The 144,179-nt window shown below is 47.9% G+C and overlaps 2 protein-coding genes across 2 annotated transcripts; one reads left to right on the top strand and one right to left on the bottom strand.

Moving 5' to 3' along the window:
* Positions 1–22,420: 22,420 nt before the first annotated feature.
* On the bottom strand, positions 22,421–73,002 carry CTSA (cathepsin A). Its single transcript, XM_063960478.1, has 15 exons — positions 72,894–73,002; positions 72,554–72,717; positions 72,365–72,476; positions 72,233–72,283; positions 71,833–71,919; positions 52,520–52,675; positions 48,423–48,514; positions 48,165–48,249; positions 47,965–48,056; positions 42,101–42,173; positions 41,708–41,856; positions 34,926–35,001; positions 34,714–34,803; positions 23,200–23,301; positions 22,421–23,057 (listed from the first exon to the last, which is right to left on the bottom strand). Exons 2-15 carry the CDS (start codon positions 72,715–72,717, stop codon positions 22,974–22,976), a joined length of 1,413 nt encoding a protein of 470 aa, XP_063816548.1. The 5' UTR covers positions 72,894–73,002; the 3' UTR covers positions 22,421–22,973.
* Positions 73,003–123,052: 50,050 nt separating this feature from the next.
* NEURL2 (neuralized E3 ubiquitin protein ligase 2) lies at positions 123,053–127,977 on the top strand. Its single transcript, XM_063960480.1, has 2 exons — positions 123,053–123,782; positions 127,258–127,977. The coding sequence occupies exons 1-2, from the start codon at positions 123,098–123,100 to the stop codon at positions 127,371–127,373; spliced, it is 801 nt and encodes a 266-aa protein (XP_063816550.1). The 5' UTR covers positions 123,053–123,097; the 3' UTR covers positions 127,374–127,977.
* Positions 127,978–144,179: the final 16,202 nt, after the last annotated feature.

The raw sequence follows: 144,179 nt of genomic DNA on the forward strand, positions 1-144,179 counted from the left end.
AATGGGCTTCCTTATAGGGATCCTAAAACCCCCACAGAAAGCCCTCCAGTAGCAGCTTGGCTTATGCCCGCATTGGGTATCTGGTTAGCCACTCTCAGATTCCCCCTAGCCTCACTGGGCTAGATGCTTTTGCCAGAGACAGTCGCTCCGGTTACCTTCTCTCCTTGCTGACCTTTCTGCTTAAAGCACTCTTTTGCTGAGTGACTGCCGCTACAGAGGGTGCAAGCGTGTTTAAACCCACAGAAGGGTCTGGTACAACGCGCATCATTAAAGGTGTAGCATTTAAGCTCGTCTTGCTTGGGTGTGCCAGGCCTCCCTGCTAGCTTTTGCGTTGCGCTACCTTTCTTGGCTCCAACCCTTGCTTGCGCTTTAAACCATAGTCCGATATCCCTTGCGCCACACTTAATGGACTTCTGCCCCTGCGCTCTGAGCCTAAACGCCTTGTCATACCTGCGCCAAGCTTGTCCCCCCTGATCCTTGTACATGGAATAGTGCTCAATGGTTTTATAGGATTCCTTCTGCCAACCCCCTTTCTCGCTACATCTTTCCTTCTCGGTAAGGGAGCATATATCTATAAAGTCTCCCTTCACAATCTCCTTCCTAAGCTGCATGGGTAGGTGCGAGCGTAGCGCGCCTAGCTCATGGTCTACCGCTTCTCTGTTGCAAGAAACCTGACTTAACCGTCTCAGATGTCCCTATTCGGCTCAATACCGCGTCAGCCTCTGGGGCTGCCAATTTCTTTTTCTTAATATTCTCAAACCCCAAGCGCAGCCGCTCCCTTAGCTCTTTACACTTTTCATCATCTTTTGTCTCAGACTTGCTTTCCCCCACTTCGGCCTGCGCGCTAACACTAGCACCAACACCCCCGGGCTTTGCACAACGCTATGTACACTGCTGTTTACTCCACCCGCTATATTGGAAACGAACACCCTTTGTGTGCTATTTCCCTGCACTAACATGTCATTAATAGACTATACACTGCTCAAAAAAATAAAGGGAACACTTAAACAACACAATGTAACTCCAAGTCAATCACACTTCTGTGAAATCAAACTGTCCACTTAGGAAGCAACACTGATTGACAATCAATTTCACATGCTGTTGTGCAAATGGAATAGACAACAGGTGGAAATTATAGGCAATTAGCAAGACACCCCCAATAAAGGAGTTGTTCTGCAGGTGGTGACCACAGACCACTTCTCAGCTCCTATGCTTTCTGGCTGATGTTTTGGTCACTTTTGAAAGCTGGCGGTGCTTTCACTCTAGTGGTAACATGAGACGGAGTCTACAACCCACACAAGTGGCTCAGGTAGTGCAGCTCATCCAGGATGGCACACAGGGCCGTCTTAACAGCAGTGTGGGCCCCTGGGCACAGCAATGCATTGGGCCCCCTACCCATCCTCCAGCGGTAGGGGTGGGGTGTGCTATCAGTGGCAGCTTTGATGTCCCACGGTTGGTAGGGGGTGTTCTATCTTCCGCTCAGCATGTAGGACCTGGAGCAGTAATTTCTGCTAATTACTCCTTTACTGCACAGATGGGACTAAACTGTAGAGGGGCCATTAGGCTGAATAAAGAAGCCCTGGTACATGACTTCCGGGGTGGTAGGGGGTGTTTAATACGTAGGGGAGGGGTGGATAATGGAGTGGGCTTAATATTCATCATTTTCTGGTGGGAGGGCAGCTTGCTTGACTGCAGATATCTCAAGTTCCTGAAAATATATATCTTAGCTTTGAATGGGATAAAAAACTAGAGAGTCCCATCTTTCAGAAGGTTCTGGGAACTTGGGGATCAGAGGTCAGGAGCCATAGCACTCCTCCAATGAATATATAAAACTGTATACCAGGCGTGTGGAGCTGGAGCAGGGACCAGCTGCTGGAAGGCTGATATCTCTGGTTCTGGGCACAGTAGAGACAAGCTGACAGTGTCCAGCAAAAGGGGAGAGTCTCAGATTTTGGATTATACCCTCAGAAAAATTCTATGTCAGACAGAACCTGAGATATCTGGCTGGGAAGAGCAATTAACAGGCTCGGATGGGGACCACTGCTTTCGCGTTGAATATCTCCTGTTCCCCAAGGCCGATTTTCAAAAATCTGGTACCCCTGGAAAGAGGGGACCCTCAGCTATCAGCCTAGGGCCCTTATACTCCTGGGGCCCTTGGGCAAGAGCCCATTGAGCCCATACGTAAAGACGGCCCTGATGGCACATCAATGCGAGCTGTGGCAAGAAAGTTTGCTGTGTCTGTCCAGAGCATGGAGGCGCTACCAGGAGACAGGCCAGTACATCAGGAGACGTGGAGGAGGCCATAGGAGGGCAACAACCTAGCAGCAGGACGGCTACCTCCGCCTTTGTGCAAGGAGGAACAGGAGGAGAACTGCCAGAGCCCTGAAAAATGACCTCCAGCAGCCACAAATGTGCATGTGTCTACTCAAACGATCAGAAACAGACTCCATGAGGGTGGTATGAGGGCCCGACGTCCACAGGTGGGGGTTGTGCTTACAGCCCAACACCGTGCAGGACATTTTGCATTTGCTAGAGAACACCAAGATTGGCAAATTCGCCACTGGCACCCTGTGCTCTTCACAAATGAAAGCAGGTTCTCACTGAGCACATGTGACAGACGTGACAGAGTCTGGAGACGCCAAGGAGAACGATCTGCTGCCTACCACATCCTCCAACATGACCGGTTTGGCAGTGGGTCAGTAATGGTGTGGGGTGGCATTTCTTTGGGCGGCCGCACAGCCCTCCATGTGCTCGCCAGAGGTAGCCTGACTGCCATTAGGTACCGAGATGAGTTCCTCAGACCCCTTGTGAGACCATATGCTGGTGCGGTTAGCCCTGGGTTCCTCCTAATGCAAGACAATGGTAGACCTCATGTGGCTGGAGTGTGTCAGCAGTTCTTGCAAGACGAAGGCATTGATGCTATGGACTGGCCCGCCCATTCCCCAGACCTGAATCCAATTGAGCACATCTGGGACATCATGTCTCGCTCCATCCACCAACGCCACGTTGCACCACAGACTGTCCAGGAGTTGGCGGATGCTTTAGTCCAGGTCTGGGAGGAGATCCCTCAGGAGACCATCCGCCACCTCATCAGGAGCATGCCCAGGCGTTGTAGGGAGGTCATACAGGCACGTGGAGGCCACACACACTACTGAGCCTCATTTTGACTTGTTTTAAGGACATTACATCAAAGTTGGATCAGCCTGTAGTGTGTTTTTCCACTTTAATTTTGAGTGCGACTCCAAATCCAGACCTCCATGGGTTAATAAATTTGATTTCCATTGATAATTTTCGTGTGATTTTGTTGTCAGCACATTCAACTATGTAAAGAACAAAGTATTTAATAAGAATATTTCATTCATTCAGATCCAGGATGTGTTATTTTAGTGTTCCCTTTATTTTTTTGAGCAGTATACATTACAAGCATCAGTTATCTCACCGTTCCTGTGTGATGACAATCTGTTGCTTCCCCGTGCCGCGCTTGGCCACGGCTTGCCACGGTGCCCGACTGTGCTGCTTCCCTGCTGGACGAGGCAAGGACTGCGTTGTTCTTGGGTACGCCGTCTACCCTCCTCTGGCTTAAGTCAGAAGGGCTTGTATCGCTTCCTCGTGGCCGAACCTCTCCCGTCCAGCGGCCCTTGGTGTCCCCCGTCTGCCTTCCGCCCCTGCGAGTGCCTGTTGTCCGCTGGAGGGGGCAGCGAGGTCATTGTCCCCCTCCTGGCGGGGGAGATAAACAGAGGGGAATGTGTGAAGTACCTCTGCCTACCCTCCTGCGAATCATTGTCCTTTGATGTTGCTCCATATAACCCCGGCAACTGGGTGTGAAACCTGGGTGCCACGCGGGGCTGTTGTATTTCTGGGTTTCCGCAAGAAAGACCCACTTTCTCCGCATCGCTGTTGCCTCTGCTATCTCCTCGTGCCTGGAACCGTGCCTGCTGACTGCCCGTGATGGAGGCGAGTGTTGCTTGCGATGCGATCCTGTGAGAGGTTGCTTGTGTGCCTGCCACCCCCTGCTGTTGCCTTGCTCCTCCTCCCCTGACTCATGCCCGTCCGACTCCGTGCTCTCAGGCATCACGTCAACCAGCATACACTGGCACTCACCTTCAATCGCTGCCTCCACTGCCCTGGATGTGATTGCACTCCTGTGCGCCGCACTCTTGCTCTACCACCCCAGTCGTTCTGGCTGTGTCTGTCTTTCCGCTCTTCGACCACCAGATGACGCCCTTCTGCTCCCTTTCCTCTGGCTGTGCTGCTGGCTCACTGGACAGGAAGTTCCTTTGTGCACACTTGCCTCATGCTCGCTGTAGCGAGGGTTGTGTGTGTGTTCCCTTCGTGATCAGGACCTGGAAGTGACATAACGAAAGGGCAGGAGAGAACTTCCGCCCTTACAGCACCTAAATGTTTTCTCCATTCTCCGTTCGTTTGGGGTTATTTTTATTTTTTTATGCACCATTGGACGCTCGCCATGCCACAGGTTACCAAATAGTTTGTGACATGGATCCAGGGGCTTATGGGAAAGGTCCTCTCCACGAAGGGAAACTAGACGCTACCCTGTAGCGAGCTGGTCAATTTCTGCTCCTCTCAGGATGATCTGCTGCATTCCCAACTGCCCGATTGCTGCTGTTGCTGCACTGGATTGCTGGGGCTGTGTGATTAACCTCCATGCCCTCTCACTGTGTATGATGTGGCTGCTGCTGCTGGGGCTCCCTTTGTCTGCCTGGATGTGGCTGCAGGCAAACACCCTTGCCGAATATGCCCTGGATCTTGGACCTTCTTTGTTCTGGCTGGAGGTAAGCTGATGCTTCTGCTGCTGTGTCTTGTCCTTTCCGCAGGGGGGGTGAATGCACTCAGCCCCCCCAGGCTCCCACATCATAAGCCTGCCGCTGCCCCTCTCCCCTGCAATTAATCCTGCTGCCCCTCACTGGCCGTTCTCCCCGGCAAGGTGCCGAAAAGGGGACCGGCGTGCCTGGCTTCCGCCCCCCCCCCCCAGGGTTCCCACCATTGACCCTTGAGCTGCCAGATGCCCCTCCCCTTATCTGGCTACGGCGGCCATGTTTGGCTACCTTCGCCCCTTTACTTACAGATTACACCACAATTTCCTTACATCTGGCTATTATACACAGTGTATGCAGCTTTCCATTACTTCCTTCCTAACAAAAACAGCAAAAATGTCAGAAGACATCTAAACGCATTAAAGTGTTAGAAGAATAATGGAAACCCCTGAAGATGAAGAACCAGAAGAGAATAGTACAAGAGTGAAGAAGCGCCTGATGAAGAGATATATACAAGGAAAAGGTGTAGTTTTGGGTTACTTGGAGGACAAAGATACACCTACATATTGAAAAGATACATGTTAAGGTGATCTAGTTATGTAACTGCAGCGAGCCCACAAGGGGATTGTTGCGCTCGCTCCCCCCCCAGCCGACATTCCGCTGCCAGGGTACCGGTTGTCTCCTGACTGCCGGTCACGCATACCCTACCCCATGTTAAGGTCCCCATACATCAGCAATCACAAAAGACAATCTACAGATTCTAAGATTTTTTTTTTTCCCCCCCAGAATTAAAGATTCCCCAATCGTCTAATCTATGCTCATACAGTACAGATATTTTCCAGTGATTTGCAGGTCATTTTCAGCAAAGACCGATCTGACAATCTTGAAATGCTCATTGGTTTATTAGATACGGTTTGCAAATTTGCTACCATACACTAGCAATCTACAGCCCCAATTGATCCGTAAAATCCAACATGTTTGACAACCTAATTTTAAGCTTGATACACACAAGACGATTTGCTCCGTGAGTGATATCACCTTGTGTTTTCCCTACCCTCCCAGACGGCAGATATAGTGCTGTACGATATCATTCAGTGACGTTACACCGCCACTGACCCATACATGCAGTTTTGGACGATAAGTCGAAATTGAGCTGTATGTACAGGCAACAGAAGGATTATAACGTCCCGCAGGAGTGTGCAACGTTTGTAGCATACATACTGGGCGATATTACAAACGATATCACTCAGAAGTGTAAAAATGAGTGATACTGTTTAAAATATGGCCTAATGCAGAGGTTCCCAAACGCGGTTCTCAAGGCACCCCAACAGACCAGGTATTAAGTATATCCATGGCTCAGCACGGATGGTTAAATCAAATTGACAGAGGTGCTAATTAAGTCACCTGCGGCCAAGCATGGATATACTTAAAACCTGGACTGTTGGGGTGCCTTGAGGACCACGTTTGGGAACCTCTGGCCTAGTGTGTACCCAGTTTAACAATGCCAATCAATTTTTGGTCTGAATCTGTGAACCCCACGAATTGAAGATTTATTAGCGCAATCAGCTTTAGATTGGCCCTCATTCAGAGATGATCATAGCGGTGCTAAATTCACACTGACATGCGGGGTGACGCCTAGCACAGGGCTAGTACGCCCCACGTCAGTCCCTGCCCCCCTGCAGAAGTGCAAAGGCATTGCACAGCGGCGATGCCTTTGCACTTCAAGAATAGCTCCCGACCAGCGCAGCTTTAGCGTGCTGGCCGGGAGCTACTCGTCGCTTCCCGGCCCGCAGCGGCTGCGTATGACATCACGCAGCCGCTGCAGGCCACTCCCTGCACGGTCCAGCCCCGCCTGCGTTGGCTGGGCCGCGCCCACGAAACAGCGGCCAAACACCACCGTTCCGCCCCCTCTTGCCCAGCAACCGCCTCTGCCTGACTGACAGGCTATGGCCTTCGGCCGTCTGGCATGCACCGGCGCACTACGGCGCATGCGCAGTGGGTACCCGTTCGCTCGGCTGCAAAAAAAAAACAGCTAGCGAACGGGTCATAATGACCCCCATTGTCCCATCGATTGCGGACGCATAGCGGCCTTAAGATATAGAATATATGTACCTAATGCTTAGAAACAGGAATGGGATGTATGTACCAAATATAAAATACTACATTATAAAAAAAAGGTACAAAGAAAATGACAATTGAACATGTACATGGTACAAATGCGACATAACCTCTGTATAGCAATGTCTTATACCAGTGGTTCCCAAACGCAGGCCTCAAGGCACCGTAAGTCCCGTTTTTAAGGATATCCATGTTTGAGTACAGGTGACTATTAGTACTTCAGTTGATTTCATCTAACCATCTGTGCTCAATCATGGATAGCCTTAAAACATGGACTGTTAGGGTGCCTTGAGCAATGGTTCTAAACTCCAGTCTTCAGAAACCAACAAATCATGTTTTCTGGACTTCTGTAATATGGAACAGGTTAGTTAATCTATGTTGCTGGGTCAGTAATATCCCACCTGCTTCCATAGACAGAAATCCAGTACCAGCCAATCAGCTCCAATATGCAAATTAACAGTTATGCGCTGATTGGCTGGTGTGTTTATCACTTACCACTGGTTTATCACTCCTTATGCCTTCTCCAGGCTAAATACACCTGCCCCTAAGTCACTTGTGTGCACACACATCACAGAGGGAATGCGTTATAAATGAGCCAAAGTGAGAATTATCACAGCAAAATGATCACAAATCAGTTTTAAGCCTACATGTCTACCAGGACCGAAACTAGGATTTTTGGCGCCCGGTGCAATGTAGTAATATGGCGCTCCCCCCCCCCCCCCCCCCCCATCCATTTCAGAAATGTTATATCCACCCCCCTCCTTCACATACTTAATAAAGGGACAGAACATGCTGAAGGCCATGCAATAGTATCCCCAATTCAAATTATGCCACGCAGTAAAAACAATCTTGTGCACATTACACCAAACGTAGTGCCTCTGATTCACATTGCACCACCTAGTAGTTTCTATATATAAATACAAAGATTAAGCTCTTTGAAAAAGAATACATACATACACAATATATATATATATATATATATATATATATACATACATACACATATATACATACATACATAATAAGATTTTACTTACCGATAAATCTATTTCTCATAGTCCGTAGTGGATGCTGGGGACTCCGTCAGGACCATGGGGATAGCGGCTCCGCAGGAGACAGGGCACAAAAGCAAGCTTTTAGGATCACATGGTGTGTACTGGCTCCTCCCCCTATGACCCTCCTCCAAGCCTCAGTTAGGTACTGTGCCCGGACGAGCGTACACAATAAGGAAGGATCTTGAATCCCGGGTAAGACTCATACCAGCCACACCAATCACACCGTACAACTTGTGATCTGAACCCAGTTAACAGTATGATAACAAAGAAGTAGCCTCTAAAAAAAGATGGCTCACAACAATAATAACCCGATTTTTGTAACAATAACTATGTACAAGTAATGCAGACAATCCGCACTTGGGATGGGCGCCCAGCATCCACTACGGACTATGAGAAATAGATTTATCGGTAAGTAAAATCTTATTTTCTCTAACGTCCTAGTGGATGCTGGGGACTCCGTCAGGACCATGGGGATTATACCAAAGCTCCCAAACGGGCGGGAGAGTGCGGATGACTCTGCAGCACCGAATGAGAGAACTCCAGGTCCTCCTCAGCCAGGGTATCAAATTTGTAAAATTTTACAAACGTGTTCCCCCCTGACCACGTAGCTGCTCGGCAAAGTTGTAAAGCCGAGACCCCTCGGGCAGCCGCCCAAGATGAGCCCACCTTCCTTGTGGAATGGGCATTTACAGATTTTGGCTGTGGCAGGCCTGCCACAGAATGTGCAAGCTGAATTGTACTACAAATCCAACGAGCAATAGTCTGCTTAGAAGCAGGAGCACCCAGCTTTTTGGGTGCATACAATATAAACAGCAAGTCAGACTTTCTGACTCCAGCCGTCCTGGAATTTATATATATATATATATATATATATATATATATTTTCAGGGCCCTGACAACGTCTAGCAACTTGGAGTCCTCCAAGTCCCTAGTAGCCGCAGGCACCACAATAGGTTGTTTCAGGTGAAACGCTGACACCACCTTAGGAAGAAACTGGGGACGAGTCCGCAGTTCTGCCCTGTCCGAATGGAAAATCAAATATGGGCTTTTGTAAGACAAAGCCGCCAATTCTAACACTCGCCTGGCCGAGGCCAGGGCCAACAGCATGGTCACTTTCCATGTGAGATATTTCAAATCCACAGATTTGAGCGGTTCAAACCAATATGATTTGAGGAATCCCAACACTACGTTGAGATCCCACGGTGCCACTGGAGGCACAAAAGGGGCTGTATATGCAATACTCCCTTGACAAATGTCTGGACTTCAGGAACTGAAGCCAATTCTTTCTGGAAGAAAATCTACAGGGCCGAAACTTGAACCTTAATGGACCCCAATTTGAGGCTCATAGACACTCCTGTTTGCAGGAAGTGCAGAAATCGACCTAGTTGAAATTTCTTCGTGGGGCCTTCCTGGCCTCACCCACGCAACATATTTTCACCACATGTGGTGATAACGTTGTGCGGTCACCTCCTTCCTGGCTTTGACCAGGGTAGGTATGACCTCTTCCGGAATGCCTTTACCCTTAGGATCCGGCGTTCAACCGCCATGCCGTCAAACGCAGCCGCGGTAAGTCTTGGAACAGACATGGTACTTGCTGAAGCAAGTCCCTTCTTAGCTCCCGAGGCCATTAGTCCTCTGTGAGCATCTCTTGAAATTCCGGGTACCAAGTCCCTCTTGGCCAATCCGGAGCCACGAGTATAGTTCTTACTCCTCTACGTCTTATAATTCTCAATACCTTGGTTATGAGAAGCAGAGGAGGGAACACATACACCGACTGTTACACCCGCGGTGTTACCAGGACATCCACAGCTATCGCCTGAAGGTCTCGTGACCTGGCGCAATACCTGTCCCGTTTTTTTTGTTCGGGCGGGATGCCATCATGTCCACCTTTGGTCTTTCCCAACGGTTCACAATCATGCGGAAAACTTCCCGATGAAGTTCCCACTCTCCCGGGTGGAGGTCGTGCCTGCTGAGGAAGTCTGCTTCCCAGTCGTCCACTCCCGGAATGAACACTGCTGACAGTGCTATCACATGATTTTCCGCCTAGCGAAAAATCCTTGCAGTTTTGCCACTGCCCTCCTGCTTCTTGTGCCGCCCTTTCTGTTTACGTGGGCGACTGCCGTGATGTTATCCCACTGGATCAATACCGGCTGACCTTGAAGCAGGGGTCTTGCTAAGTTTAGAGCATTATAAATTTGCTCTTAGCTCCAGTATATTTATGTGGAGAGAATTCTCCAGACTTGATCACACTCCCTGGAAATTTTTTCCCTGTGTGACTGCTCTCCAGCCTCTCAGGCTGGCCTCCGTGGTCACCAGCACCCAATCCTGAATGCCGAATCTGCGGCCCTCTAGAAGATGAGCACTCTGTAATCACCACAGGAGAGACACCCTTGTCCTTGGATATAGGGTTATCCGCTGATGCATCTGAAGATGCGATCCGGACCATTTGTCCAGCAGATCCCACTGAAGAGTTCTTGCGTGAAATCTGCCGAATGGAATCGCTTCGTAATAAGCCACCATTTTTACCAGGACTCTTGTGCAATGATGCACTGACACTTTTCCTGGTTTTTAGGAGGATCCCGATTAGCTCGGATAACTCCCTGGCTTTCTCCTCTGGGAGAAACACCTTTTTCTGGACTGTGTCCAGAATCATCCCTAGGACCAGCAGACGTGTCGTCGGAACAACTGCGGTTTTGGAATATTTAGAATCCACCCGTGCTGTCGTAGAACTACTTGAGATAGTGCTACTCCGACCTCCAACTGTTCTCTGGACCTTGTTCTTATCAGGAAGTCGTCCATTTTCTTTGAAGACGAATCCTCATTTCGGTCATTACCTTGGTAAGGACCCGGGGTGCCTTGGACAATCCAACGGCATCGTCTGAAACTGATAGTGACAGTTCTGTACCACGAACCTGAGGTACCCTCGGTGAGAAAGGCAAATTTTTGGGACATGGAGGTAAGCATCCCTGATGTCCCGGGACACCATATAGTCCCCTTCTTCCCGGTTCGCTATCACTGCTCTGAGTGACTCCATCTGGATTTGAACTTTTGTAAGTGTTCAAATATTTCAGATTTAGAATAGGTCTCACCTAGCCTTCTGGCTTCAGTACCACCATATAGTGTGGAATAATACCCCTTTCCTTGTTGTAGGAGGGGTACTTTGATTATCACCTGCTGGGAATACAGCTTGTGAATTGTTTTCAATACTGCCTCCCTGTCGGAGGGAGACATTGGTACAGCAGACTACAGGAACCTGCGAGGGGGAAACGTCTCGACATTCCAATCTGTACCCCTTGGATACTACTTGTAGGATCCAGGGGTCCTGTACGGTCCCAGCGTCATGCTGAGAACTTGGTAGAAGCGTTTTAGGGCTTCTGTTCCTGGGAATGGGCTGCCTGCTGCAGTCTTCTTCCCTTTCCTCTATCCCTGGGCAGATATGACTCTTATAGGGACGAAAGGACTGAGGCTGAAAAGACGGTGTCTTTTTCTGCAGAGATGTGACTTAGGGTAAAAAACGGTGGATTTTCCAGCAGTTGCCGTGACCACCAGGTCCCATGGACCGACCCCAAATAACTCCTCCCCTTTATACGGCAATACATCTTTGTGCCGTTTGGAATCTGCATCACCTGACCACTGTCGTGTCCATAAACATCTTCTTGCAGATATGGACATCGCATTTACTCTTGATGCCAGAGTGCAAATATCACTCTGCGCATCTCGCATATATAGAAATGCATCCTTTAAATGCTCTATAGTCAATAAAATACTGTCCCTGTCAAGGGTATCAATATTTTTAGTCAGGGAATCCGACCAAGCCACCTCAGCTCTGCACATCCAGGCTGAGGCGATCGCTGGTCGCAGTATAACACCAGCATGTGTATGTATACTTTTTAGGATATTTTCCAGCCTCCTATCAGCTGGCTCCTTAAGTACGGCCCTATCTGTAGATGGTACCGCCACTTGTTCTGATAAGCATGTGAGCGCCTTATCCACCCTAAGGGGTGTTTCCCAACGCGCCCTAACTTCTGGCGGGAAAGGGTATACCGCCAATAATTTTCTATCGGGGGAAACCCACGCATCATCACACACTTCATTTCATTTATCTGATTCAGGAAAAACTACAGGTAGTTTTTTCACATCCCACATAATACCCTTTTTTGTGGTACTTGTAGTATCAGAAATATGTAACACCTCCTTCATTGCCCTTAACGTGTGTCCCTAAAGGAAAATACGTTTGTTTCTTTACCGTCGACACTGAAATCAGTGTCCGTGTCTGGGTCTGTGTCGACCGACTGAGGTAAATGGGCGTTTTACAGCCCCTGACAGTGTTTGAGACGCCTGGGCAGGTACTAATTTGTTCGCCGGCCGTCTCATGTCGTCAACCGGCTTGCAGCGTGTTGACATTATCACGTAATTCCATAAATAAGCCATCCATTCCGGTGTCGACTCCCTAGAGAGTGACATCACCATTTCAGGCAATTTGCTCCGCCTCCTCACCAACATTTTCCTCATACATGTCGACACACACGTACCGACATACAGCACACACATAGGGAATGCTCTGATAGAGGACAGGACCCACTAGCCCTTTGGGGAGACAGAGGGAGAGTTTGCCAGCACACACCAAAACGCTATAATTATATAGGGACAACCTTTATATAAGTGTTCCTCCCTTATAGCATTTAATATATATTCATATCGCCAAATCAGTGCCCCCCCTCTCTGTTTTAACCCTGTTTCTGTAGTGCAGTGCAGGGGAGAGCATGGGAGCCTTCCCACCAGCATTTCTGTGAGGGAAAATGGCGCTGTGTGCTGAGGAGAATAGGCCCCGCCCCCTTTTCGGCGGGCTTCTTCTCCGGAGTTTGTGATATCTGGCAGGGGTTAAATACATCCATATAGCCTCAAGGGCTATATGTGATGTATTTTTCGCTGCCCAGGGCGCCCCCCCCCGCGCCCTGCACCCTCCGTGACCGCTGTGTGAAGTGTGCTGACAACAATGGCGCACAGCTGCAGTGCTGTGCGCTACCTGATGAAGACTGAAAGTCTTCTGCCGCCTGGTTCCGGACCTCTTCAATCTTCAGCATCTGCAAGGGGGGTCGGCGGCGCGGCTCCGGGACGAACCCCAGGGCGAGACCTGTGTTCCGACTCCCTCTGGAGCTAATGGTGTCCAGTAGCCTAAGAAGCCAATCCATCTTGCACGCAGGTGAGTTCACTTCTCTCCCCTAAGTCCCTCGATGCAGTGAGCCTGTTGCCAGCAGGACTCACTGAAAATAAAGAACCTAAAAACTTTTTCTAAGCAACTCTTTAAGAGAGCCACCTAGATTGCACCCTGCTTGGACGGGCACAAAAACCTAACTGAGGCTTGGAGGAGGGTCATAGGGGGAGGAGCCAGTACACACCATGTGATCCTAAAAGCTTGCTTTTGTGCCCTGTCTCCTGCGGAGCCGCTATCCCCATGGTCCTGACGGAGTCCCCAGCATCCACTAGGACGTTAGAGAAATATATATATATATATATACATACATACATACTAGAGATGAGCGGGTTCGGTTTCTCTGAATCCGAACCCGCCAGAACTTCATGTTTTTTTTCACGGGTCCGAGCGACTCGGATCTTCCCGCCTTGCTCGGTTAACCCGAGCGCGCCCGAACGTCATCATGACGCTGTCGGATTCTCGCGAGGCTCGGATTCTATCGCGAGACTCGGATTCTATATAAGGAGCCGCGCGTCGCCGCCATTTTCACACGTGCATTGAGATTGATAGGGAGAGGACGTGGCTGGCGTCCTCTCCGTTTAGACACTTGATTTACTAATTTTGGGGAGCATTAGGAGTACTCAGTAGTGTACAGTGCAGAGTTTTGCTGATAGTGACCAGTGACCACCACTTTTATTTATAATCCGTTCTCTGCCTGAAAAAAGCGATACACAGCACACAGTGACTCAGTCACATACCATATCTGTGTGCACTGCTCAGGCTCAGGCCAGTGTGCTGCATCATCTATTATCTATATATAATATTATATATCTGTCTGACTGCTCCGCTCACACAGCTTATAATTGTGGGGGAGACTGGGGAGCACTACTGCAGTGCCAGTTATAGGTTATAGCAGGAGCCAGGAGTACATAATATATTATATAGTGAGTGACCACCAGACACACAGTGCAGTTTATTTAATATATCCGTTCTCTGCCTGAAAAAAGCGATACACACAGTGACTCAGTCAGTCACATACCATATCTGTGTGCACTGCTCAGGCTCAGGCCAGTGTGCTGCATCATCTATATATATTATATATCTGTCTGACTGCTCAGCTCACACAGCTTATAATTGTGGGGGAGACTGGGGAGCACTACTGCAGTGCCAGTTATAGGTTATAGCAGGAGCCAGGAGTACATAATATTATATTAAAATTAAACAGTGCACACTTTTGCTGCAGGAGTGCCACTGCCAGTGTGACTAGTGACCAGTGACCTGACCACCAGTATATAATATTAGTAGTATACTATCTCTTTATCAACCAGTCTATATTAGCAGCAGACACAGTACAGTGCGGTAGTTCACGGCTGTGGCTACCTCTGTGTCGGCACTCGGCAGCCCGTCCATAATTGTATATACCACCTAACCGTGGTTTTTTTTTCTTTCTTTATACATACATACTAGTTACGAGTATACTATCTCTTTATCAACCAGTCTATATATTAGCAGCAGACACAGTACAGTGCGGTAGTTCACGGCTGTGGCTACCTCTGTGTCGGCACTCGGCAGCCCGTCCATAATTGTATATACCACCTAACCGTGGTTTTTTTTTCTTTCTTTATACATACATACTAGTTACGAGTATACTATCTCTTTATCAACCAGTCTATATATTAGCAGCAGACACAGTACAGTGCGGTAGTTCACGGCTGTGGCTACCTCTGTGTCGGCACTCGGCAGCCCGTCCATAATTGTATATACCACCTAACCGTGGTTTTTTTTTCTTTCTTTATACATACATACATACTAGTTACGAGTATACTATCTCTTTATCAACCAGTCTATATATTAGCAGCAGACACAGTACAGTGCGGTAGTTCACGGCTGTGGCTACCTCTGTGTCGGCACTCGGCAGCCCGTCCATAATTGTATATACCACCTAACCGTGGTTTTTTTTTCTTTCTTTATACATACATACTAGTTACGAGTATACTATCTCTTTATCAACCAGTCTATATATTAGCAGCAGACACAGTACAGTGCGGTAGTTCACGGCTGTGGCTACCTCTGTGTCGGCACTCGGCAGCCCGTCCATAATTGTATATACCACCTAACCGTGGGTTTTTTTTCTTTCTTTATACATACATACATACTAGTTACGAGTATACTATCTCTTTATCAACCAGTCTATATATTAGCAGCAGACACAGTACAGTGCGGTAGTTCACGGCTGTGGCTACCTCTGTGTCGGCACTCGGCAGCCCGTCCATAATTGTATACTAGTATCCAATCCATCCATCTCCATTGTTTACCTGAGGTGCCTTTTAGTTGTGCCTATTAAAATATGGAGAACAAAAATGTTGAGGTTCCAAAATTAGGGAAAGATCAAGATCCACTTCCACCTCGTGCTGAAGCTGCTGCCACTAGTCATGGCCGAGACGATGAAATGCCAGCAACGTCGTCTGCCAAGGCCGATGCCCAATGGCATAGTACAGAGCATGTCAAAACCAAAACACCAAATATCAGTAAAAAAAGGACTCCAAAACCTAAAATAAAATTGTCGGAGGAGAAGCGTAAACTTGCCAATATGCCATTTACCACACGGAGTGGCAAGGAACGGCTGAGGCCCTGGCCTATGTTCATGGCTAGTGGTTCAGCTTCACATGAGGATGGAAGCACTCAGCCTCTCGCTAGAAAACTGAAAAGACTCAAGCTGGCAAAAGGCAAAGCACCGCAAAGAACTGTGCGTTCTTTGAAATCCCAAATCCACAAGGAGAGTCCAATTGTGTCGGTTGCGATGCCTGACCTTCCCAACACTGGACGTGAAGAGCATGCGCCTTCCACCATTTGCACGCCCCCTGCAAGTGCTGGAAGGAGCACCCGCAGTCCAGTTCCTGATAGTCAGATTGAAGATGTCAGTGTTGAAGTACACCAGGATGAGGAGGATATGGGTGTTGCTGGCGCTGGGGAGGAAATTGACCAGGAGGATTCTGATGGTGAGGTGGTTTGTTTAAGTCAGGCACCCGGGGAGACACCTGTTGTCCGTGGGAGGAATATGGCCGTTGACATGCCAGGTGAAAATACCAAAAAAATCAGCTCTTCGGTGTGGAGGTATTTCACCAGAAATGCGGACAACAGGTGTCAAGCCGTGTGTTCCCTTTGTCAAGCTGTAATAAGTAGGGGTAAGGACGTTAACCACCTCGGAACATCCTCCCTTATACGTCACCTGCAGCGCATTCATAATAAGTCAGTGACAAGTTCAAAAACTTTGGGTGACAGCGGAAGCAGTCCACTGACCAGTAAATCCCTTCCTCTTGTAACCAAGCTCACGCAAACCACCCCACCAACTCCCTCAGTGTCAATTTCCTCCTTCCCCAGGAATGCCAATAGTCCTGCAGGCCATGTCACTGGCAATTCTGACGAGTCCTCTCCTGCCTGGGATTCCTCCGATGCATCCTTGCGTGTAACGCCTACTGCTGCTGGCGCTGCTGTTGTTGCCGCTGGGAGTCGATGGTCATCCCAGAGGGGAAGTCGTAAGCCCACTTGTACTACTTCCAGTAAGCAATTGACTGTTCAACAGTCCTTTGCGAGGAAGATGAAATATCACAGCAGTCATCCTACTGCAAAGCGGATAACTGAGGCCTTGGCATCCTGGGTGGTGAGAAACGTGGTTCCGGTATCCATCATTACTGCAGAGCCAACTAGAGACTTGTTGGAGGTACTGTGTCCCCGGTACCAAATACCATCTAGGTTCCATTTCTCTAGGCAGGCGATACCGAAAATGTACACAGACCTCAGAAAAAGTCACCAGTGTCCTAAAAAATGCAGCTGTACCCAATGTCCACTTAACCACGGACATGTGGACAAGTGGAGCAGGGCAGGGTCAGGACTATATGACTGTGACAGCCCACTGGGTAGATGTATGGACTCCCGCCGCAAGAACAGCAGCGGCGGCACCAGTAGCAGCATCTCGCAAACGCCAACTCTTTCCTAGGCAGGCTACGCTTTGTATCACCGCTTTCCAGAATACGCACACAGCTGAAAACCTCTTACGGCAACGGAGGAAGATCATCGCGGAATGGCTTACCCCAATTGGACTCTCCTGTGGATTTGTGGCATCGGACAACGCCAGCAATATTGTGTGTGCATTAAATCTGGGCCAATTCCAGCACGTCCCATGTTTTGCACATACCTTGAATTTGGTGGTGCAGAATTTTTTAAAAAACGACAGGGGCGTGCAAGAGATGCTGTCGGTGGCCAGAAGAATTGCGGGACACTTTCGGCGTACAGGCACCACGTACAGAAAACTGGAGCACCACCAAAAACTACTGAACCTGCCCTGCCATCATCTGAAGCAAGAAGTGGTAACGAGGTGGAATTCAACCCTCTATATGCTTCAGAGGTTGGAGGAGCAGCAAAAGGCCATTCAAGCCTATACAATTGAGCACGATATAGTAGGTGGAATGCACCTGTCTCAAGTGCAGTGGAGAATGATTTCAACGTTGTGCAAGGTTCTGATGCCCTTTGAACTTGCCACACGTGAAGTCAGTTCAGACACTGCCAGCCTGAGTCAGGTCATTCCCCTCATCAGGCTTTTGCAGAAGAAGCTGGAGGCATTGAAGAAGGAGCTAAAAGGGAGCGATTCCGCTAGGCATGTGGGACTTGTGGATGCAGCCCTTAATTCGCTTAACAAGGATTCACGGGTGGTCAATCTGTTGAAATCAGAGCACTACATTTTGGCCACCGTGCTCGATCCTAGATTTAAAGCCTACCTTGGATCTCTCTTTCCGGCAGAGACAGGTCTGCTGGGGTTGAAAGACCTGCTGGTGACAAAATTGTCAAGTCAAGCGGAACGCGACCTGTCAACATCTCCTCCTTCACATTCTCCCGCAACTGGGGGTGCGAGGAAAAGGCTCAGAATTCCGAGCCCACCCGCTGGCGGTGATGCAGGGCAGTCTGGAGCGACTGCTGATGCTGACATCTGGTCCGGACTGAAGGACCTGACAACGATTACGGACATGTCGTCTACTGTCACTGCATATGATTCTCTCAACATTGATAGAATGGTGGAGGATTATATGAGTGACCGCATCCAAGTAGGCACGTCACACAGTCCGTACTTATACTGGCAGGAAAAAGAGGCAATTTGGAGGCCCTTGCACAAACTGGCTTTATTCTACCTAAGTTGCCCTCCCACAAGTGTGTACTCCGAAAGAGTGTTTAGTGCCGCCGCTCACCTTGTCAGCAATCGGCGTACGAGGTTACATCCAGAAAATGTGGAGAAGATGATGTTCATTAAAATGAATTATAATCAATTCCTCCGCGGAGACATTGACCAGCAGCAATTGCCTCCACAAAGTACACAGGGAGCTGAGATGGTGGATTCCAGTGGGGACGAATTGATAATCTGTGAGGAGGGGGATGTACACGGTGATATATCGGAGGGTGAAGATGAGGTGGACATCTTGCCTCTGTAGAGCCAGTTTGTGCAAGGAGAGATTAATTGCTTCTTTTTTGGGGGGGGTCCAAACCAACCCGTCATATCAGTCACAGTCGTGTGGCAGACCCTGTCACTGAAATGATGGGTTGGTTAAAGTGTGCATGTCCTGTTTTGTTTATACAACATAAGGGTGGGTGGGAGGGCCCAAGGACAATTCCATCTTGCACCTCTTTTTTCTTTTCTTTTTCTTTGCATCATGTGCTGATTGGGGAGGGTTTTTTTGGAAGGGACATCCTGCGTGACACTGCAGTGCCACTCCTAGATGGGCCCGGTGTTTGTGTCGGCCACTAGGGTCGCTAATCTTACTCACACAGTCAGCTACCTCATTGCGCCTCTTTTTTTCTTTGCGTCATGTGCTGTTTGGGGAGGGTTTTTTGGAAGGGCCATCCTGCGTGACACTGCAGTGCCACTCCTAGATGGGCCCGGTGTTTGTGTCGGCCACTAGGGTCGCTAATCTTACTCACACAGCTACCTCATTGCGCCTCTTTTTTTCTTTGCGTCATGTGCTGTTTGGGGAGGGTTTTTTGGAAGGGCCATCCTGCGTGACACTGCAGTGCCACTCCTAGATGGGCCCGGTGTTTGTGTCGGCCACTAGGGTCGCTAATCTTACTCACACAGCTACCTCATTGCGCCTCTTTTTTTCTTTGCGTCATGTGCTGTTTGGGGAGGGTTTTTTGGAAGGGCCATCCTGCGTGACACTGCAGTGCCACTCCTAGATGGGCCCGGTGTTTGTGTCGGCCACTAGGGTCGCTAATCTTACTCACACAGCTACCTCATTGCGCCTCTTTTTTTCTTTGCGTCATGTGCTGTTTGGGGAGGGTTTTTTGGAAGGGCCATCCTGCGTGACACTGCAGTGCCACTCCTAGATGGGCCCGGTGTTTGTGTCGGCCACTAGGGTCGCTTATCTTACTCACACAGCGACCTCGGTGCAAATTTTAGGACTAAAAATAATAGTGAGGTGTGAGGTATTCAGAATAGACTGAAAATGAGTGTAAATTATGGTTTTTGAGGTTAATAATACTTTGGGATCAAAATGACCCCCAAATTCTATGATTTAAGCTGTTTTTTAGTGTTTTTTGAAAAAAACACCCGAATCCAAAACACACCCGAATCCGACAAAAAAAATTCGGTGAGGTTTTGCCAAAACGCGTTCGAACCCAAAACACGGCCGCGGAACCGAACCCAAAACCCGAAAAATTTCAGGCGCTCATCTCTAATACATACATACATACACATATATACACACACACACACATATATACACATACACACTGCTCAAAAAAATAAAGGGAACACTTAAACACAATGTAACTCCAAGTCAATCACATTTCTGTGAAATCAAACTGTCCACTTAGGAAGCAACACTGATTGACAATCAATTTCACATGCTGTTGTGCAAATGGAATAGACAACAGGTGGGAATTATAGGCAATTCGCAAGACACCCCCAATAAAGGAGTTGTTCTGCAGGTGGTGACCACAGACCACTTCTCAGCTCCTATGCTTTCTGGCTGATGTTTTGGTCACTTTTGAAAGCTGGCGGTGCTTTCACTCTAGTGGTAACATGAGATGGAGTCTACAACCCACACAAGTGGCTCAGGTAGTGCAGCTTATCCAGGATGGCACATCAATGCGAGCTGTGCCAAGGAGGTTTGCTGTGTCTGTCAGCGTAGTGTCCAGAGCATGGAGGCGCTACCAGGAGACAGGCCAGTCCATCAGGAGACGTGGAGGAGGCCATAGGAGGGCAACAACCCAGCAGCAGGACCGCTACCTCCGCCTTTGTGCAAGGAGGAACAGGAAGAGCACTGCCAGAGCCCTGCAAAATGACCTCCAGCAAGCCACAAATGTGCATGTGTCTACTCAAACGATCAGAAACCGACTCCATGAGGGCCCGACATCCACAGGTGGGGGTTGTGCTTACAGTCCAATACCGTGCAGGACGTTTGGCATTTGCCAGAGAACACCAAGATTAGCAAATTCGCCACTGGCGCCCTGTACTCTTCACAGATGAAAGCAGGTTCTCACTGAGCAGACGTGACAGAGTCTGGAGACGCCAAGGAGAACGTTCTGCTGCCAGCAACATCCTCCAGCATGACCGGTTTGGCAGTGGGTCAGTAATGTGTGGGGTGGCATTTCTTTGGGGGGCCGCACAGCCCTCCATGTGCTCGCCAGAGGTAGCCTGACTGCCATTAGGTACCAAGATGAGATCCTCAGACCCCTTGTGAGACCATATGCTGGTGCGGTTAGCCCTGGGTACCTCCTAATGCAAGACAATGCTAGACCTCATGTGGCTGGAGTGTGTCAGCAGTTCCTGCAAGACGAAGGCATGGATGCTATGGACTGGCCCGCCCGTTCCCCAGACCTGAATCCAATTGAGCACATCATGTCTCGCTCCATCCACCAACGCCACGTTGCACCACAGACTGTCCAGGAGTTGGCGGATGCTTTAGTCCAGGTCTGGGAGGAGATCCCTCAGGAGACCATCCGCCACCTCATCAGGAGCATGCCCAGCGTTGTAGGGAGATCATACAGGCACGTGGAGGCCACACACACTACTGAGCCTCATTTTGACTTGTTTTAAGGACATTACATCAAAGTTGGATCAGCCTGTAGTGTGTTTTTCCACTTTAATTTTGAGTGGGACTCCAAATCCAGACCTCCATGGGTTAATAAATTTGATTTCCATTGATAATGTGTGTGATTTTGTTGTCAGCACATTCAACTACGTAAAGAACAAAGTATTTAATAAGAATATTTTATTCATTCAGATCTAGGATGTGTTATTTTAGTGTTCCCTTTATTTTTTTTGAGCTATAAAATCTATTTTTTATTTGTTTTTTTTTTTTTTTTTTTTTTTTTACACACAAGACCAAAACTAAGTCCGTGCATACATACTCAGGCTGAGTGTAATAAGAACAATGATAAAGCCGTTACAGCAAAAAGACCAACATGAACACATTTCAAACTTAACAGTAGTAGATTCAAACATAGTATCTAGTAACAGTCTTTGCTGTAACAGCTTTATCATTGTTCTTATTACTCTCAGCCTGAGTATGTATGCACGGACTTAAGGTGGGTACACACTAGAAAGATATATCTGCAGATCAATTGATCTGCAGATATATCTATGGACGGATCGGGCAGTGTGCTGTGCATACACACTGCCCGATCCGTCGGGGACGGACGTCATGAACTGGGCGGGTGTGTACACACGCCCGCCCAGTTCAGCCGTCAATCACCGCAGCATGTGTACGGGCAGTCGGCCGTACACACACAGCGACGTGCCAATATATCGGTAGATATATTGTCAGTCGGCTGTGCGGCTGACACAATACGTTTGTGGACGACACTGGCCGACGGTCCCGCGATATATCGGTCGTTCAAGAGAACGGCCGATATATAGACCAGTGTGTACGGGCCTTTGGTTTTGGTCTCGTTACTATAGTGATGGCACTGACGTTCCGGGGTTTCAGCGGGTGTGTGGTCCCGCTCCGGCTAGCCTGATGCACTGCGGTGGGTTCTATAAAAAGGTATGTAATGTTTTAAGTCTGGTTATTCTGATGACAGTTTAAATACTGAAACGTTTATACAACAGCGCCTTGTGTGTTTGTCAAGCCTGGAGTGTCGCACCAAAAGGGAAGGTAGGTATTGCATTTTTTGTGGGGGCACCGGCTGAGATTCTTTATTGTTGCAAGTGAGTGCCAGCCCCTGGAATCTAACACACTAACTATATCAATCTATATCTATACACACACACACACATATACACCAATAAACACTTTATAAAAAAAAAATCTTTATTGAAATTGGTAAAGCATGATTTTAAGGCTACTAATATAAATGTTAGAGAGAAAAAAATAAGTGCAAAGACACAATGTGCCATCATAAAGAACATGATAGGAATAATCTTTGTTCATCTCATGAAGTACACGCCAAGAAAAAAAAAACGACTTAAGTTACAGATGTACCCCCCCCCCCCACCAAAAAGAAACCAAAACAAATTTCACAGATAAACAACTTTTGTCATCTTGATAAATTATACCTGAAAGTTTGAATTTCAGTGCCACATCTACAAGCACCCTGAGATCACAGTATATATTAACCTTGAGGGGGAATTAAAACTATATACACCAGAGAACAGACCCATTATGAGATATTGATACTGGAACATTAATCATAGAGAGGACACACATGGGACAACAAATATATTTGCTACTGATTTGACCTTGAGATTATGTAAAACAGTCAGTCACATATAAAGCGCCATCCTAGAGCGTGAACAGTCCTTATCCTCCAATAAATATTGTGCGGAATAAGAGGCAATAAGAACACCTAGAAAGGCTCATTTTTTATGTAGCGGCTGAATACGATGAAGGCAGAGCTTGGCTTGTCAGTGGGCACCATGTGACCAGCTCCCTATAAGAAGAAAAAGCGTCAGAGTATAAAATATACATAAACCTACCACTGTTGTACAGAATGCTACATCAATAGACGTAGACTGGGCTTGTGTTATGAACAGAAACAGCATTATAAGATCAGTCTATAAAGCTTTGTATACCTTAATTGTAAGGAACGTCAAATTGGAAAATTCCTTCACAAATCCACCAATCTGCTGCTGGTCTCCATCAGTATACAGCCAAGGCCGGCGCTGTACCTGCAGCTAAACATCAGAGTGGTGTGAGAAAACTGTATGCAGGACAACACACAATGGCTAGTCTCTGCTAGCAATGTAGATCTATAGAAACCGCATGTTCTGTTCTTTCTTCTGCATAGCTTTTCATTCTGAGAACTGTACAGGCCATATGCATTCCTAAACATACTGCAGAGATTCTGGCAGGAAAACTAATCTACGTAGCACTTCATTTTCCACTCGTTACCAACTCGTGCTTCATTCTCCCTGAATATCACAACTCCAAACTGTAATACAGGCATTCCCAATCTCTGTCCCCAAGGCACAATACCAGTGCCGCTTTTAGCAATATCCAGGATACAGTATATATGGTTAGTGTGCCTTCAGGATAGAGGTTGGGAATGTCAGCTACATTGACTCAAAAAACAACAAAAAACAACCACACTATTCAAATTTCATATTTTGTGACGTAAAATCAGAAATAAAAAACAGACCTTTTTCAACAATTAATGTCATACTGGTTAGTCATGCTGGAGATGGGAGGGGTTAGTTTTCTATAGGTTCTGTGCCAAACTCCTTTACCCACACACTCTAACCCAGCAGTAAGTGTGCAGCATCCCCCAGATGGAAGATAGAAATGGAAATATCATGGTTGCTTTAACCTGCACACTTCTATACTAACACTTTGTAGATGCACCTTTTGATTATAGCAGCAAGTCTTCGAATAACTCATCAACTTTGCAAACATGGGACTTAACAGGGAGGAGCAGAATTGATTTGCAAAGTTCAGTGTGCAAATTGTGGAGGGGATCCTTCTGCGTGTAGCCCACTATGTAATTGCACAGGTTCAGTGGGATTGATGCCTGGGCCATTGCCAAACTAATCTTCATTTTCCACCCTTAGTTGACATGGATGTCTGCTTTGGATCATTATGTTGGAAGGAGGACATTGCTCTTCAGCTTTTTGTCAGGGAAAAAAGTCAATTGGCAGACATTCATTATGCCCTCTCTAGTTCATGTTCCTTCTGAATCAGTGGAGAAGCAGTCCCAAAGCATACGGCTTCTACAGCCATGCTTTATAGTAAGGTAGTGTTTTTGGTCGAGGAGCGGTGTTCTAAAAATTAAGGCTAAAAAGTTAAACTCCGTCTCAGACAGAAGACTTTTCCCCACATGGTACGAGGTGATTAAATATATTTTTGAAAAATGTATATGGGCTTGGATGTTTTGAGTGAAAAAAGCTTTTGTCTTGTTACCCTATCCCAGGGTTTTCAACTACAATTCTCTAGCACAGAGGTTCTCAAACTCGGTCCTCGGGGGCACACACAGTGCATGTTTTGCAGATAACCCAGCAGGTGCACAGGTGTATTAATTACTCACTGACACATTTTCAAAGGTCTACAGGTGGAGCTAATTAGGTCACTTGTGATTCTGTGAGAAGACCTGCAAAATATGCACTGTGTGTGGTCCTGAGGACAGAGTTTGAGAACCTGTGCTCTAGTACTCCCAGTAAGTCATGTTTTCAGATTTTTATCATGCACTAGTGTTATCCATTTTGCTTTGCCAGTAATTATCCCACCTGTTCTACAGAGAAATCATGAAAACATGACCTACTTAATGGTCTTGAGGATTGAGTTAAAACCCACTGTTGTACCCCAAAGCACAGAATAGTATAGAATAGAACCAAACAGCAATAAAGAAATCTGCTCGCCCAACACAGAGGTATTGTTTCTGCAGGCAAAGGGAATAGGAAGCATATCCACAGCAACAGAAGATAATTCAGATCAAAACCAAATAAAAATAGGCAGAGAGAAGAACATAGCTAGGAACAGAAAAAGCACAAACAAAACTCTAAAAGCTATGTCTGCAAATGCTAGGAGCTTAGGAAATAAAATCCCAGAACTGCAATAATGACAAGGGATGATCTAGACATTGTGGCAATTACAGAGTCATGGTACAATGAAAATCATGACTGGGACATAGCTATACCGGGATATACTTTATTTAGGAAGGACAGAATTGGAAAAAATCGGAGGAGGGGTAGCAATGTATGTAAAAAATGCCATAAATACTACATTAATACAAAGTATTGAAGAAAAAACTGAGGCCCTTTGGGTGACCATAGAAACAGGGGAAAAGTTGATTATTCGTATTGGCGTGATATACAGGCCACCAGGTCAGGAAGAGGAACTTGACAAGAACCTATTGCAGGACATAACTAAAATGGCATTAAAAGGAGAGGTAATAATCATGGGAGACTTTAATCTTCCTGATGTAAACTGGGAGGTGTCTGTTGCTAGTTCCACTAGAAGTAGGAACATTTTAAATTCCCTTCAGGGAGCATCCCTCCACCAATTGGTGAGGGAGCCCACTCGGAAAGACGCAATATTAGACTTAATACTTACAAATGGAGACAGATTATCGGACGTAAAAGTGGGTGAAAACCTGGGATCCAGTGATCATCAAGCAGTATGGTTCAGCATTAAGACAGAGACTGACTCGTCCCATGAAAAAACAAAGGTGTTGGACTTTAGGAAGGCGGATTTTGTAGGGATGGGAAAATGTGTAAGCGATTCTTTGGCAGAGTGGAGGAACTTGGAAACAGTGCAGGAGAGGTGGGAAAATAGGATTTTGGTACTTACCAGGTAAATCCTTTTCTTTGAATCCATAGGGGGCACTGGAGTACTCTTGGATATGGGCGGCTTAGCAGAAACAAAGGCACTGAATATTTAAATTTAGAACTCTCCACCCCTCCATATCCCAGAGTACCTCAGTGTACTACCTCAGTGTTTTTTACTGAGCGAACAGGAACTATAGAGAGGTTGACAATGGAGAATTCCTATAACATAACGGACAACAACAAAGTTGACACAACGTTACTGTCAACTAAACAGTTGACACCATAACCGATAGACCTTTATAATTTGAACCAATCGGTGAAAATGTGTTACCATAAGCTCCTCTGAGCTTAATACAACCCAGGTAAAACTGCTCTGGGTGGGCGTCCAGTGCCCCCTATGGATTCAAAGAAAAGGATTTACCTGGTAAGTACCAAAATCCTATTTTCTTTTTCATCCACTAGGGGTCACTGGAGTACTCTTGGGACTTACCAAAGCTTCCCTCGTGGGCGGGAGAGCTGTTTGACACCTGTAACAGTAAGCGGCCAAAGCTAGATGCTGATGCCGCAAACGTTTCAACACGTGTAAACGCGCACAAACGTGTGCACTGAAGACTATGTAGCCGCGTCGTAGAAGCTCCACGACCAGCTGGTCATGACATTCCCACAGAACCTGTGGGATGAGCTATTACTGACCTAGGCGACTGTAACTTAGCCTTAAGGTAAGCCTGACATGTAGTCAGTTTTATCCAACTGGATAATGTCTGCTGAGAAACTGGCTAACCCCAGTTGGCAGCATCATAGAGAACAAACAACGTATCCGTATTACAAACTGTAGACGTTCGGGACATATAAACGCGTAATGCGCGTACCACATTCAGAATTATAGAATGTGTTGTCAACACAGGAAACACTATTGTTTATTGATGTGAAAAATAAGAAAATCGGAATTCGTCCGAAGTTCCGCTCTGTCATGAGGAAACCCAAATACGGTGGCTTGGAATACAAGGCACCGAAATGTGAAAACAAAACCACTTGCCGAAGCTAAGGCTAAAAGAAAAAACGTTTTCCAAGTGAGAAACTTAATCCCCATTTGTTGTAAGGATTCAAAATATGAAAACTAAGAAATCTGAACCCAGCTTCAAGTCGCATGGCGCTGTAGGTGGGATAAATGGAGGCTGCACTCTGATGACACCTTGTAGAAAGGTGTGTACCGACGCAATAGAGTCAAACGTCTTTGAAAATAACTTGACCACACAGATACCTGCACCCTCAGTGTAGATAAACGCAGTTCTCCATCCCACCCCGTCTGTAAACGAACAGAATACGGGTAACTTGAAAGATGTCGGAAATTTCCGAGCTTCACACCCACCTATATAGGCACACCAAATTTTGCAACAATGAGCTGCCGTAAGCGGCTTTCTAGCTCGTAACATGGTTGGTATAACCAATACTGTAATGCCCTATGTTTTTTCTTAAGAGGGCGGTCTGAACCACCACCCCATCAACCGCAGCACATAGGTAAATAGGGGTAAAAGAACGGTCCCTGTTGTAACAGGTTGGACGTATTATGAGCGGGCAAAGATCGTGTGCGAGTATTCCTTGGAGATTCGAGAAGCAAGCTCTCCGAAACCCATGAGATATCACTAGTATGACTGTGACGAACTGTCTTATGATCCGTTTTAGCAACGGAGAGAGCAGCGGAAAACGGTGGAGCCAGATACACGAGGCTGTATGACCACACGAATGTGAGAGCCTCCACCGCCACTGCCCTTGTGATCTGTCGTTCTGTACACATACTGAGCGTTTGTAATTGTGGCGAGATGCCATCATGTACACCTGAGGGTAACCCCACCTGTGAATCCACAAGTGAAACACCTCTGGATTTAATGCCCAGTTTTCTGGATGAAAATCCGACGGGTGAGATCATCTGTCTAACAGATGTCCACTCCCAGAATGAACCCCGTCGACAACATCACCTAATGGTGTTCTGGGCAATTGAGGATTCGAGCTACCTCCCGCATTGCCATGCGGCTTCTCGGTCCTCCCTGGTTGTTGTGTATGCAACTCCCGTTGCGTCGTCCGACTGCACTTGGACAGACTGAAAGCGAAGCATGTAGTGCATTGTAAATTGCACGGAGTTCCAGGACATTTATAGACAGCAATCTGTCGTGATCCGTTTTAGAACCCCTGTCGCTGACCTTTTTAACTACAACTCCTCAACCTCTGAGACTCTCGTCCAGAGTATATACACCCTCGCCCCCCTGTGGGAAATGCGAGTGAAAACCCGGCGAACTAAAGCGCTTTGAAAACACATCATTGTTCCTAATAGGCGAATACACCAATATACCGCTAGTGTGCGTGGCTTTTGCACTAATTGTACTAGATGGTATATTTGTTCTTTCTGGTGTAGTAGGTAAATCTCTTTGATTTACCGTATTTATAATCATACCTAGGAATTGAAGTCGTTCAGACGGAATTATATTTTGAACTTGACCTGCCACCGTGGTGTACGTTAGTAGCGCAATTAAGAGGAACCTCTGTTGAGACAGAGTTCTTATGAGCAGATCGTCTAAGTATGGAACGATTGTCACCGCCAGGGCTCTGAGATGAGCTATCATCACCAACATCACTTTGGTGAATACCCGAGGCGTTGACAAGAGGCCAAACGGTAGAACCTGAAATGGTTAATAGTTGTGGCGTATTGCAAAACGCAAGAACCTGTGATGCGATGACCAACCCGGAATGGGTAAATACGCATTGTGAAGATCAAGCGCAATCATGCAATCTTGTGGCTCCAAATATGCAAGTACTAACCGCAGTAAATCCATTTTCAAACTGTAGTAAGTGACTTGCTGATTGAGACTGCGACGGAGCCCTCCGGCTTCGTTACCCCAAACAGAGGGGAATAAGTAACCCTGACTCTGTTGGTGTACCAGGCCTGGAAATAAAAAACAGCTGAAACCAGCAGAGACAGAATGGCAACCTGCCAAAACGCCTAATTTCGTCCGACATAGGCAGTCTTGTCTTTTAAACTGTAAATAGCGGATACATCCATGAGTGGAAGTCTGGATGTAAAGGCGCGCTTCCACAATTGGAAAATCGAAATGGCCTAAGAGGCCGTCAAGCCACTGGCTTGTTGACTTTAGCACCCTGGCGTTACAAGTCGTGACTGTTTTTGTACCACAGCCTTGAAAAGACTGAAGTCTAAAGGGATTAAACGTCGGGCCAAAGTATTTCCGTTTTGATACCGGAGGCGGCAATGGTCTGAATATCAAATTTAGGACCAAACAACTTCTGGCCTTGTTGTGCTGAAACTAGCGACGATGAAAAGCGAGAATCGAGGTAACAGGCGTCAGCAGAAGCTTTACAGAGATACTCTGCAGATTCTCATTAACGATAAGTCTAACGTGATCGTCATTGTTTCCATACATAGAGCGCCTAGTGACCCAAATGTATCTTGGGTCTTTATAATGTTTGTCACAGACGAATTCACCAATGGCGGATTGTCCCATTTAGATGTGGAAACGGGTAAATAGAGTTAAATGTTAGTCAGATATTCTAAATAATAACTCATTGAAGATTTATTAAATTCGACGGATTAGATGTTAGAGTCTACTTAGTCTCTGTAAAAATTGAGACACTGACTCACTGGTCATTAGCAATGTATGGTTGTCAAAACCCCGCACTATCTGACTGCTGGTCTAATGTTCCCTTCTCACTCGTAGTTATCGCTGTGAGGTTTGACATATAATTGTCAGACTGCATTAAGTTATAAGACCAGTTAAATTAACACCCTGGTACCCAAAGGGAAATTGGACCTTTGGAAAGACTGAGACTCCTTCGTTAGAGCTGGCGGAGTAACTTCCGAGACTCCTATCTTACCGCTCCCGTCGAGCGGATTTGAATTGCCAATGCTTAACATAGGATCTGGGACTGACCCGGCTTCCGGAGTGGAAACCTACAAACCAACTGAATCTGTGGTAGATTTATGTACAGACATTGTAGTAAACCTTATATTTAGTCTGTGTTGGAGCCTTACCCCTTATACAGACAGACACCACAATAGCCAAAGGACAGACACTTGCACGACTCAGTAAAATGTGTACTTAAGGTGTATGTATATATATATATATATATATATATATATATATATATATATATATATATATATATATATATATTTATGGCTAAATACAGTTCACATGGCTAGCCTATGTGAAACCTGACCCAAAATTCCCACTAACACCCCTGCGCCTCCGGTGGCGTAGAGATGTAGGGCAGGAATGTTCTGGAATTACCACTGGAAGAAACAGGAAACATGATTAAAATGGCCCCCATGCCATGCTTACACTGAAACTCACAGGAGAAGTCACAATACCTGCTGCCACTGATAATCACAGTCTAGTATACACTGATAATCACAGTCTAGTTTTCACTGATACTCGCATGCAGGTTACAATACAATCACAGGCAGGTCACATTTAATATAAGCTCTGCCTGCAGTTAATTATGTATTAATATCTTCTATAGATATGGCAGCCTGTTAATATTAATAACTTCTATAGATATGGCAGCCTGTTAATATATATATAGGCTCAACAGCCTATTACACCGTGATTTTCCCCTTGCAGCATCTGGCAGCTGCAGCCACGCAGTAATCAGCCAGGTCCCCCATCCCCCCCCCCTTCCCTGTACTCCCTGTAGCGCTGTGTCTCAGCGGGGAGCCGGGAAGCTCATTGCAGGGAGGCGAGGTACCATAGTCCAGAGCAGCAGAGATCGGCTGGCCGGAGCGCGGCGTCGCTAGGCAAGCTGCGCGGGTCTGTCTCTGAGAGCACCGCTGACAGAGCGAAGCTGCGGCGGGTCTCCCTCTGTGCGGCGGGTCTCCCTGTGTGAGCACCGCTGGCGGTTGTGGCGGGCGGCGCGTTGGCGGGAGGACGGATCGCCTGTTGGGGGACGGAGCGTGGGGCGTCGGAGCGGCAGACGGGGCACTGGAGCGGCTATCACGGTAGTGAGCGGTCGGCTTTACCCACGGACCCCACACAGCGGGGCGGCAGCCTGCGCTGACCGCCCCGTTTCCCCAGCATACCTTTTGTAGGAAGGTCTGCGACGTCCGGTCATGGCTGCGACGGGGCTTCTATCTGTAAGCTCCGTCCAGCTCCTCAGATCATGGCTGCGACGGGGCTTCTATGTGTAAGCTCCGTCCAGCTGTTGCAGGAGACAGTGGGCTGCCTGTGGCTGTGAGGGTGCTCTTTGTGAGGACCGACACGCCATGCGCTGCCTTGCAGCGGCACCATCCCGGACCCATGTTTTTCCAGAAACTGGGAAGGGATGTGCTAAGTGTAAAAATTAAAAAGTAAAAGTAAAAATGAAAAAATTAATAAAATCTTCCACAAAGTGTGGGAACTCCCACAAGCCGATGTTAGTGCTGTGAGCACGGAAAAAACACTGGGGTAGTACACTGAGGTACTCTGGGATATGGAGGAGTGGAGAGTTCTAAATTTAAATATTCAGTGCCTTTGTTTCTGCTAAGCCGCCCATATCCAAGAGTACTCCAGTGACCCCTAGTGGATGAAAAAGAAACATTAAAATGTGCAATATTGAAGGCAACAGACCTTTGTATCAAAACTGTTAGGAAAAACACAAGGAAAAGGAAGCCAGTGTGGTTTGCAAAAGAAGTAGCAAATATTGTGAGAGCAAAAAAGATGGCTTTTAGGAAATATAAGCAGACACAAAATAAAGAAGACAAAAAGATATATCTTGTTAGACAGAAGGAGACAAAGAAGGTAATCAGATGTGCAAAGGCACAAGCTGAGGAGAAAACGGCCCAGTCAGTGGGTAAAGGAGGCAAAACTTTTTTTTAGGTATATAAGCGAAAGGAGAAAAACAAAAGGCGGAATTATAAAACTAAAGACGGACACTGGGAGTCTTGTTAAAGGAGACAATTTAATAGCAGATCTTAATGATTATTTTTGCTCAGTATTTACTACTGAAAGAGAGGGGAAGGGGCCACAGTTAAGTTGCAGGGATATTCAGGAAAATGAAACAAGTACATTTACAGAGGAGAAGGTCCTAACAGAACTCAAAGCTGAAAGTGGACAAATCTATGGGGCCAGATGGGATACATCCAAGGATACTAAAAGAACTTAAAGAAGTGCTGGTAGCACCATTGACAGAATTATTCAACCAGTCATTAGCTACAGGAGTAATTCCAGGGGACTGGAAAAGAGCAAACGTAGTCCCACTGCACAAAAGTGGAAGCAAGGAAGAGGCAAACTACAGACCAGTGAGTCTTACATCAGTAGTAGGGAAATTGATGGAAACACTCTTAAAAGAAATAGTTGTAGATTATCTCAAATCCGGCAATTTACTGGATCCCAAACAGCATGGATTCACTGGGGGGAGATCATGTCAAACAAATCTTATTGACTTTTTTGATTGTGTGACTAAAGTGATGGATAAAGGTGGAGCCATGGATATAGCTTATCTAGACTTTAGTAAGGCTTTTGACACAGTTCCACATCGCAGACTGCTAAATAAACTTGAAAGTTTGGGATTGGATATTAGGATTATTGAATGGATAAGATCTTGGTTGAAGGATAGAAAACAGAGTTGTGGTAAATGGAGTGCATTCACAGGAGGGAAATGTTACCAGTGGAGTACCCCAGGGATCTGTACTTGGACCAGTGCTTTTTAATATCTTTATTGGCGACATTGCAAATGGCATTAAAGGGAAAGTATGCCTTTTTGCAGATGACACAAAGGTATGCAACAGGTTAGACACACCAGGTGGGGTAAAACAAAATGATTGAGGATCTAGGTAGACTAGAGGAATGGTCAAGAGTCTGGCAATTACAGTTTAATGCCAAAAAATGCAAAATCATGCACTTGGGTCTCAAAAATCCTAAAGCTAAATACAGTATTAATGGCACTATACTGGAAACTACTGAGGAGGAAAGGGATCTAGGAGTCACTATTTCAGATGACTTAAAGGCAGGTAAGCAATGTAACAAGGCAATGAGGAAGGCTAGTCAGATGCTTGGCTGCATTGGGAGAGAAATCAGCAGCAGAAAGAAAGTAGTAATAATGCCACTGTATAGGTCATTGGTACGGCCTCATCTAGAATACTGTATTCAGTTCTGGAGGCCATATCTTCAAAAGGATATTAATACATTAGAAACTGTACAAAGGAGGCCAACTAAAATGGTGCATGGCCTACATCACAAAACATACCCAGAAAGACTAAGAAATCTCAATATGTATAGTTTGGAGCAGAGAAGGGAAAGGGGGGACATGATAGAAACTTTCAAATATATCAAGGGTTTTAACAAAGTCCAGGAGGGAAACATTCTCCAAATGAAGAGAAGCAATAGGACACAAGGACATGCACTGAGACTGGAGGTTCAGGGGAAATTTGCGGAAAAATTATTTCACAGAAAGGGTAGTGGACAAGTGGAATAGCCTCCAATCAGAGGTGGTAGAGGCTAAGACAGTAGAGCAATTTAAACATGCATGGGATAGACATAAGGATATCCTTACAAAGAAATAAGGATCAAATAAGGTTAGAGATAAAAATAATATTAAAAAAAAAAAAAAAAAAAAGAGGGGGCAGACTAGATGGGCCAAGTGGTTCTTATCTGCCGACAAATTCTATGTTTCTATGTTTAATATGGGGTTGTAGCTGTCACAAGCAGGGAGTGACCAGTTCCTGACAAATGTTTTGCAGCATGCTTCTCCATAGCTTTGTGATTTTCCTCATTCTCCCATCATCAACTTGATCTTGGAAATAACTGGATTCTTTTATATCCCACTACTGTACTCTACCTTACAACAAAGAAATCCCATAGACTTTTTGAAAGCTCTATGTGGACCATGGCTATGGATGCATCCAAGAAAACTAAAAAAAAAAGGTAATACTACATAACTAGTGCCTCATTTTTTGGGGTCAATCACTTTAATTGCTGGCAGGTGCCTATTACCTTAGAATATGGTATCAAATATGATTAACTCTACACCACTATAGCCCCACTGTAAAAGAGCGTGCACATTTACGCAACCAGGGTATTGTAGATTTCATTTTTGCCTAAATAGTCTGGTTTGCACTTGCATTTTGTTGTTTGCAAGCTCACGTTAAGAGGAGAATATAGGACCTTATTCAGTAATGATAGCAAAATTTGCAAATCACAATCTGGCAGATTAGTGAACGACTGCACATGTGTGAATAATAGCGACAGAACACACATCGTGATTGCAATGCAACCGCTGTTTGACCGACAGGAAGCTAACGTTTCTGGGTGGAAAGTGAAACCTGACGTTTTCTGGGTTTGTCTGAAAAAACGCAGGGGTGCCTAGGAAGGCCTTTGATGTCAGCAACAACCACAATTGCAAGAATTGTGGGCGACCTTGCCTGGCGCGAATAGGAAATTTTTTCGATGTTCTGGGAATTGCACATGGTTTTGCGATCAGACTGCATATTGGGATGAATTCACAATTTCTGCAATTTTTTTTGCAATTTCTGGGCAGCAACTATTGGACTGCAGCAACTGCTTTTTAGCAGAAATTGCAATCCTTATTGAATAAGGGCCATTATCTTGACTTTCAGGTGCTACCTGTACACCACAAAAACATTTCAATAAAGTTGTACAAAATGTATCTACTGTATGTCAGTGATAAAGATATATAACGTATGTATTTTAAAATCATGCATCACAAGTAAAATATCGTAAATTGTTTTTTTCCCCAAAGATGTGATAAATGGGTGCAACAGAATGTATGAAAAGAGTTCAGAATGGTGGGAAGAAAGGAATATTGATGGGCTCCAATATCTACCTTCTGCTGCAGAGAATCCACAAACCACTGATCGCCCAGGAAATTGCAGGCCATGTCTACGTCACCATTGTACACCAAAATACGGTATTTCTAAAAATAAACACACACACACACTTCTGTCAGGAAGCACCATATTATAACATCATGAAAGTCTAACATACAATGTTCATGAGGAGAATGCATGCATGTCCCCTTCTCCCCACTTCCCTCACCAGAGTGCTAAGCAGCTTCAGGTAGTGGTCTTTCATGGTCTCGTAAACGCGTCCATAGTTTCTGTATACATCAAAGCTGCAGAACATACACATTTTAAAATTAGTTTTTTTTAAAGAAAAAGTAAAGCTAGAAATGTAAGAGTGTGCCGTTAGAATGTTATATGGTGAAACCATTTCCTAATAAATATCACAGAGTATGAAACGGATTTAGTAGATCAGCATATAAGAACCTGGGGAGGGGAGGCAGGAAATATGTACCTATGAAGGGTAAGTGGAGTTGGCATACTATTCTGGCTGCTGCCTATATTCAAGCAGGGACTATTTTTTCTAATTCACAATTATATCATTGCATGCAAACCCAATAGAATTCACTACGTGCCTCCCAAGACAAAAAATAATCTGTCCAGAGTGTTAAGTGTTTCTTAGCAGATATAGTATAGAAGTTGGTGCAAAGGGATATGCACTGTGAACTATAGATTTTAGCTGCACCGGTAACGTTTGCGCAGATTCTCATTATCTTTCTACTTCAAGTGTTTCTTAGCAGGAAGAGAACTGATGCCATTACAGGTATCATTAGAAAACAGCACAGCAACAGGATTCTTGTTGATATAACAGGCTTCACAGTCAGCACAATATGTGAAAGGATCAACCTAATCCTTTCCAGGAGGAGAGAACATTTCTTATTACAATCATACTATAGGTTTAAGGTTTGCAAAAAAACAACAACAAAAAAAACACAGCCTCTATACTACGTTTAGTCTTCTTGACTACATATAGAGCTACAAACCGATTCTCCAATTTTTATCTTTACAAGACATGCTAAGTACAGCTAGCACAGATGGGAGACCCATTTTCAGCATTCCCCTTTATGTTCTCACATCATATGTTAATATAAAATGACAATGAATATTAGGGGGACAAAAAATAAGAATTTACTTACCGATAATTCTATTTCTCGTAGTCCGTAGTGGATGCTGGGGACTCCGTAAGGACCATGGGGAATAGCGGCTCCGCAGGAGACTGGGCACATCTAAAGAAAGCTTTAGGACTATCTGGTGTGCACTGGCTCCTCCCCCTATGACCCTCCTCCAAGCCTCAGTTAGGATACTGTGCCCGGACGAGCGTACACAATAAGGAAGGATTTTGAATCCCGGGTAAGACTCATACCAGCCACACCAATCACACTGTACAACTTGTGATCTGAACCCAGTTAACAGCATGATAACAGAGGAGCCTCTAGAAAAGATGGCTCACTACAGCAATAACCCGATTTTTTGGTAACAATAACTATGTACCAGTATTGCAGACAATCCGCACTTGGGATGGGCGCCCAGCATCCACTACGGACTACGAGAAATAGAATTATCGGTAAGTAAATTCTTATTTTCTCTAACGTCCTAAGTGGATGCTGGGGACTCCGTAAGGACCATGGGGATTATACCAAAGCTCCCAAACGGGCGGGAGAGTGCGGATGACTCTGCAGCACCAAATGAGAGAACTCCAGGTCCTCCTCAGCCAGGGTATCAAATTTGTAGAATTTTACAAACGTATTTGCTCCTGACCAAGTAGCTGCTCGGCAAAGTTGTAAAGCCGAGACCCCTCGGGCAGCCGCCCAAGATGAGCCCACCTTCCTAGTGGAGTGGGCATTTACAGATTTTTGGCTGTGGCAGGCCTGCCACAGAATGTGCAAGCTGAATTGTACTACAAATCCAACGAGCAATAGTCTGCTTAGAAGCAGGAGCACCCAGCTTGTTGGGTGCATACAGGATAACAGCGAGTCAGATTTCCTGACTCCAGCCGTCCTGGAAACATATTTTCAGGGCCCTGACAATGTCTAGCAACTTGGAGTCCTCCAAGTCCCTAGTAGCCGCAGGCACCACAATAGGTTGGTTCAGGTGAAACGCTGAAACCACCTTAGGGAGAAACTGAGGACGAGTCCTCAATTCCGCCCTGTCAGAATGGAAAATCAGAACAGGACTTTTACAGGATAAAGCCGCCAATTCTGACACACGCCTGGCCCAGGCCAGGGCCAACAGCATGACCACTTTCCATGTGAGATATTTTAACTCCACAGATTTAAGTGGTTCAAACCAATGTGACTTTTGGAACCCAAAAACTACATTGAGATCCCAAAGTGCCACTGGAGGCACAAAAGGAGGCTGTATATGCAGTACCCCTTTTACAAACGTCTGAACTTCAGGGACTGAAGCTAGTTCTTTTTGGAAGAAAACTGACAGGGCCGAAATTTGAACCTTAATGGACCCCAATTTCAGGCCCATAGACACTCCTGTTTGCAGGAAATGTAGGAATCGACCCAGTTGAATTTCCTCAGTCGGGCCTTACTGGCCTCGCACCACGCAACATATTTTCGCCAAATGCGGTGATAATGTTTTGCGGTTACATCCTTCCTGGCTTTGATCAGGATAGGGATGACTTCATCCGGAATGCCTTTTTTCCTTCAGGATCCGGCGTTCAACCGCCCTGCTGTCAAACGCAGCCGCGGTAAGTCTTGGAACAGACAGGGTCCTTGCTGGAGCAGGTCCCTTCTTAGAGGTAGAGGCCACGGATCCTCCGTGAGCATCTCTTGAAGTTACGGTTACCAAGTCCTTCTTGGCCAATCCGGAGCCACAAATATAGTGCTTACTCCTCTCCATCTTATCAATCTCAGTACCTTGGGTATGAGAGGCAGAGGAGGGAACACATACACTGACTGGTACACCCACGGTGTTACCAGAGCGTCTACAGCTATTGCCTGTTGGTCCCTTGACCTGGCGCAATACCTGTCGAGTTTTTCCCAACGGTTTATAATTATGTGGAAGACTTCTGGGTGAAGTCCCCACTCTCCCGGGTGGAGGTCGTGCTGAGGAAGTCTGCTTCCCAGTTGTCCACTCCCGGAATGAATACTGCTGACAGTGCTATCACATGATTTTCCGCCCCGCGAAGAATCCTTGCAGCTTCTGCCATTGCCCTCCTGCTTCTTGTGCCACCCTGTCTGTTTACGTGGGTGACTGCCGTGATGTTGTCCGACTGGATCAACACCGGCTGACCTTGAAGCAGAGGTCTTGCTAAGCTTAGAGCATTGTAAATGTCCCTTAGCTTCAGGATATTTATGTGAAGTGATGTCTCCAGGCTTGACCATAAGCCCTGGATATTCCTTCCCTGTGTGACTGCTCCCCAGCCTCGCAGGCTGGCATCCGTGGTCACCAGGACCCAGTCCTGAATGCCGAATCTGAGACCCTCTAGAAGATGAGCACTCTGCAACCACCACAGGAGGGACACCCTTGTCCTTGGTGACAGGGTTATCCGCTGATGCATCTGAAGATGCGACCCGGACCATTTATCCAGCCGGTCCCACTGGAAAGTTCTTGCGTGGAATCTGCCGAATGGGATTGCTTCGTAGGAAGCCACCATTTTACCCAGAACCCTTGTGCATTGATGCACTGAGACTTGGCTCGGTTTTAGGAGGTTCCTGACTAGCTCTGATAACTCCCTGGCTTTCTCCTCCGGGAGAAACACCTTTTTCTGGACTGTGTCCAGGATCATCCCTAGGAACAGAAGACAAATCGTCGGAACCAGCTGCGATTTTGGAATATTGAGAATCCAATCGTGCTGCCGCAACACTACCTGAGATAGTGCTACACCGACCTCCAACTGTTCCCTGGATCTTACCCTTATCAGGGAATCGTCCAAGTAAGGGATAACTAAAATTCCCTTCCTTCGAAGGAATATCATCATTTCGGCCATTACCTTGGTAAAGACCCGGGGTGCCGTGGACCATCCATACGGCAGCTTCTGAACTGATAGTGACAGTTCTGTACCATAAACCTGAGGTACCCTTGGTGAGAAGGGTAAATTTTGACATGAAGGTAAGCATCCTTGATGTCCCGAGACATCATGTAGTCCCTTTCTTCCAGGTTCGCAATCACTGCTCTGAGTGACTCAATCTTGAATTTGAACCTCTGTATGTAAGTGTTCAAAGATTTTAGATTTAGAATCGGTCTCACCGAGCCGTCCGGCTTCGGTACCACAACAGTGTGGAATAATACCCCGTTCCCTGTTGCAGGAGGGGTACCTTGATAATCACCTGCTGGGAATACAGCTTGTGAATGGCTTCCAAAACTGTCTCCCTGTCAGAAGGAGACATCGGTAAAGCCGACTTTAGGAAACGGCGAGGGGGAGACGTCTCGAATTCTAATTTGTACCCCTGAGATATCACCTGAAGGATCCAGGGGTCTACTTGCGAGTGAGCCCACTGCGCGCTGAAATTCATTGAGACGGGCCCCCCACCGTGCCTGATTCTGCTTGTAAAGCCCCAGCGTCATACTGAGGGCTTGGCAGAGGCGGGAGAGGGTTTCTGTTCCTGGGAACTGGCTGATTTCTGCAGCCTTTTTCCTCTCCCTCTGTCACGGGGCAGAAATGAGGAATCTTTTGCCCGCTTGTCCACGAAAAGACTGCGCCTGATAATACGGCGTCTTCTCATGTTGAGAGGCGACCTGGGGTACAAACGTGGATTTCCCAGCTGTTGCCGTGGCCACCAGGTCTGAAAGACCGACCCCAAATAACTCCTCCCTTTAATAAGGCAATACTTCCAAATGCCGTTTGGAATACGCATCACCTGACCACTGACGTGTCCATAACCCTCTACTGGTAGAAATGGACAACGCGCTTAGACTTGATGCCAGTCGGCAAATATTCCGCTGTGCATCACGCATATATAGAAATGCATCTTTTAAATGCTCTATAGGCAAAAATATACTGTCCCTATCTAGGGTATCAATATTTTCAGTCAGGGAATCTGACCACGCCAACCCAGCACTGCACATCCAGGCTGAGGCGATTGCTGGTCGCAGTATAACACCAGTATGTGTGTAAATACATTTTAGGATACCCTCCTGCTTTCTATCAGCAGGATCCTTAAGGGCGGCCATCTCAGGAGAGGGTAGAGCCCTTACAAGCATGTGAGCGCTTTATCCCCCCTAGGGGGTGTTTCCCAACGCACCCTAACCTCTGGCGGGAAAGGATATAATGCCAATAACATTTTAGAAATTATCAGTTGTTATCGGGGGAAAACCACGCATCATCACACACCTCATTTAATTTCTCAGATTCAGGAAAACTACAGGTAGTTTTTCCTCACCGAACATAATACCCCTTTTTGGTGGTACTCGTATTATCAGAAATGTGTAATAACATTTTTCATTGCCTCAATCATGTAACGTGTGGCCTTACTGGAAGTCACATTTGTCTCTTCACCGTCGACACTGGAGTCAGTATCCATGTCGGCGTCTATATCTGCCATCTGAGGTAACGGGCGCTTTAGAGCCCCTGACGGCCTATGAGACGTCTGGACAGGCACAAGCTGAGTAGCCGGCTGTCTCATGTCAACCACTGTCTTTTATACAGAGCTGACACTGTCACGTATTCCTTCCAACAGTTCATCCACTCAGGTGTCGACCCCCTAGGGGGTGACATCACTATTACAGGCAATCTGCTCCGTCTCCACATCATTTTTCTCCTCATACATGTCGACACAAACGTACCGACATACAGCACACACACAGGGAATGCTCTGATAGAGGACAGGACCCCACTAGCCCTTTGGGGAGACAGAGGGAGAGTTTGCCAGCACACACCAGAGCGATAGATTTTATATATATATATATATATATATATATATAATCTATATATATTCTATATATATATATAATCTATATATATTCTATATATATATATATATATATATATATATATATATATATATATATATATATATATATATATATATATATATATACACATATATACATACATACACACATATATACATACATACACACACACAGGGATAACCTTATATAAGTGTTTTTCCCCTTATAGCTGCTGTATCTTTAATACTGCGCCTAATTTGTGCCCCCCTCTCTTTTTTAACCCTTTCTGTAGTGTAGTGACTGCAGGGGAGAGACAGGGAGCTTCCCCTCCAACGGAGCTGTGAGGGAAAATGGCGCCAGTGTGCTGAGGAGATAGGCTCCGCCCCCTTATCGGCGGCCTTATCTCCCGTTTTTTTATGTATTCTGGCAGGGGTTAAATGCATCCATATAGCCCAGGAGCTATATGTGATGCATTCTTTTGCCATCCAAGGTGTCTATTATTGCGTCTCAGGGCGCTCCCCCCCAGCGCCCTGCACCCTCAGTGACCGGAGTGTGAAGTGTGCTGAGAGCAATGGCGCACAGCTGCAGTGCTGTGCGCTACCTTGTTGAAGACAGGACGTCTTCTGCCGCCGATTTTCCGGACCTCTTCTGCCTTCTGGCTCTGTAAGGGGGCCGGCGGCGCGGCTCTGGGACCCATCCAGGCTGGGCCTGTGATCGTCCCTCTGGAGCTAATGTCCAGTAGCCTAAGAAGCCCAATCCACTCTGCACGCAGGTGAGTTCGCTTCTTCTCCCCTTAGTCCCTCGATGCAGTGAGCCTGTTGCCAGCAGGTCTCACTGAAAATAAAAAACCTAAACTAAAACTTTCACTAAGAAGCTCAGGAGAGCCCCTAGTGTGCACCCTTCTCGTTCGGGCACAGAGATCTAACGGAGGCTTGGAGGAGGGTCATAGGGGGAGGAGCCAGTGCACACCAGATAGTCCTAAAGCTTTCTTTAGATGTGCCCAGTCTCCTGCGGAGCCGCTATTCCCCATGGTCCTTACGGAGTCCCCAGCATCCACTTAGGACGTTAGAGAAACTACTAACATTTAGAGATAATTACTTAATCCATGCAAAACATTTCCATTCTAAGACTCACCTGCAAACCTCCCATTTGTTAACCTCAGGTGAAATATGCAGGGCCTTCCTCACAAACAGGTCATTCAGGTAGGTGCTGGAAGCTGTACTGTTAACACATGGAGGGTCCATTTTAATGGGCTTCTGAAGATCTGCCAGTAAAACCAGCTTCTGCATCAGACAGAATGCACATCAGCATTACGCGACAGCATAGCACACTGAAGTTACTCACTTTCAAGTATTACAAGGCAGAAATGTGAATATAAACCAAGTAACTGAAATAGAAGTACAATAAAACACGGACAAGCCAAGACGGACTGGAAAGAATTTAAATGAAGGAGCAAGACATGCACTGGACCAGGAAGGCGTATGAGGATGCAGGAGGGAATAGGAGTTCTACTCAGCAATTACTCACCTTGTAGAAGGGCATGTGCATTTTAGGTGAAATTAATCCAGGGTAATATAGAACAATGTGGTCTCCTTTATCCCTGTGAAAATCAAAACAAATTTAAAACTTTTATTTCAGAAAATTGGAAACTATCTGGCAATAGCCCCAAGCTCCTCTTAAGGAACAAACAGCTGTATTAGGGATTGGCTATGAATAGATAGGATAGTTTTAGGGGCTTAACCAATATAGGGGGACTTATTGTTGCAGAAATCCAAGCAGGTGGAGTAAAAGTCTTCCTGCGCTTTTCAATATAAGTATGCTTGTACAAGTGACTAACTTTAGGATTTCTTCCATTACATACCAATTTGATAGCATTGCTGCCAACAGTTACAGATAGAGGGGTCTATTCATGAAGCAGTGAGAAGTGAGCTAGTGGAGACGTTGCCCATGGCAGCCAATCAGCATTGAAGTAACATTTATAATTTGCATACTATACAAAGTATGGAGCAGCTGATTGGTTGCCATGGGCAACTTCACCACAGGCTCACTTCTCCACTCTTTTCACTGCTTTATGAATAGACCCCTGAGTGAGAATTGACCAGCAATAAGCAAATATTAAAACATGGGCTCATGAATGGAGACGAGCAGAAGAGTCACCCCACTCCAGTGCTGTATTTTCTGTATGGTCTTAGCTATTTTAAGAACAGCTGGGGGAAAAAGGGGGTCTTTAAGGCATCAACCCCTCCCTCCTACTTTGGTCGTCATCACCACATAAAAAAAACCCTGCAGTTTTGTCAAGATAAATGTGGAGATATGTTGCCTTGTTCAATGACCCTTCAGTTTGTGTTGGGTGGATAAGATACTGCCAGCCCACAAGGAGGACTAATTCCCACTTAAGCATAGATGTTTTATAACGGATGTTGAATAATTACAATTGTTCCAAAAAAAAAAAAAAAAATTTGATATAGCTATACATACCAAAAAATAGGATTTTAATACCTACCGGTAAATCCTTTTTAGTCCGTAGAGGATGCTGTGGTCATCATAGAACCATGGGGTATAGACGAGATCTGCAGGAGACATGGGCACTTTTAAGACTTTGAAAGGGTGTGAACTGGCTCCTCCCTCTATGCCCCTCCTCCAATTACAGGAACTGTGCCCAGGGAGACGGACATTGTTACTAAGGTGAGATACATACCAGCTCACACCTCAAGCATGCTGCACAACGTGGCATTCAACAGAACACAAGCCAACGGCATGAACAATTTCAGCAACAGGCCGACTATAAACGTAACACAACATGTGTGTAACCACAACTACTAACTGCAGATACAGTACGCACTGGGACGGGCGCCCAGCATCCTCTACGGACTAAGAGAAAAGGATTTACCTGTAGGTATTAAAATCCTATTTTCTCATACGTCCTAGAACATGCTGTGGTCCATCATAGAACCATGGGGTTATACCAAAGCTCTAGAATGGGCGGGAGAGTGCGGATGACTGCAGCACCGACTGACCAAACTTAAGGTCTTCATCGGCCAAGGTGTCAAACTTGTAGAACTTTGCAAAAGTGTTTGACCCCGACCAAGTAGCTGCTCGGCAAAGTTGCAATGCCGAGACCCCCCGGGCAGCCGGCCCAGGATGAACCCACCTTTCTAGTAGAATGGGCTTTTACAGATTCCGGTAACTGCAATCCAGCCGTGGAATGAGCCTGCTGAATCGTGTTACAGATCCAGTGTGCAATGGTCTGCTTGGAAGCAGGACACCCAACCTTGTTGGGAGCATACAGGACAAACAGAGCTTCTGTTTTCCTAATCTGAGCCGTTCTGGCGACATACATCTTCAAAGCTCTGACCACATCCAGAAATTTTGACTCAGCGAAAGCATCAGTAGCCACAGGCACCACAATAGTTGGTTCATGTGGAAAGAGGAAACCACCTTCGGCAGAAATTGTTGACGTGTCCTCAATTCAGCTCTATCTTCATGGAAGATCAAATAAGGGCTCTTGTGAGACAAGGCTGCTAATCCAGCCACCTGCCTTGCAGAAGCCAAGGCCAACAGGATGACCACTTTCCAAGTGAGGAATTTCAACTCCACCTTCCGTAAAGGCTCAAACCAATGTGATTGAAGGAACTGCAACACCACATTAAGATCCCATGGCGCAACTGGAGGCACAAATGGAGGTTGGATGGCCTTTCACGAAAGTCTGAACTTCTGGAAGGGAGGCCAATTGTTTCTGAAAGAAAACCGATAAGGCTGAAATCTGTACCTTAATTGAGCCCAATTTTAGGCCCACATCCACACCTGCTTGTAGAAAATGGAGAAAACTTCCTAGCCGAAACTCCTCCGTAGGAGCCCCCTTGGATTCACACCAGGAAACATTTTCTCCAAATACGGTGGCAATGTTTAGACGTTACCCTTTTTCTGGCCTGAATAAGTGTGGGAATTACTTCACTGGGAATACCCTTACGGGCTAGGATTTTGCGCTCAACTGCCATGCCGTCAAACATAGCCACGGTAAGTCCTGATACACGCACGGCCCCTGTTGTAACAGGTCCTCGCGCAGAGGAAGAGGCCAGGGATCTCCTATGAGTAATTCCTGAAGATCTGGATACCAAGCCCTCCTTGGCCAGTCTGTGACAATGAGGATCGTCCGGATCTTTGTTCTTCGGATCTTTACAACTTTTGGAACGAGAGGAAGTGGAGGGAATACATACACAGACTGGAACACCCATGGTGTCACCAGTGCATCCACTGCAATTGCTTGAGGGTCCCTTGACCTGGAATAATATCTCTGAAGTTTCTTGTTGAGCAGAGATGCCATCATGTCTACTTGGGAACTCCCCAACGACTTGTCACCTCTGCGAAGACTTCTTAGCGGAGGCCCCACTCTCCTGGATGGAGATCGTGTCTGCTGAGGAAGTCTACTTCCCAGTTGTCCACTCCTGGAAGGAAGATCGCTGACAGAGCGCTTGTATGCTTTTCCGCCCAGCGGAAAAAAGCCTTGTGGCTTCTGCCATTGCCGCTCTACTTTTCTTTCCGCCCTGACTGTTTATGTACGCTACTGCTGTTACATTGTCCGACTGGATCAGTACAGGCAGATCTCGAAGAAGATGTTCCGCTTGCAGAAGACAGTTGTAAATGGCCCCTAGCTCCAGAACATTTATGTGGAGACAAGTTTCCCGACTTGACCATCTTCCTTGGAAGTTTTCTCCCATTGTGCCTGCCCCCCAGCCTCGGAGACTTGCATCTGAGGTCACTAGGATCCAGTCCTGAAGCCCGAACCTGCGCCCCTCTAGGAGGTGAGCTGTGCAGCCACCACAGGATTATTCTCCGGTGCATGTGTAGGTGGGACCCGGACCACTTGTCCAACAGGTCCCACTGGAACACTCTGGCATGGAACCTGCCAAACTGAATGGCCTCGTAGGCCGCAACCATCTTCCCCAGCAACCGAATGCATTGATGGATTGACACTCTTGCTGGTTTCAGAATTTGTTTTACTAGACTGAAGTTCCAGAGACTTTTCCCCTGGAAGAAAGACTTTGTAGTTCTGTGTCCAATATCATTCCCAAAAACGACAACCGCATAGTCGGAATCAACTGTGATTTTGGCAAGTTTAGGAGCCAACCATGTTGCTGAAGGACTGTCAGGGAGAGTGCAACTTTTTCCACCAACTGGTCCCTGGATCTCGCCTTTATCAGGAGATCGTCCAAGTATGGGATAATCATGACTCCTTGCTTGCGAAGGAGAACCATCATCTCCGCCATCACCATGGTGAAAATCCTCGGAGCAGTGGACAGACCAAACGGCAACGTTTGAAATTGGTAATGACAATCCTGAATTGCAAATCTCAGGTAAGCCTGATGCAGAGGATAAATAGGAACATGTAAGTAGGCATCCTTTATTTCCACCGACACCATAAAATCCCCTTCCTCCAGACTGGAGACCACTGCGTGGAGAGACTCCATCTTGAATTTATTTAGGTAGAAATTTAGGGATTTCAGGTTTAGGATTGGTCTGACCGAGGAGTCCGGCTTTGGGACCACAAACAGGCTTGAATAAAAGCCTTCTCCCTGTTGAGACTGGGGAACCCTGATAACTTGATTTTGACACAACTTTTGTATTGCGTCGCAAGCTACCTCCCTGTCCGGAAGAGAAGCTGGTAAGGCCGATTTGGGGGGGGGGGGGGGGGGGAACGGCAAGGGGGAACGTCTTGAAACTCCAGCTTGTACCCTTGGGATACTATTTGTAAAACCCATGTGTCTAGGTCCAAACGAAACCAAAACTGACGCGTTTGAGACGTGACCCCACCGGTGAGGACTCCCGCATAGGAGCCCCAGCGTCATGCGGTGGAAGTGGCAGAAGCCTGGGAGGACTTCTGCTCCTGGGAGCCTGACAAGGCTGGTGATCGTTTACCTCTTCCCCTTTCTCTAGTAGCAAGGAAGGAAGAACCTCTGCCCTTTCTGTAATTATTGGGCCGAAAGGACTGCATCTGATAGTGATGCGTTTTCTTTTGTTGTGGGGGAACATAAGGCAAAAAAAGAAGAAGACTTACCAGCGGTAGCTGTAGATACCAAGTCATCAAGGCCATCACCAAATAAACCCTTACCTTTATATGGTAGAGATTCCATACTTTTCTTGGAATCAGCATTCCATTGGTGAATCCAAAACGCTCGTCTAGCTGAGACTGCCATGGCATTGGCCTTTGAGCCCAAGAGACCAATATCTCTTGCAGCTTGCTTAAGGTATGCTGCAGCGTCCTTGATATAACCCAGCGTCAAGAGGACGCTATCCCTATCTAGGGTATCTATTTCAGAAGACAAGTTGTCTGCCCACTTTTCGTTCGCACTACTTACCCACACAGACGCAATGACAGGTCTGAGTAGTGTACCTGTGGCCGCCTAAATGGACTCTAACATAGTTTCTTGTTTACGATCCGCAGGATCCTTAAGGGCCGCCGTGTGAGGTGACAGGAGAGCCACCTTTTTAGACAAACGTGACAGGGGGGGGGGGGGTGACTGGAGGGAAATGGATAAGCTACCTTAATTCTTTTGGGAACCTGAAACTTTTTGTCAGGAGCTCCCCCCCCTCCCCCCGTTTGGCACCCTGATACTCGTCAGTGTGAAGGAAGGACCAGCGTCTCTGCAGCCTGATGGAGAGAAAATGGTGCCGAGTGAGCTGTGAGGACAAAGCTCCGCCCCCTTAATGGCGCGCTTCAGTCCCGCTTCTTCTATGATTATACTGGCGGGGGTTTTGGACAGTGCCTCGGCACTAATGTCCCTTTTGCCAGTGTCCACTGAAGATATATTAGCTGCCCAGCCCCCCCCCCCCATGCCCTGCAGTGCTGTGTATATGTGGGAGCTTGGCACGCAGCGTCCGCGCGCTGTGTGGTACCTCAGAGAATGCAGTCACTGAAGTCTTTTCTTCAGCTACTCACCTGTCTTCTGGCTCTGTAAGGTGGTGACGGCAGGCTGCGGGAGCATCTAGGCGTACCCAGCGATCAGCACCCTCAGGAGCGAATTGTGTCCTGTAGCCAGAAGCAGAGCCCTTGAACTCACTGGAAGTTGGTCATAATCCTCTCCCCTAAGTCCCACGAAGCAGGGAGACTGTTGCCAGCAGCCTCCCTGAACATAAAAACCTAACAAAAAGTATTTTTCAGAGAAACTCAGTAGAGCTCCCTGTAGTGCGTCCAGTCTCACTGGGCACAATTCTAAAACTGGAGTCTGGAGGAGGGACATAGAGGAAGGAGAGTGTTCACACCCTTTCAAAGTCTTAAAGTGCCCATGTCTACTGCAGATCCTGTCTATACCCCATGGTCCTATGATGACCCCAGCATCCTCTAGGACGTATGAGAAAAAAAAAAAAAAAAAAAACCACCCCAACATACATACCTGACCTCGCCTGGCGCTCCACCAGAACACTTCTCATACAGATTGTAGATGTTTAATCCTGTACTGTATATATCATGCATGGCTTCTTGTACCTGTACACAAAGATGAGCAAGCACAAAAGTACACCATTATCCAACTAACACCAGCTCTGTTTCCCAAACCCATCACTGGGATTTCTTCCCCCGGGAGCTGAACCTTACCAATAGGGAGCAGTTTGTGTCCTGATTATTGTGGAACTGACAGTTTCCTGCTTGGCAGCAAAACTTCTGTAGCTTTGTCCAAAGGCTGCACATGGATGAAACAGGTAAGGCCATCAAAGGGTCAATTTTATTTGTGTCCTAATACTCACACTGATCTGAACAAGTCAGATACAGCAAATTAAGTGACAGGACAGAGAGTGCACAGTCAGCAGCCAAAGCATAACGGGACATGACAGACAATGGGAGAACTTTACTTACTCACTGCCCAGAATTCCATGGTAATAAGCAAAGAAAATCAGCGAATTGTCGTTAGCCTCATAACTGCTCAGCCCATTACCAACAGCAATTCCCTACAAATGAAATAAGCAATTGTGGAATATAAATATCCATGGCTCATTACAGGTATTTATACACTACTTGAGTATCATTGTACAGTACACAACAAAAAAATGTTAATGAGCCCTTAAGTTAAATAACTCCCAATTGCATTGCCTCATCTAAGGTGACTCACCAAAAAGTCCAGTGTACTAAATTACTGGCTTGATCACCACTCCTGCTGCATTGCTTATCTGTTCACAGCTGCCAGGGGATTTCAGGTTTTTATTCTTCCATTTCGGTCATTTGGTGCAATCAGCATGAACCCAAAACCCCCAAAAGATCACCTCCTAATACATGTTCTGATATCATGACAGCTCCTGGAGAGGTATTACCTAACTGCAGCTTCTTAAAACAGATTAAGAACTTTTTTTTGCCCGCAGAATTCAGTACAGCAATACAATTAAGAGCAAACCAGGTGTACTGTGCACTTAGTAATTGCAGTTTCAAGTTCAGAGGTAACCGCTAGAGAATCAGCAGCTTTGAAAACCTACTTAGTAAATCAAAATACTAATTTGTATAGATCAAGTCTATACATGTGCCAGTGTATTAAATATCTAAATAGTTACTATTAAAGCAAAGCATCAAATATTAAAGTATTTTGCTTAATTGTGGTGCTTATGATCATATTGGATGAATCTGTAAATGGCTCATCTGATCATTAGGGAGGTGTCGCATAGAATAAGTTGCTTTCCCAGCTAGAGAGGAGTAGAAGCATTCATAGGGGTCTATTTATGTAGCAGTGGAAAGCCCTTTATCAGTGATAACAGGGCTTTTCACTACTACCTCCTATTCACAGAAAAGGAGTGGAGAAATCAGATGATTTTTCCAGTAGAGCCCCAGCTCTGCATCAAGACCATTTCTCCATGGGGAGAGAGTCATAGAAGCAAAGAAAGCTTCACTTCTCGCATAACATTTGCCATCTGAGGATGGTGGAGAGAGCCTGCTGAAGGGCGAACACCGATGACTGCCGTCTCCCCTGCCTCCCTTCTGACAAACCCGAGGAGCCCAGGGTATACACATTATGCTGGGTCTTCTCCCCCTGACTTCATGCTGCCCAAGTGCCCTCTCGCTGCGCACTTACCCCCACCGCTATAAGGTGACCAGACATATGCATAGTCATCTCCTCTTTACTGCCCCATTACCCGCTTGATCTGTCCGTACACCCGCTGCTACTATAGCAAGGTGCCCAGACATATGCCAGGTCACCTCCATACTACCCCCACCCCGCTCTTTCCCCACTATGCTGCCGCTCCAAACTGTACCCCACCACCGCTGCTGCTGGCACGGCTCTTACCCCAGAGCATGTGCAGTTAGAAAAAGCAGATGTAGGACAGAAGCACGGGGATCACCAAAGAGCTGGACATTGTGTCAGGTTAAAAAAGGTAAGTGTTCATGAATTGCAAAAAACTTTAACAACAACGTTTAGTGATAATCGTATTCTTAAATAGAGGCAATAGACCTTAATCTTTTCGTGAAAAGGTGATCACACGGGAGTCCTTAGGCTCAGAAGTAATATGCAGCATATTCAGACCTTGGTGACACCAGTGTGGTGGTAGAGAATAATTTCTCACACTTTTAGCTGAGCAGCAAAGGCATTCAGGGTAGTGACGGAGTGGTGGGCCAGGTGCAAAGAATAATTTGGGCCCTCCTCCTCCACCCCAAACCAAGTCCACTATATGCCACATGGCAGTGGGCAACAGTGTAAGGCAGGAAGTTTACGATTAAAGGCAAAGGAGGCAGGGGGGTGACAGGGATACAAGCACCTTGTTTGGCACTGTGCGGAGAACAGGGGCATGTACCTTGGTGGGGACAGGAACACAAAGGCCTCTGCTTTGTCCGACATGGGCCCCTGCCCCCTGTGGTTTCGTCAGTTTGGCACATGGGTCAAGATAGGCTCCGACAGCGCCAGTTACACCGGTTGTGAGCTGCCTTTAATTTACAGACAGCCGTGAATTTAAAAAAAAAAAAAAAAAAACAACACACACACACACACACACACACACACACACACACCTGTTAATTAGGGGGCAGTATGTGGCTGATCATAAGCACCGATAGGTGGCAGGATTCCTCCATCAGTCCAGCCCTGCCTACCTAAGGTAAGGGGCAGGTACTTCAGGCAGTGGGGCTCACCCCACTCTCTGCACTGGGCCATTCATCTGACATTGCCGAAAATGGTCTGTGGGGTGGCCAGAGGGAAACTCATGTCTGGTCTGGACAGCAGTGGGCCCCTTAGTACTCTGGGACCCCGGTGCAATCCACCTTCTGCACCAATGGTAGTTCCACCTCTGATTCAGGATACCCATGACAAAGTCATTATCACTACTTCGTTAAAAAAAATAAATGTATTATCCATTTTATTTTTTACACTGTGGTGCATTATTAAATCTTTTACAGAAGGGGAATGAGCCACTAAATATTCTTTGTGATCTGGGTGGTGTTCTGTACAGACTAGCCCTGGGAACTACAAAGAGGAGAATCATCATTTGAAAGGTTACTCTGGTAGCAACAATTATCTTGTGGTGACGAGTGTCGATTGATGCTACAGATACATACAAACTACAATATTGATGTTATAATGCATCAACAAGACTTGCCAGGGTAAACCCAAAGGGGCCAAATAAGTCACAGCAGAGCTGGGGGGGGGGGGGGGAGGAGGAGCATCTATTGTGGTGTAGTGTCTTGTGGAGTAGTACTTCCCAGGTGTACATTTGCCTGAATGAGCAAGGATTGAGATGCAGACTATAATATGGCATTGAGAGTCTTTAGATGCCACTATTGAAGCTTGCACTCTATATACCGGCAGTCGGGATCCCGACAACTATTCTCCCTCCTGGGGTGTTCACAACACCCCTGGAGGGAGAACCGTGCCCGCAGCGAGCCAGCAAGGGGCTCCTCTGCGCTCGCCCCGCTTCTGGCAGTCGTATCTCGGCGCCGGTATGCTGGGATCCTGGCACCCAACAGCCATATGTTAGGTGCAGATTCTCCATCAGAGAATGCGAACAATTGATTGAGTTCACAACCACAAAATGTTACATCCGTACATCTGAACAGCCCCAGTCACTCCCAATGCATTTGAGATGGAATCACATATGCCAACAACCGTGGGATGCATGCGCTGTACGACCCTTTAGCTATTTAAAATGCATACGCAAATGAAAACCACCACTAGTTTACAGCCATAAATAAAAGGTCTAAAATTGGTATTCAGCATGTGGCCCTCCACCTGCTGTCAGGGTCATCTTAACATACAGGCACGCTGGGCAGCTGCCCAGGGCCCCACAATAATAGGGGCCTTCAAGCAAGAGTGGGAGGTGGTCACACAATTAAAGTGGCCAGACAGCATTCTCTACCTGCCTCCCAGCCAGACAGTGAATGGCTCTAAGTATGTCAATTGGTGGATGGCTGGAGCCAACCAGAGTGCAGACCTCCATTCACTGTATGGAAGAATGCGGAGAGCGCAGGACCACAGCAGGGATACCTTATGATTTTTAGTTAGTTTCTGAATGGGTGGTTGGGGGCTGTAGTGCATTTGCTTTGCCTAGGGTAGGCCTGGCCAACCTGTTGCGAAACTGCACATCCCAGCATGCCCTGCCACAATTTTAGTATTCCCTTATAGCTAAAGCATAGCAGGGCATGCTGGGACTTGGTTTCACAACAGCTGGGGAGCCACAGGTTGGCCAGGCTTGGCCTAGGGACTAAAATGCTTAAAATGGCCCTGGCTGATGTTGAACTTCACATGTCAGTATGTCCTAACAAAACAGTGGCAAAGCATTCTGGGATGTGTAGTCTCACAACAGCTGGAGGGCTGCATGTTGACTACCCCTGGCCTAAGGTTTCTATACACAACTGCACCATACCCTCTACATGGGAAACATGACAACTTCTGTTCATGTGTCCAATATGTGCTGAATAAAAACTATGGAATATTGCAGCAGAATATATATTATATTCATACACACATTTTATCCTTGTACCTTCAGGTTCATGCTGGCGTCTTTGGAAACCTCCACAGCAAGTGATGGAACATAAACCCCACCATAACTTTCTCCTGTGATGTAAAGCTCATTTGCAGTGTATTCTGGGAAGAGCTGATAAAACTTCTTCAAAGCCAGATAGTTATTATATGCAACCTGTAGAAACAATATTGAACAGGGTAGAGGAGTATTCAACAAGACAGGGATAAAATATTCGAAAGAGAAAAAAAAATAAGAATTTACTTACCGATAATTCTATTTCTCGTAGTCCGTAGTGGATGCTGGGAACTCCGTAAGGACCATGGGGAATAGCGGCTCCGCAGGAGACTGGGCACATCTAAAGAAAGCTTTAGGATCACCTGGTGTGCACTGGCTCCTCCCCCTATGACCCTCCTCCAAGCCTCAGTTAGGATACTGTGCCCGGACGAGCGTACACAATAAGGAAGGATTTTGAATCCCGGGTAAGACTCATACCAGCCACACCAATCACACTGTACAACTTGTGATCTGAACCCAGTTAACAGCATGATAATAGAGGAGCCTCTAGAAAAGATGGCTCACTACAACAATAACCCGAATTTTTTGGTAACAATAATTATGTACCAGTATTGCAGACAATCCGCACTTGGGATGGGCGCCCAGCATCCACTACGGACTACGAGAAATAGAATTATCGGTAAGTAAATTCTTATTTTCTCTGACGTCCTAGTGGATGCTGGGAACTCCGTAAGGACCATGGGGATTATACCAAAGCTCACAAACGGGCGGGAGAGTGCGGATCACTCTGCAGCACCGAATGAGAGAACTCCAGGTCCTCCTCAGCCAAGATATCAAATTTGTAGAATTTTACAAACTTATTTGCTCCTGACCAAGTAACTGCTCGGCAAAGTTGTAAAGCCGAGACCCCTCGGGCAGCTGCCCAAGATGAGCCCACCTTCCTTGTGGAGTGGGCATTTTAAGATTTTTGGCTGTGGCAGGCCTGCCACAGAATGTGCAAGCTGAATTGTACTACAAATCCAACGAGCAATCGTCTGCTTAGAAGCAGAAGCACCCAGTTTGTTGGGTGCATACAGGATAAACAGCGAGTCAGAATTTCTGACTCCAGCCGTCCTGGAAACATGTATTTTCAGGGTCCTGACCACGTCAAGCAACTTGGAATCCTCCAAGTCCTTAGTAGCCGCAGGTACCACAATAGGTTGGTTCATGTGAAATGCAGAAACCACCTTAGGTAGAAAATTTGAGGACGAGTCCTCAATTCTGCCCTTTCAGAATGAAATATTAAGTAAGGGCTTTTATATGATAAAACCGCCAATTCTGACACCCGCCTGGCTGAAACCAGGGCTAACTCGTCACTTCCATGTGAGATATTTTAAGTCCACAGTGGTGAGTGGTTCAAACCAATGTGACTTTAGGAAACTCAACACAACATTGAGATCCCCAAGGTGCCACTGGAGGCACAAAAGGAGACTGTATATGCAGTACCCCTTTTACAAATGTCTGAACTTCAGGCACTGAAGCCAGTTCTTTTTGGAAGAAAATCGACAGGGCCGAAATTTGAACCTTAATGGACCCTAATTTTAGGCCCATAGACAGTCCTGTTTGTAGGAAATGGAGGAAACGACCCAGTTGAAATTCCTCTGTAGGGGCCTTCTTGGCCTCACCCCACGCAACATATTTTCGCCAAATGCGGTGATAATGTTTTGCGGTTACGTCTTTCCTGGCCTTGACCAGGGTAGGGATCTTCAGGATCCGGCGTTCAACCGCCATGCCGTCAAACGCAGCCGCGGTAAGTCTTGGAACAGACAAGGCCCTTGCTGGAGCAGGTCCTTTCTTAGAGGTAGAGGCCACGGTTCGTCCGTGAGCATCTCTTGAAGTTCCGGATACCAAGTCCTTCTTGGCCAATCCGGAACCACGAGTATAGTTCTTACTCCTCTCCTTCTTATGATTCTCAGTACTTTTGGTATGAGGGGCAGAGGAGGGAACACATACACTGACTGGTACACCCACGGTGTTACCAGAGCGTCCACCGCTATTGCCTGAGGGTCCCTTGACCTGGCGCAATATCTGTCTAGTTTTTTGTTTAGACGGGACGCCATTATGTCCACCTTTTGTTTTTCCCAACGGTTTACAATCAGGTGGAAGACTTCTGGGTGAAGGTCGTGTCTGCTGAGGAAGTCTGCTTCCCAGTTGTCCACTCCCGGAATGAACACTGCTGACAGTGCTATCACATGATTTTCCGCCCAGCGAAAATCCTTGCAGCTTCTGCCATTGCCCTCCTGCTTCTCGTGCCGCCCGGTCTGTTTACGTGGGCGACTGACGTGATGTTGTCCGATTGGATCAATACCGCCTGACCCTGAAGCAGGGGTTTCGCTTGACTTAGGGCATTGTAAATGGCCCTTAGTTCCAGAATGTTTATATGAAGAGATGTCTCCAGGCTTGACCATAAGCCCTGGAAATTCCTTCCCTGTGTGACTGCTCCCCAGCCTCGCAGGCTGGCATCCGTGGCCACCAGGACCCAGTCCCGAATGCCGAATCTGCGGCCCTCTAGAAGATGAGCACTCTGCAACCACCACAGGAGGGATACCCTTGTCCCTGGTGACAGGGTTATCCGCTGAAGCATCTGAAGATGCGACCCGGACCATTTGTCCAGAAGGTTCCACTGTGCGTGGAATCTGCCGAATGGGATTGCTTCGTAGGAAGCCACCATTTTTACCCAGAACCCTTGTGCATTGATGCACTGAGACTTGGTTCGGTTTTAGGAGGTTCCTGACTAGCTCGGATAACTCCCTGGCTTTCTCCTCCGGGAGAAGCACCTTCTTTCTGGACTATGTCCAGAATCATCCCTAGGAACAGAAGACAAGTCGTCGGAACCAGCTGCGATTTTGGAATATTGAAAATCCAATCGTGCTGCCGCAACACTACCTGATATAGTGCTACACCGATCTCCAACTGTTCCCTGGATCTTACCCTTATCAGGGAATCGTCCAAGTAAAGGATAACTAAAATTCCCTTCCTTCGAAGGAATATCATCATTTCGGTCATTACTTCAGTAAAGACCCGGGGTGCCGTGGACCATCCCTACGGCAGCGTCCGAACTGATACAGTTCTGTACCATAACCTGAAATACCCTTGGTGCGAAGGGTAAATTTTGACATGAAGGTAAGCCTCCTTGATGTCCCGAGACATCATGTAGTCCCCTTCTTCCAGGTTTGCAATCACTGCTCTGAGTGACTCAATTTTGAATTTGAACCTCTGTATGCAAGTGTTCAAAGATTTTAGATTTTAAAATCGGTCTCACCGAGCCGTCTAGCTTCGGTACCACAATAGTGTGGAATAATACCCCGTTCCCTGTTGCAGGAGGGGTACCTTGATTATCACCTGCTGGGAATACAGCTTGTGAATGGCTTCCAAAACTGCCTCCCTGTCAGCGGGAGACGTCGGTAAAACAGACTTTTGGAAACGGCGAGGGGAATACGTCTCGAATTCCAATTTGTACCCCTGAAATATTATCTGAAGGATCCAGGGGTCTACTTGCGAGTGAGCCCACTGCGCACTGAAATTCATTGAGAACGGGACCCCACCGTGCCTGAATTTGTAAAGCCCTAGCGTCATACTGAGGGCTTGGCAGCGGCGGAAAAGGGTTTCTGTTCCTTGGAACTGGCTGATCTCTGCAGCCATTTTCCTCTCCCTCTGTCACGAGCAGAAAAGAGGAACCCTTTTGTCCGCTTGCCAACCAGAACTGCGCCTGATAATACGGCGTCTTATTTTGAGAGGCGACCTGGGGTACATCCCCTCTTTTAAGACAATACTTCCAAATGCCGTTTGGAATCCGCATCACCTGACCACTTTACTGGAATAATTGGACAACGCACTTATACTTGATGCCAGTCGGCAAATATTCCGCTGTGCATCCTGCATATATAGAAATGCATCTTTTAATTGCTCTATAGGCAATAATATACTGTCCTTATCTAGGATATCATATTTCCAGTCAGGGAATCCGACCACGCCAACCCAGCACTGCACATCCAGGCTGAGGCGATTGCTGGTCGCAGTATAACACCAGTATGTGTGTAAATACATTTTAGGATACGCTCCTGCTTTCTATCAGCAGGATCCTTAAGGGCGGCCATCTCAGGAGAGGGTAGAGCCCTTGTTTTTACAAGCGTGTGAGCGCTTTATCCACCCTAGGGGGTGTTTCCCAACGCACCCTAACCTCTGGCGGGAAAAGGTATACTGCCAATAACTTTTTAGAAAATATCAATTGTTATCGGGGGGAAACCCACGCATCATCACACACCTCATTTTATTTCTCAGATTCAGGAAAACTACAGGAAGTTTTTCCTCACCAAACATAATACCCCTTTTTTTTGGTGGTATTCATATTATCAGAAAAGTGTAAACTTTTTCCATTGCCTCAATCATGCAATGTGTGGCCCTATTGGAAATCACGGTTGTCTCTTCACCGTCGACACAGGAGTCAGTACCCCTGTCGGCGTCTGTATCTGAGGTAACGGGTGCTTTAGGGCCCCTGTATGAGACGTCTGGACATGCACAAGCTGAGTAGCCGGCTGTCTCATGTCAACCACTGTCTTTTATACAAAGCTGACACTGTCACGCAATTTCAACAGTACATCCACTCAGGTGTCGACCCCCTAGGGGGTGACAACACAATTTCAGACACTCTACTCCGTCTCCTCATCATTTTTCTCCTCCTACATGTCGACACCAACGTACCGACACACAGCACACACACAGGGAATGCTCTGATAGAGGACAGGACCCCACTAGCCCTTTGGGGAGACAGAGGGAGAGTTTGCCAGCACACACCAGAGCGCTATATATATATATATATATATATATATATATATATATATATATATATATATATACACACATACAGGGATAACCTTATATAAGTGTTTTTCCCTTTATAGCTGCTGTATTGTTATATACTGCGCCTAATTTGTGCCCCCCTCTCTTTTTTAACCCCTTTCTGTAGTGTAGTGACTGCAGGGGAGAGCCAGGGAGCTTCCCTCCAACTGAGCTGTGAGGGAAAATGGCGCCAGTGTGCTGAGGAGATAAGGACGCCGAGAAAGGGGCGGAGCCTATCATCCTTTTTCTGTATGTTTTGGCAGGGGTTAAATGCATCCATATAGCCCAGGAGTTATATGTGATGCATTTATTTTAGCCATATAAAGGTTTTTTTATCGATTTATTGCGTCTCAGGGCGCTGCCCCCCCCAGCGCCCTGCACCCTCAGTGACCGGAGTGTGAAGTGTGCTGAGAGCAATGGCGCACAGCTGCGGTGCTGTGCGCTACCTTATCTGAAGACAGGATCGTCTTCTGCCGCCGATTTTTCCGGACCTCTTCGCTCTTCTGGCTCTGTAAGGGGGACGGCGGCGCGGCTCCGGTGACCCATCCAGGCTGAACCTGTGATCGTCCCTCTGGAGCTAATGTCCAGTAGCCTAAGAAGCCCAATCCACTCTGCACGCAGGTGAGTTCGCTTCTTCTCCCCTTAGTCCCTCGATGCAGTGAGCCTGTTGCCAGCAGGTCTCACTGAAAATAATAAACCTAAACTAAAACTTTCATAAAGAGCTCAGGAGAGCCCCTAGTGTGCACCCTTCTCGTCGGGCACAGAAATCTAACTGAGGCTTGGAGGAGGGTCATAGGGGGAGGAGCCAGTGCACACCAGGTGATCCTAAAGCTTTCTTTAGATGTGCCCAGTCTCCTGCGGAGCCGCTATTCCCCGTGGTCCTTACGGAGTTCCCAGCATCCACTAGAACGTCAGAGAAAGTTTAATGCCATGGTCATCCAGCATCAGTTTACCGGAATTTTTAAATCACCATTTGGTGTTGGTAACTATACAATAGGCAGGGTTATTTTTAGGAGACTGCTGTAGATCCCAGGACATGCCTTGCTAAATATTTAAGCAACACATGTACTTTCTATCTAGAGCGTATTGTCTATAATCGCCTCACTGCCTTTCTTTCCTCTCACTCACTGCTTGACCCATTCCAGTCTGGTTTCCGTTCTCTCCACTCCACTGAAACTGCCCTCACAAAAGTCTGCAATGACCTCCATGCAGCCAAATCTAAGGGCCACTACTCTCTGCTTATTCTTCTTGACCTCTCTGCTGCTTTTGACACTGTGGGCCATCCTCTCCTTCTGCAAATCCTTCACTCTCTTGGTCTGCGTGATACTGCCCTCTCCTGGCTGTCCTCCTACCTCTCTGATCGTTCCTTCTCTGTCTCCTCTCATGATGCTACCTCCCCCCCACTTCCACTAACTGTTGGTGTCCCCCAAGGCTCTGTTCTTGGTCCTCTCCTTTTCTCTCTCTATACGTCCTCTTTAGGTGAACTCATTAGTTCTTTTAACTTCCAATATCACCTCTATGCTGATGACACTCAAATCTACCTCTCCTCCCCTGATCTCTCCACGGCTCTCCTCACTCGTACCTCAAACTGTCTTTCTGCTATCTCTTCCTGGATGTCTCAGCGCTTTCTTAAACTCAACATGTCTAAGACTGAGCTGATCATCTTCCCACCCTCCCGCACAGCCTCACCTCCCACAATCTCATTATCCATTGATGGCACAACTATCTCCCCTAGCCCCCAAGTACGCTGTCTTGGCGTAATCCTTGACTCCTCCCTCTCCTTCAAACCACACATTCAGCACCTCTCACAAACCTGTCATTTTCATCTCAAAAACATTTCTAGAATCAGACCTTTTCTCACACAGGATGCCACTAAGATCATTATTCACTCACTGATTATTTCCAGACTGGACTACTGTAATCTCCTCTTAACTGGCCTCCCTGACAATCACCTCTCTCCACTCCAATCTATCCTCAATGCTGCTGCCCAGCTCATCTTCCTCACCAAACGCACTACGTCTACCTCCCCCCTCCTACAGGCCCTCCACTGGCTTCCCTTCCCTTTCAGAATCCAATTCAAACTTCTCACACTCACTTACAAAGCACTCACCCACTCCTCTCCCATCTACATCTCTGACCTTATCTCCCTTTACTCTCCCACCCGTCCTCTTCGCTCTGCTAATGCACGCCGTCTCTCCTGTCTTCTGATTACTTCCTCCCACTCCTATCTCCAAGATTTTTCACGTGCTGCTCCATTTCTCTGGAATTCTTTACCTCTCCCCCTCAGACTCTCCACAAAACTTCAAACGGGCTCTTAAGACCCATTTCTTTACCAAACGTAGCCAAATCTCAACATAACCCTCTGTTCCACGCTCTCTATGTACCCCATCTGTGTCATCCCTGTCTGTCTACCCCTCCCCTTAGAATGTAAGCTCTCACGAGTAGGGCCCTCTTCCCTCATGTGCTTATACTTTTCTTACTTTAATAATCCTCAACCGCCCAGATCCCACAGTTTTTTGACCACCTGGAACTTATCTCTAGGTTTACTGGTGTAGTTATGCTTAGCTGCCCTGTACTTGTCCTATATTGTATTCAACTGTAAGTCACTGTTTTCCTATTTTTTATGTGCATTTGTACTCTGTAATCGGGCGCTGCGGAACCCTTGTGGCGCCATATAAATAAAGGATAATAATAATAATAATAATACTTCAAATGCATGTGAAATATCTTCAGTTCAGTAGATAGCTAAGCTCTGGAAGGTACAACAGTGATTGACAACTGGACAAACGTCAAGGGGTACATGCTTGGCACTCATACACTCAAGAGCCACATACTACCCTAGATATCAGAAACAGGTAGACCCAAGATGCTCTCTGCCCCTAAAATGCAACATGCTCCTCAGTCCCCACTTGACATGAATTGCATCTTACAGCCTCTGATCTCACATGTATGCGAAACAAAATGCCCTTCAGACTACCCCCACATCACTCAAGAACCCCCCCCCCCCACACTATTACCCGTCTTCCGGAAGCAGATGCCACCCACACTACTGAACTAGTAATCAAACTAGTCACCCATTTAAAATACATTTATTTAATGTTAGGCTAAGCCAAACCCTCATTAAACATTCCCTTTATTTAGCTAAATCACTGACTACAGGGTGTTCTAAATACCACCCACATCTACTCCTACCAGACAGTGCCCAGAGTCATGCGGGCCCAAACGCATCTAGAAACAAAATTACTTCACACATGGAATAGAGTAAAGGCCTGAATGAGACTGAAAAATAAACTGTAGTTAGGAATTACAAGATTCAAGCCCATAATGAGGTTTATGCACAGCCAGCCCGGCCCCTAGCTATAGGCAAATTCTTAGGGGCATTCAATCCTACCTAGTCATGGCAGACAGTAACAGAGCCCACAGCCGGGAATATTAGCTATTGTACTAATGAGTACAGTGACCTAGTACACTGCCCAGACTCTGCAGGGTTGTAACCAGGGAGACCACAACCACCCCCTTCTTTCTCTGCCATGCTCCCTCTCATCCACAGGCCAGCACACTTAAGCCCTTCTATACCCACTCTCCCGTCCATATCATGACCTAGCTAGCTCCCTTTAGTCCTGGGCGGCGTCTGCTCTCTTCCGGCCAGAGGACCAAGCCCTGCACACTTTTCTCTTGGCCTACCCATGCTTCCCCTCTAACCTGCTCTGTCCTGGCAGAGGACCAAACCCCACCCCCTTCTTCCCTTCACTCAGCCAGCACCAGCTTCTCTGCTCCCTAATCTGTACTGGCCGGAGGATCAGTACCAATCAACTTCTTCCTCAGCCAGCAGTCCCTGCTTCCCCTCTACCCTGCTCTGTCCTGGCGGAGGACCAAGGCCTGCCTCCTTCCCCTCAGCCAGCTCAGTCTCCACTTTCCTTCTACCCCACTCTGTCTCAGCTGGAGGACCAAGACCTGTCCCTTCTTCCACTCAGCCAGCCCAGCCCCCAGTTCCCTGATCTGTCCAGGCCAGAGGATCAGGCCCCGCCACCTTCTTCCCCCTCAGCCAGCCAGTCTCCACTTTCCTCTACCATCGCTGACACGGCTGGGGACCAAGCCCTGCCCCCTTATTCCATTCAACCCACCATCACCTCTTCTGCTCTACCCAGCTTGCTCTCAGGACCCTGCCAGGTGTGCCTTATCCTCACACTCTACCATGTCGCAGTGTCACCTACTCTGAAGCTGCAGTGAACAGAGTACTTAGTCATGGTAAACCAGGGGGTATTTAGGGGTCTATTCATGAAGCAGCCAAAAGAGTGGAGAAGTGAGCCTGTGGAAAAGTTGTCCATGGCAACCAATCAGCTGCTCCGTACAATTGTGTGGTATACAAATTATAAATGTTACTTCAATGCCGATTGGTTGCCATGGGCAACTTCTCCACTGCTTCATGAATAGACACCTTAGTGTGGCATATAAAGGGGATGTAGTGCAGTGTATAGGGGGTATTTAGTATATGTTCTGTGGTGTATAGGAGGATGTAGTGTAGCATATAAGTGGGATGTCGTGTAGTGATATGTAAAAGGGGGCTGTAGTTTAGTGATGTACTGCAGCATATAAATACAAATGTAGTGTGGCTTATAGGGGGGCTGTACTGTAGTGATTAACTGCGGAATATATGGGGGGGGGGGGGGGGGGGGGAGAGAGACTGTAGTGTAGCGATGTACTGTGGCATATAAAATGGAATGTAGTTAGTGATGTAATGCTGCAGATGGGAATCGATCGTGTGACCGGCTGTCAGGATCCCAGCAGTCAGCATACCAACACTGGGATCCCGGCCGCCAGGGGGGCGAGCACAATGAAACCCCTTGCGGGCTCACTGAGCTCACCACACTGCAGGCCCAGAGGCTTGCTGAGCTGGCCAAAGGTTCTATTCCCATTCTATGGGTGTTGTGGACACCCAAGAGTGGGAAGAGTTCTGGGCCCCCTGCCAGCCAGTATCCCAGCGTCAGGATCACAACTACATCCCCTGCATATATGGGCAGGGAGGATGTGTAGCATATAGGGGAGCTGTAGTGCAGTGATGTGTAGTGGGGACACGCTGCTGTTGAGAGGGGATAAAGGGAAAAATTATATATGCCATACATCTTTGTGATTTTTCACTAAAAGTTACTTTTTTTGCACAAGTCCTCAGAGTGCCGCCTGGTTCTTTTTGCTATTGGGAGAGTGCCATTTCCTCCCTAGGAACCATAAGTGCTTGTAATTAATTTCTTGGATGGCACCGGGGCAGCTGTTTCTTATTTAAAAGGAGTGCCAGCCATTTGTGTCTTTGAGATATATATATATATTTTTTTTTATGTATATATATTGCTGGGTTGGAGACACGTGCAGAGGCAGCGTCTGGTGATCAGATCATCTCCATGTGCCGCATCGAGCCGGCAACTCGTTCACACTGCACTTCAACCGGGGAATAACCCTGTTTTATTCCAGAATTAAAATACCGGGTCAGTCGACATAGGAAATAGTAACAACTCTTTCACAATGCACCTCAACCCAGGTCAACCGGGCAATATACCAGGTTATTTTGGCAATGTGAAAGGAGTGTGTGTCAGCTCCTCATTAAATAATCACATGGTTTGCCTATACATTTTTTTTATATACCTACTCAAATGATAAATATACATACCATATCAAAAATATGAACGTTATTGTAAGAACTTACCGTTGATAACGTGATTTCTCTTATGTCCACAGGATAACATTGGGATATTGTCGATCGACAGCGAAAATGGCACCAACACGGTCACGAGCTTTCTGGCCTCCCAGGATGCATTGGGGCCTCCACTATATAGTCCCGCCCACTGACTCAGTCAGATCAGTTCTTTCCACAGCGATTATAGGCAGGAACATTAGGTAGAGACCTGTACAGGCGATAAGAACACACATGCACACCCTTCCATACAAGGAAGAGGTTTTTAGTGTTTGTCTAGATCCTCAAATCAGATGCGTCCGGTGGGATCCCTGTGGATACCTGTGGACATGAGAAATCACGTTATCAACGGTAAGTTCTTACCATTACGTTCATTTCTCTGGCTGGGTCCACAGGATTATCCACAGGATAACATTGGGATTCCCAAAGCCATTTTAGTGGTGGGGACGCTCCTGATTGCACAGGAGGACCTTTCGCCCGAAGTCTGCGTCATGAGAGGCAAAAGTATCCAAGGCATAATGTCTGATGAATGTGTTTATGGAAGACTATGTGGCTGCCTTACATATCTGTTCTGCTGATGCACCCTGTTGTGCTGGCCAAGAAGGACCTACCTTACGTGTAGAGTGTGCAGAGACATTAGCCGGAATAGGGAGATCTGCATGAGAATAAGCTTCAGATATTACCATTCGGAGCCATCTCGCCAGCGTCCGTTTACTAGCAGGCCAACCTCTCCTATGGAATCCGTAGAGGATGAAGAGGGAATCTGTTTTCCTGATGGCACTAGTACGATCTATGTAGATTTTTAAAGACCGGACCACGTCCAGTGACGCTTCTCCCGCAGATAGTCCCGATACCTGAAAAGCTGGGACTACAATCTCTTCATTCAGGTGAAACTTTGACACCACCTTTGGAAGATAACTTGATCTCGTTCTGAGAACTGCTCTGTCTGGAAAAAAAACTTAGGAAAGGAGACTTACATGATAATGCTCCTAAATCTGACACTCTTCTGGCTGATGCCATTGCCAGTAAAAAAAAAAAAAGAACTTTAAACTGTTAACCACTTAAGATCTGCTCTCTCAAGTGGTTCAAACAAAGGACCCTGGAGAAATTTAAGAACTAAATTCAAATCCCAGGGAGCTGCAGGAGGAACAAATGGAGGTTGAATATGTACTACTCCTCGGAAAAAAGTACGTACATCCTGTAGGTCAGCAATCTTCTGCTGAAACCATACAGTCAACGCTGAGACTTGCACCCTCAAGGAAGCAACCTTCAACCCTTTATCCAATCCTGCAGGAAATCCAAAATTCTAGCTACTTTAAAAGATCTCGGATTATAATTTTTTCCAGAACACCAATGAATATAGGCTTGCCATATTCTATGATATACACGGGCCGAAGAAGGCTTTCTTGCTCTAAGCATGGTTTGGATTACCTGCTTTGAAAATCCTTTAGCCTCTAAGATAGAGGTTTCAACAGCCACGCCGTCAAAGACAGGCGATCCAGATGACTGACAACACGGACCCTGCATTAACAGATCTGGACGTTGAGGGAGCAGTATCGGTGCTTCCACGAACATTCTCAACAGATCTGTGTACTAATGCCTTCTTGGCCAAGCTGGAGCTATTAGAATGATTGCTCCTTTTGCCTGTTTTATCTTTCTCACTACTCTGGGTAACAGAGATATTGGAGGGAACAGATATGCCAGCTGAAACCTCCATTCTACTGACAGTGCGTCTACCAGGACCGCTCCTGGGTCCCTTGTTCTTGATCCGTACCTCGGAACTTTGTTGTTTAGACAAGACGCCATAAGGTCTATCTCCGGTAGACCCCATCTGTTCACCAGTGTCTGAAACACTTCTGGGTGAGGTGCCCATTCGGTTTCCTGAATGGTGTGCCGACTGAGAAAATCCGCTTCCCAGTTTAGTACACCCGGGACAAATACTGCTGACAATGCTGGGAGATGGAGTTCCGCCCATTTTAGAATGGGAGTTACTTCTTCCATCAGACTCTTGCTGCGAGTTCCTCCTTGATGATTGAGATATGCTACTGCCGTCGCATTGTCTGAGCGGATCTGGACTGGTCTTCCTTGTAGATTGTCCTTTGCCTGAACTAGGGCCAAGTAAATGGCTCTCATTGCTAACAGATTTATCGGCAGGCGACTTTCCCTTGCGGTCCATTTTCCCTGGAACCATAGGCTTCCGAGTACCGCCCCCCAGCCATGCAGGCTGGCATCTGTCGTCAGGACTTGCCACTCTTTTATCCAAAAGGGTCTCCCCTTGTTTAAATGGTCTGTCTGTAGCCACCATGCTAGAGACCTTTTTACATTTACTGGAATCTTTATCATCTGCTTCTTTATGGTTTGATGATTTCCGTTCCATTTGGTCAAAATGAGATGCTGCAACGGTCTGGAGTGGAATTGCGCATATTCCACCATGTCGAACGTTGATACCATCAGACCCAACAGTCGCATTGCTGCATGGACTGACATTGTCTGGGCTTGCAACGCTTCCTGAGCCATGACCTGCACCTTGACTATTTTCTTCTCTGGTAAGAGAACTCTCTGTAGGTCTGAATCCAATATGGCTCCCAAATGAACCATCCGCTGTGACGGATTCAGGGACGACTTCTCCCAATTTATGAGCCACCCGTGTCTCTAAACAAACTATCGTCTGTTGGAAATGGCTCAACAGTAAATCTTGCGACTGTGCTAAGATTAATAGGTTGTCTAGGTATGGGAATATCCTTATACCTTGTTTGCGCAGACAAGCTGCCATAACCACCATGATCTTGGTAAACACCCTGGGTGCTGTAGCTAGCCCGAAGGGCAGAGCTTGGAACTCCAACATCTTCAGATTTAGAATTGGTCGGTATGACCCATTTGGTTTCTGGATTAGAAACAGATTGGAGTAATACCCCTGTCCCTTTTGTGATGGAGGTACTGGGACAATCACACCTGACTGCAGTAATCTTTGGACTGCTTCTTGCAGGGCATTGGCCTTCGACTCTATACGAGACGGGCTGGTGCAAAAAAAATCTTTGAGGAGGCTGCCTCCTGAATGGGAACCCATACCCCTGAAATACTACCTTCTGCACCCAGGCATCTGTTGTTGACTGTTGCCATGTGTGTGCAAATTGCAGGAGTCGGCCCCCAACCCTGGAATGCTCCAGGCGGAGGCCCGTCTCTTCAGGCTGAGGGTTTCTGTTCAGGTTTGGAAGCTGGCTTCTTGCTAGCCCACTGCTTCCTACCCCTGGATTTAAACTGGGGTTGTTTAGGCTCCTCTTTACCTTTCGCTTTGCTAGCGAAATGAGCGAAATTTTAAACCCTTGGACTTAGGGTTGTAGGTAGCCGGAAATCTGACCTTCGATTCAGCCTCTGACTCTAGGATATCCGATAAGGTTTTCCAAATAATATATTACCCACGAAAGGCAATGCTTCCAATTCCTTCTTGAACTCCGCATCTGCCTTCCAGGTCCGTAGCCAGACTGCTCTGCGAGCGACTACAGCCAGGGCTGAAGCTTTAGAAGCAACAGTGCCTACATCAATGGCTGCTTCTTCTAAATACTGGGCAGATTGTCTTAAACGGCAAAGACGATCCTCTTGCTCCCTAGTAGGAGAGGGGATGTCATTCTCTAGTTCCTCTATCCATTCGCCCATTGCCTTTGCTACCCAGGCCGAAGCCATAGCAGGTCTTACCACTGCACCCACAAGAGAAAAAATATTTTTCAACAGGCTCTCTACCCTCCTGTCTGTGACATCATTCAAAGAGGTAGATGACAGTGGCAAAGCAGATTTGTGCACGAGTCGCAGAACATGTGCATCTACTTTTGGAGGAACTTCTCTCTTCGAACAATCTCCAGCAGGAAATGGATAATAAGAATCCCATCTCCTAGGAATCTTACACTTTTTACCGGGCGCTGCCCAAGACTCATCCATCATTTCCGTCAACTCCTCTGACGCTGGAAATTCAGCTTTCACTGACTTTGTTCGTTTGAATACAGGTGCCTTTGCTTTTAACACTGTCTTGGCTGGTTCTTCCAAAGAAAGCACAGCCTTTACTGCATTAATGAGTTCAGCTACATCATCTGAACTAAAGCTCTGCGACTGATCATCATACGGAGTTGAATCTATTGTTTCCGCATCATCCGATGTATCCTCTTGTGTAGTCTGCCATACAGACGTATCTGTCTTAGTCTTACCTACCCCTTGGTTGCTTGTAGAGGCTACTGGAACCAAACCATAGGAAGGGAGCTGCATGTATGGGTTCATAGTGTAACCCAACCCTTGAGGGGGTGCTACTGGAGCTAACCTGTCCGCTATTGAAGACAGAGTCTTTACGAACATATTCCATGGTGGCTCTACTGGAGGTTGAACTAACTCCTGTTTTTTACTTCGCTGAAAAGCGAAACAGTTTGCACACAAACCCTCATAAGTGACCAATTGAATCATATCAATTACCCCTGACTTACAAGATAAGCATGTTAGGGCTGTAGGAGTGCTTGACAAATTCTCCTAAATCACTTTTGCCGCTCAGACATTTTTTCTGATATTGACTACACAATTTTGTGACTGAACTACACCCTATAAATCAGTATATAGAGGTGAAATCAATCTGACCACAGTGCACCTGATTGGAGGGTCAGAATAGGACTGACATTACACAGAAAAGTCAGCACACATACTAGCAGTCAGTCACATGTTAAAGCATTAGACATTGTCATATGAGAATACAACCTCCATAATAACTTATACATAAGTAGGAAAATTTTACTTCTGTTTAACTGGTTCTTTTCCAACATAACATGCAGAAAACACAGTAATATACAGGTCTCATATGCAATAGGTACTAAAAATTAACAGTGCACACTAAGTAGAAGGAATTTTTAGTACTGTATACCCTGCCTCCAGGGAGCGGGATACAGGGAGACTCACCACACTTCCATATCCAAGCAAAGACGCTCGTAAGACGCTGAGTGGATTCAGACGCTACTGGTGTACACTGCCGCTCTTGGTAACTGATAACGGACACGGACGCTCACCAACGGACACGGACGCCGAGCGATTCCACGTGCACGCAGACACTAAAGGCCTGCAACTCGGTCTGGGCGGGTTTATAGCCAGTGTACACAACCGCAGCGTCTAAGCTGCGACCGAGTACCCTCGTGGTAGCGTCTGAGCCGGAAGTGAGGTCATTCAGTTCATGAAACGAGAGACACGCGGGAACTGGCCATGAACTCGGAGGAGGGACGGCCAGGAGAGCGTCTGAAACCCCCTGTTGACTTAAACAACCAGGATCGCGGCCTCACCTAGTCCTGGCGCCTATGATCCCGAGAGCTTAGCGCTGTCACACTCGAGATGTTCGGCGCATCAACACACTGTTTGCAGTCTCCACCAAATCAGTGTAGCTGTGTCCTGACCCCTCTAGTAAGAGGAAGCCCATAGACTCACCGTCTCCCCATGCTCCGGCCACAGCCTGGTAACGTCTGCTGGACCTGCTAGAACATCCGACACAGACGCCCGTCGAGACAGCACTGTACCGCTGTGACAGGACGGTACCGTACGGAAGCACTCGCCGCGTCCCGTTGACTGCGCACAGAATGGAAGGTCAAGCCGCATGAGGCCTGACCACATAGGGGATTCCTGCTTACCGTCAGTAACCGCCTGTTACTGACTCCACCCACTGCGCTGTGGGCGGGTTCTTGCTGCCACCACCAAACTCCTAACCTGCCGTGGCGTTTGGAACCACGGTTCTGCTCTGTATGTGCCGACGCACTGCCTTACCACAGCTGTGTGGTGTTGACGAATCCCCTCTAGCCACTTGCTAGGCCTCTACCGGTAGCTGGCGGAAGGCGGAGCTTGGAGACGTCAGGTGCTTCCCTGGACAGCCGGAGAACGGGGCTAGGTTTGGCCTAACCCTGTTGGTCACAAGATGAAGCAGTCTTCTTGAGGCAAAGGTGTTTATTGCTCAAATAACCTTTAAAGGGGCTCCTCCCTATTGCTAGGGGCAACAGCATACAATCAAGATCTTTTCAGCAGAAGATGTTACAATACACTCCTATGGGCCAACTGCCCTTCTTTTATCCCTCTCCAAGACCCCTTACCACAGGGGGTAAGCCCGCCCTGTGGTGTACAACCAATCAATGTTTACCCATGAGCTGTGCATGCTCTGGTCTCATGCACACCTTTACATTGTTCCCTATGGACAGTGGGGAGTGGTCGGTCTCCTTTGACCCTCCTATCTGGGAGAGTCAGGGCACTCCCCGGTGCCGTTCAGTCTGGCTGGGGGGAAGTTTTTCCCTCCTAAACTGACTTCCAGAAACCTGCCCGGGACCCCTCTCACTGCCTGCAGCCTGGATTTGGGCTCCAGAGCTGGGCAGCCTGGCTCCCCGGTCCAGGTTTCTTGGCACTACGGCTGATCTCCATGGAGCTCCAAGAAACCACTCAGCTTGTTTTATAGCTAAGCTGCTTCTCTTTCTCCCTGTACCCTTTGGAACTGTGAGGCTGGATGGGAAAACATTCCGTTTTTGGGGAAAGGGTCTGGGAGAATCCATCAGCCTGCACAGCTATGGATTCCCCCCTCCTGGGACACACAATCAAGTAAGTGCACTTTCTCTTTAAATATATTACATTTAAAATCACACTGTACATTGCTGAGCCTGTGCCTTGCACAGACTCTACATACTCAGGCACTGCAGTGCCTTCCCTAGCCCTGCAGCCTGGCTGCTAGGGCTCTCCCTCTCAGTGCTGGAGGTATGGGGCTGGCTTCCCCCATCCTCCAGCCTGCCTTCCTGCCTCTGGGGTTCCAGGGAGCTGGCTCTCCCTGTCCCCCCAGGGTGGCACTAACCAGTGGCCTCGCCGCACGCAGCGGCGCACCCCCCTGTACCTAAGCCCGGCGGCCCGGGACACTTGTCCCGGCCGCCGTGACTCTGGCTTTGTTGTAGCGCTGGGGCGCCGGGAGCATAGCTCCCGGACCCCAGCGCTCACCATCCTGCTGGGCAGCCTACTTTCACCCACGCCGCTAGGGAGCCGGCTAGCCCGGTCCCCCATGCGCGGCGCTGACTGGTAGCCTCGCCGCACAGGAAGCCGGCTAACTCGGTCCTCGTGTGCGGCGCACCCCCCTTGCTGCCCGGCAGCCCGGGACGTCCGTCGCGGCTGGCCACCTCCGACGGGCTGAGGCGCTGGGAGCAGAGCTCCCGGCCCCCAGCGGCGGCTCTCACATAGAGCACTACAGCGGGAGCCGAGCTCCCAGCCGCAGCGCTCACCCTTCTCCCCGGCGCGCACACTCCAGTGCGCCCGGGGCTACACTGACCGCTGCCGGGAGCGGAGCTCCCGGACTCCGGCGGTCAGCGGCTGCCTCCTCTCCCCCGGCGCGCACACTCTGCTGAGCGCGCCGGGGAGCTGTCCTCCCTGCCGTGGTCTCCGGAGGGGTCCGGGACCATGGCACAGTTTACAAATACATTTGTATACATTAATAAAACACGGCGCCTAGCGCCCACAATACATGTTTCAAATCTGGCGCCAAGCGCCCTTTGTCCTTAACAAATGGCGCCGGGCACTAGGGATTAACCCCTTCAGTGCTGCGGCGGCCATTTGCCTCGTGGCTGGGGCTCTCCGGCCACAACCGCGAAGGTAAGCGTTGTTGCGACCCGGTGGGGAGTTGCTGGAGCGACTCTAATATGCGTTTAAGACGCTGTTAAGAGAAAATCGCTCAAAAACCAAAACAGTAAGTCTATAAAAATTTAAAGTAATGAAAACTTGAGGCTGCTTTCACAGCAGCCCTGTGACCATGCGGCTCCTGCCGTACCAAGCAAAAAACTGATCTGACTGAGTCAGTGGGCGGGACTATATAGTGGAGGCCCCAATGCATCCTGGGAGGCCAGAAAGCTCGTGACCGTGTTGGTGCCATTTTCGCTGTCGCTCGACAATATCCCAATGTTATCCTGTGGACCCAGCCAGAGAAATAATAAATTCAACAATTTAATTATTCAAAAAGCCTGTATCAGACTCCAGCTGACCATTCGATAAACTAAAACATATATCCACTTCTTAGCAGATAGTAACTGATATTACCAGTAAAGTATCTCTTTAGGCAATAAACAGTGCTTAGCAGATAATTGTAGCATACAAGAGAAACATTTTTATACACTTGCTGGAATGTGAAAACAATCTTGCTAGTTAGATGCTGTTTGTTATTCACAATAAGCAGTATACCTGTTAATTAGCAGCTGTAGAAGCTTATATGTTTAGTAGAAAGCTTTTAACTAGGTAACAGCAAGCCGTGCAGCACCTGCAACTGGCATCCCAGTGCAGGTATAACTCCAAATATCTCGTCTCCAATAGATGTGGTAAATAACCTGTGCATTAATATTTACCCCTTGTAATGCAACTCTGATAAGATTCATCAGCATGGCCACAATAAACCTTTGATACAATCAGGCAGTCCTGCCTCACCAGAGGGTAATAGTCGCCATACGATAGGGGGTTTATCCTCTGGGTTTGCTTGCAGCAAAATAAGAGACACAGCAGTTCAAAGCACTGACTGCCAGCCAGGGAAGGGAGGCACCAGGCAAAATCTTGCCTAGGGCATCAAATTGGTTAGGGACAGCGCTGGGTTTATGCAATAGGATCCAAGATATAAGAACCAGCATGAATTTAGGGAGTTCATACCTATGTTTAAAGCAATCAAAATGATCTCAGAACCTATAAACATAGCTCCCAACAAGAACAAATAGGGAAAACAGGGGAGAGAACTCACCTCTGTATCATTAGTTTGATAGTTTTTGTCATCCGAATAGGAAAAGCCAACACCAGCCGGAGCTTCAAGGTAAAGAACATTAGCAATCTGTGGGAGAGGAGATGGGGAGAGAAAAGGAAAAACTATAGCAAACAAAAACTAATAAGGTAGATCACAGGTTCTCAAACTCGGTCCTCAGGACCCCACACGGTGCATGTTTTGCAGGTCTCCTCACAGAATCACAAGTGAAATAATTAGCTCCACCTGTGGACCTTTTAAAATGTGTCAGTGAGTAATTAATACACCTGTGCACCTGCTGGGTTACCTGCAAAACATGCACCGTGTGGGGTCCCGAGGACCGAGTTTGAGAACCACTGAGGTAGATGAATAGTACTGTAACCACAGGTTTTAGGGCAATTACCATATTCCAAGAGTATGCGTTGTATTCCAATGATACACCATCTGGTTGGATCTGCAAAAAAAGGTGAGGGCATTAAAGCACTAACACTACATCCCACAAACAATATTCACCAACATCCAACCCATTACATACCAGAAAGGGGCCATGTTCCGTCAATAGCCCATCTAGCGAGCTACAGCCAGGGCCGCCGTTCAGCCACACAACCAGAGGACTTGAACTAGGATTCTTCTGAGACTCTACAAACCTATAGTAACAAGAGAGTTACACTTAATATAAAATTGTCAGATTCATTGATGTAAAAGGCCCCTTACTGGTACCCACCAGTAGTGGAGATGTTTCCCTCCAGGAACATCCAAGTAACCAGAGAACTGTCGGAAAGAAGGCTGCTTTCTTAGCCCTGGCAAATATGTGACCTCATCCGCAGCAGGTGCAGCTTCTGCCAGCAGGGCCCCCAGGAGCACAGAGAAGAGTGGGAGAAGGTGCATCTAGGAGGAAACACAAGAGATCTGGATAAAGACAATGTGGGCACCAGTATAACACCCGGCAGCAGATAACACCTACTGTCTATATAACATCCCATTGCATTTAGTCTGTCGCCCCTTAAATCTCCTGTGATGTTCCCAGCCCTGACACACACTGCATCTTTCTGTGTGCCCCTAACCTCTGTATTTGCAAATATACTTTTCTCCTCCTCGCTGTGTATTATGCACCGCGGCGGCCACTTCACTTCCTTATTCTCCCCTGCCTTTCAGGCTCTCATATGACTTATATCATGTGATCGGATCACGTGCGCTTAACGATACACTGGGAGGGGCGAGCCACGTCAGCAGCACGGCACGGAGCCCATTAAGAACTACATCTCCCAGGAAGCTTTGCGCGAAGCTGGTAGTTTTATAAACATTCGCTTGATCATGGATGAAAAGAATCATGGGATTTGTGTGGTCTTGTATAGGTGTGTGCCGATCACGGGGTAGTGCTGTATCCGTGGCACGGATAATTCCTGGTAATGTATGATTGCTATCACCTGTGGTGAGCTAGTTAATTGATAAGAAAGGTGTTTCACCACAGGTGATGGCAATCATACATTACCAGGAAAGTCCAGGAACAGAGCATTTTCTCCCTCATGGAGAGGGTCAGGTAGGCGAGTATGGTCCGTGCTCATTAGAAAAAGTGCTTGAAACCCAATGCGTAAGAAAACTATAGCTGTGACTGTGTAAAATTAGCAGACTTATTGTGTAGTTAAAAAGTTTTTATCTGTTGACCATAACTTGCTCTAGAATGAATGTACATGAAGCACTCTGCAGCAGCCAGTTGTGCTGAGAGGGGCCTGGAGCAGTTGCTAAGGGGGTTCAAAACAATCTACAGCAGGTATTCCCAACCACGGTCCTCAAGGCACACCAACAGTGCAGGTTTTAGTGATATCCAGGCTGCAGCACTGATGGTTAAATCAAAATAACTGAGCTACTAATTAAGTCAGCTGTGCTGAAGCCTGGATATCACTAAAACATGCACTGTTGGTGTGCCTTGAGGACCGTGGTTGGGAATGCCTGATCTACAGTATAGGGACCTACACACGGTGCACTTCTGCCTAAAGGCCGACTTTGACTTTGCGATTTCCCTTGAACTCTCCGGATCCCAGAACCACCGATATTGACTATACACAAGACGCAATTTTGGCTGTCTACAATTTTGACTATGCTAGAAACTAGATTGTACACTTTCTAGTCAAAATTTACCTGCCTGCACAGTCTGTTTTTTCTTGTGATACAAACCCCGCGGGATACCTCCCAACTTGTGTCCATTGTTGGTCGGGATATACCGCACCGGAGGTGCGTCAGCATCCAAAAAGGGGGCATGGACTCGGGAGGAGTGGGAGGGACCTCTGGAGGCAGGGTGTGGCCTAGCGTCGCAACCCCCATGCTTGAATAATGATGGAAAGATACCTAGAGAGAAATAGGTTACATATCTTAGTTAAGGTTAGGATGAGAACTAAAGACAGAGGTGGTCATTCCGAGTTGTTCGCTCTGTAAATTTTTTCGCATCGCAGCGATTTTCCGCTTAGTGCGCATGCGCAATGTCCGCACTGCGACTGCGCCAAGTAAATTTGCTACGCAGTTAGGAATTTTACTCACGGTTTTTTCTTCGTTCTGGTGATCGTAATGTGATTGACAGGAAGTGGGTGTTTCTGGGCGGAAACAGGCCGTTTTATGGGTGTGTGGGAAAAAACGCTACCGTTTCTGGGAAAAACGCGGGAGTGGCTGGAGAAACGGAGGAGTGTCTGGGCGAACGCTGGGTGTGTTTGTGACGTCAAACCAGGAACGACAAGCACTGAACTGATCGCAGATGCCGAGTAAGTCTCGAGCTACTCAAAAACTGCACAGAGATGTATTTTCGCAGTAATGCGAATCTTTTGTTCGCAATTTTAAGAAGCTAAGATTCACTCCCAGTAGGCGGCGGCTTAGCGTGTGCAATGCTGCTAAAAGCAGCTTGCGAGCGAACAACTCGGAATGACCCCCAGAGCTCTACTGATTTGTTAAGCTATTGGATCAAGAGGAAAGGTAGTTGAGTAATAATAATAATTTTATTTCTCTGACGTCCTAGTGGATGCTTGGTACTCCGTAAGGACCATGGGGAATAGACGGGCTCTGCAGGAGACTGGGCACTCTAAAAGAAAGATTAGGTACTATCTGGTGTGCACTGGCTCCTCCCTCTATGCCCCTCCTCCAGAACTCAGGTAGAATCTGTGCCCGGCTCGAGCTGGTTGCACACTAGGGGCTCTCCTGAGCTTCTAGTAAAGAAAGTATTTGTTAGGTTTTTTATTTTCAGTGAGATCTGCTGGCAACAGACTCACTGCTACGAGGGACTTAGGGGAGAGAAGCGAACCTACCTGCTTGCAGCTAGCTTGGGCTTCTAGGCTACTGGACACCATTAGCTCCAGAGGGATCGAACACAGGCCCAGCCTCGGTCGTCCGGTCCCGGAGCCGCGCCGCCGTCCCCCTTGCAGAGCCAGAAGCAAGAAGAACATCCTGGAAATCGGCGGCTGAAGACTCCGGTCTTCATTAAGGTAGCGCACAGCACTGCAGCTGTGCGCCATTGCTCCCTATGCACACCACATTCTCCGGTCACTGATGGGTGCAGGGCGCTGGGGGGGGGGGCGCCCTGGGCTGCAATTAGAGTACCTTACATTGGGAAACAGCACATAATATAGTCTAAAAAACTATATATGTGCAAAAATCCCCCACCATAATATAAATATAAGAGCGGGAGAAGTCCGCCGAGAAGGGGGCGGGGCTATCTCCCTCAGCACACTGGCGCCATTTCCTCTTCACAGCTCCGCTGGAAGACAGCTCCCCAGGCTCTCCCCTGCAGTTTCCAGGCTCAAAGGGTAAAAAAGAGAGGGGGGGCACTAAATTTAGGCGCAAACTGTATATGTAAAGCAGCTATAGGGAAAAATCACTTTGTGTTAGTGTAAATCCCTGATTATATAGCGCTGTGGTGTGTGCTGGCATACTCTCTCTCTGTCTCCCCAAAGGACTTTGTGGGGTCCTGTCCTCAGTCAGAGCATTCCCTGTGTGTGTGCGGTGTGTCGGTACGGCTGTGTCGGCATGTTTGATGAGGAGGCTTATGTGGAGGCGGAGCAGGTGCCGATATGTGTGATGTCGCCCCCTGCGGGGTCGACACCTGAGTGGATGGATATGTGGAAGGTATTAACCGACAGTGTCAACTCCTTACATAAAAGGTTCGATGACGCAGCTTTGGGACAGCCGGCATCTCAGCCCGCACCTGCCCAGGCATCTCAGAGGCCGTCAGGGGCTCAAAAACTCCCGCTACCTCAGATGGCTGACACAGATGTTGACACGGAGTCTGACTCCAGTGTCGACGAGGATGAGACAAATATACAATCCACTAGGGCCATCCGATGTATGATTACGGCAATGAAAAATGTGTTGCACATTTCTGACATTAACCCGGTTACCACAAAAAAGGGTATTATGTTTGGGGAGAAAAAGCAGCCAGTGACTTTTCCCCCATCTGATGAGTTAAACGAATTGTGTGAAGAAGCGTGGGGTTCCCCAGATAAGAAACTAGTAATTTCTAAGCAGTTACTAATGGCGTACCCTTTCCCGCCAACGGATAGGTTACGCTGGGAGACATCCCCTAAGGTGGACAAAGCGCTCACACGCTTATCAAAAAAGGTGGCACTGCCGTCTCAGGATACGGCCGCCTTAAAGGAGCCTGCAGATAGAAAGCAGGAGGCTATCCTGAAGTCTGTGTATACACACTCGGGTACTATACTGAGACCTGCTATTGCTTCAGCATGGATGTGTAGTGCTGCAGCAGCATGGTCTGATTCCCTGTCAGATAACATTGATTCCCTTGACAGGGACACTATTTTGCTAACTATAGAGCATATTAAAGACGTAGTCTTATATATGAGAGATGCACAGAGGGACATTTGCCGGCTGGCATCTAGAATTAATGCAATGTCCATTTCTGCCAGGAGAGTATTATGGACTCGGCAGTGGACAGGTGATGCTGATTCTAAAAGGCACATGGAAGTTTTGCCTTATAAGGGTGAGGAATTGTTTGGGGACGGTCTCTCGGACCTCGTGTCCACAGCAACAGCTGGGAAGTCGACCTTTTTACCTCAGGTCCCCTCACAGCCTAAGAAAGCACCGTATTATCAAGTACAGTCCTTTTGGCCTCAGAAAGGCAAGCGGGTCAGAGGCGCGTCCTTTCTGCCCAGAGGCAGAGGTAGAGGGAAAAAGCTGCACCAGACAGCCAGTTCCCAGGAACAAATATTCTCCCCTGCTTCCACTAAGTCCACCGCATGACGCTGGGGCTCCACAGGTGGAGCCAGGTGCGGTGGGGGCCCGTCTCCGGAACTTCAGCGGCCAGTGGGTTCGCTCACAGGTGGATCTCTGGGTTCTACAGGTATCTCAGGGATACAAGCTGGAGTTTGAGACGTCTCCCCCTCGCCGTTACCTCAAATCAGCCTTGCCTGCTACTCCCAAGGAAAGGGAGGTAGTACTGGCGGCAATTCACAAGCTGTACCTCCAGCAGGTGATAATCAAAGTTCCTCTCCTTCAACAGGGACGAGGTTACTATTCCACAATGTTTGTGATACCGAAACCAGACGGTTCGGTGAGACCCATTCTAAATTTGAAATCCTTGAACACTTATATAAGGAAGTTCAAGTTCAAAATAGAATCGCTCAGGGCGGTTATTGCAAGCCTGGAAGAGGGGGATATTATGGTGTCACTGGACATCATGGATGCTTACCTACATGTCCCCATTTACCCACCTCACCAGGAGTACCTCAAGGTTGTGGTACAGAACTGCCATTACCAATTCCAGACGTTGCCGTTTGGTCTGTCCACGGCACCGAGGGTGTGTTCCAAGGTAATGGCCAAAATGATGATACTCCTTCGAAAGAAGGGAGTTATAATTATCCCGTACTTGGACGATCTCCTTTATAAAGGCGAGGTCCAAGGAGCAGTCATTGATCGGAGTAGCACTATCTCAGGAAGTGCTACAACAGCACGGCTGGATTCTGAATATCCCAAAGTCGCAGCTGGTTCCTACGACGCGTCTGCTGATATTGGGCATGTTTCTGGACACAGAACAGTAGAAGGTGTTTCTCCCGGAGGAGAAGGCCAAGGAGTTGTCATCTCTGGTCAGAGACCTCCTGCAACCAAAACAGGTGTCGGTGCATCATTGCACGCGAATCCTGGAAAAGATGGTAGCTTCTTTCGAAGCAATTCCCTTCTGCAGGTTCCTTGCAAGGAACTTTCAGTGGGACCTGTTAGACAAGTGAGGATCGCATCTTCAGATGCATCGGCTGATCACCCTGTCCCCGAGGGCCAGGGTGTCTCTGCTGTGGTGGCTGCAGAGTGCTCATCTTCTCGAGGGCCGCAGATTCGGCATTCAGGACTGGGTCCTGGTGACCACGGATGCAAGCCTCCGAGATTGGGGAGCAGTCACTCAGGGAAGAAACTTCCAAGGACAATGGTCGAGTCAGGAGACTTCCCTACACATAAATATTCTGGACCTAAGGGCCATTTACAATGCCCTAAGGCAAGCAGAACCCCTGCTTCAAAACCAGCCGGTGCTGATTCAGTCAGACAACATCACGGCTGTCGCCCATGTAAACCGACAAGACGGCACAAGAAGCAGGATGGCGTTGGCAGAAGCCACAAGGATTCTCCGATGGGCGGAGTATCACGTGCTAACACTGTCAGCAGTGTTCATTCCGGGTGTGGAAAACTAGGAAGCAGACTTCTTCAGCAGGCACGACCTCCACCCGGGAGAGTGGGGACTTCATCCAGAAGTCTTCACGCAGATTGTGAACCGTTGGGAACATCCACAGGTGGACATGATGGCGTCCCGCCTCAACAAAAGCTAAAAAAGTATTGCGCCAGGTCAAGAGACCCTCAGGCGATAGCTGTGGACGCACTAGTGACACCGTGGGTGTACCAGTCGGTTTATGTGTTCCCTCCTCTTCCTTTCATACCCAAGGTACTGAGGATAGTAAGTAAGAGAGGAGTAAGAACTATACTCGTAGTTCCGGATTGGCCAAGAAGAACTTGGTGCCCGGAACTACAAGAAATGATCTCGGAGGACCCTTGGCCTCTGTCTCTCAGACAGGACCTGTTACTGCAGGGGCCCTGTCTGTTCCAAGACTTACCGCGGCTGCGTTTGAAGGCTTGGCGGTTGAACGCCGGATTCTAACGGAAAAGGGCGTTCCAGATGAAGTGATTCCTACGCTGTTAAAGGCTAGGAAAGACGCTGCCTGAAGTTCAGACGTTGTTAAGGGAGTGTTGCATATTCAGCCCCCTTTTTGTGCCTCCAGTGGCACCTTGGGATCTCAACGTAGTGTTGGATTTCCTAAAATCACATTGTTTTGAGCCACTTCAGAACGTGGAGTTGAAGTATCTCACGTGGAAAGTGGTCATATATATTTTGGCCTTGGCTTCGGCTAGGCGTGTGTCAGAATTGGCGGCTTTGTCGTGTGAAAGCCCTTATCTGATCTTCCATAGGGACAGAGCAGAATTGAGGACTCGTCCCCAATTTCTCCCTAAGGTGGTATCAGCGTTTCATTTGAACCAACCTATGGTGGTGCCTGCGGCTACTCGGGACTTGGAGGCTTCCAAGTTGCTGGATGTAGTCCGGGCCCTGAAAATCTATGTTTCCAGGACGGCTAGAGTCAGAAAATACTGACTCGCTGTTTCTCCTGCATGCACCCAACAAGCTGGGTGCTCCTGCTTCTAAGCAGACTATTGCTCGCTGGATCTGTAGCACGTTTCACCTTGCACATTCTGCGGCTGGACTGCCGCATCCTAGATCAGTAAAAGCCCATTCCACGAGGAAGGGGGCTCTTCTTGGGCGGCTGCCCAAGGGGTCTCGGCATTACAACTTTGCCGAGCTGCTACCTGGTCGGGGTCAAACACGTTTGCAAAATTCTACAAGTTTGATACCCTGGCTGAGGAGGACCTTGAGTTTGCTCATTCTGTGCTGCAGAGTCATCCGCACTCTCCCGCCCGTTTGGGAGCTTTGGTATAATCCCCATGGTCCTTTACGGAGTACCCAGCATCCACTAGGACGTCAGAGAAAATAAGAATTTACTCACCGGTAATTCTATTTCTCGTAGTCCGTAGTGGATGCTGGGAGCCCGTCCCAAGTGCGGATTGTCTGCAATACTTGTATATAGTTATTGCTTAACTAAAGGGTTATTGTTATGAGCCATCTGTGAGGCTCAGTTGTTATTCATACTGTTAACTGGGTATAGTTATCACGAGTTGTACGGTGTGATTGATGTGGCTGGTATGAGTCTTACCCTGGATTCCAAATCCTTTCCTTGTAGTGTCAGCTCTTCCGGGCACAGTTTCCCTAACTGAGGTCTGGAGGAGGGGCATAGAGGGAGGAGCCAGTGCACACCAGATAGTACGTAATCTTTCTTTTAGAGTGCCCAGTCTCCTGCGGAGCTCATCTATTCCCCATGGTCCTTACGGAGTACCCAGCATCCACTACGGACTACGAGAAATAGAATTACCGGTGAGTAAATTCTTATTTTATATAGCGCTCTTTCTCCAATAGGACTCAAGGCGCTTAGGAAAATGGGAAGATTGTTCTCTTCATCTTCATTTGTGGAACACATGAAGAGAAGGTGCCAGAGGGTTCAGGGAAGGAATTAAGCAGGTCATTGTCTGAGGAAGGGCATATCATTTCATTTGGATCTTATTTTGTCCTTGAAATAGAAAGCAAGATCTTATGCACTGATAGTATCTGGTGGGTTGGATATGGGAGGGGTAAGAAGTGATTTAAATGTATTTTCTCTGACGTCCTAGTGGATGCTGGGAAGTCCGTAAGGACCATGGGGAATAGACGGGCTCCGCAGGAGACTGGGCACTCTAAAGAAAAGATTAGGTACTGTCTGGTGTGCACTGGCTCCTCCCTCTATGCCCCTCCTCCAGACCTCAGTTAGAATCTGTGCCCGGCCAGAGCTGGGTGCTCCTAGTGGGCTCTCCTGAGCTTACTAGTAAAGAAAGTATTTATTAGGTTTTTTATTTTCAGTGAGCTTCTGCTGGCAACAGACTCAATGCTACGTGGGACTAAGGGGAGAGAAGCAAACCTACCTGCTTGCAGCTAGCTTGTGCTTCTTAGGCTACTGGACACCATTAGCTCCAGAGGGTTCGAACACAGGCACCTGTCCTCGATCGTCCGTTCCCGGAGCGGAGCCGCCGTCCCCCTCGCAGAGCCAGAAGAACAGAAGCGGTGTGTGTGCGGTGTGTCGGTACGGCTGTGTCGACATGTTTGATGAGAAGGGTTACGTGGAGGCGGAGCAAGGGCAGATAAGTGTGGTGTCGCCCCCGTCGGGGCCGACACCTGATTGGATGGATATGTGGAAGGTCTTAAACGACAATGTAAGCTCCTTACATAAAAGGTTTGATGACGCTGCAGCCTTGGGACAGCCGGGGTCTCAGCCCGCGCCTGCCCAGGCGACTCAGAAACCGTCAGGGGCTCATAAACGCCCTCTATCTCAGATGGTTGACACAGATGTCGACACGGAGTCCGACTCAAGTGTAGACGATGATGAGGCACATTTACAGTCTAAAATGACCAAGGCCATCCGATACATGATTATTGCAATGAAGGATGTATTACACATTTCTGAGATTAACCCTGTTAATACCAAGAGGGTTTATATGTTTGGGGAGAAAAAGCAGCCAGTGACTTTTCCCCCATCTGATGAATTAAATGAATTATGTGAAGAAGTGTGGAGTTCCCCTGATAAGAAACTTGTGATTTCTAAGAGGTTACTGATGGCGTACCCTTTCCCGCCAACGGACAGGTTACGTTGGGAAACATCCCCTAGGGTGGACAAGGTGCTGACACGCTTATCTAAAAAGGTGGCCCTGCCGTCTCAGGATACGGCCGCCCTAAAGGAGCCTGCGCATAGAAAGCAGGAAGCTATCCTGAAGTCAGTGTATACACACTCTGGTACTCTACTGAGACCTGCTATTGCTTCAGCCTGGATGTGTAGTGCTGTAGCAGCATGGACAGATACTCTGTCAGACGACATAGATTCCCTCGACAGGGATACTGTTTTGCTAACCCTGGGCCATATAAAAGACGTCGTCTTATATATGCGGGATGCTCAGAGGGACATTTGCCTGCTGGGCTCTAGAATTAATGCTATGTCCATTTCTGCCAGGAGGGTCTTATGGACTCGGCAATGGACAGGAGATGCTGATTCTAAAAAACACATGGAGGTTTTGCCTTATAAGGGTGAGGAATTGTTTGGGGACGGTCTATCGGACCTCGTGTCCACAGCGACAGCTGGAAAGTCGACTTTCTTGCCTCAGGTTTCCTCACAGCCTAAGAAAGCACCGTATTATCAAATGCAGTCCTTTCGTTCTCAGAAAGGCAAGAGGGTCAGGGGCGCATCCTTTCTTGCCAGAGGCAGGGGTAGAGGTAAGAAGCTGCACCATGCAGCCAGTTCCCAGGAACAAAAGTCCTCCCCTGCTTCCACTAAGTCCACCGCATGACGTTGGGGCTCCACAGGCGAAGCCAGGTGCGGTGGGGGCGCGTCTCCGAAACTTCAGCAACCAGTGGGTTCGCTCACAGGTGGATCTCTGGGCTGTACAAATTGTATCTCAGGGATACAAGCTGGAATTCGAAGCGACTCCCCCCCGCCGTTACCTCAAATCAGCCTTGCCAGCTTCCCCCATGGAAAGGGAGGTAGTACTGGCGGCAATTCACAAGCTGTACCTCCAGCAAGTGATTATCAAGGTCCCCCTCCTTCAACAGGGAAGGGGTTACTATTCCACAATGTTTGTGGTACCGAAACCGGACGGTTCGGTGAGACCCATTCTGAATTTAAAATCCTTGAACACTTATATAAAGAAATTCAAGTTCAAAATGGAATCGCTCAGAGCGGTTATTGCAAGCCTGGAAGAGGGGGATTTTATGGTGTCGCTGGACATCAAGGATGCTTACTTGCATGTCCCCATTTACCCACTTCACCAGGAGTACCTCAGGTTTGTGGTACAGGACTGTCATTACCAGTTCCAGACGTTGCCGTTTGGCCTGTCCACGGCACCGAGGATATTTACCAAGGTAATGGCCGAAATGATGATACTCCTTCGGAAGAAGGGAGTTATAGTTATCCCGTACTTGGATGATCTCCTCATAAAGGCGAGGTCCAGAGAGCAGTTGTTGATCAGCGTAGCACTCTCTCAGGAAGTGTTGCAACAGCACGGCTGGATTCTGAATGTTCCAAAGTCGCAGCTGATTCCTACGACGCGTCTGCTTTTCCTGGGCATGATTCTGGACACAGAACAGAAGAAGGTGTTTCTCACGGTGGAGAATGCCCAGGAATTAGCATCTCTGGTCAGGGACCTCCTGAAACCAAAACAGGTATCGGTGCATCGCTGCACGCGAGTCCTGGGAAAGATGGTGGCTTCATACGAAGCTATTCCCTTCTGCAGATTCCATGCAAGGATCTTTCAGTGGGATCTGTTGGACAAGTGGTCCGGATCGCATCTTCAGATGCATCGGCTGATCACCCTGTCCCCAAGGGCCAGGGTGTCTCTTCTGTGGTGGCTGCAGAGTGCTCACCTTCTCGAGGGCCGCAGGTTCGGCATACAGGACTGGGTCCTGGTGACCACGGATGCAAGCCTCCGAGGATGGGGGGCAGTCACTCAGGGAAGAAACTTCCAAGGGCTGTGGTCAAGTCTGGAGACTTCTCTACACATAAATATACTGGAACTAAGGGCCATTTACAACGCCCTGAGTCAAGCGGAGCCCCTGCTTCGAAACCGGCCAGTGCTGATTCAGTCAGACAACATCACGGCGGTCGCCCATGTAAACCGCCAGGGCGGCACAAGAAGCAGGATGGCAATGGCGGAAGCCACAAAGATTCTTCTGTGGGTTGAGAATCACGTGCAAGCACTGTCAGCAGTGTTCAAACCGGGAGTGGACAACTGGGAAGCAGACTTCCTCAGCAGACACGACCTCCACCCGGGAGAGTGGGGACTTCATCAAGAAGTCTTCACACAGATTGCAAAGCGATGGGAACTGCCACAGGTGGACATGATGGCGTCCCGCCTCAACAAAAAGCTAAAAAGATATTGCGCCAGGTCAAGGGACCCTCAGGCGATAGCAGTGGACACCCTAGTGACACCGTGGGTGTACCAGTCGGTATATGTGTTTCCTCCTCTTCCTCTCATACCCAAGGTACTGAGAATAGTAAGAAAGAGAGGAATAAGAGCAATACTCATTGTTCCGGATTGGCCAAGAAGGACTTGGTACCCGGAACTGCAAGAAATGCGCACAGAGGACCCATGGCCTCTGCCTCTCAGACAGGACCTGCTGCAACAAGGGCCCTATCTGTTCCAAGACTTACCGCGGCTGCGTTTGACGGCATGGCGGTTGAACGCCGGATCCTAGCGGAAAAAGGCATTCCGGATGAAGTTATTCCTACGCTGATAAAGGCTAGGAAGGACGTGACAGCAAAGCATTATCACCGTATATGGCGAAAATATGTTGCTTGGTGTGAGGCCAGGACGGCCCCTACAGAGGAATTCCAGCTGGGTCGATTCCTGCACTTCCTACAGTCAGGGGTGACTATGGGCCTAAAATTGGGGTCCATAAAGGTCCAGATTTCGGCCCTATCCATTTTCTTTCAAAAAGAACTGGCTTCACTGCCTGAGGTTCAGACGTTTGTTAAGGGAGTGCTGCATATTCAGCCCCCTTTTGTGCCACCAGTGGCACCCTGGGATCTTAACGTTGTGTTGGATTTCCTGAAATCCCACTGGTTCGAGCCACTTAAGACCGTGGAACTAAAGTATCTCACGTGGAAAGTGGTCATGCTGTTGGCCTTAGCATCGGCTAGGCGTGTGTTGGAATTGGCGGCTTTGTCATGTAAAAGCCCATATCTGATCTTCCATATGGACAGGGCAGAATTGAGGACTCGTCCCTAATTTCTCCCAAAGGTGGTATCATCGTTTCATTTGAACCAACCTATTGTGGTGCCTGCGGCTACTCGGGACTTGGAGGACTCCAAGTTGCTGGACGTAGTCAGGGCTTTGAAAATATATGTTTCCAGAACGGCTGGAGTCAGGAAGACTGACTCGCTGTTTATCCTGCATGCACCCAACAAGCTGGGTGCTCCTGCTTCAAAGCAAACTATTGCTCGCTGGATCTGTAGCACGATTCAGCTGGCTCATTCTGCAACTGGATTGCCGCATCCAAAATCAGTAAAAGCCCATTCCATAAGGAAGGTGGGCTCTTCTTGGGCGGCTGCCCGAGGGGTCTCGGCTTTACAGCTTTGCCGAGCGGCTACTTGGTCGGGTTCAAACACCTTTGCAAAGTTCTACAAGTTATATACCCTGGCTGAGGAGGACCTTGTGTTTGCTCATTCGGTGTTGCAGAGTCATCCGCACTCTCCCGCCCGTTTGGGAGCTTTGGTATAATCCCCATGGTCCTTACGGAGTTCCCAGCATCCACTAGGACGTCAGAGAAAATAAGAATTTACTCACCGGTAATTCTATTTCTCGTAGTCCGTAGTGGATGCTGGGCGCCCGTCCCAAGTGCGGACTTTCTGCAATACGTGTATATAGTTATTGCTTAAATAAGGGTTATTGTTATGAGCCATCCGTTGAGTGAGGCTCAGTTGTTGTTCATACTGTTAACTGGGTAAGGTTATCACAAGTTGTACGGTGTGATTGGTGTGGCTGGTATGAGTCTTACCCTGGATTCCAAAAATCCTTTCCTTGTAATGTCAGCTCTTCCGGGCACAGTTTCCCTAACTGAGGTCTGGAGGAGGGGCATAGACGGAGGAGCCAGTGCACACCAGATAGTACCTAATCTTTTCTTTAGAGTGCCCAGTCTCCTGCGGAGCCCGTCTATTCCCCAAGGTCCTTACGGAGTTCCCAGCATCCACTACGGACTACGAGAAATAGAATTACCGGTGAGTAAATTCTTATTTTCTCTAACGTCCTAGTGGATGCTGGGGACTCCGTAAGGACCATGGGGAATAGACGGGCTCCGCAGGAGACTGGGCACTCTAAAGAAAGATTCAGTACTATCTGGTGTGCACTGGCTCCTCCCTCTATGCCCCTCCTCCAGACCTCAGTTAGAATCTGTGCCCGGCCAGAGCTGGGTGCTCCTAGTGGGCTCTCCTGAGCTTGCTAGAAAAGAAAGTATTTTGTCACGTTTTTTATTTTCAGAGAGCTTCTGCTGGCAACAGACTCTCTGCTACGTGGGACTGAGGGGAGAGAAGCAAACCTACTCACTGCAGCTAAGTTGCGCTTCTTAGGCTACTGGACACCATTAGCTCCAGAGGGATCGAACACAGGTACCTAACCTTGATCGTCCGTTCCCGGAGCCGCGCCGCCATCCCCCTCGCAGAGCCAGAAGTACAGAAGCAGCAGAAGCAAGAAGACATCGAAATCGGCGGCAGAAGACTCCTGTCTTCACTTAAGGTAGCGCACAGCACTGCAGCTGTGTGCCATTGCTCCCGCAGCACACCCACACACTCCGGTCACTGTAGGGTGCAGGGCGCAGGGGGGGGCGCCCTGGGCAGCAATTATGATACCTGATGGCAAAAGTATACATATATACAGTCAGGCACTGTATATATGTGCGAGCCCCCGACATTTTTACACATGAGAAGCGGGACAGAAGCCCGCTGCTGAGGGGGTGGGGCCTTCTTCCTCAGCACACCAGCGCCATTTTCTCTTCACAGCTCCGCTGGAAGGACGCTCCCCAAGCTCTCCCCTGCAGTATACAGGTGCAATAGAGGGTAAAAAAGAGAGGGGGGGTACATAAATTTAGGCGCAGATATATATATATATATATATATATATATATATTTCTCTGACGTCCTAAGTGGATGCTGGGGACTCCGTAAGGACCATGGGGAATAGCGGCTCCGCAGGAGACAGGGCACAAAAGTAAAAGCTTTAGGATCAGGTGGTGTGCACTGGCTCCTCCCCCTATGACCCTCCTCCAAGCCTCAGTTAGGTTTTTGTGCCCGGCCGAGAAGGGTGCAATCTAGGTGGCTCTCCTAAAGAGCTGCTTAGAGTAAAAGTTTTGTTAGGTTTTTTATTTTCAGTGAGTCCTGCTGGCAACAGGCTCACTGCAACGAGGGACTTAGGGGAGAAGAAGTGAACTCACCTGCGTGCAGGATGGATTGGCTTCTTAGGCTACTGGACACTAGCTCCAGAGGGACGATCACAGGTACAGCCTGGATGGGTCACCGGAGCCGCGCCGCCGACCCCCTTGCAGATGCCGAAGAGAGAAGAGGTCCAGAAACCGGCGGCTGAAGACTTCTCAGTCTTCATGAGGTAGCGCACAGCACTGCAGCTGTGCGCCATTGCTCTCAGCACACTTCACACCAACGGTCACTGAGGGTGCAGGGCGCTGGGGGGGGCGCCCTGGGCAGCAATGAAAGTACCTATTCTGGCTAAAAATACATCACATATAGCCTCTGGGGCTATATGGATGTATTTAACCCCTGCCAGGTTGTCAGAAAAACGGGAGAAGAAGCCCGCCGAAAAGGGGGCGGGGCCTATTCTCCTCAGCACACAGCGCCATTTTCCTACACAGCTCCGCTGCTAGGAAGGCTCCCAGGCTCTCCCCTGCACTGCACTACAGAAACAGGGTTAAAACAGAGAGGGGGGGGGGCATTTTATGTGGCGATATTATTATATATTAAGATGCTATAAGGGAAAACACTTATACAGGTTGAGTATCCCTTATTCAAAATGCTTGGGACCAGAGATATTTTGGATATCGGATTTTTCCGTATTTTGGAATAATTGCATACCATAATGAGATATCATGGTGATGGGACCTAAATCTAAGCACAGAATGCATTTATGGTTCATATACACCTTATACACACAGCCTGAAGGTAATTTTAGCTAATATTTTTAATAACTTTGTGCATTAAACAAAGTGTGTCTACATTCACACAATTCATTTATGTTTCATATACACCTCATACACACAGCCTGAACGTCATTTAATACAATATTTGTAACAACTTTGTGTATTAAACAAAGTTTGTGTACATTGAGCCATCAAAAAACAAAGGTTTCACTATCTCACTCTCACTCAAAAAAGTCCGTATTTCGGAATATTCCGTATTTCGGAATATTTGGATATGGGATACTCAACCTGTATAAGGTTGTCCCTGTATAATTATAGCGTTTTGGTGTGTGCTGGCAAACTCTCCCTCTGTCTCCCCAAAGGGCTAGTGGGGTTCTGTCCTCTATCAGAGCATTCCCTGTGTGTGTGCTGTGTGTCGGTACGTGTGTGTCGACATGTATGAGGACGATGTTGGTGAGGAGGCGGAGCAATTGCCTGTAATGGTGATGTCACTCTCTAGGGAGTCGACACCGGAATGGATGGCTTATTTAGGGAATTACGTGATAATGTCAACACGCTGCAAGGTCGGTTGACGACATGAGACGGCCGGCAAACCAATTAGTACCTGTCCAGGCGTCTCAAACACCGTCAGGGGCTTTAAAACGCTCATTACCTCAGTCGGTCGACACAGACACAGACACGGACACTGACTCCAGTGTCGACGGTGAAGAAACAAACGTATTTTCCATTAGGGCCACACGTTACATGTTAAGGGCAATGAAGGAGGTGTTACATATTTCTGATACTACAAGTACCACAAAAAAGGGTATTATGTGGGGTGTGAAAAAACTACCTGTAGTTTTTCCTGAATCAGATAAATTAAATGAAGTGTGTGATGATGCGTGGGTTTCCCCCGATAGAAAATTATTGGCGTTATACCCTTTCCCGCCAGAAGTTAGGGCGCGTTGGGAAACACCCCCTAGGGTGGATAAGGCGCTCACACGCTTATCAAAACAAGGGGCGTTACCGTCTCCAGATACGGCCGCCCTCAAGGAGCCAGCTGATAGGAGGCTGGAAAATATCCAAAAAAGTATATACACACATACTGGTGTTATACTGCGACCAGCGATCGCCTCAGCCTGGATGTGCAGCGCTGGGGTGGCTTGGTCGGATTCCCTGACTGAAAATATTGATACCCTTGATAGGGACAGTATTTTATTGACTATAGAGCATTTAAAGGATGCATTTCTATATATGCGAGATGCACAGAGGGATATTTGCACTCTGGCATCAAGAGTAAGTGCGATGTCCATGTCTGCCAGAAGATGTTTATGGACACGACAGTGGTCAGGTGATGCAGATTCCAAACGGCACATGGAAGTATTGCCGTATAAAGGGGAGGAGTTATTTGGGGTCGGTCCATCGGACCTGGTGGCCACGGCAACAGCTGGAAAATCCACCTTTTTTACCCCAAGTCACATCTCAGCAGAAAAAGACACCGTCTTTTCAGCCTCAGTCCTTTCGTCCCCATAAGGGCAAGCGGGCAAAAGGCCAGTCATATCTGCCCAGGGGTAGAGGAAAGGGAAGAAGACTGCAGCAGGCAGCCCCTTCCCAGGAACAGAAGCCCTCCACCGCTTCTGCCAAGTCCTCAGCATGACGCTGGGGCCGTACAAGCGGACTCAGGTGCGTGGGGGGTCGTCTCAAGAGTTTCAGCACGCAGTGGGCTCACTCGCAAGTGGACCCCTGGATCCTACAAGTAGTATCCCAGGGGTACAGATTGGAAATTCGAGACGTCTCCCCCTCGCAGGTTCCTGAAGTCTGCTTTACCAACGTCTCCCTCCGACAGGGAGGCAGTATTGGAAACAATTCACAAGCTGTATTTCCAGCAGGTGATAATCAAAGTACCCCTCCTACAACAAGGAAAGGGGTATTATTCCACACTATTTGTGGTACTGAAGCCAGATGGCTCGGTGAGACCTATTCTAAATCTGAAATCTTTGAACACTTACATACAAAGGTTCAAATCAAGATGGAGTCACTCAGAGCAGTGATAGCGAACCAGGAAGAAGGGGACTATATGGTGTCCCTGGACATCAAGGATGCTTACCTCCATGTCCCAATTTGCCCTTCTCACCAAGGGTACCTCAGGTTCGTGGTACAGAACTGTCACTATCAGTTTCAGACGCTGCCGTTTGGATTGTCCACGGCACCCCGGGTCTTTACCAAGGTAATGGCCGAAATGATGATTCTTCTTCAAAGAAAAGGCGTCTTAATTATCCCTTACTTGGACGATCTCCTGATAAGGGCAAGGTCCAGAGAACAGTTGGAGGTCGGAGTAGCACTATCTCAAGTAGTTCTACGACAGCACGGGTGGATTCTAAATATTCCAAAATCGCAGCTGATTCCGACGACACGTCTGCTGTTCCTAGGGATGATTCTGGACACAGTCCAGAAAAAGGTGTTTCTCCCGGAGGAGAAAGCCAGGGAGTTATCCGAGCTAGTCAGAAACCTCCTAAAACCAGGCCAAGTGTCAGTGCATCAATGCACAAGAGTCCTGGGAAAAATGGTGGCTTCTTACGAAGCGATTCCATTCGGCAGATTTCACGCAAGAATTTTTCAGTGGGATCTGCTGGACGAATGGTCCGGATCGCATCTTCAGATGCATCAGCGGATAATCCTGTCTCCAAGGACAAGGGTGTCTCTTCTGTGGTGGCTGCAGAGTGCTCATCTACTAGAGGGCAGCAGATTCGGCATTCAGGACTGGGTCCTGGTGACCACGGATGCCAGCCTGAGAGGCTGGGGAGCAGTCACACAGGGAAGAAATTTCCAAGGAGTGTGGTCAAGTCTGGAGACTTCTCTCCACATAAATATACTGGAGCTAAGGGCAATTTACAATGCTCTGAGCCTAGGAAGACCTCTGCTTCAAAGTCAACCGGTGCTGATCCAGTCGGACAACATCACGGCAGTCGCCCACGTAAACAGACAGGGCGGCACAAGAAGCAGGAGGGAAATGGCAGCAAGGATTCTTCGCGGGGCGAAAAATCATGTGATAACACTGTCAGCGGTGTTCATTCCGGGAGTGGACAACTGGGAAGCAGACTTCCTCAGCAGGCACGACCTCCACCCGGGAGAGTGGGGACTTCATCTGGAAGTCTTCCACATGATTGTGAACCGTTGGGAAAGACCAAAGGTGGACATGATGGCGTCCCGTCTGAACAAAAAACTGGACAGGTATTGCGCCAGGTCAAGAGACCCTCAGGCAATAGCTGGGACGCTCTGATAACACCGTGGGTGTACCAGTCGGTGTATGTGTTCCCTCCTCTGCCTCTCATACCCAAGGTACTGAGAATTATAAGACAGAGAGGAGTAAGAACTATACTCGTGGCTCCGGATTGGCCAAGAAGGACTTGGTACCCGGAACTTCAAGAGATACTAAGAAGGAACTTGCTTCAGCAAGGATCATGTCTGTTCCAAGACTTACCGCGGCTGCGTTTGACGGCATGGCGGTTGAACGCCGGATCCTAAGGGAAAAAGGCATTCCGGAAGAGGTCATCCCTACCCTGGTCAGAGCCAGGAAGGAGGTGACCGCACAACATTATCACCGCATTTGGCGAAAATATGTTGCATGGTGTGAGGCCAAGAAGGCCCCCACGGAGGAATTTCAACTCGGTCGATTCCTGCATTTCCTACAAACAGGAGTGTCTATGGGCCTCAAATTGTGGTCCATTAAGGTTCAAATTTCGGCCCTGTCGATTTTCTTCCAGAAAGAATTGGCTTCAGTTCCTGAAGTCCAGAAGTTTGTCAAGGGAGTACTGCATATACAACCCCCTTTTGTGCCTCCAGTGGCACTGTGGGATCTCAACGTAGTTCTGGGACTCCTCAAATCACATTGGTTTAAACCGCTCAAATCTGTGGATTTGAAATATCTCACATGGAAAGTGACCATGCTGTTGGCCCTGGCCTCGGCCAGGCGAGTGTCAGAATTGGCGGCTTTGTCTCACAAAAGCCCATATCTGATTGTCCATTCGGACAGGGCAGAGCTGCGGACTCGTCCCCAGTTTCTCCCTAAGGTGGTGTCAGCGTTTCAACTGAACCAGCTTATTGTGGTACCTGCGGCTACTAGGGACTTGGAGGACTCCAAGTTGCTAGATGTTGTCAGGGCCCTGAAAATATAGGTTTCCAGGACGGCTGGAGTCAGGAAAACTGACTTGCTGTTATCCTGTATGCACCCAACAAACTGGGTGCTCTTGCTTCTAAGCAGACGATTGCTAGTTGGATGTGTAGTACAATTCAGCTTGCACATTCTGTGGCAGGCCTGCCACAGCCAAAATATGTAAATGCCCATTCCACAAGAAAGGTGGGCTCATCTTGGGCGGCTGCCCGAGGGGTCTCGGCTTTACAACTTTGCCGAGCTGCTACTTGGTCAGGGGCAAACACGTTTGCAAAATTCTACAAATTTGATACCCTGGCTGAGGAGGACCTGGAGTTCTCTCATTCGGTGCTGCAGAGTCATCCGCACTCTCCCGCCCGTTTGGGAGCTTTGGTATAATCCCCATGGTCCTTACGGAGTCCCCCGCATCCACTTAGGACGTCAGAGAAAATAAGAATTTACTTACCGATAATTCTATTTCTCGTAGTCCGTAGTGGATGCTGGGCGCCCATCCCAAGTGCGGATTGTCTGCAATACTTGTACATAGTTATTGTTACAAAAATCGGGTTATTATTGTTGTGAGCCATCTTTTCAGAGGCTTCGCTGTTATCATGCTGTTAACTGGGTTCAGATCGCAGGTTGTACAGTGTGATTGGTGTGGCTGGTATGAGTCTTACCCGGGATTCAAAATCCTTCCTTATTGTGTACGCTCGTCCGGGCACAGTATCCTAACTGAGGCTTGGAGGAGGGTCATAGGGGGAGGAGCCAGTGCACACCACCTGATCCTAAAGCTTTTACTTTTGTGCCCTGTCTCCTGCGGAGCCGCTATTCCCCATGGTCCTTACGGAGTCCCCAGCATCCACTACGGACTACGAGAAATAGAATTATCGGTAAGTAAATTCTTATTATATATATATAAAAACAGCAGCTACTGGGTACACACTAAGGTACAGTGTAATCCCTGGGTTATATAGCACTGGGGTGTGTGCTGGCATACTCTCTCTCTGTCTCCCCAAAAGCCTTTGTGGGGTCCTGTCCTCAGTCAGAGCGTTCCCTGTATGTGTGCAGTGTGTCGGTACGCCTGTGTCAACATGTTTGATGAGGAAGGATACGTGGAGGCAGAACAAGTGCAAATAGATGTGGTGTCGCCCCCGACGGGGCCGACACCTGATTGGATGGATATGTGGAAGGTGTTAAATGATAATGTAAGCTCCTTACATAACAGATTGGATAAAGCTGTAGCCTTGGGACAGTCGGGGTCTCAACCCATGCCTGCTCCCACAGCGCAGAGGCCGTCAGGGTCTCAAAAGCGCCCAATATCCCAGTTAGTTGACACAGACGTCGACACGGAATCTGATTCCAGTGTCGATGACGATGATGCAAAGTTGCAGCCTAAAATGACTAAAGCCATCCGCTACATGATTGTGGCAATGAAGGATGTGTTACACATTTCTGAGGAAAATCCTGTCCCTGACAAGAGGATTTATATGTATGGGGAGAAAAAGCAAGAAGTGGCTTTTCCCCCGTCACATGAATTGAATGAATTATGTGAAAAAGCGTGGGATTCCCCTGATAGGAAGGTAGTAATTTCCAAAAGATTGCTGATGGCGTATCCTTTCCTGCCAATGGACAGGTTACGCTGGCAATCCTCCCCCAGGGTAGACAAGGCGTTGACACGCTTATCTAAGAAGGTGGCCCTGCGGTCTCAGGATACGGCCGCCCTAAAGGATCCTGCGGATAGAAAGCAGGAAGCTATCCTGAAGTCTGTTTACACACATTCTGGTACGCTGCTGAGGCCAGCTATTGCTTCGGCCTGGATGTGTAGTGCGGTAGCAGCATGGACGGATACTCTGTCTGAGGAGTTAGATACCCTGGACAGGGACTCTGTTCTAATGACCCTGGCACATATCAAGGACGCGGTCCTATATATGCGGGATGCCCAGAGGGACATTTGCCTGCTGGGCTCTAGAGTAAACGCAATGTCCATTTCTGCCAGAAGGGTCTTATGGACTCAGCAATGGACAGGGACAGGGGATACGACTCTAAAAAACACATGGAGGTTTTACCTTATAAGGGTGAGGAATTGTTTGGGGACGGTCTCTCAGACCTAGTTTCCACAGCTACGGCTGGGAAGTCAAATTTCTTGCCTTATGTCCCGCCACAGCCTAAGAAAGCACCGTATTACCAAATGCAGTCCTTTCGTTCGCAAAAGAGCAAGAAAGTCAGAGGTGCATCCTTTCTTGCCAGAGGCAGGGGTAGAGGAAAGAGGCTGCACCACGCAGCTAGTTCCCAGGAACAAAAGTCCTCCCCGGCTTCCACTAAATCCACCGCATGACGCTGGGGCTCCACAGGCGGAGCCGTGGGGGCGCGTCTCCGACATTTCAGCCACCAGTGGGTTCGCTCACGGGTGGATCCTTGGGCTATACAAGTTGTGTCTCAGGGATACAAACTGGAATTCGAGGTGACGCCCCCTCACCGTTACCTAAAATTGGCCTTGCCAGCTTCCCCCATGGAAAGGGAGGTAGTCAGAGGCGGAACTACCGGCAGTGCAAGCAGTGCGTTGCACTGGGGCCCGCCTCTGTTCAGGGGCCCAAGCATGTAATGAGTCAAACTGACTCATTACATGCCGCTGTGCGCTGCGGGCAACCGCTGCCCGCAGCGCACAGCCGCCCGGAGAGAGAGGAGAGGAGCGGCGCGCACTGCAGCGGTACGGGGTAAGGTGGAGGACGGAGGTGAAGGAGGGAGCCGCAGCAGCGCTTTGTTACTGGTGGAGGCGCTGCTGCTCCTCTGCTTCACTATAGGCTGTCTCTGAGAACAGCCTATAGTGAAGCAGAGGGGCAGCAGCAGCAGCGCCTCCACCAATAACACAGCGCTGCTGCGACTCCCTCCTCCACCTCCCTCCTCCTTCTTCTCTACTGCCCGGGAAACTGCACAAGGAGCCTGAGCCAACAGAGAGGGTAAGTATAATTTTTCTTTCTTTCTTTCTTTCTTTCTTTCTTTCTTTTTTTCTTTCTGTCTGTCTGTCTGTCTGTCTGTCTCTTTCTTTTTTTATTTGTTGGGACTGCCTGCCGCAATGTGTAAAAAGGGGGAATCAGCCTGCCGCAATGTGTAAAAAGGGGGGACTGCCTGCCGCTATGTATAAAAATGGGGAATCTGCCTGCCGCTATGTATAAAAATGGGGAATCTGCCTGCCGCAATGTGTAAAAAGGGGGAATCTGCCTGCCGCAATGTAAAAATGGGGAATCTGCCTGCCACAATGTGTAAAAAGGGGGAATCTGCCTGCCGCAATGTAAAAATGGGGAATCTGCCTGCCGCAATGTGTAAAAAGGGGGAATCAGCCTGCCGCAATGTGTAAAAATGGGGAATCTGCCTGCCGCTATGTATAAAAATGGGGAATCTGCCTGCCGTTATGTGTAAAAAGGTAGAATCTGCCTGCCGTAATGGGTAAAAAGGGCACGCTGTCTGCCGTTATGTGTAAAAAGTGTATGCTGTCTGCCGTTATGTGTAAACAGTGTATGCTGTCTGCCGTAATGTGTAAAATGGCGATGCTGTCTGCCGTTATGTGTAAAAAGTGTATGCTGTCTGCCGTAATGTGTAAAATGGGGAAGCTGTCTGCCGTAATGTGTAAAAAGTGCACGCTGTCTACCGCTATGTGTAACGAGGGCACGCTGTCTGCCGCTATGTGTAACGAGGGCACGCTGTCTGCCATTATGTGTAAAAAGTGTATGCTGTCTGCCGTAATGTGTAAAATGGGGACGCTGTCTGCCGTAATGTGTAAAAAGTGCACGCTGTCTGCCGCTATGTGTAACGAGGGCACGCTGTCTGCCGTTATGTGTAAAAAGTGCACGCTGTCTGCCGTTATGTGTAAAAAGGGGAATCTGTTGGCTGTAAGGTGTAAAAGGGTCTCTACCTGGTGTAGTGGTGCTACTGTGTGGCGTAATTTGAAGAATGGAGACTACTGTGCACCGTTTTATGAATTGGTATTATTTTGTGGACACACCCCTTCCCCACGAAGCCACGCCACTATGTATTTTTGCGCGCGCCTATGGCGCGCACTGCCCATGGGGTGGTCTTGGATGGGATGGGGGGGGGGGCCAAAGCATTTTGTCGCACCTGGGCCCACCGCTTGCTTGTTCCGCCACTGGAGGTAGTGCTGGCAGCAATTCACAAGTTATTCCTCCAGCAGGTGGTTGTAAAGGTTCCTCTCCTTCAACAGGGAAGGGGTTACTATTCCACTATGTTTGTAGTACCGAAACCGGACGGTTCGGTCAGACCCATCTTGAATTTAAAATCCCTGAACATTTATCTGAAGAAATTCAAGTTCAAAATGGAATCGCTCAGAGCGGTCATTGCAAGCCTGGAAGAGGGGGATTTTATGGTGTCTCTGGACATCAAGGATGCTTACTTGCATGTCCCCATTTATCCACCTCATCAGGAGTACCTCAGATTTGTGGTACAGGACTGTCATTACCAATTCCAGACGTTGCCGTTTGGGCTCTCCACGGCACCGAGAATATTTACCAAGGTAATGGCGGAAATGATGGTGCTCCTGAGAAAGCAAGGAGTCACAATTATCCCATACTTGGACGATCTCCTCATAAAGGCGAGGTCCAGAGAGCAGTTGCTGATCAGCGTAGCACACTCTCAGGAAGTGTTGCAACAGCACGGCTGGATTCTGAATATCCCAAAATCGCAGCTGATTCCTACGACGCGTCTGCCCTTTCTGGGCATGATTCTGGACACAGAACAGAAGAAGGTGTTTCTCCCGGCGGAGAAGGCTCAGGAGCTCGTGACTCTAGTCAGAGACCTCTTAAAACTGAAACAGGGGTCGGTGCATCACTGCACGCGAGTCCTGGGAAAGATGGTGGCATCATACCAAGCCATTCCCTTCGGCAGGTTCCATGCGAGGATCTTTCAGTGGGATCTGTTGGACAAGTGGTCCGGATCGCATCTTCAGATGCATCGGCTGATCACCCTGTCCCCCAGGGCCAGGGTGTCTCTTCTGTGGTGGCTGCAGAGTGCTCACCTTCTCGAGGGCCGCAGGTTCGGCATACAGGACTGGGTCCTGGTGACCACGGATGCGAGCCTCCGAGGATGGGGGGCAGTCACTCAGGGAAGAAACTTCCAAGGGTTGTGGTCAAGTCAGGAGGCTTGTCTGCACATAAATATCCTGGAACTAAAGGCCATATACAACGCCCTGAGTCAGGCGGAGCCTCTGCTTCGCAACCAACCGGTGCTGATTCAGTCAGACAACATCACCGCAGTGGCTCATGTAAACCGCCAGGGCGGCACAAGAAGCAGAGTGGCGATGGCGGAAGCCACCAGGATTCTTCGTTGGGCGGAGAATCACGTGCAAGCACTGTCAGCAGTGTTCATTCCGGGAGTGGACAACTGGGAAGCAGACTTCCTCAGCATGCACGACCTCCACCCGGGAGAGTGGGGACTTCATCAAGAAGTCTTCACGCAGATTGCAAGTCAGTGGGAACTGCCACAGGTGGACATGATGGCGTCCCGCCTCAACAAAAAGCTAAAAAGGTATTGCGCCAGGTCAAGGGACCACCAGGCGAGAGCTGTGGACGCACTGGTAACACCGGGTGTTCCAGTCGGTCTATGTGTTTCCTCCTCTTCCTCTCATACCCAAGGTACTGAGAATCGTAAGGAAAAGAAGAGTGAAAACAATACTCATTGTTCCAGACTGGCCAAGAAGGACTTGGTACCCGGAACTGCAAGAAATGCTAACAGAGGAACCATGGCCTCTGCCTCTCAGACAGGACCTGTTGCAACAGAGGCCCTGTCTGTTCCAAGACTTACCGCGGCTGCGTTTGACGGCATGGCGGTTGAACGCCGAATCCTAGCAGAAAAGGGCCTTCCGGATGAAGTTATTCCTACGCTGATAAAGGCTAGGAAGGACATGACGGCAAAGCATTATCACCGTATATGGCGAAAATATGTTGCTTGGTGTGAGGCCAGGAAGGCCCCTACAGAGGAATTCCAGCTGGGTCGATTCCTGCACTTCCTACAGTCAGGTGTGACTATGGGCCTAAAATTAGGGTCCATAAAGGTCCAGATTTCGGCCCTATCCATCTTCTTTCAAAAAGAACTGGCTTCACTGCCTGAGGTTCAGACGTTTGTTAAGGAAGTGCTGCATATTCAGCCCCCTTTTGTGCCACCAGTGGCACCTTGGGATCTTAACGTGGTGTTGGATTTCCTGAAATCCCACTGGTTTGAGCCACTTAAGACCGTGGAACTAAAGTATCTCACGTGGAAAGTGGTCATGCTGTTGGCTTTAGCTTCAGCTAGGCGTGTGTCAGAATTGGTGGCTTTGTCATGTAAAAGCCCCTATCTGGTTTTCCATATGGACAGAGCAGAATTGCGGACTCGTCCGCAGTTTCTGCCAAAGGTGGTGTCATCTTTTCATTTGAACCAACCTATTGTGGTGCCTGCGGCTACTCGTGACTTGGAGGACTCCAAGTTGCTGGACGTAGTCCGGGCTTTGAAGATTTATGTAACCAGAACGGCTGGAGTCAGGAAGACTGACTCGCTGTTTATCCTGCATGCATCCAACAAGCTGGGTGCTCCTGCTTCAAAGCAAACTATTGCTCGCTGGATCTGTAACACGATTCAGCAGGCTCATTCTGCGGCGGGATTGCCGCAGCCGAAAACAGTGAAAGACCATTCCACAAGGAAAGTGGGCTCTTCTTGGGCGGCTGCCCGAGGGGTCTCGGCATTACAGCTTTGCCGAGCTGCTACTTGGTCGGGTTCAAACACTTTTGCAAAATTCTACAGGTTTGATACCCTGGCTGAGGAGGACCTTGTGTTTGCCCATTCGGTGCTGCATCCACACTCTCCCGCCCGTTTGGGAGCTTTGGTATAATCCCCATGGTCCTTACGGAGTCCCCAGCATCCACTAGGACGTTAGAGAAAATAAGAATTTACTCACCGGTAATTCTATTTCTCGTAGTCCGTAGTGGATGCTGGGCGCCCGTCCCAAGTGCGGACTTTCTGCAATACGTGTATATAGTTATTGCTTAACAAAGGGTTATGGTTATGTAGCATCGGTTGAGTGATGCTCAGTTGTTGTTCATACTGTTAACTGGGTAAGTTTATCACAAGTTGTACAGTGTGATTGGTGTGGCTGGTATGAGTCTTACCCTGGATTCCAAAATCCTTTCCTTGTAATGTCAGCTCTTCCGGGCACAGTTTCCTTAATTGAGGTCTGGAAGAGGGGCATAGAGGGAGGAGCCAGTGCACACCAGATAGTACTGAATCTTTCTTTAGAGTGCCCAGTCTCCTGCAGAGCCCGTCTATTCCCCATGGTCCTTCCGGAGTCCCCAGCATCCACTACGGACTACGAGAAATAGAATTACCAGTGAGTAAATTCTTATTATAAAGTAGTTTGGGATTAGAAGCTTGAGCATGTCAATGTTATAAAGATTTGGTAACCCTTGGGCCTGATTGCAGCATAGGTGAATCGGGGAGTCTTTATGAGATTCTTGTTCATAGGGGGTAATTCAGACCTGATCGCTGCTGTGCGTTTTCGCACAGCAGGAGATCAGGTCCAAACTGTGCATTTATATGCACCGCAATGTGCAGGCGCATCCACGGGTTCAACGCGGATTGCCGCTCAGCGAAGGGTTTGTGCAACGGATCCGTTCGCACGGGCGATCGCAAGGAGATTGACAGGAAGAAGGTGTTTGTGGGTGTCAACTGACCATTTTCAGGGAGTGTCTGGAAAAATGCAGGGGTGTCCATGCGTTTGCAGGGAGGGTTCCTGACGTCAATTCCGGTCCCGGAGAGGCTGATGTGATCGCAGCGGCTGAGTAAGTCCTGGGCTGTACAGAGACTGCACAAGATCTGTTCGTACAGCTCTGCTACACATGCGTCCGCCCTGTAGACGGCGACTATCTGATCGCAGCAGTGCAAAAATCACCTGCTAGCGATCAGGTCTGAATTAGGCCCACGGAGCGAATACAGATATCCGGGAACTGGAACCATAGCTCCTTCCAGACACCTGGACTCCTCACAACTCCCCAGAGCTTTCGGTCTACCGCTGCACAGCCACAAGGAGAATCTAGAATGCTCACAACACCTTCTCTCCCCTACACACGACCAGCTGCCCATAAGTTCAATAAGGGCTTTATTGATAAAGTCACCCTCTCATGAATGTTAAAACAGTACTGAAGCAAGATTATGCAACTACAACGTGTATATATATATATATATATATATACACACATTTACATCTCCCTCACACACACATATCCATAATTTGAACTCAGTAACAGCGAGCTTGACGTAATGGAAGAGAACCTGCAGGTGATAAGGGGCCTAATTCAGACCTGATCAGAGCAAGCGATTTTTGCGCTGCTGCGATCAGATAGTCACCACCTATTTTCGCTGTGCAAGTGTGCGATCGCATGTGTAGCAGAGCTATACAAACAGATTTTGTACAGTCTCTGCGCAGCCCAGGACTTACTCAGCCTGTCCGGAACCCTCCCTGCAAACGCATGGACACGCCTGTGTTTTCCAGACACTCCCTGAAAACAGTCAGTTGACACCCAGAAACGCCTTCTTCCTGTCAATCTCCTTGCGATCGCCCATGCAAACGGATCCTTTGCACAAACCCATAGCTGAGCGGCGATGCGCTTTGTACCCATGCGACGCGCCTGCGCATTGCGGTACATACGCAAGCACAGTTTGGATCTGATCGCCCGCTGTCTGAAAACGCACAGCAGCTATCAGGTCTGAATTACCCCCAAGGTTGTGATCTGAAGAGGCAAAGGAGTGTTAATAAACTGAGCATAGGCCGTCATTCAGTATGGATCGCATTTGCAAAGCCTTTGCGATCCTTAGCAATGCAAATGCTGTTTGAGGTGTTACACACCTCCTTGCTGCATTTGCAATTCGCAGTCTGGGATCAGTCATGATGGTCACCTGAGATGGCAAGCTGAGTAAGCCTCAGTTTACTCAGGCTGGCTGTCGCAGGGCTGCAGTTCTTGGCATTGCCACTACCGGAAAACAGGGGTGGCGCCCCATTTCTGGCAATGCTGGCTGCCCCTGCTCCCATCCCTCCCCCTGAGCAGTTTCGCTCCTGTGATCCATACTGAATGAGGGCCATAGTCTAGTGAATACATGATCAAGACAGTGGCCATCCTGATGAGTAGCGAAGCTTCCTGAAAACATCCCAAATCGCAACCGATGGTCGCGGTGGGCATCCCTGGCTTTGTCATCAGATACAGCACTTTGTAAATCTCCCACAGACGCATACCTCCTAACATAGATGAAGTGGGAGTTGGGACTTCTGCAAGGCAGAGCGTGAAAAGTGGGTGTGGCCTCAGGGAAAAGGGCATGGCTTTGCAAGAGTAACTCCCGGCCAGCGCAGCTCCTGCAGCTGGCCGGGAGTTACTCATCGCTGCCCCGGGTCGCAGCGGCTGCGTGTGACGTCACACAGCCGCTGCGGCCCGCCCCCCCCGCACGGTCTGGTCACGCATGCCGTGCCGCCCCCTCTCGCCCAGCGACCGCTTCAACCTGTCAGTCAGGCAGAGGCGATCGCTAGGTAACGACGGCCTTCAGCCGTCTGGCATGCGCCAGCGCACTGGTTGCTTGAGATAAAGAGGTCATGGATGCAGGGCCGCCATCAGGTGGGGTCTGCTGGGTCTGGAGTCCCGGGCCTGGACGGAGATGGAGGCCCGCCCATGGCTCCTACCACCGTTACCTAGAGAGCTGCACCAGGCTGTGCAACAACAGCAGGATTACTTTTTAAAAACAAGCCTTCCCTTTGCCTCTGCCCTCTGTGAATTGTTTCTGCAGGTTTGCGGTTATATACGACATCACAACTTGTCGTGTCACATAGGTGTGGAGTGCCGCAGCAGACTGCCATGCCCCATGGTGGAACGGTCCTGCCTATTTTGATAGTCCGTTGGTCCCACAATTTTTGATGCCAGCCCTGCATGGATGGATGTCAAATTGTTACAGATAGAGGGAGCATTCCATAAGGCATATTTAGTTTCTCTGACGTCCTAGTGGATGCTGGGAACTCCGTAAGGACCATGGGGAATAGACGGCTCCGCAGGAGACTGGGCACATCTAAAGAAAGATTTAGGACTATCTGGTGTGCACTGGCTCCTCCCCCTATGACCCTCCTCCAAGCCTCAGTTAGATTTCTGTGCCCGGCTGAGCTGGATGCACACTAGGGGCTCTCCTGAGCTCCTAGAAAGAAAGTATAATTTCTCTGACGTCCTAGTGGATGCTGGGAACTCCGTAAGGACCATGGGGAATAGCGGCTCCGCAGGAGACTGGGCACAAAAGTAAAAGCTTTAGGACTACCTGGTGTGCACTGGCTCCTCCCCCTAAGACCCTCCTCCAAGCCTCAGTTAGATTTTTGTGCCCGGCCGAGAAGGGTGCACACTAGGGGCTCTCCTGAGCTTCTTAGTGAAAGTTTAGTTTTAGGTTTTTTATTTTCAGTGAGACCTGCTGGCAACAGGCTCACTGCATCGAGGGACTAAGGGGAGAAGAAGCGAACTCACCTGCGTGCAGAGTGGATTGGGCTTCTTAGGCTACTGGACACCATTAGCTCCAGAGGGACCGAACACAGGCCCAGCCTCGGAGCTCGGTCCCGGAGCCGCGCCGCCGGCCCCCTTACAGAGCCAGAAGCAAGAAAAGGTCCGGAAAAATCGGCGGCAGAAGACATCAGTCTTCAACAAGGTAGCGCACAGCACTGCAGCTGTGCGCCATTGTTACTCAGGCACACTTCACACTCCGGTCACTGAGGGTGCAGGGCGCTAGTGGGGGGCGCCCTGAGCAGCAATGTAAAACACCTTGGCTGGCATAAATATACACCACATATAACCCCCAGGGCTATATGGGTGTATTTTAACCCCTGCCAGAACTCACCAAAAAAGCGGGAGAAAAGGCCGCCGAGAAGGGGGGCGGAGCCTATCTCCTCAGCACACGGGCGCCATTTTCCATCACAGCTCCGCTGGAAGGACGTCTCCCTGACTCTCCCCTGCAGTCCTGCACTACAGAAAAGGGTAAAAAAGAGAGGGGGGCACTAATTTGGCGCAGTTTTATACTAACAGCAGCTATAAAGGGAAAAGCACATTTTATAGTGGTATTCCTGTATATATATAGCGCTCTGGTGTGTGCTGGCATACTCTCCCTCTGTCTCCCCAAAGGGCTAGTGGGGTCCTGTCCTCTATCAGAGCATTCCCTGTGTGTGTACGGTGTGTCGGTACGATTGTGTCGACATGTTTGAGGAGGAAAATGAGATGGAGGCGGAGCAATTGCCTATTATACAGTTGTCACCCCCTAGGGAGTCGACACCTGAGTGGATGAGCTTGTGGAAGGAACTGCGTGACAGTGTCAGCTCCTTACGACAGACAGTTGACGACATGAGACAGCCGGTTACTCAGCTTGTGCCTGTCCAGGGGTCTCAAACGCCATCTGGGGCTTTAAAACGCCCGTTACCTCAAATGGCAGACACAGACACGGATACTGACTCCAGTGTCGATGATGAGGAGACAAACGTGACTTCCACTAGGGCCACACGTTACATGATTGAAGCAATGAAAAATGTATTGCATATATCTGATAATACAAGTACCACTAAAAAGGGTATTATGTTTGGTGAGAAAAAACTGCCTGTAGTTTTTCCTGTATCCGAGGAATTAAATGAAGTGTGTGATGAGGCGTGGGTTTCCCCCGATAAAAAACTGATAATTCCTAAAAGGTTATTGGCATCGTACCCTTTCCCGCCAGAGGATAGGGCACGTTGGGAAACAGCCCCTAGGGTGGATAAAGCGCTCACACGCTTGTCTAAACAGGTAGCACTACCCTCTCCTGATACGGCCGCCCTAAAGGAACCTGCCGATAGAAAGCTGGAGAATATCCTAAAATGTATATACTCTCACACGGGTGTTATACTGCGACCAGCAATCGCCTCAGCCTGGATGTGCAGTGCGGGCCTGGCGTGGTCGGATTCCCTGACTGAAAATATTGATACCCTAGATAGGGACAGTATATTATTGACTATAGAGCATTTGAAGGATGCATTTCTATATATGCGTGATGCACAGAGGGATATTTGCCGACTGGCATCAAGAGTTAGCGCGCTGTCCATTTCTGCAAGAAGAGGTTTATGGATGCGGCAGTGGTCAGGTGATGCGGATTCTAAAAGGCACATGGAAGTATTGCCTTATAAGGGGGAGGAGTTATTTGGGGTAGGTCTATCAGACCTGGTAGCCACGGCAACAGCTGGAAAATCCACATTTTTACCCCAGGTAGCTTCTCAACCTAAGAAGACGCCATATTATCAGGCGCAGTCCTTTCGGCCCCATAAGGGCAAGCGGGCAAAAGGCGCCTCATTTCTGCCCCGTGGCAGAGGGAGAGGAAAAAGGCTGCAACAAACAGCCAGTTCCCAGGAACAAAAGCCCTCTCCCGCCTCCGCAAAGTCCTCAGCATGACGCTGGGGCTTTACAAGCGGACTCAGGCACGGTGGGGGCCCGTCTCAAGAAGTTCAGTGCGCAGTGGGCCCACTCGCAAGTGGACCCCTGGATCCTTCAGGTGGTATCTCAGGGGTACAAATTGGAATTCGAGACGTCTCCCCCTCGCCGTTTTCTAAAGTCTGCTTTACCGACGTCTCCCTCAGACAGGGAGGCAGTATTGGAAGCCATTCACAAGCTGTATTCCCAGCAGGTGATAATCAAGGTACCCCTCCTACAACAGGGAAAGGGGTACTATTCCACACTATTTGTGGTACCGAAGCCGGACGGCTCGGTGAAACCAATTTTAAACCTAAAATCCTTGAACACTTACATACAAAGGTTCAAATTCAAGATGGAGTCACTCAGAGCAGTGATTGCAAACCTGGAAGAAGGGGACTATATGGTGTCTCTGGACATCAAAGATGCTTACCTACATGTCCCAATTTACCCTTCTCACCAAGGATACCTCAGGTTTGTGGTACAGAACTGTCACTATCAGTTTCAGACGCTGCCGTTTGGATTGTCCACGGCACCCCGGGTCTTTACCAAGGTAATGGCCGAAATGATGATACTCCTTCGAAGGAAGGGAGTTTTAGTTATCCCTTACTTGGACGATCTCCTGATAAGGGCAAGATCCAGGGAACAGTTGGAAGTCGGAGTAGCACTATCTCAGATAGTGCTGCGCCAGCACGGTTGGATTCTCAATATTCCAAAATCGCAGCTGATCCCGACGACACGACTTCTATTCCTAGGGATGATCCTGGACACAGTCCAGAAAAAGGTGTTTCTCCCGGAGGAGAAAGCCAGGGAGTTATCCGAACTAGTCAGAAATCTCCTAAAACCAGGCCAAGTCTCAGTGCATCAATGCACAAGGGTCCTGGGAAAGATGGTGGCTTCTTACGAAGCAATCCCATTCGGCAGATTCCACGCAAGAACCTTCCAGTGGGATCTGCTAGACAAATGGTCCGGGTCGCATCTTCAGATGCATCAGCGGATAATCTTGTCACCAAGGACAAGGGTGTCTCTCCTGTGGTGGTTGCAGAGTGCTCATCTTCTAGAGGGCCGCAGATTCGGCATTCAGGACTGGGTCCTGGTGACCACGGATGCCAGCCTGAGAGGCTGGGGAGCAGTCACACAGGGAAGAAATTTCCAGGGCTTGTGGTCAAGCCTGGAGACATCACTTCACATAAATATCCTGGAGCTAAGGGCCATCTACAATGCTCTAAGCCTAGCAAGACCTCTGCTTCAAGGTCAGCCGGTGCTGATCCAGTCGGACAACATCACGGCAGTCGCCCACGTAAACAGACAGGGCGGCACAAGAAGCAGGAGGGCAATGACAGAAGTTGCAAGGATTCTTCGCTGGGCGGAAAATCATGTGATAGCACTGTCAGCAGTGTTCATTCCGGGAGTGGACAACTGAGAAGCAGACTTCCTCAGCAGACACGACCTCCACCCGGGGGAGTGGGGACTTCACCCAGAAGTCTTCCACATGATTGTGAACCGTTGGGAAAAACCAAAGGTGGACATGATGGCGTCCCGCCTCAACAAAAAACTAGACAGGTATTGCGCCAGGTCAAGGGACCCTCAGGCAATAGCTGTGGACGCTCTGGTAACACCGTGGGTGTACCAGTCAGTGTATGTGTTCCCTCCTCTGCCTCTCATACCCAAGGTACTGAGAATCATAAGAAGGAGAGGAGTAAGGACTATACTCGTGGCTCCGGATTGGCCAAGAAGGACTTGGTACCCGGAACTTCAAGAGATGCTCACAGAGGACCCGTGGCCTCTACCTCTAAGAAAGGACCTGCTCCAGCAGGGACCCTGTCTGTTCCAAGACTTACCGCGGCTGCGTTTGACGGCATGGCGGTTGAACGCCGGATCCTGGAGGAAAAAGGCATTCCCGGCTGAAGTCATCCCTACCCTGATCAAAGCCAGGAAGGATGTAACCGTACAACATTATCACCGTATTTGGCGTAAATATGTTGCGTGGTGCGAGGCCAGGAAGGCCCCTACAGAGGAATTTCAACTGGGTCGTTTCCTGCATTTCCTGCAAACAGGACTGTCTATGGGCCTAAAATTAGGGTCCATTAAGGTTCAAATTTCGGCCCTGTCGATTTTCTTCCAAAAAGAACTGGCTTCAGTTCCTGAAGTTCAGACGTTTGTCAAGGGGGGTACTGCATATACAGCCTCCTTTTGTGCCTCCAGTGGCACCTTGGGATCTCAATGTAGTTTTGGGGTTCCTAAAATCACATTGGTTTGAACCACTCTCCACTGTGGACTTAAAATATCTCACATGGAAAGTGGTAATGCTGTTAGCCCTGGCTTCAGCCAGGCGTGTCTCAGAATTGGCGGCTTTATCCTATAAAAGCCCTTACCTAATTTTTCATACGGACAGGGCAGAATTGAGGACTCGTCCTCAATTTCTCCCTAAGGTGGTTTCAGCGTTTCACTTGAACCAGCCTATTGTGGTACCTGCGGCTACTAGGGACTTGGAGGATTCCAAGTTGCTGGACGTAGTCAGGGCCCTGAAAATATATGTTTCCAGGCCGGCTGGAGTCAGAAAATCTGACTCGCTGTTTATCCTGTATGCACCCAACAAGCTGGGTGCTCCTGCTTCTAAGCAGACTATTGCTCGTTGGATTTGTAGTACAATTCAGCTTGCACATTCTGTGGCAGGCCTGCCACAGCCAAAATCTGTAAATGCCCATTCCACAAGGAAGGTGGGCTCATCTTGGGCGGCTGCCCGAGGGGTCTCGGCTTTACAACTTTGCCGAGCAGCTACTTGGTCAGGGGCAAACACGTTTGCTAAATTCTACAAATTTGATACCCTGGCTGAGGAGGACCTGGAGTTCTCTCATTCGGTGCTGCAGAGTCATCCGCACTCTCCCGCCCGTTTGGGAGCTTTGGTATAATCCCCATGGTCCTTACGGAGTTCCCAGCATCCACTAGGACGTCAGAGAAAATAAGAATTTACTTACCGATAATTCTATTTCTCGTAGTCCGTAGTGGATGCTGGGCGCCCATCCCAAGTGCGGATTGTCTGCAATACTTGTACATAGTTATTGTTACAAAAATCGGGTTATTATTGTTGTGAGCCATCTTTTCAGAGGCTCCTCTGTTATCATGCTGTTAACTGGGTTCAGATCACAGGTTGTACGGTGTGATTGGTGTGACTGGTGTGAGTCTTACCCGGGATTCAAAATCCTTCCTTATTGTGTATGCTCGTCCGGGCACAGTATCCTAACTGAGGCTTGGAGGAGGGTCATAGGGGGAGGAGCCAGTGCACACCAGGTAGTCCTAAAGCTTTTACTTTTGTGCCCAGTCTCCTGCGGAGCCGCTATTCCCCATGGTCCTTACGGAGTTCCCAGCATCCACTACGGACTACGAGAAATAGAATTATCGGTAAGTAAATTCTTATTTTAGGTTTTTTATTTTACAGTGAGACCTGCTGGCAACAGGCTCACTGCACCGAGGGACTAAGGGGAGAAGAAGCGAACCTACCTAAGTGGTGGTAGCTTGGGCTTCTTAGGCTACTGGACACCATTAGCTCCAGAGGGATCGCACACAGGACCCGACCTCGTCGTCCGTTCCCGGAGCCGCGCCGCCGTCCCCCTTACAGAGCCAGAAGCAAGAAGGTCCGGAAAATCGGCGGCTGAAGACTTCTGTCTTCTCCAAGGTAGCGCACAGCACTGCAGCTGTGCGCCATTGCTCCTCATGCACACCACACACTTCGGTCACTGATGGGTGCAGGGCGCTGGGGGGGGGCGCCCTGAGCAGCAATAAATAACACCTTGGCTGGCAAACTGACACCATATATAGCCCCAGAGGCTATATAGGTGTATATTAACCCCTGCCAGAAATATTAAAATAGCGGGAGAAAGCCCGCCGAAAAAGCACTGGCGCCATTTTCCCTCACAGCTTCGCTGGAAGGATCGCTCCCTGGCTCTCCCCTGCAGTCCTGCACTACAGAAAGGGTAAAAAAGAGAGGGGGGGCACAAATTTAGGCGCAGTATAATATATATATGCAGCTATATGGGGAAAACACTCTTTATAGGTGATATCCCTGTGGTATATAGCGCTCTGGTGTGTGCTGGCATACTCTCCGTCTGTCTCCCCAAAGGGCTTTGTGGGGTCCTGTCCTCTGTCAGAGCATTCCCTGTGTGTGTGCTGTGTGTCGGTACCGCTGTGTCGACATGTATGATGAGGAAAATTATGTGGAGGCAGAGCAAATGCCTGTAAATGTGTTGTCCCCCCTGAGGGGTCGACACCTGTGTGGATGGACTTATGGAAGGAATTACGTGACAGTGTCAGCTCCTTACATAAAAGGTTTGACGACATAGGACAGCCGGCTACTCAGCTTGTGACTGTTCCAGCGTCTCAAATGTCATCAGGGGCTTTAAAACGCCCGCTACCTCAGATGACAGACACAGATGTCGACACTGATACCGACTCCAGTGTCGACGACGATGAGACTAGTGTACCCTCCAATAGGTCCACCCGTTACATGATTGAGGCAATTAAAAATGTATTACACATTTCTGATAATACCCGAGGTACCACAAAAAAGGGTATTATGTTCGGTGAGAAAAAACTACCAGTAGTTTTTCCTGCATCTGAGGAATTAAATGAGGTGTGTGAGGAAGCCTGGACTTCCCCCGATAAGAAATTGATAATTTCTAAACGGTTATTGGCAGCGTACCCTTTCCCGCCAGAGGATAGGTCACGTTGGGAAACATCCCCTAGGGTAGATAAAGCGCTTACACGTTTATCAAAACAGGTGGCACTACCGTCTCCGGATACGGCCGCCCTAAAGGATCCTGCTGATAGAAGGCAGGAAGCTACCCTAAAAGCTATATATACACACACGGGCATTATATTGCGACCAGCGATTGCATCAGCATGGATGTGCAGTGCTGCTGCTGCGTGGTCAGATTCCCTGTCGGATAATATTGATACCCTGGATAGGGACAATATTTTGCTGAGGGGTGGAACTGTTGGGGATGGTCTTTCAGACCTCGTTTCCACAGCTACGGCTGGGAAATCGACATTTTGCCACAGGCTACCCCACAGCAAAAGAAAGCACCGTATTATCAAGTACAGTCCTTTCGGGCCCATAAACACAAGAGGGCTTGAGGCGCATCCTTTCTGCTGAGAGGCGAAGGTAGAGGGAAAAAGCTGCAGCATACAGCCAGTTCCCAAGAGCAAAAGTCCTCCCCCGCGTCCGGTAAGTCCACAGCATGACGCTGGGGCTTCACAGGCGGACCCGGGTACGGTGGGGGCTTGTCTCAGAAATGTCAGCACACAGTGGGCTCTCTCACAGGTGGATCCCTGGATCCTTCAAGTAGTATCTCAGGGGTACAGGCTGGAATTCGAGACGTCCTCCCCCCCGCCGTTTTCTAAAATCTGCCTTACCAGCAACTCCCTCTGTCAGGGAGGCAGTGTTGGTGGCTATCCAGAAACTGTATTCACAGCAAGTGATTGTCAAGGTACCCCTCCTTCAGCAAGGAAAGGGTTACTATTCCACAATGGTTGTGGTACCGAAACCGGACGGTTCGGTGAGGCCCATCTTAAATTTAAAATCCTTGAACACTTATATCAAAAGGTTCAAGTTCAAGATGGAATCTCTCAGGGCGGTTATTGCGAGCCTGGACGAGGGGGATTACATGGTCTCCCTGGACATCAAGGATGCGAACCTACATGTCCCCATTTACCCCCCTCACCAGGAGTACCTCAGATTTGTGGTACAGGACTGTCACTATCAGTTCCAGACGCTGCCGTTTGGGTTATCCACGGCACCGAGGGTCTTTACCAAGGTAATGGCCGAAATGATGATACTCCTTCGCAAGAAGGGAGTTTTAATTATCCCGTACTTGGACGATCTCCTGATAAAGGCGAGGTCCAAGGAACAGTTGGTAGTGGGGGTAGCACTTTCTCGGGAAGTGCTACAACAGCACGGCTGGATTCTCAATATTCCAAAGTCACAGCTGGTCCCGACGACACGTCTTCTGTTCCTGGGAATGATTCTGGACACAGACCAGAAAAAAGTGTTTCTTCCAGTGGAAAAAGCCAAGGAGTTGTCATCTCTAGTCAGAGACCTCCTAAAACCGGGACAGGTGTCGGTACATCAATGCACACGAGTCCTGGGAAAAATGGTAGCTTCGTACGAAGCAATTCCATTCGGAAGGTTCCCGCAAGGACTTTCCAGTGGGACCTGTTGGACAAATGGTCCGGGTCCCATCTCCAGATGCAACAGCGGATAACCCTGTCGGCAAGGACCAGGGTGTCGCTGCTGTGGTGGCTGCAGAGGGCTCATCTACTAGAGGGCCGCAGATTCCAAATACAGGACTGGGTCCTGGTGACCACGGATGCCAGCCTTCGGGGCTGGGGGGCAGTCACACAGGGAAGAAATTTCCAAGGACTGTGGTCAAATCAGGAGATTTCGCTTAACATAAATATTCTGGAGCTAAGGGCCATTTACAATGCCCTAAGCCACGCAAGGCCCCTGCTTCAGAACCAGCCGGTACTGATCCAATCAGACAACATCACAGCGGTCGCCCATGTAAACAGACAGGGCGGCACAAGAAGCAGGAGGGCAATGGCAGAAGCCACAAGGATTCTCCGATGGGCGGAAAATCATGTGTTGGCACTGACAGCAGTGTTCATTCCGGGAGTGGACAACTGGGAAGCAGACTTCCTCAGCAGGCACGACCTCCACCCGGGAGAATGGGGACTTCATCCAGAAGTCTTCCAAATACTGGTAAACCGGTGGGAAAGACCACAGGTGGAATTGCGCCAGGTCAAGGGACCCTCAGGCGATCGCTGTGGACGCTCTAGTAACACCGTGGGTGTACCAGTCGGTTTATGTGTTTCCTCCTCTGCCTCTCATTCCCAAGGTAATACGAAGGCGAGGAGTGAAAACTATACTCGTGGTTCCGGATTGGCCAAGAAGAGCTTGGTACCCGGAACTTCAAGAGATGCTTTCAGAGGACCCTTGGCCTCTGCCGCTCAGACAGGACCTGCTGCAGCAGGGGCCCTGTCTGTTCCAAGACTTACCGCGGCTGCGTTTGACGGCATGGCGGTTGAACACCGGATCCTGAAGGAAAAGGGCAGTCCGGAGGAAGTCATCCCTACCCTGATCAAAGCAAGGAAGGATGTCACCGCAAAACATTATCACCGCATTGGCGAAAATATGTTGCTTGGTGTGAGGCCAGGAAGGCCCCAACGGAGGAATTTCAACTGGGGCGATTCCTGCATTTCCTACAAGCAGGGGTGACATTGGGCCTCAAATTGGGGTCCATTAAGGTCCAGATTTCGGCCCTGTCGATTTTCTTCCAGAAAGAACTGGCTTCCCTGCCTGAAGTTCAGACTTTTGTCAAGGGAGTTCTGCATATTCAGCCTCCTTTTGTGCCCCCAGTGGCACCTTGGGATCTCAATGTGGTTTTGGAGTTCCTGAAATCACATTGGTTTGAACCACTTAAGACTGTGGATGTGAAATATCTCACGTGGAAAGTGGTCATGCTGTTGGCCCTGGCTTCGGCCAGGCGTGTGTCAGAATTGGCGGCTTTGTCCTATAAAAGCCCTTATCTGATTTTCCATATGGATAGGGCAGAATTGAGGACTCGTCCTCAGTTTCTCCCGAAGGTGGTATCAGCGTTTCACTTGAACCAGCCTATTGTGGTGCCTGCGGCTGCTGGGAACTTGGAGGATTCCAAGTTACTGGACGTAGTCAGGGCCCTGAAAATTTATGTTTCCAGGACGGCTGGAGTCAGGAAAACTGACTCGCTGTTTATCCTGTATGCACCCAACAAACTGGGTGCTCCTGCTTCTAAGTAGACTATCGCGCGCTGGATTTGTAGCACTATTCAGCTGGCGCATTCTGCGGTGGGACTACCGCAGCCTAAATCTGTAAAAGCCCATTCCACAAGGAAGGTGGGCTCATCTTGGGCGGCTGCCCGAGGGGTCTCGGCTTTACAACTTTGCCGAGCTGCTACTTGGTCAGGGGCAAACACATTTGCAAAATTCTACAAATTTGATACCCTGGCTGAGGAGGACCTGGAGTTCTCTCATTCGGTGTTGCAGAGTCGTCCGCACTCTCCCGCCCGTTTGGGAGCTTTGGTATAATCCCCATGGTCCTTACAGAGTTCCCAGCATCCACTAGGACGTCAGAGAAAATAAGAATTTACTCACCGGTAATTCTATTTCTCGTAGTCCGTAGTGGATGCTGGGCGCCCATCCCAAGTGCGGATTGTCTGCAATACTTGTAAATAGTTATTGTTACACAAATCGGGTTATTATTGCGAGCCATCTGTTCAGAGCAGTGGCGTAACTACTGCCCCCGCAGTCCTCGCGGTGGCTTGGGGGCGAGGGGCTGCGGGGGCGCCACTGATTTAGAACAGATTGACATGCGGACGAGCGTCCGCATGTCAATCTGCGGTCTCCTCTCCCTCCTTGCTGCGGTGCCTGCTCCCCCGGCCCCCCCCTATGTGTTGGAGGGACACGAGCGCATCGCGCGTCTCTCCTGTGTCCCTCCTGGCTCTCCCCCGGCTGGTCTAAGGAAGCATGTGCCGTTCGTGAGCTCTGATTGGCTCACGAACGGCACTTCCTTTATTAGACAGCTGGGGGAGAGCCAGGAGGGACACAGGAGAGACGCGCGATGCGCTCGTGTCCCTCCAACACATAGGGGGGGGGGGCCGGGGGAGCAGGCACTGGGGCATATACCCGGCACTGGGGACATATACCTGGCACTGGGGGGGCAGATCTGGCACTGGGGACATATACCTGGCACTGGGGGGGCATATACCTGGCACTGGGGGCATGTACCTGGCACTGGGGGCATATACCCGGCACTGGGGGGGCTTATACCTGGCACTGGGGGGCATATACCCGACACTGGAGGCATATACCTGGCACTGGGGGGAAGCAGGCACTGGGGGGAAATATCTTGCACTGGGGGCTTGTACCTGGCACTGGGGGGACATATACCCGGCACTGGGGGGACATATACCCGGCACTGGGGACATATACCTGGCACTGGGGGGGCAGATCTGGCACTGGGGGGGCATATACCCGGCACTGGGGGCATGTACCTGGCACTGGGGGCATATACCCGGCACTGGGGGGGCTTATACCTGGCACTGGGGGGGCATATACCCGACACTGGAGGCATATACCTGGCACTAGGGGGAAGCAGGCACTGGGGGAAAATATCTGGCACTGGGGGCATGTACCTGGCACTGGGGGCATATACCTGGCACTGGGGGGACATATACCCGGCACTGGGGGCATATACCTGGCACTGGGGGGGCAGATACCCGGCACTGGGGGCATATACCTGGCACTGGGGGGGAATATCTGGCACTGGGGGCATATACCTGGCACTGGGGGCATATAACTGGCACTGGGGGGGCATGTACCTGGCTCTGGGGGCATATACCTGGCACTGGGGGCATATACCTGGCACTGGGGGCATATACCTGGCACTGGGGGGGAATATCTGGCACTGGGGGGGAATATCTGGCACTGGGGGGGCATATACCTGGCACTGGGGGCATATAGCTGGCACTGGGGGGGCATATACCTGGCACTGGGGGAATATACCTGGCACTGGGGGGGCATATACCCGGCAATTTATGAAACTAATAAGTCTTAGGTCCAGACCTACATGTAATACAATGTGATTGGCTGAATATTCCCTGTAAAGCACTGTGGAATATGTGTGTTCATTATAAATAACTATATAAATAATCAAAATAAATATCTATGGTGTGGAGTATGGATGACCGTTGTAAACTGATAGCTGGCTACCATCAATATCTCTGATTCAATGGAAATGCTCTTTCCAGTAAACGGCGGTATTGTGATGGTTGCAACCATCACATGCTCCTTTCCGATGGTTGCAGTTCACAGCTGAGCTCTTTTGTGACCGGGGCATTGTAAATGTGCGCTGTCCATCGATGGTTAAACCATCAAATGGCTACCTTGCAATGGCTACATGACAGTTGCAATTATTATCGGCTGATCGTCCCAATAATAGGATAGCGTTTACTCAGCTTAACAACGGAGTACATTTAAGTGTGAACTAAAATAGTTTCTAAACACATACCAGTAGAGGGTAAAATAATATTAAAGGCAGCTCAAAAAGAAAATATAATAATAGCAATTACAATAGATTCTTACAAGATATTTAATAATACTTCTCTACTGATCTAAGAGCCACGTGTTTCCTGTACCACAGTCTACTTACTCAGCTTGTTCCATATCTGACGGGTGCATTTAGTTTCACCATGACTAAATTTGATTGCGAACGCTGTCTGCGCAGCGTGGATGTGTAGGCAGGGGAACTGTCGCCATGTTTCCATATGCAGGAAACGCAGGCGACGTCATAGGCCAGCCCCGAAAACGGCCATGACACACCTGCATTTCCCGATCTCCCCCCAACGCCGCATTGCCGCCTCTGGACACCCGTTACCTGTCAATCATGTGATTGCATCCTTCCGGGATGCTGCAACCAACTCTGAATAAGGCCCTATATTCCCTATCAAAGGGACACACATACACACTGAGGTTAATTTGTTTGCCAGAAGCCGTATGTTTTTGGAGTGTGGGAATTGCTGGAGCACCCAGAGGAAACCCATGCAAGCACATTGAGAACATACAAACTATACGCAGATTGTCCATGACCAGGAATTTCACTCATGTCCTTATGCTGTGAAGCAGTAATGCTAGCCACTACATCATTCCCGCTCAAGGCCATGGAGAGCGCCCACAGGCCAGAGTACTCTCCAACAATTCTAGGCCAGGATAAAGTACCCACCACCGTTCTTGGTGCCTATGTCCCAAAGCGCATACTTACCACCAACTTTATTAATCTCCCCTCCAAGAAATGCAGGTGGGTGGGGTCGGGCTAATTGTGTCATTAGTCACGCCTCCTCACAGGGAACATGATGAAATTGGTCCATATTTGCCTAGGGGCGGTGCTAAAAACAATGCAATTAGCATATAATTGCATCATTAGGCCCCACCCCCTCCACCGGGGATGTGGTTTCTTGGTATTTATCTCCCTGTTCTGCCCACTTCACTAGGAAGTGGGCAGAATGTGTGAGGGGTGCCTAATCTTCCGGGCTGCGGGGGACTACCCGAGAAATCGGGTGTCTCCCGCAGAATCCGGGAGAGTAGGCAAGTATGCCCTATATGCAACATTTCCACTGAAACAAACCAGCGATTCATCAAATACATTGGGCCTTATCAGTGGCGTAAGTTCATCACAGTCGCCCGGAGGCAAGATAAATATTGGTGCCCCTCTATTTCCTATATTAAGATAAATATATGTGTGTGTGTGTGTGTGTGTGTGTGTGTGTGTGTGTGTGTGTGTATGGAGTGTTCTGAAAACAATTTATATACTGTATTTATACATTTAATTGTATTTTATTTTAAATCACACATTTCTTAGCAGTCATACCCAGGATTAGAACCCATGACCTGTTACACTGGCAGCAGACACTTTACTGATGGAGCTATTTGCTCCTGTACGGGAAGCCTGAGAAATCTAACTATATGAAGTTACGTGTAATTGTCAGAGAAGTATCTTCATATAGTTAAAATTCTCATATTTCCTATACAGGAACAAATAGCTTCATCAGTAAGGTGTCTGCTTCCAGTGTAATAGGTTGTGGTTTCTAATCCTGGGTGTGATACTTGTAAAATGAGTATATTCAGTATAATAACGAGGGTGTGATTTGTAAAGTGCAGGGACCAGTGAGGAAGTCGCCCACTGAAAAAACAGCGACAGCCATCAATTAACTTAATTCAATGGTGTCATAGAATGGGAGGAGAGGTGCCCCCCTTCAGAGCAGGAGCCCGGCGGCAGATGACTCCGTTGCCTCCCAGAGTTCTGCCTCTGGGCCTTATTCAGAGTTGGATGTAAAAGGAGTCACAAAATGCAATTTCAAACATTTTTATGAGCTATGTAGAGTCGTCACATTCGCTAGTCTGTAACTGTGGCTCCCTCCCCTACACATATGCGGGACTAATGCTGCTGAATTACGAATGGAGGTGTGCATTCACTGTGAGAATGGAAAATGCTAAAAATCATGGTATACAATGGAAACACGCCACAGTTAATGATATTATAGCACAGGTAGGAAGTAACCAGTGGGTTGGAGCACCTAAAATGTGACTCTAAGCAGATAAAAATAGGGAAGTTTTTCATTTTAGAAAAACACTTAAGAATAAATGTGCAGGCTTCCCTTCCCCATCTAAGTATAAAGCATTATTTATTTGTGCAAAATGAGTGTGCACTGTAGCGGAAAGTGAGTTTAAAAACACTGCAGCAGTTATGGTGAACTTCAGTATATGGGTGTGTTTTCAATGTGTGCAACCAATTGGACACAGTCATCATCATCATCAGTGTGCAACTTACACCAGGGTTATGTCACCCGTAAATCAGCCCCCACCAGACAGCTATGTTTGCAACATTCCACTATTTTAGCTGCAATTTGTGACTACGTGCCCTTACTTGCTGAGTCTGCATGCCCATTGCCTGTGCCAGCCTCAGTTACAGCTCCCATAGAAGTACGCGGTTGCATGTATGTTGTACAATTGAGAAAACACTAGTTTGCAGGAATCTATGACCTGCAAACTGGATTTGTTCTAGGGAACAGGATTGCCACCTAGCAACAGCAGGTGGGCTAGGCAGCAGGCCTCCCGAAAACGCTGATGGAGAGGAGAGTGAAAGAATTTTCACTCCCTCCCACATCTCCAGAGCTGGACGGGGCGCGCGCGCACGTTACGTCACGTGCGCGCGCGCGGTCACGTGGGCGCGCCTCCCAGCCTCTGATCAGATTTTTTCGGAAGCTCGCTGGTGACAAACCTGTCTCTAAAACGTGGGTTATATTGCGTAACTCCAGTGCTTTACCAGCTATGTCTGGATTACTGTGTGAAAAAGCCAAGCAAGACATGTTGAAAACCAAAGTTAGTTTATTTAACATTCAAGTCATAACGTTCCCCTAAACAAAGTGGGGAAAGGTAACGGTCTAAACTGTCCGCTAGCTTTAGTAGCGGAAAAGCGATATTCAAACTTGAAGAAATGTCGTAACTTTCAGGTGAACATGTCCAAGGCGGAAAGGAGTCTACTTTTGTTCCTTATTGGCAGCTGCTTGCGGCTTCTTCTGGTCTCTGGGTGCGCCTAAGGAAATAGGAGAGAGCCGGAAATTATCATCTGGAGAGTTCTCTAGAGTAAGCAACAGCACTAGCAACGCTGAGGGTGGGTTGGGTGGGAGCTGTTGCTAGGTGGCAATCCTGTTCCCTAGAACAAATCCAGTTTGCAGGTCATAGATTCCTGCAAACTAGTGTTTTGTTCTTCGGGAGGCTTGCCACCTAGCAACAGCAGGTGGGCAGACTACCACATACCTGGTGGTTGCTCTGAGGAACTCGACTTTTTGCGAGTCTGTTGGTCTCCAATAGTGCTTTGCAAAGGTTCGAGCGGAGGACCATCTTGCAGCTAGCATAATGGACTGTAAAGGAATGCCTTTGGCAGCCGCTCTAGTTGCGGCGGCTCCCCGTAGGGAGTGGCTTTTGAAATGATTTGTATCAATGCCTGCCTCTTTCATAGAGGCCACTATCCACCCCCTAATTGTTGAGGGTTTAGCTGGTCGATATGGTTTTCTGCAAGTGATAAAGAGTTGTGTTATGTCGCCTCTGAATTGTTCCGTCAGTGAAAGATAGGATGATAGGCAGGAGGCTACGCACAGAGATGAGTCTTGAGGATCTCTGATAATGTCAAATTCTACGATTGGACTTTTAAAGGAAGAGGTTTTAGTGTGGCCTTTGAGTATGATATGGTATCCTGTGGGTGTGAGTGAAAGCCAAGGATCTGAGGTGTGTATGAGGGTGAGTTCTGCCCCTCTAGCGGCTATAGCCAAAGCTAGTAAAGATGCTAATTTGCGAGTTAGTAGACTGATATCAGTGTCTGTGTTCCAGGAGGACAGAAAGGAGAGGAAAGGCTCTATGTCCCAAGTATTTGAGTACTTTGGTAGCATGGGTCTAGAGAGGTGAATCCCTCTAAGGAGGCGTAGGTATAATTTGTTGCTTGTTAAGTCTGGGATTATTATGGCTAAAGCCGAGCCATATGACCTTATAGTGGCCGAAGCTAGACCCATTTGGAATTTAGAAGCTAGAAAGTCCAGAGCTAATTGGATTAGGGAGCTCTGAACGGGAATAATCTGTTGTGATTGCCATGTTTCAAATTCTTTAATTATTGTGCAATATCTGGCCCTTGTACGAGGTCTTAAGGATGCATTAATTAGGGCCCTTGTTGGAGAGGCTAAAGAGAGGTCAGTTAACAGCCTAGTAATATTGCCATCCACATGCACTGGGGTAGAGTCTCCAGTGTGTCCTGAGTTCCCTGGAAACACTCCCTGGATAATCCCAGGGGAATTTTGGGGCCTTTGCGTAGTTGGCTGATCAAAGGGAACCATACTTTGGATGGCCAGACTGGGTATACTAAAACTATGTGGGGTACCCGGTCTTCCCTGATTTTCCGGAGCACTTTCAGAAGGAGTGCCGGGGGAGGAAAGGCGTATGGGTGAGGTATGTCTGTCCATGGGAAGGACATTGCGTCCATCCTCCATACTCCTGCTGTCCATATTCTGGACACAAATTGGGGAATTTGAGCATTTGTGGGACTGGCAAATAGGTCTATCTCTAGTTTCCCAAATGTTTGTGTTATTGTTTTGAAGACTTTGTTCTTCAGGGTTACGGAATCTAAAGAAAGTTTGTCTCTGGACAAGGAGTCTGCTAGCTCGTTTAACTGCCCTGGGACGTATGACGCAAGGAGGAGTATCTCCCTTTGAGTAGCCCAATTCCAAATATCCAGGGCTTCTCTGCATAACGATATTGACTTGGTACCCCCCATTCTGTTTATGTATGACACTGCGGTCGTGTTGTCTAGGCATAAGTGAATAGAGGAGTCCTTCATTTGGGTGGGAACTAACTCTTTCAGGGCTAGTTTCGCTGCCCGTAGCTCTAATATGTTTATGTGTAGCTGGGATTCTTCTATTGACCAAGTTCCCCTGACTGCTTTTTCCCGGGAGAATCCCCCCCAACCTGTCAAAGACGCGTCTGTGGTTATCGTCATTGAAGGCGGAGGGTCTAAGAGTGGGCGAGGCGGAGGAAGCGGGAGACTGATCCAATAAGATATCTCTGTCTTTGCCCTTCTGGACAGAAAAATTGTGTCTTTCCAGGTGTAGTGGGCGTGAATGAGTGTTCTCAAAAGGCCCTGCATTTCCCTGCATAGTAGGGGTACGTGTCGAAAGCCTGGGGACATTGCGATTATTTTCCCTATGATGGTTGCTAAGTCGCGTAGGGATAATCTGTGTTTTTTGGACGTTTTTTGTATATACATCTTTGTATCTACCCACTTCTCTGACGGCACTGCTAAGGAGAAAGAATGGGTATCTAGGTTGAAACCTAGAAACGTAAGTGTTTTGGTTGGGGTAAGTACCGATTTTTGTATGTTTATAGTGAAGCCCAAGTTTCCTAATAAGGAAAGAGTTATTTCTCTGTGTTTGGCAATTGTATCTAGATCTGGGTGTACTAATAGTATGTCGTCCAGATACACGATGCACAGTATGCTTTGTTGGCGTAATTGGGCAATGACTGCTTTCATAGCCCTTGTGAATGTGTAGGGTGCACATGATAGGCCAAATACCATGACAGTCCACTGGTATAGTTTTTGTTTCCAGGAGAATCTGAGGAAACGTCTGTGGCTGGGGTGGACCGATATAGAATGGAAAGCTTCCTTTAGATCTATTTTTATGCAGAAGCAGTCCTTTGTGAGTATGTATGGAATGTCTGAAATTCCCTCCATGCGAAACTTTTTCGGTTTCAAGAATTTGTTCAGGCCCTTGACGTTCAACACTGGTCTTATTGAGCCGTCTTGTTTCAATATTGGGAATAGATGACTTACCCAGCCCTTTACTGCTGGGTCTGCCGGTTCTATTTTTCCCTGTAATAGTGCTAACGATAGTACTTCGTCTAGCTGGGGACTGCAGTTCCTTGAACAAGGAATGTAATTTATTTGTCGCGGGTAGCGAATCAGGGGCAGGTTTAGTCCTACTCGAATTATTTTTAATAGCCAATTGTCTGTGGTAATCTTTTGCCATTCTGTAAAAGATTCCTTGAGTGTTTTGTGTGTTATTGGTATGCTTACCGTAATTGCGGCCTCTTTTTGAGTTGTTCCAGGCATTGGAGGTAGACGGTCTGGCTGTGTCGTTGGATCGGTTACCGAAGCCTCCTGTCTGGGCTCTTCTGGTGCCTCGAAATTCTCGGGTCGGACCTGCGGCTCTTGAAGTCCGGCCCCCCTGCGGAAAGGGCCTCTTGAACTGTTCGTTCCCTTTCTTGATGTCAGAAAAGGATTTTCGGGCCTTATGTCTGATTTTAACTTCCTCAATAAACTGGGGCCCAAATAGGTCTGCATTGTCTAAATTGGGAAATTCTAGTGATTTCGGAGCTAGGTCCGCTAGTCCTGCACTAGATAACCATCTGGACCTGCGGGTATTAGTGATGTGATTAAAAGTCTGGCCTATGATAAGCGTTGCTCTGCTGATAGCCTTAAGGAGAGCAAGCTTGGAAGCCACTAGCGAATCTAGGGAGACGCTGGATTCGCCTTCTCTTTCCGCTTTATCCAGTACGTATAAGAGTGGACCAGCTGCGTCTGCTATCTTATACTGTATTTTCTTAAGAGTACGATCAGTGGTATCGTTATATCTCTTCTCGCCCACTATAGAAGTGAGGGCGGGATCTATGCTAGGTGCGAATAGTGCTGGCACATCTGGCAACCCTGTGTAAGAGCGTAACACTAATTCATCCTCTTTAATAAGTGCTGCTCTACATGCCAACTGGGCAAATTTCTGCACTTCTGAATCTTGTTTTAGTGCCCAGTGTGAGGTGTAAAGTTTAGGCGGAGGTGTTTTGCCCGCTAAAGCTACTCTAGCCATTTGTATGTCGCTAAATTCCCCGCGCTGGGAAGATGCAGAGGATCTTGTCACTTCCTCGGATTCCCAATCCACTGCAGGAGGGTGACTTTTATCCTCATGGACAGAGTGTGGCTTTTTTGTTGGTGACCCTTTATGCTGAGTACGGGTCCCTTCATGCTGCCTGCTCCGGGCAGATGTATGATGCCAGCTACGGGCAGGGGATGTGTGCTTGCTTCGAGCACTATCAGGGTGTCTGCTACGGACGATACCTGGGAATAAGGGATTATCACCTGAACAGGCCCCTTTTTTAGAAGACTTGTTTTTATCTGTCTTTTTAAGATGTTTCTTGTGTGCAGGGCTCCCTATGTTAGGGGATAACCCTGTGTTATTCTGAGGTGACTTGCTTACCTCCATGTCAGAAGAGTCAGAGGACAAGAAATTTCTGACTGAAAAAGTCCTCTTTTTCTTTACATTAATTTCCTCTGAGGATTCAGAGGATGAATCTGAAGAGTTATTTGCCCTTTTGTGGGCTCTCTTCCCTGAGAAACTGCCAGCCATGGAGTGCAAGGAGAATGTGTCTGTTGCTGAAACAGAAACACAGTCCTCCATGTCCGCTGACAAAAAAAATCTGATCAGAGGCTGGGAGGCGCGCCCACGTGACCGCGCGCGCGCACGTGACGTAACGTGCGTGCGCACGCGCGCGCGCCCCGTCCAGCTCTGGAGATGTGGGAGGGAGTGAAAATTCTTTCACTCTCCTCTCCATCAGCGTTTTCGGGAGGCCTGCTGCCTAGCCCACCTGCTGTTGCTAGGTGGCAAGCCTCCCGAAGAACAAATATGTCCATTGCGCAAAGAAGCACATATGCATAACAGAAAAAGCAACATGTGGCAAAAAGCTGCAAATCGTGTGTATATCTTAAGTGCCCTACACACTGGCCGATGTGTGCGGCCGATATGAACAATCTTGTTCAGTAATGAACGAGAAATTGTTCATATCTTTCAGTGTGTAGGCACCAACGATGCATGGCCCCATGGTCGTTCATCGTTGGTGCCGGCTTGTTTATACCTGCAAGCCAATATGGACAATATCGTCCATATTAGCATGCATGGTTATGGGGCCGGGTGATGTCACAGCCCCCGTCGGGCACCTTGGCAAATGTGTAGGAGGCATTACACTGCATAAGGCCCATTGTGTCTAGTACAAGTAAAGCCTGGTACGCACTGTGCAGATCTCTCTGCAGATCAGATAAGCAGTCCGATCCTCTGAGTGATTATCTGATCAGTGTGCTACAGTCTGAGCTACTTTTTTTAAATTATTTTATTAGTTCAGTGTGTACTTTCTTGAATGGGATCGGAAGGTCGAGCTTCTCAATTTTTAAGCAGCTCATAAGATGCGGCCTCCAGCGTTTGGAGGCTTAAGCTCCTGCATACACACCTATGAAATTGGGCCAATCATGCAGTATCCTGTGATCGGCCTGATAATTGCATAGGTGTACACCCAGCTTTACAGTGAAATCATCTCTGATTGCTTGCTGTGATTTTTTTTGCAAATGTTACTGCAATATTCAGTGTTTATTAATAAACCATAAAGTACCTTTATTGCAGTGCAGAACCCCTATCTTGCATGGAAGGAATAGTTATTGGACATTGCAGTACTATTTACTGCGTCAGATAAGAGTTTTCAGCTGCTCGCCTGATTCAGGTCCAGCTCTCTGTTACTTGTCTGTAATTTGAGACTTGAAAGGTGTTAGTTAGGCTGAAGTACTTTCCCTATATGGAACTCCAGTATACCTCCTGCAGCTGTTCCCTGGGACGGATGACACAGATACGCTGGTCATTTTTAAAAATAGCCCAAGGGTGCATGTCATCTGAGCTCTGAGCTGGAGCAATGGCCGTGCAGTGCCAGCCATTTACATGTTTCCACACAATCCATGGTACCAACGTTCGCATCGACCCTTCAGGTACACAAGCTACCCGAGTAGAAAGCTTTGCTAATGGCATCTGCTTCAGTCGAGAGCCACTGGAACCTGGACAGCTGTTTTTGGTGGAAATTGAGGAGAAAGAATTTGGCTGGTGTGGTCACCTAAGAATTGGCCTTATAGCCCGAGATCCTCGCAGCTTGGACATAGTACCAGAATATTCACTACCAGACCTGGTAAATCAGGGGGAAAGCTGGATATTTGCTATAACGCGGAACCATAACAGAGTATTGCCAGATGATGAAGAGAACCGCTCTAGATCAGGAAAGGGGTTTCTGTCAGACCCATACCTAAAAGTGGGCAAGTTTCAAATTCCCCGTGATAAACTATTTGCACGAAGTAGGCCGGGACGTTTCAGTCACATTCTGGATGATTTATATAAAACCAATGTGTTGCCACCTACAGCCCGCAGAAGCAGGATTGGGGTGTTGTATGAACCCCAGGCAGATGGCACCTGCAATATGCACATCATTATTAATGGAGAAGACATGGGTGCCAGCGCCCGTGGGATACCAGGCACGCAACCATTATATGCTGTTATTGATGTCTTTGCCTCCACCAAAAGTGTTCGAGTGATCCAGTTACAATATGGATGTACGTATCATATTCAGCAGTCTGCTGGAGGCACATTAATGGTTAAACTTGGGGGTTGAGTGAGACAACGGTCCTGCAGAGATTCCTAACATTTGCCACATAGTACTTACACAGGCGGATAACAACAGCCCATCTACAGATTCCACTTCTCTCTTTCATGATCAGGTTAAAAGGAGAACAGAGAAAATTCTGCATTTCATTTAATAATTGTAGATATGACCTAGTTTTCTTAATGCACAGCTGACCTATAGTTACTACTAATGATGGACTATTATTTCGTGAAATCTATTTAGGTCACATTCAGGGTCACTGATTTCTGTAGATAAGTACAGTGTATAAGGCATTACCAAGAGTACCTATTACTGTATGTATCCTTTAACTATTTCATTTGGTAACCTGTTCTGTTATCACTTGCAGTACAGAGAACTGTACTATAGTTCTGGGGTTTAAGGAAAATGTACACTATTAAACCTGGGCATACACTATACAATTATCTGGCAGATGATCTGCCATATCTGACTGGTTGGAATGAAAATGGCCGATTGTCATTTGCTCCCAAATAGACAAAACCTGTTGTTCAGACAAATTGGCTAAATCCGTGATTTAATCAATTTGTCTGACTTCAGTTTTTATCCATCTTCCAGTGGTTGGGAGCAAATGTTCGATTGTCATTTGCTCCCATACATTACCAGATTTTCATTCCAACCAGCCAGATTGGACGGATGGTCTGCCAGATTAGTGTATAATGTATGTCCATTTTAAGTAAGATTAGATGACATTTTCACATTTCCTTCTACTAATACAATTAATGTCTGTCAGGCTCCTCTGAAACTAGCTCTGTCACAGTAGCTGCACAATGTATTTTGCATGCTTCATGTTCAAATGGGTAATAAAACTAGTTCTAACTAAACCACTTTGCAGTAAACACATTTTAAAATAATGCAAACCTTATGCCACTGAATGTGTGTTTTGCTGCCCACAATTTGCCATACTGGAAACAGTAATTCAGTAATGTTCATTTTTGCTCGTTATTTTATCTTAAATGTATCCGTTTCTGGGCTCGTAAAGTCTGAGTAATCTATAGGCTGCACAGGCAGTTCTGAACAGCAATCCCTTCTAAGCAAATGTAGAGGAATAATGTGTGACGATGAGCTGGAAGAAAACTAGTGGCAGTTATCTTTTTTGAGATTTCCTACTTGTACTGCTGTTTTCTGGGCTGCAGTTACTTTCAACAGTCAATGGAAACTTATGTCTCCTTAAGAAACCTGTTATAGCACTACTCGAAACAGATTTTTATGCTAATCTGACCCACTCTTGTATGCGAAGAAAGACACCACAATGCACTGCTTGGCTAAATTATTGTTTCTTCACGCTCACTGTAATTACTTCTACTCTATTTATTAATCCAAAAAGTGCGGTTGTCTCCAGAAGTGGAAGCAGCCATTTTATGGGTCAAAGCCTACCAATTTTCTATGAACCATTGATGCCTTTAGTTCAGTGTTTCCCAACCTCGGTCCTCAAGGCACACTAACAGTCCTGGTTTTAGTGATATCCAGGCTTGAACACAGGTGACTTAATTAGTACCTCAGTTATTTTGATTTAACCATCTGTGCTGAAGCCTGGATATCACTAAAACCTGCACTGTTGGTGTGCCTTGAGGACCGCGGTTGGGAATACCTGCTTTAGTTCATAGTGAATAATAACCTACATTCTCATTAACCTTGACACAGCCCTGGCTGCCCCTGCTGGGTGTAGGAGAATGGTGCATGATAATCAATTCAGTTTTAGAAGGGGATAAGACACAATTGGGCATATTCAATTACCTGCGATGTGTACCTCACGGCAAAACTTTGTGTTAAACACTCAGAACTATTCAATTAATTGTCAGTTTCCCTGTGCAGTAAACCCGTAGGTAGCATTTGCTAACCCATAGACTCCACGTTAAGCGCTGAAATCCTTGGAGAATGCATTTTAACACAGATGTTTTTTCTTGCAGTTCCTAAGGCTTTGAGAAAACCCTGCATTAAGTGCACCCTCTAGTGTGCAAGGATGCGGGGCTGATTGAATAGGTCCAGGCAGACTAATTGAATCTGTCCCATTGGAAGAGAGTGGATTGAAATATGAGAGGAGGTGGATTGGTATGCGGTTTAAATACCGCCTGTCTGGATCCCGGCAGTCACAATACCGACGCCATAATCCCGACAGGGGTACTATCCCCCAACCAGAGTACCGCCGAGGTAGGTGATTTTCACTCTGTGGGTGTCCACGACACCCATAGAGGGAGAATAGAACCTGTAGCTAGCAAAGCGAGCCACCTTGCCTGCGCCGTGGCGAACGCAGCAAGCCTGCAAGGGGCCTAGACGCGTTCTCCCCGCTGCCAGCATTCTGGCGCATGGGATGCCGATGCTGGTATAGTGTCATTCGGCATGCAGTATGCCGGGATCACATACCGATCACGGTGGATTTTAAGACTGGTATGTCTGAATCACGATCCTCTAAGCGTACATTTCTACCTAATTATGTTGGGGCTTTATAATTACAAGATCATATTTATGCGAGAGTCACATAGGCCTTTCCTGAAGGAAGAAGGTAATTGGCTGTGTTGTGTGTGACAGCTACAATTAAATATTTGACTTATTTACATAAATGTCCCTTAAGCCTCATTATGGACACCTAAGTATATATAAGCAGATATGGCTTATTTAAATGGTATGTACAGCTGGTTAGAGCCACATGTACTGTACATGCACTGCTTTCTCAGCTACTGTATGCCCCTTTCCTAAAACAAAATATAAAAAACCCACAGAACACGTGCTCACTCTAACGGTATTGCCAATTTGTTTTAGAAAATAATGCTGTTCTTAAAGAACTGTAACTTTTTTCATAGGGCTAAAACCATTTAGGTGGACAGTTTTCCTGTGCTGCTGTGTTATTAGAGGTCAACATGGTCATTAGGTCAAATTCTAAAAAGTCGACATTGGAAAAGGTTGACCGGTACAAAAAGTAGACACATGAAAAGTTTGAAATGGAAAAAGGTTGACGCATAAACAGGGCGACACATTTTTTTTGTGTGTGTCGTTTTCACTGCCACAGCACAGGGAACCCCGATTAATGTATGGTGATCAGTCGTCATGCTGCGGACAAGGTGCCGCTGCACTCGGCACAGGTTGCTATTCACAATTGTAGTCCAAGTGGATAGTAAAGTATGAAAAAGGAAAAAAAAAGTATGTCGACCATGTATGTGTCCACCATTTGAACATGTTGACCTCTTGTACCAGTCGAATATAAGCACTGTCGACCATTTACATGTTGACCTAATGACCATGTCAACCTTTGGACAATGTCGACCATTTGGTGTCTACCTACTGACTGACGTACCTAGACACTGTAGATTTACAGACTGCATACCATTATTAGTGATGTGGGATAATGTTATTTATCATGATTCTAAACATTGGTGTTTTTTTCTCTCCAGTTCCATCCCTACAGACATTGTGTCGCCTAGTTATACAGAAACATATGATTCACAGACTGGCCATTGATTGGCTAGACCTGCCACAGTTATTAAAGAATTTCTGTAAATATGAGTGATAGAACCAAGAGCTTGGGCATTGGACAGAGCAGCAGACACAACTAGAAATACAGGTGATGCAAACAGGAAAGCTGGGGTGCAAGCAACTGTAATGGTACTGCAGTACATGTGCAGGAGGACTGTCCTATTACAACTAGACGTGTGTGGTGGACTTCACTTTTAGAAGAGCTACCTACTGCAGCCAGAACCATGCATTCTGCAATTCACCTACTTGACGACTACCTACTGCAACCAGAACTATGCAAATGGAAATCCAGCTGCCCAGGGTCTCCTTACTACCACCAGAACCATGCATACTACAATCCACTTGCCCGAGGGTTCCTACAACAATGCATACTACAATCAACTCACCTGATGACCACCTACTGCAGCCACAATAATACATAATACAAACAATACACTGACTTGAGGAACACCTACTACAACTAGATCAATACATACTGCAGTCAAGTCATCTGAGGACTCCTTAATGCAACAAGAAACATGCATATTGCAATTAAGTAAGTTGAGGGTTCCTTACTATAACCATAACAAGGCATAAGCCAGTCCACTCATATGAAGACAACTTACTGCAATAATGATATAAATGCTGCAAACCACTCACGTGACGACTCCTTACTGCAACCAGAACAATGTGATGTGTAAGGCAATACACTCATATGAAGATGATCTACTGAGAAACACTGTAATAGGCCCTACACACTGGCCGATCCGCCGCCGAGCCACCCGACGGCGGATACGGCCATCGGGCGACCCGGCGGTGGAGGGGCAGTGACGGGGGAGTGAAGTTTTTTCACTTCCCCCGTCACCCGGCTGCATTGAAGTGCAGGCAAATATGGATGAGATCGTCCATATTGGCCTGCATGTACAGCCGACGGGGGACCAGCGATGAACGAGTGCGGGGCCGCGCATCGTACATCGGTGGAGCCTCCACACTGCACGATATGAACGTTATCTCGTTCATTAATGAACGAGATCGTTCATATCGTGCAGTCATGTCGGCCAGTGTGTAGGGCCCATTAGAATCCATTCACCTGAGGACTAACTACTGTCATCAGAGTCATGCATACTACGGGTTGGGCATGAAATGTCAACTGTCGGGATTCCAGCGGTCAGGAGACCGACAGTTGTAATCCCGACAAGCGCTGGTAGTCTAACCCTACCCTAACCTTCCATTATAGGTGCCTAACCCTCCACCCCCCCTGCAGCCTAACCCTAACCATCCTAAGTGGTGTCTAAACCTAACCCCCCCCCCCCTCCCCCCCGGCAGCCTAACCCTAAACCCCCCCTCCCCCCGGCAGCCTAACCCTAGCCCCCCCCCCCTCCCCTAACTCTAAGTCCCCCAGGGGATACACTATTGTGAATGGCGCATCACATGTGGCACATGTATGTGACACAGCAGCGAGAGAATGTAGGGTGACCATAATATTCTTTTAATCTGGGACACCTATGATTTACACAGGTTCTGTGGCTGGCTAAACTCTAGCCTGAATTTCACCTGGTTTTAGCCAGCCACAGAACCTGTGTAAATCATGTGTCCCAGATTAAAGGGATATTATGGTCACCCTAGAGAATACCCAGTAGTGCCAGCTAGAGAGACAAGCATGCATATATGTGAAGGGGACTAAGTATTTGCAGTACTTAGTACAAGGAGTAAAACCTGCTCTTAGAGGGTATGTGAGAATGTCATATGGTTCTGAAAGTTGGTGTTGTGCCTCTAGAGCAGGCATTCCCAACCATGGTCCTCAAGGCACACTAACAGTGCAGGTTTTAGTGATATCCAGCCTTCAACACAGGTGACTTAATTAGTTGCTCAGTTATTTTGATTTAACCATCTGTGCTGCAGCCTGGATATCACTAAAACCTGCACTGTTGGTGTGCCTTGAGGACCGTGATTGGGAATGCCTGCTCTAGAGCATAGGTCTGCAAACTCGGTCCTCATTACCCCACACAGTACATGTTTTGCAGGTATCTTCACAGAATCACAAGTGAAATAATTACCTTCACCTGCGGACCTTTTAAAATGTGTCTGTGAGTAATTAATACACCTGTGCACCTGCTGGGTTACCTGCAAAACATGCACTGTGTGGGGTAATGAGGACCGAGTTTGCAGACCTATGCTCTAGAGCAGTGGTAGCCAACCCTGGTCCTCGAGAGCTACCAACAGTTCACGTTTTCCAGCTCACCTAGCAGGTGCACAGGTGTAGTCCTTACTAACCATTTTAAAAGATCCACAGTTGGAGCTAATTATTTCACTTGTGATTCTGTGAAAAGACCTGGAAAACGTGAACTGTTTTGAGGACCAGGGTTGGCTACCCATGCTCTAGAGCAATAAACATAACTTTCATAAACCTTCCTATCAAATTGCATCCACTCTGCACAATCCACACATATCCTCACATGTCTTCTCATTCTTCACTTTCCCTTCCTCTCGACCCCGGTTCATCATTGCTGTATGACCATATCATACAGCCCACCAAGAACCTTTGCAATCTGGTGGACAACTATGCAATAGATAGCACCTTTCCTTGTGTATCCATGCCTATTTCCCTATAGATTGTAGGCTTGCGAGCAGGGCCTTCCTACCTCTATGACTGTTTGTTATTACCCAGTTTTGTTATATCATTGTTATTTCCAATTGTAAAGCGCAACAGAATTTGCTGCGCTATATAAGAAACTGTTAATAAATAAATAACTGTAGTATATAGGCGAGAGCATGGGCTGAGCCCACAGGATGCAGGGAATTTATCCAGTAGTGTGCCAGCTACAGAAGAAAAGAGGAACATAGCGTAGATGGGGACAAATGTCCCCCTTTAAAGTGTGGGTACACCGCTTTGTTTAAAAAAAAAATCTTTTCAGAGGGGGGTGTGACTCTTGAGGACCCTACATAAACTAGGCAATCAGAAGATGCCTGGCACAAACCAGGAGCATAATCAACTGGTGCTGCCCTGCATGAACCTTGTAGTACTTGCAGCTTTGCATGTGACTGCAATTGTGTGTTTTTTATTGTACACATTTTACACCTGCGATTTGGGGTGCAGGCAACTCAATATTACTAGGCCAATGGTGCTTACAGAATCCCAGGAACGTCTAGGGTGTGGTATAGAAGATCTACATTCAGTACATCATTAGGTTCGACCCCATATGGCAGGCCTAGCCAACCTGTGGCTCTCCAGATGTTGTGAAACTACACATCTCAGCATGCCCTGCCACGGTTTTAGCATTCCTTAATCGCAAAACTGTGGCAAAGCATGATGGGACTTGTAGTTTTAAAACAGCTGGAGAGCCACAGGTTAGCCAGGCCTGCCATATGGTATACATGGACAATAGGTCGACATATGAAGGTCGACAGGTACAAAAGGTAATCAGGGTCACAATGCCGACATGAAAATGGTCAACACAAAAATGGTCGACAATTTTTTTATTTTCATTTTTGGGTTAGTGTGAATAGTTTTTGAATCTGCAATGACCATTTGTAGAAACGCGTTGTCCGCCACGCTTGGGGCACGGTGTCTTGCTCACCACAAGGTTACTACAGGTTATGATTTGTGACATGGATAGTCAAGGAAGGATAAAGTCCGAAAACATGAAAAAAATCTCGGTTGACCATATGTGTGTCGACCATATGAACCTTTCATGTCGACTTTTTGTCTGTTGACCATATAGGGTAGACTTAATGAATGTCGACCTAGAGTCCGGATCCAGAACATCTGATTTTTGTAGAAATCAGAAAATTATATGAGGTTTAGTTTATCTTAGAATCCAATTCTTAAAACTAGACGCACACCACAGGCGAGATGTAATAGCGTCCGAGATTGCCGGAAGTGCAAGATGCCGGATCATCTTGGATGTTTTTTTAACGCAGCAGTCATGTCTTGTAAATGACTGCCACTTCAAAAAAACGTCAGAGATCAGCCAGCATCCTGCACCTTCGGCAATCTCGGACGCTATTACATCTCGTCTCATGTGACAAACATGCTTACCACGGTGAATCAGCCACTTAGCCTAAATATGCAGCTGCTGCATAAAAAAATAACACTCACTGTACAAAAGCAGATATTTTACATGAAACATTCATTAAGGGGAACCTTTGAAGTTCCCTAAATCTTATATTCTTGGAAGACCTATTTTTAGGCTGGAAAAGGCCTCACATCTCACATAGTTTTGTAAACAGCATTATTAATGCTGTATGTGACAAATGACACAGAAGCCACAGTGGTCCTAAATCGCAGTTGCAAGCAAGTCACATTGTGTGCATGGAAATAATGTAGATCTCTGCATATATACAGAGATGGCCCCAAGTATGCAGCTGTACAGCCCCTATCTAACCACTTACGAAAGTAGCTTTCATTACTATCAGTGTACAGTTGCACCAGCTCTATACTACTGTAGGTGCAAGAGATCCAAAAGCAGATGAATCTTTGCGTATGCTGCATAGAACTGTGATTCTGCCTACATGCCCAAAACTTGCCCTCGGAACACTTAGCCTATGTACAAACACCAAGTTACATGCCAAATCTAGTGAGATCGCTCATTTCACCACTGGGTGAAATGAGCGTCCGTCCCCCCCTCCCCCGCTCAGTACACATCGTGCTTAGCGGTCTGTACTAGCAGAAAAAGAAAAGAGATCTTTCTTGCGCTTTTAACAAGTGTCAGCCTCTCGTCCCACACAAAGAAACCTTCACCGTGGTTTCACCTCAAGAATATACACCAAAAGAAAAACGTGAGGAAGAGATGGCGCAACTTGTCACTTCTATAGACACACAAAGATGCTTACACAATATATTCTCACACACGGAGAAAATAGGTGAATTGGAGTTCACCTTCCACAAATATGAATTCTAAGGATATAATAAAAGAACACAAAAACATAGTGTATTCCAAATTAATTGATTGATGGATCTTTATTACTTCTTGGTCTCACTCACATGATAGAATTGTTTAATTCGCATGTAGAAATCCATAAGCGTGATGAATCAACTTCATAAATATGCACAAAGCATAAATCCAATTGGCACGCTAGAGGATGGTCTGCTCCAAAGTAATTGATGGTGAGCTCCTCATGCAATACGGTAGGTAAAGTTCATCGGTCCAGCTTGCTATTAGAAATCCTCCAAGTGCAAAATGGATGATCTGGATTAGGTAGGGGGTGGTCCGGTCCTCCAACAATAGACTCCTGGCGGGGGTCCCTGTGCAACTGACGCGTTTCGCTGCAATCAACTAGCAGCTTTTTCAAAGGTATCTACCTTTGAAAAAGCTGCTAGTTGATTGCAGCGAAACGCGTCAGTTGCACAGGGACCCCCGCCAGGAGTCTATTGTTGGAGGACCGGACCACCCCCTACCTAATCCAGATCATCCATTTTGCACTTGGAGGATTTCTAATAGCAAGCTAGACCGATGAACTTTACCTACCGTATTGCATGAGGAGCTCACCATCAATTACTTCGGAGCAGACCATCCTCTAGCGTGCCAATTGGATTTATGCTTTGTGCATATTTATGAAGTTGATTCATCACGCTTATGGATTTCTACATGCGAATTAAACAATTCTATCATGTGAGTGAGACCAAGAAGTAATAAAGATCCATCAATCAATTAATTTGGAATACACTATGTTTTTGTGTTCTTTAATTATATCCTTAGAATTCATATTTGTGGAAGGTGAACTCCAATTCACCTATTTTCTCCGTGTGTGAGAATATATTGTGTAAGCATCTTTGTGTGTCTATAGAAGTGACAAGTTGCGCCATCTCTTCCTCACGTTTTTCTTTTGGTCTGTACTAGATCGCTCAGCACACATTTCCCCCGTGTGTATGGGGCTTTACGATCTGTTAAGATAAGTCCCAAGATATGTGGTGGAAGACACAGTGCATAATTCGGTTACTGCTGTCAATATCATCGGACTTTGCAGTCAGCACGGCCGGATTGCAGCGGTAACCACACCGAGACCCACATACATCATTGCCTATATTGTCTTTCCAAGAAATACAGATTAAAGCTCTGAGAACAGTCACTGTTACAGACAGACTCTCACTGAGAAGTTCAAGGCTACTGCAGGTCCTATATCTTCTATCCACAAAATGTATTTATACACGGGTGAGACAGATTATTATGACCACCTCCTAAATTTAACATTGGCAGCGCGTAGACCATGAAGTACGTCACGTGTTGTGCGCGGGCTTGGTGGGTATATAAGGTGTGCGATAGTCCACCTGCACACATATCACTCATAGCTGTCATGGGTAAAAGGGGCAATCCGAGTTGCAAAAACACATTTTATAAGGTTTTCAGTGTATCTGCCATTAAAAAACTCAATGTATTGTTCAAATGAATAAATATATTAGAATAAAATGGATATTTTCCTTGATGTGTATCCAATAATGTATAACATCTCTGTACAACGCTGCGGAATATATGTGCGCTATATAAATAACTGGTAATAAACTGGTAATAATTATACAATAGTTTAGTTAATATGTTTAACTCCTTAAGTGCAAAGGAGAGAAGTAGCATACACGGCCGAGTCACATGATTATGACCACCAGCTAAAGCCAGAGTGACCGCCGTGTGCAGCACAGACAGCAGCTAGACGGGCTTAACTGTCCTTTTAGACACACGTCTGGTAGCCCCCAGGTTCATTTTGATGGTGAGCTGCTCCACTGTAGTGTGTTGGTCGACCCTCACGCACCTTCATAGCAGATGTACACCTCTCACATCAATGGTATGTTGCGCTCTGAAGTTTCCATCTCAGTTATTTGCAATGGTGCCATTTGTCCAGTCACGTTACACCTTCACCGCAGCAACACGCGAACAGTTCACAAACTGCACTGTTTCAGAAATACTGTCATACTTGGCTTGGAAGCCGATATTCATCCCTATTCTGCTTATTTCACCAATAAATCTGATATTATTTTTATTTGAGACTTTGTGTGATGATGATCACGCAGACAATTTTTTATTAGTTTTTTTTTTAATTTGCACTTTCTTATTTCATAGGCAGCAATGTTTTATCACATAGGGGGTAATTCCAAGTTGATCGCAGCAGGAAATTTTTTACCAATTGGGCAAAACCATGTGCACTGCAGGGGAGGCAGATATAACATTTGCAGAGAGAGTTAGATTTGGGTGTGGTGAGTTCAATCTGCAATCTAAATTGCAGTGTAAAAATAAAGCAGCCAGTATTTACCCTGCACAGAAATAAAATAACCCACCCAAATCTAACTCTCTCTGCAAATGTTATATCTGCCACACCTGCAGTGCACATAGGGGGTAATTCCAAGTTGATCGCAGCAGGATTTTTGTTAGCAAGTAGCAAAACCATGTGCACTGCAGGGGGGGGGGGGGGGGCAGATATAACATGTGCAGAGAGAGTTAGATTTGGGTGGGGTGTGTTCAGTCTGCAATCTAATTTGCAGTGTAAAAATAAAGCAGCCAGTATTTACCCTGCACAGAAATAAAATAACCCACCCAAATCTAACTCTCTCTGCACATGTTATATCTGCCACACCTGCAGTGCACATGGTTTTGCCCAATTGCTAAAAAATTTCCTGCTGCGATCAACTTGGAATTACCCCCATGGTTTTGCCCAATTGCTAACTTTCTTGCTGCTGCGATCAACTCAGAATTACCCCCATAGACTGTACTGTGAGCGCTATCGTCAACAGCTGTCCATACGCATTCGCGGTAATATTAGACAGTGGGGGTAATTCCAAGTTGATCGCAGCAGGAATTTTGTTAGCAGTTGGGCAAAACCATGTGCACTGCAGGGGAGGCAGATATAACATGTGCAGAGAGAGTTAGATTTGGGTGTGGTGTGTTCAATCTGCAATCTAATTTGCAGTGTAAAAATAAAGTAGCCAGTATTTACCCTGCACAGAAATAAAATAACCCACCCAAATCTAACTCTTTCTGCGCATGTTATATCTGCCTCCCCTGCAGTGCACATGGTTTTGCCCAACTGCTAACAAAATTCCTGCTGCGATCAACTTGGAATTACCCCCAGTGTACCAAGAGTAACTGATTATGCGCTTATCTGTGAGCTTTGTTGACTAGGTGCTCCTCAGGTTAGATTGTGCAGTGTCAGAATGGCTGTCTTTGATGCTTACCAGTTTAGCTCCTCCTCTAATCCCCCCCCCCCCAAAAAAAAAATAATCCTTAACACGTCTCCTTGAAAACCCATCTCTTGTATCACCTCTCTCCTAAGATTTCTATAAAAGAAAATGAGTTATGAAATGCCACCATCCCACATTTTGAGAGCGATAATCAAATCTGATGGGAAAAAGGCATGTTCACATTCAATTTGGTGCTGAAAACTGAGGCTTTGCGGTATACCACTGGTGGATTAGGACTTTGAAAACTGCCACACATCAGACACAGTTTAAAATGTTCAATCTCCAAACTGCTTGACAGTAAATCCTGCAGTTTGGAGCAGACAACCACATCTGGTATGTGGCATTATGAAAACTGACCCACAAACTGTATGCAGGGAGACTTTATGCAATTATTAACCCATTTCACCAATTATAGGCATGTCAGGCAGATAAACATATAGAGCAGTGGTTCCTAAACAGGGTACCGTGGCACTCTGGGCTGTATGGGGCACTTGCAGGTATGCCTCAGGTTGGTGGTCTAGGACCAACTCAAATTATTTATTATAATAATAATTATTATTATCATTTATTTATATGGCACTACAAGGGATTCACAACGACCAATTACACAGTACATGAACAAAATAATCAAAACAGAAAAATAGTGACTTACAGTTGAAGACAATATAGGACAAGTACAGGGTAACAAAAAATAACAACAGCAGCAAACAATACTGACATAAGTAATCAGGGTGGCAGAAAACCGTGGCGTTAGGTGACGTCGAAGATGGTTTAAGTAAGAGAAGGATAAGCACATGAGGGGTTGAGGGTCATGCCCGTGAGAGCTTACATTCTAAAGCACGTATTGTCAATGTAATAGGATAATATTTAGGATAATAGGAAAAACCAGTGCTTGTGGCTTCCATTCACAAAATATGTGGATAAACGGAAGGGAGTCCTGTTCCTCACCACATAACTGCACATATGAACACAATTTACTTCAATTTTTTCTGAATTTCTCAATAAGAAATTTGTGGCCTAGGGGTCTCGGGAAAAACATTGATACTCTACAGCGCTGCAAGTTTGGAAAACACTGCATAGAGTATGGCCGTGACCGATCAGCAATGAATACAGTTGGGCATGAGAAGTCTTCCAACAAGCCTGATCATTGTTTGGCTGCATCTGACAGTGTATACACTGTCGTGGCCGAAATTTCCCTATACCTTCACTGGAGAGGAGCTGGGAAATGTTTCCTCCCCAGGCGAGCAACCCAGATATTGTGTGGCTATACACTGTGAACTATCTCACAGTGTATGGCCATGATATCTGATGGGTTCAATTTGTCAGATAAAATGTCTGTCAGTCTGACATTTTATATGACAATGGGGGTGATTCAGAGATGGACGCAGTGTAATAGCAACTACATCTGTTGTTATAGCTGCTACTGCTAAATTATACCCCTTTCACATCGCACAAATAACCCGGTATCGACACGGCAAATTGCCGTGTCGACACGGGTCAGTGTGCGATGTGAAAGCACTTTCTGTGAATTAGCGGGTCGCCTGACCCGGTAATTCAACCCGGTATAAAAGAAGGATTATACCCGGGTTGATTACCGGGTCAGGTGCGGTGTGAATGGGAGCCGTGTCGATGCGACACGGTTCCCATTCACAGCATAGGGAGAGGCGGCGCAGGAGATGAGCTCATCTCCCAGCGCCGCCTCCACCCCCGCCCCTGCTGCTGCTGCGCCCTCCCGCTGCTATGGCAACCGACCCGGTATATTGCTGGGTCGGAAAGCCTGCAGACGGGAGCAAATGCCGGATCCCACCCGGTAAGGACACGTTTCTTTTACCGGGTGGGATCCGGCATTAGCGATGTGAAAGCGGTATTATGCTAATGCCACAGGAATCATCTATAGGAAAAAGACACAGATCCGAGTGCTGCATTCGAAGATGCAGCATCTGATCACCAATGGTCACAGCCATCGGCCACCTGAGTAAGCCTAAGCTCACTTAGGATAACTTCCAGCACTCCTCTGCTGGGGCCAGGAAGTCTGCGTCAGAAGACGCAGACCCAGGCCTCGGCACGCCTACAAAACAGGGGTGACACATCCCAGTTTTTTAATGCGACACCGTTCCACCCCCAAACTGCCCCTGTATTTCAATCATGCTGCAGCTTGGGAAACTGCGTGCAATCATGCACATAGATCTACACATGCGCAGATCTCTCAACATCAGAGTTGTACGCAAACCCGATGGTTCAGGCCCAGTGTATGCCCAGCATTAGTCATTTGTCAGGCTTAAAAATGATCCTCTCTGGGAAGTTCCCAGAGGAGAGATGCAGCTGCTCACAGCGGGGGACGGGGGTCAGGTGCTCTTCATCATTAGAGCTCTGAGAATTGCGTAATCACGCCCCATTGTCATGCTGACTTCACTAGGAAGTGGAGTGCGGGAGTGTAACCTTGTCCCCTGAGAGACCGTGGGAATTAGAAGTAGACTTCCATTTCTTTTCATATACTGTAAGCTGGTTATTTGTATTTAAGTATTCTTTTTGTCCTAAATGTTGCTTCTGCTTTTTCCCTAATACAGTAAGATACAATGCATTACGTCTTTCTGAACATCTAATTTTCTGTCTGGGACTAAAGGGGGTACACACGGGGAGATGTGTGCTGAGCGATCTATCACAGAAAGCTCAGCAAACATCTCACCCCCCGCTCAGCACACAGCGCGATGTGTGCTGAGCGGAGATTGGATGGGGGGGGGGGGGGGGGGAGGGGGTTGGTGCACACTTCACACAGCGGTGAAGTGAGCGATTCAACTAGATTTGACATGCATGCATGCCAAATCTAGAGCCGGCGATAGCGACGCGCGGGACTGCGTATCACTATCACCTGCACTCTACACATAGAGCGATGTGTGCTTAATTTCTAAGCAATCTAGTCAGATTGCTTAGAAATTAAGTAAAATCGCTACGTGTGTACCTCCCTTTAGGCTTTCTGGAAAGAATGCACATAAAATGAAAGGTTAGCCTATCTACATATACATATGGGGACAGTAACTGGATTCATTTATTTGACCAATGGCACCTCACCTACATTTACCAGAAGGGTTTATGTTATGCCGCTAATTACCAGCAATGTAAATGTAGTTTCTCTGACGTCCTAGTGGATGCTGGCAACTCCGTAAGGACCATGGGGAATAGCGGGCTCCGAAGGAGGCTGGGCACTCTAGAAAGATTTATGACTACCTGGTGTGCACTGGCTCCTCCCACTATGACCCTCCTCCAAGCCTCAGTTAGATCTTGTGCCCGGCCGAGGTTGGATGCACACTAGGGGCTCTCCTGAGCCCTTAGAAAGAAAGTATAGATTTAGGTTTTTTATTTTCAGTGAGACCTGCTGGCAACAGGCTCACTGCAGCGAGGGACTAAGGGGAGAAGAAGCGAACTCGCCTGCTTGCAGCCGGATTGGGCTTCTTAGGCTACTGGACACCATTAGCTCCAGAGGGATCGACCGCAGGCCCAGTCCTTGGTGTTCGGTCCCGGAGCCGCGCCGCCGTCCCCCTTACAGAGCCAGAAGCAAGAAGAGGTCCGGAAAAACGGCGGCAGAAGACATCAGTCTTCACCAAGGTAGCGCACAGCACTGCAGCTGTGCGCCATTGCTCCTCATACACACTTCACACTCCGGTCACTGAGGGTGCAGGGCGCTTGGGGGGGGGGCGCCCTGAGCAGCAATAAAAACACCTTGGCTGGCAAAAATACCACAATATATAGCCCCAGAGGCTATATATGTGGTAAATACCCCTGCCAGAATCCAGAAAAAAAAACGTGAGAATAGGCCGCGGAAAAGGGGCGGAGCTATCTCCCTCAGACACACGGGCGCCATTTTCTCTTCACAGTGCAACTGGAAGAAAGCTCCCCAGGCTCTCCCCTGTAGTTTTCAGGCTCAAAGGGTAAAAAAGAGAGGGGGGGCACTAAATTTAGGCGCAATATTGTATATACAAGCAGCTATGGGGGAAAATTAACTCAGTTATAGTGTTAATCCCCTCATTATATAGCGCTCTGGTGTGTGCTGGCATACTCTCTCTCTGTCTCCCCAAAGGGCTTTGTGGGTCCTGTCCTCAGTCAGAGCATTCCCTGTGTGTGTGCGGTGTGTCGGTACAGCTGTGTCGACATGTTTGAGGAGGAGGCTTACATAGTGACGGAGTAGATGCCGATAAATGTGATGTCGCCCCCTGTGGGGCCGACACCAGAGTGGATGGTTAGGTAACAGGTATTAACCGACAGTGTCAACTCCTTACATAAAAGGGTGGATGACGTAACAGCTGTGGGACAGCCGGCTTCTCAGCCCGTGCCTGCCCAGGCGTCTCAAAGGCCATCAGGGGCTCAAAAACGCCCGCTCATTCAGATGGCAGACACAGATGTCGACACGGAGTCTGACTCCAGTGTCGACAAGGTTGAGACATATACACAATCCACTAGGAACATCCGTGACTTGATCCCGGCAATAAAAATAATGTGTTACACATTTCTGACATTAACCTCTAAAGAGGGGGTTTTTATGTTTGGGGAGAAAAAGCAGGCAGTGTTTTGTTCCCCCATCAGATGAATGAATGAAGTGTGTGAAAAGCGTGGGTTCCCCCTGTTAAGAAACTGGTAATTTTTAAAAAGTTACTGATGGCGTACCTTTTCCCGCCAGAGGATAAGTTACGCTGGGAGATATCCCCTAGGGTGGATAAGGCGCTCACACGGTTGTCAAAATAGGTGGCACTGCCGTTTTAGGAACGGCCACTTTGAAGGTACCTGTTGATAAAAAGCAGGAGGCTATCCTGAAGTCTGTATTTACACACTCAGGTACTAGACTGAAACCTGCAGAGCGTGCTGCTGCAGCGTGGTCGGTGACCCTGTCAAACATACTAGTTTGCTAACATGAGAACATATTAAAGACGTCGTCTTATATATGAGGGATGCACAGAGGGATATTTTGCCGGCTGGCATCCAAAATGAATGTAATGTCCATTCTGTCAGGAGGGTATTAGAGACCTGTCCCTGGACAGGTGATGCTGACCTTAAAAGGCGCATAGAGATTCTGCCTTATAAGGGTGAGGAATTATTTGGGGATGGTCTCTGGGACCTCGTATCCGCAGCAACAGCTGGGAAGAAATATTTTTACCTCAGTTTTCCTCACAGACTAAGAAAGCACTGTATTATCAGCTACAGTCCTTTCGGCTTCAGAAAAGCAAGCGGGTCAAAGGCGCTTCCTTTCTGTACAAAGACAAGGGAAGAGGGAAAAAGCTGCACCAGTCAGCCTGTTCCCAGAATCATAATTCTTCTCTCGCTTCCTCTGAGTCCACAGCATGACGCGGGGGCTCCACAGGTGTAGCCAGGTACGGTGGGGGGCCGTCTCAAAAGTTTCAGCGATCAGTGGGCTCGCTCACAGGTAGATCCCTGTTTCATTCAAGTAGTATTTCAGGGGTACAAGCTGGAATTCGAGATGTCTTCCCACCGCCGTTTCCTCAAATATGCCTTGCCGACAACTCCCTCAGGCAGGGAGGCTGTGCTAGAGGCAATTAATAAGCTGTATTCCCAGCAGGTAATACTTAAGGTGCCCCTACTTCAACAAGGACGGGGTTACTATTCCACACGGTTGGGGTACCGAAACCGCATGGTTCGGTGTGACCCTTCTTTATATTTAAAATCCTTGAACACATGCATAAAAAAATTCAAGTTCAAGATGGAATCGCTCAGAGCGGTTATTGCAAGCCTGGACGAGGGGGATTACATGGTATCCCGGGACATCAAGGATGCTTACCTGCATGTCCCTATTTACTATCCTCGTCAGGAGTACCTCAGATTTGTGGTACAGGATTACCATTACCAAGTCCAGACTCTGCCGTTTGGACTGTACATGGCACCGAGGGTGTTACCAAGGTAATGGCCGGAATGATGATACTCCTTCGAAAAAGGGGAGTTTTAATTATCCCGTACTTGGACAATCTCCTTATAAGGGCGAGGTCCAAGGAGCAGTTGCTAGTCGGGGTAGCACTATTTTGGAAAGTGCTACAACAGCACGGTTGGATTCTAAACAGTCCAGAGTCACAGCTGGTTCCTACGACACGTCTACTGTTCCTGGGGATGGTTCTGGACACAGACCAGAAATAAGTGTTTCTCCCGGTGGAGAAAGCCAAGGAGCTGTCATCTCTAGTCAGAGACCTCCTGAAGCCAAAACAGTTATCGGTGCATCATTGCACGCGAGTCCTGGGAAAAATGTTAGCTTCCTACGAAGCAATCCCATTCGGCAGGTTCCATGCAAGAACTTTTCAGGGGGACCTGTTAGACAAGTGGTCCGGGTTGCATCTTCAGATGCATTAGGCTGATAACCCTGTCTCCAAGGACCAGGGTATCTCTACTGTAGTGGCTGCAGAGTGCCCATCTTCAAGAGGGCCGCAGGTTCGACATACAGGACTAGGTCCTAGTGACCATGGATGCCAGCCTTTGAGGCTGGGGGGCAGTCACACAGGGAAGAAACTTCCAGGGACTTTGGTCAAGTCAGGTGACTTCCCTACATAAATATTCTGGAACAGAGGGCCATTTACAATGCCCTGAGTCAGGCAAGGCCTCTGCTTCAAAACCAGCCGGTCCTGATCCAATCAGACAACATCACGGCAGTCGCCCATGTAAACCAACAGGGCGGCACAAGAAGCAGGATGGCGATGGCAGAAGCCACAAGGATTCTCCGATGGGCGGAAAATCATGTGTTAGCACTGTCAGCAGTGTTCATTCCCGGAGTGGACAACTGGGAAGCAGATCTTCTCAGCAGACACGACTTCCACCCGAGAGTGTGGGGACTTCATCCAGAAGTCTTCCAAAGAATTGTACACCATTGGGAAAGGCCACAGGTGGACATGATGGCGTCCCGCCTCAACAAAAAGCTATAAAAGATATTGCGCCAGGTCAAGGGACCTTCAGGCGATAGCTGTGGACGTTCTGGTAACACCGTGGGTGTACCAGTCGTTTTATGTGTTCCCCCCTCTGCCTCTCATACCAAAGGTACTGAGAATAATAAGAAGGCAAGGAGTAAGAACGATACTCGTGGTTCCGGATTGGCCAAGAAGAGCCTGGTACCCAGAACTTAAAGAAAATGTATCAGAGGACCCATGGCCTCTGCCGCTCAGACAGGACCTGCTGCAGCAGGGGCCCTGTCTGTTCCAAGACTTACCGCGGCTACGTTTTGATGGCATGGCGGTTGAACGCCGGATCCTAAAGGAAAAGGGCATTCCGGAGGAAGTCATTCCTACGCTGATTCAAGCCAGGAAAGATGTAACTGCAAAACATTATCACCGCATATGGCGGAAATATGTTGCTTGGTGTGAGGCCAACAAAGGCCCCAACTTTCAACTAGGTCGATTTCTGCATTTCCTACAAGCAGGAGTGTCTATGGGCCTAAAATTAGGCTCCATTAAGATACAGATCTCGGCTCTGTCGATTTTCTTCCAGAAAGCATTAGCTTCAGTACCTGAAGTTCAGACATTGTAAAAGGAGTGCTGCATATTCAGCCCCCGGTTGTGCCTCCAGTGGCACCTTGGGATCTCAACGTGGTGTTGAGTTTCTTAAAATCACATTGGTTTGAACCACTAAAAACCGTGGATCTAAAATATCTCACGTTGAAAGTGGTCATGTTATTGGCCTTGGTTTCGGCCAGGCGTGTATCAGAATTGGCGGCTTTGTCATATAAAAGTCCTTATCTGATTTTCCATATGGATAGGGCAGAATTGAGGACTCGTCCCCAGTTTCTCCCTAAGGTGGTATCAGCTTTTCACTTGAACCAACCTATTGTGGTGCCTGCGGCTACTAGGGACTTGGAGGATTCCAAGTTACTGGACGTAGTCAGGGCCTTGAAAAATTATGTTTCCAGGACGGCTAGAGTCAGAAAAATTGACTCGCTATTTATCCTGTATGCACCCAACAGGCTGGGTGCTCCTGCTTCTAAGCAGACTATCGCTCGCTGGATCTGTGACACGATTCAGCAGGCGCATTCTGCGGCTGGACTGCCGCATCTTAAATCAGTGAAAGCCCATTCCACAGGGAAGATGGGCTCATCTTGGGCGGCTGCCCGAGGGGTCTCGGCTTTACAACTTTGCCGAGCTGTTACTTGGTCAGGGGCAAACACGTTTGCAAAATTCTACAAAATTGATACCCTGGCTGAGGAGGACCTGGAGTTCTCTCATTCGGTGCTGCAGAGTCACCCGCACTCTCCCGCCCGTTTGGGAGCTTTGGTATAATCCCCATGGTCCTTACGGAGTTCCCAGCATCCACTAGGACGTCAGAGAAAATAAGATTTTACTCACCGGTAAATCTATTTCTCGTAGTCCGTAGTGGATGCTGGGCGCCCATCCCAAGTGCGGATTGTCTGCAATACTTGTATATAGTTATTGCCTAACTAAAGGGTTATTGTTGAGCCATCTGTTGAGAGGCTCAGTTATATTCATACTGTTAACTGGGTATAGTATCACGAGTTATACGGTGTGATTGGTGTGGCTGGTATGAGTCTTACCCGGGATTCAAAATCCTTCCTTATTATGTCAGCTCGTCCGGGCACAGTGTCCTAACTGAGGCTTGGAGGAGGGTCATAGTGGGAGGAGCCAGTGCACACCAGGTAGTCATAAATCTTTCTAGAGTGCCCAGCCTCCTTCGGAGCCCGCTATTCCCCATGGTCCTTAC

Source organism: Pseudophryne corroboree, chromosome 3, assembly GCF_028390025.1.
Source record: "Pseudophryne corroboree isolate aPseCor3 chromosome 3, aPseCor3.hap2, whole genome shotgun sequence".
NCBI lineage: Eukaryota > Metazoa > Chordata > Amphibia > Anura > Myobatrachidae > Pseudophryne > Pseudophryne corroboree.

Excerpts from the sequence above, each read along its gene's own strand:
- NEURL2 (XM_063960480.1), top strand. The coding sequence starts at position 123,098 with ATGGCCGTGCAGTGCCAGCCATTTACATGTTTCCACACAATCCATGGT. Across the intron at positions 123,783-127,257 it reads GATCCAGTTACAATATGGAT|TTCCATCCCTACAGACATTG; the intron begins GTACGTATCATA and ends TTTTCTCTCCAG.
- CTSA (XM_063960478.1), bottom strand. The coding sequence starts at position 72,717 with ATGCACCTTCTCCCACTCTTCTCTGTGCTCCTGGGGGCCCTGCTGGCA. Across the intron at positions 41,857-42,100 it reads TGCACATGCCCTTCTACAAG|AAGCTGGTTTTACTGGCAGA; the intron begins GTGAGTAATTGC and ends TGTCTGATGCAG. Across the intron at positions 34,804-34,925 it reads TGAAGCTGCTTAGCACTCTG|AAATACCGTATTTTGGTGTA; the intron begins GTGAGGGAAGTG and ends GTTTATTTTTAG.